This window comes from Ylistrum balloti, unplaced genomic scaffold, assembly GCF_031769215.1.
Source record: "Ylistrum balloti isolate Yb309-2 unplaced genomic scaffold, AGI_CSIRO_Ybal_v1 Utg371134, whole genome shotgun sequence".
Taxonomy (NCBI): Eukaryota; Metazoa; Mollusca; class Bivalvia; order Pectinida; family Pectinidae; genus Ylistrum; species Ylistrum balloti.
In genome coordinates this window covers 228976-373154 of record NW_026782622.1, presented here as the reverse complement: position 1 = coordinate 373154, position 144179 = coordinate 228976, and the positions used below count along the sequence as shown (strand labels likewise).

The 144179-nt window shown below is 35.8% G+C and overlaps 2 protein-coding genes across 6 annotated transcripts; one reads left to right on the top strand and one right to left on the bottom strand.

Annotated features, from left to right (window-relative positions):
- Positions 1-28692: 28692 nt before the first annotated feature.
- On the bottom strand, positions 28693-30464 carry LOC132560995 (mucin-2-like). Its single transcript, XM_060225707.1, has 2 exons — positions 30387-30464; positions 28693-29850 (listed from the first exon to the last, which is right to left on the bottom strand). The coding sequence occupies exons 1-2, from the start codon at positions 30462-30464 to the stop codon at positions 28693-28695; spliced, it is 1236 nt and encodes a 411-aa protein (XP_060081690.1).
- Positions 30465-66349: 35885 nt separating this feature from the next.
- Positions 66350-142608, top strand: LOC132560997 (contactin-4-like). Of its 5 annotated transcripts, XM_060225711.1 has the most exons (9): positions 74212-74250; positions 82310-82527; positions 123802-123817; positions 125668-125935; positions 133700-133863; positions 139665-139788; positions 140147-140307; positions 140810-141392; positions 141718-142608. In XM_060225711.1, the coding sequence occupies exons 4-9, from the start codon at positions 125848-125850 to the stop codon at positions 142023-142025; spliced, it is 1428 nt and encodes a 475-aa protein (XP_060081694.1). In that variant the 5' UTR covers positions 74212-74250; positions 82310-82527; positions 123802-123817; positions 125668-125847; the 3' UTR covers positions 142026-142608. The 5 variants fall into 5 exon arrangements, with proteins under 5 accessions (XP_060081693.1, XP_060081696.1, XP_060081694.1 ...); XM_060225710.1 differs by lacking the exons at positions 74212-74250; positions 123802-123817 and adding an exon at positions 66350-66437; XM_060225709.1 differs by lacking the exon at positions 123802-123817.
- Positions 142609-144179: the final 1571 nt, after the last annotated feature.

Sequence of the window (144179 nt, the reverse complement as noted above, 5' to 3'; positions counted from 1 at the left end):
GACATGTACAATAGCCTACCTCACAGCTAGTGCATATCGGCCAGTTCACCCTGCTTAAGAGATAGTTTCATAACTATCAATTACATATTAAGAATTTTTCTCATATTCTGAAAATTTTCTTTACATGTAAACACCAAATTTCGGACAATGTGAGTATATACTACTACTCTCACAACATTTTTAGCCCACCATCTAATAGATGGTGGATTATTCAAATCGCCCTGCGTCCGTGGTCCGTGGTCCGTCCGTAAACAATTCTTGATACCGCTATTTCTGGAAAAGTACTGGATGGATCTTTCTCAAATTGCATATGCAGGTTCCCGTTGGTCCCTAGTTGTGCATTGTACCTTATTTGAACTGATTCGCATTCAAGATGGTCGACAGGTGGCCATCTTGGATTTTGGAAGTAAAAGTTTGTTACCGCTATTTCTAGAAAAGTACTGGATGAATCTTTCTCAAATTTCATATGCAGTTTCCCCTTGGTCCCTAGTTGTGCATTGTACCATTTTTGGACTGATTCGAATTGAAGATGGCCGACAGGTGGCCATCTTGGATTTTGGAAGTAAAAGTTTGTTACCGCTATTTCTGAGAAAGTACTGGATGAATCTTTCTCAAATTTCATATGCAGTTTCCCCTTGGTCCCTAGTTGTGCATTGTACCTTTTTTGGACTGATTCAAATTGAAGATGGCCGAGAGGTGGCCATCTGGGATTTTGGATGTAAAAGTTTGTTACTGCTATTTCTTGGAAAGTACTGGATGGATCTTTCTCAAATTCCATATGCAGGTTCCCGTTGGTCCCTAGTTGTGCATTGTACCTTTTTTGGACTGAGTCGAATTGAAGATGGCCGACAGGTGGCCATCTTGGTTGGATGGATCTTTCTCAAATTTCATATGCAGTTTCCCCTTGGTCCCTAGTTGTGCATTGTACCTTATTTGAACTGATTCGCATTCAAGATGGTCGACAGGTGGCCATCTTGGATTTTGGAAGTAAAAGTTTGTTACCGCTATTTCTAGAAAAGTACTGGATGAATCTTTCTCAAATTTCATATGCAGTTTCCCCTTGGTCCCTAGTTGTGCATTGTACCATTTTTGGACTGATTCGAATTGAAGATGGCCGACAGGTGGCCATCTTGGATTTTGGAAGTAAAAGTTTGTTACCGCTATTTCTGAGAAAGTACTGGATGAATCTTTCTCAAATTTCATATGCAGTTTCCCCTTGGTCCCTAGTTGTGCATTGTACCTTATTTGGACTGATTCGAATTGAAGATGGCCGACAGGTGGCCATCTGGGATTTTGGATGTAAAAGTTTGTTACTGCTATTTCTTGGAAAGTACTGGATGGATCTTTCTCAAATTCCATATGCAGGTTCCCCTTGGTCCCTAGTTGTGCATTGTATCTTTTTTGGACTGATTCGAATTGAAGATGGCCGACAGGTGGCCATCTTGGATTTTGGATGTAAAAATTTGTTACTGCTATTTCTTGGAAAGTACTGGATGGATCTTTCTCAAATTCCATATGCAGTTTCCCCTTGGTCCCTAGTTGTGCATTGTACCATTTTTGGACTGATTCGAATTGAAGATGGCCGACAGGTGGCCATCTTGGATTTTGGAAGTAAAAGTTTGTTACCGCTATTTCTGAGAAAGTACTGGATGGATCTTTCTCAAATTTCATATGCAGTTTCCCCTTAGTCCCTAGTTGTGCATTGTACCTTTTTTGGACTGATTCGAATTGAAGATGGCCGACAGGTGGCCATCTGGGATTTTGGATGTAAAAGTTTGTTACTGCTATTTCTTGGAAAGTACTGGATGGATCTTTCTCAAATTCCATATGCAGGTTCCCCTTGGTCCCTAGTTGTGCATTGTACCTTTCTTGGACTGATTCGAATTGAAGATGGCCGACAGGTGGCCATCTTGGATTTTGGATGTAAAAGTTTGTTACTGCTATTTCTTGGAAAGTACTGGATGGATCTTTCTCAAATTTCATATGCAGGTTCCCCTTGGTCCCTAGTTGTGCATTGTACCATTTTTGAACTGATTCGCATTCAAGATGGTCGACAGGTGGCCATCTTGGATTTTGGAAGTAAAAGTTTGTTACCGCTATTTCTGAGAAAGTACTGGATGGATCTTCCTCAAATTTCATATGCAGTTTCCCCTTGGTCCCTAGTTGTGCATTGTACCTTATTTGGACTGATTCGAATTGAAGATGGCCGACAGGTGGCCATCTTGGATTTTGGAAGTAAAAGTTTGTTACCGCTATTTCTGAGAAAGTACTGGATGGATCTTTCTCATATTTCATATGCAGTTTCCCATTGGTCCCTAGTTGTGCATTGTACCTTTTTTGGACTGTTTCGAATTGAAGATGGCCGACAGGCAGCCATCTTGGTTGGATGGATCTTTCTCAAATTTCATATGCAGTTTCCCCTTAGTCCCTAGTTGTGCATTGTACCTTTTTTGGACTGATTCAAATTGAAGATGGCCGAGAGGTGGCCATCTGGGATTTTGGATGTAAAAGTTTGTTACTGCTATTTCTTGGAAAGTACTGGATGGATCTTTCTCAAATTCCATATGCAGGTTCCCGTTGGTCCCTAGTTGTGCATTGTACCTTTTTTGGACTGAGTCGAATTGAAGATGGCCGACAGGTGGCCATCTTGGTTGGATGGATCTTTCTCAAATTTCATATGCAGTTTCCCCTTGGTCCCTAGTTGTGCATTGTACCATTTTTGGACTGAGTCGAATTGAAGATGGCCGACAGGTGGCCATCTTGGATTTTGGATGTAAAAGTTTGTTACTGCTATTTCTTGGAAAGTACTGGATGGATCTTTCTCAAATTTCATATGCAGTTTCCCCTTGGTCCCTAGGTGTGCATTGTACCATTTTTGGACTGAGTCGAATTGAAGATGGCCGACAGGTGGCCATCTTGGATTTTGGATGTAAAAGTTTGTTACTGCTATTTCTTGGAAAGTACTGGATGGATCTTTCTCAAATTCCATATGCAGGTTCCCGTTGGTCCCTAGTTGTGCATTGTACCTTTTTTGGACTGAGTCGAATTGAAGATGGCCGACAGGTGGCCATCTTGGTTGGATGGATCTTTCTCAAATTTCATATGCAGTTTCCCCTTGGTCCCTAGTTGTGCATTGTACCATTTTTGGACTGAGTCGAATTGAAGATGGCCGACAGGTGGCCATCTTGGATTTTGGATGTAAAAGTTTGTTACTGCTATTTCTTGGAAAGTACTGGATGGATCTTTCTCAAATTTCATATGCAGTTTCCCCTTGGTCCCTAGTTGTGCATTGTACCATTTTTGGACTGAGTCGAATTGAAGATGGCCGACAGGTGGCCATCTTGGATTTTGGATGTAAAAGTTTGTTACTGCTATTTCTTGGAAAGTACTGGATGGATCTTTCTCAAATTTCATATGCAGGTTCCCCTTGGTCCCTAGTTGTACATTGTACCTTTTTTGGACTGATTCGAATTGAAGATGGCCGACAGGTGGCCATCTTGGATTTTGGATGTAAAAGTTTGTTACCGCTATTTCTTGGAAAGTACTGGATGGATCTTTCTCAAATTTCATATGCAGGTTCCCCTTGGTCCCTAGTTGTACATTGTACCTTTTTTGGACATCCGAAATCAAGATGGCTGACAGGCAGCCATCTTGGATTTTGAGAGTAAAATCTTGTTATTGCTATATCTGAGGAAGTACTGGATGGATCCTTCTGGTATTTCATAGATATTGGTTTCCCTTGGTCCCTAGTTGTGCATTGTACCTTTTTTGGACTGATTTGAAATCAAGGTGGCCCACAGGCAGCCATCTTGGATGTTGACGGTAATACAGCACAAGCATATTGTCCATTATCCACCTGTAACTGACTGCTATCTAATAATACTTTGGGATCTTTTTCAAATGATATTTGCTAATAGGTGCTTAATAAAAATATCTTGTGCCATCATTGAGTACATTCAATGAAGACCAGTTCATGAACATTTACAACACCTGTAACAAACAAAAAAAAAAAAACAAATCTTCAAGAACTGAAAACAGATCCTCAAATGGTGGGCGCCAAGATCCCTCTGGGATCTCTTGTTGTTGTTCCATCAGTGAAAGAATTCATCTCTTTAAAACCTTCATGTTATTTAGTTAATGATTTTACCATGGAACTTGGTTTCATAATTTTTATCAATTAGTCATGGATATCCACATAATCTTCATCAATAAGTTACGATGGTTGACACACATTTATATATATATTCTATGGATCTTCATGAGTACACATGTCATTGTGGGTAAATACCTCTGTCACGAAGCCATTTTATACCTCGGAAACGGATGAGCCCAAATTATAGAAAATCTTTGATAACTGTTGCATTTTATTTCGTCTGTTATCAGAAAGTTATTTCATACTACTGACAATTGCTCTAACCATGTTCATGTGTAAATAAACAGTACTGACCCATGGCCCTTTGCTTTATTCCAACAGATTTATTTGTCCAAGGTAAAATATATAGTTCAAGTGGAATATTTCACTGTCAATTAAGGATATCGTTAAAAAAAATGGGATCATGTCAGAAGTGTCTTCCTTTAACACTTTAGTTTACAGATCAGACATGGCCAGTTGAAATAACACTTTGACATTACAATTACCATGTGACCAATCATCTGAATAAATTTCTCTGACATGCATAACAAATACTTGACTGCCTAGAAATAGGTATCAGAACATATTTGAGCAGCATCATCTGAGTGGTAGTTCTATTTGGATTTTGATGAAACAAAATTTAACAAAAACTTAAAATTGTGTCCCAAAACCAGTTCATAATATCTCATAAAGCAAAAGTTGGTTAGTCATGTTGTTTGACCTATGGAAGGGCAAGAATATTAAAGGTCAAGGTTAATCAAACTTAGAATTAAAGTTTGTCCATATTTTATCTTTAAAACGGTTGATTGTTCGAAGTGCAGGTTTGCAATATAGGTTATAGATTCTGATGGAATAGGGAGAATTGCTTAAAAAATTGTCAGGAAACTAGCTTTAATAAGTAAATTTTTACAACAATAAACATATTTGTGATGGTTGTTAAAAGTATAGTTTCTTCCAAATGAAACCATTGCTGAATCATATGTCCAGTTTTGTTCAGTTTCCTGTCTAAAGGGATTCTCAGTAATTTTTATACACAGGTATAAAGCATACATGTTATAAGTTTCAAGAAAAAGGTCAAGGTTGCTATTACTCTCATTCTGTTTACTTAATTTCTTCAAAGGTTTTGATCAATTTTAAGTTGGCCTGATTCCAAGATGTCTACCACAGTAGCCATCTTGAAAATTTGCCTCAAACTTCAGCAAAGAGAGATAGGATTCTTTGACACCTTGTAGGAAAGTTTATATTACATATTTAATCTTTAGAGGTGACATTCAAAGAATTTCTTAATGGCAAAACAGTAAATTAAGCATTGAAGTATAATGTAATAGTTGGTCTTAAGTCTTGAATCTGTAAAATTTACAACTGATATCTTCAGTAACAAAGGTCACTGCAGCTGAGAGGAGAATTAAAATGTGAAAGTTCTTTTTTGGCATTTACAAACATTGGCTGTGTGTGTACATGAGCATCACGGGACTGTGTTGTTCATGGCTGTTGGCCATAAGAATTAACCTGATCGTGTTTCAGTGACTTTATTAGATAATGTATGGAAAAATGCACTTTAAATTTTTTTCTTTAATCATTGTCTTTATGACGTGCCTAAGCGCTGTACACAAGAAAATTTTCAGTAAAACTACTGTCATTTTTGTTATATGGTCACAATTTTCATCATCTGGGAATTTCTTTTGAACTGGCACCTTAAGCACACCTGAAAGTACATTTTCGTTTAGTCAGTGAATATTATGATGGTAGATTTGGAAGAAACTGTGCATGAAATATGATATTTGTCACTTCTTAAAAACATGAGTGAATGTTTGAAATACTCTATCAAGTTCTATGGGCGTGTTGTTTCTCCATCAAGGTCTGTTTGCCTGTTGTTTCTCTATCAAGGTCTGTGGGCCTGATATTATTACATCAAAGTCTGTGGGCCTGTTGTTTTGTAGGTTTAGTCATGTTTACTTCAGCAAATTCTAGATATTGTTTTAGTTACTTTGTCCTCAATACAATAAACCTGTATTAGTGTTAAGCAGAATCTTTTATGATGATTTGTTGTGAGAGAGTTTTTATGCTTTTTACATAAACTGAATGCAGGTTTTAAAATAGAACACAGTTATTACTGAGAAACATTTATCTTTCTGTGGAGCTATATCGAATGCTGGGATAATTTCTAGTCACCTAAGGCAACGTCTCAAGTGACCTTTTGCAATTACCTTTTGTCCAATGTTATACATTGTCCATCTATTACAATTGATGATATTTACTTTGTTTTCTAAATCCCCAGATCCCAATATAATGAAATTGTTTTGGTATAAATCATGTAAGGTCAAACGTTGACTAAATTGGGAATAATAATTAATAATATGGTATTATGGCCCCATCTGCTCTCTTCTTCTCAATTAACACTTAGTATCAAATACTCTTCATTATTCTTATTTTGAAGATCTTAAGGTACTCCAAATTGAAAATTTTATAATTCTTGAATCTCTTTTTTTCTGTATGGAAGGAACGATTTAGTGTAGCTTATATTGATAAAATGCATTTAATTTTGAAATAATTGAATTTTCGTTAGAATTAAAAGTATATGATGACATTTTGATGGTTTGAAAATATTAACCCTGGCTGACCCTTTCACAAGATTCAGAAATGCTAGAATCAAATATTTTTCATTTGTGGAAGGGTCTTGCACTGCTTTACCAAAACTACAAATTTGATGACCTCCCCTGGGGAGCAAGTAAAGAAAAAGTACTTTCTTGACAGTAATCTCTTTAAATTCAAACTTTAAAATTCTCAACTTGGGATGGCAGTAATTGTTATGCACAGGTTACAAATGCTTTACATGGACCATCAAGGCCCTTGGGCCTATTGTTTTAAAAAACCAGAATTTTAGAAGCAGATCAGTGTGTCTGTGATATCTAAGTGGTATCATGTAGGAAATCTTCTCACAAAGTCTAAACCAACATTCAGCTAGCAGGTCACCATATACACCTGTCAAGGCCATAACTAACACCTCAAGGTCACCATATACACCTGTCAAGGTCATTATTGACACCTCAATGTCAACAGGTATGCCTCAACAGGTCATAACTAACACCTGAAGGACAACACATACACCTGTTAAAGTCATTACCCGCAACTCAAGGTCACCATATACACCTGTCGGGGTCATAACTAACACCTCATGGTCACCATATACACCTGTCAAGGCCATAACTAACACCTCAATGTCACCATATACACCTGTCAAGGTCATATCTAACACCTCAAGGTCACCATATACACCTGTCAATCCATAACTAACACCTCAAGGTCACCATATACACCTGTCAAAGTCATAACTAACACCTCAAGGTCACCATATACACCTGCCAATGTCATTACTAACACCTTAAGGTCAACACATACATCGTGCCAGATCATAATCTCCACCTTGATGTATCATCTACACATTGAGGTCACTGCTTATACAGGTCAAGGTCCTCACATACACCTGCTGAGGTCATCATGAATACCTCATTGTCAAAATATGTACCTTAAGAGAAATGAAAACATCTGACATTCACTCATCTTTACCTCTAGGTTAGCAGATTATTTCAAGGCTGAATTTATTAAAGAGTTTATCAAAACAGGTCACAAAGACCAAAGTCCTTCAATTTTCGGATGCATGGATAATGTCGGATATAGATCTTAATCTTTGGGAGTTGTCAGATGATGGATCTTCCTGGCAAGGAGAGTGTCCAGGAAGAGGGTGGCCCTGAGACTGCTGAGGTTTAAGTTCCTAGGAACACCACAAGAAGGAGAGATTGCTGTGTCTCTCCTTCCAGATTCTGTCATATACTGACTTCCTGATGGTATGTCTATATCGAGTATCCGATATGCCTGCATGACTATGCATGCAAAGCATGAAGAAGTTCCTGTGGCAAACTGCACTCCCGGCTTCTATTCCAAAATGTTTCTGGTTTGGCAGAAGTCCGATCATAGGTCTAAGTGCCTTCAACAGGCAGTTAGATTCTCCTCACATCAAGATGGAGAATCCTTGGGCATCACTGCTTCCTTGAGAGATGGAATGTGGGCCACTTTGGTAGATGCCTGTTACCACATCAGATGTCTGCATAGAAGTTCTTCCATTTTACTTGCAATAGAAAGATCTTCCAGTTCTGGACCATGCCAGATTCGAAGGCTTCTCTAAATTGGGAAGGGATGCAGGGGTGGACAGAGTGCTACAGAAGTTTTGGGAGCATCATTGTTCTTTACTTTTTGATAGTGCGTCTGTGGCCAAGGCAACCCTGGTTTCCAGAGCTCTTGTCTTTCCTGGTGGAGGAGCTGTGGGCTCTTCCCATCAGATTGAATCTCTTTCGCCAGTCTCAGTCCAGGACAATACACTATCAGGGCTTCCTCTTTGCCATGAACCAATCACGATGGAAGAACTTCTGTGATTGGTATGTCAGTAGGGAGGTTAATGTGTTCAAGGCCTATATGCAACTGATTGAGGATTTCCTTCTCTGGTTCTTCATGGACTGCAATCTGGCCTTTGGCACTATAACTAACCGGTAATCATACAGCTATTGCCAGTGTCCTTTCTTTTTATGGTAGAAAGGAGATAGGTTTGTCCTCTTCTCTTTCTGCCCTAATTAGAAGTTTTGCTCTGGATAGGCCCAGGGTTTGACAGTTAGATCCCCAGTCAGATTCCTTGACACAGGCTCCTTATGAGCCTTTGGAGTCTGCCTCCTTGAGGTTTATTACTTTCAATGCAGTCTTCCTTGTTGCTCCGGATTCTGGTCATAGGAGGAGCGAAGTCCACACGATGTCTTCACTTCATTCCTGTCTATGCTGGTTCAGAGGTTATTCTGCTGTAACGCTTCTGACTGATTCTTTAACTTGCTCTCTAACTTTATCTGGCACTCTTTTGGAGGTATTCCCTGAACCTCTCCTTCCCTACCAGGAGTTTTTCCTGGGTTGTATTGTGCTTTGATGGGCTGCCAAGGGTTGAATTGTAAGTATTACATCACGAAAATTGGTTTTACTTGGAAAAAAGTCAAGTTTATCATGATAGTCCAACATGAATTTTCCCTATTTGGTTCCTGGACTGTTCCTTGTGACACTTATTTTCTGCTAATTATCACTTGAGGCACTCCGAAGTAGCCAGTCCCACCGTTCATTTGTCAGCATTGAGATAGTAAGAGATAATGTCACTTACCTGTGCCGCTTGTAGCACACCAAAAACTTCACAGTCAGTTTCGATAACATAATTAAGACTCATAATAAGCTTAAATGATTAGAACAGGAAAAAGTTAGTGTATAGTATACACTGGCTACAGATTTTTTTAACAGCCATTTCCTCACCATCTGTAGCCAGCAGGCGTCGTAATTTTGTGAATGTTTCATGATTCTGACACAAGACAAAGTTTATTAGATCATAACTTTCTCATATTCATGTGACATGTTTTAATAACAACGCGACACCTGCTATTCGGCAATAAATTAAGTTTGACATATAATGTTTCAACTGCAAGAGCATGGTGCTGAAAATAGGTGGATCTTTACACCGATGTCGTATTTACGTTTTTGCAATAATTCATTTGCAATATACAATATTTCCCTTCAGATCAATAAGCTTACCGAAGAACTAGTTAAGTGTTTATCAAATTATATTTGAGAACTTCATTATTTTACTTGTAAACTGCTTGAGTACCATAACTGACAGGACATGTGATTGTCACATGATCATCGTAGCGTTTCATAACGCAGAATGATATTAATATTTGTGAGAACCAGGTAACTTTCAGAAAGTCACTGGAAAAGGTTCTTTTCGGTGTATGGGATACAGAAATGTTGGCTGCTGGTCATATCAGACAGGTGGTCACTTTATACAGGTCATTTTTATGCCCCTGCCATTTATGGCCGGGGGCATATAGCGTTGCCAATGTCCGTCCGTCCCGTCCCGTCCCGTCACGTCCCGTCCCGTCCCGTCCCGTCCCGTCGCGTCGCGTCCCAAATCAGTATATACCACCTAACAACTTCATTCAGACCTTACACTATTATTTCACATGGGGGGGCAGGGGCATTCATGTCTTACAGACATTTTCTAGTTTTATAGTAAATTACATTTGGAGAAAGATCAATGTCACATATGGCAGTAAGTCACTTATACCAGGTGATGCCTAAGGCAGGTTTGACTGTATTCTGTTTCTTTGTGTGATATAGAGCTGTATGTGTTTGATGCACATTTGTTCGCCTGTTGGTTCCGTTGTTGTATACTTTGTGCCAATTGAAATTGTGACATTACTTACTTGACCAAGAATTACATGGTGTCTATCGTTGATGAAGTTTAAGATGCTTTCTCTTCTGGAACACCTGATCTTATTCTCTATGTTATTTTTCAGAAGTCTCCATGTAAATATTTCTTTTGCTCATATTTTGCCCTAGTTTTATTGAATTTGAGTTTGGATTATGATAATGTTTACATGTTTGCATTTTGATACGCAAGTTCTGCTCAAATATATACCATAATACACAGCATATCTTAATGAAATAAAATGTTGACGGATATGCCTTTATGAGTACTGATTGTCTTAGAAGTACTTGAATGATTGATATCATTTTCTTGAACCTGGTAAAATTAAAGTTTCATTTCACTTGAAATTAATGGAGTTTTGAACTTGCATGCATAAAGTCAAAAATTCTCTAGTATTAATGTATTAATAATAGGCCCAATTTACTCCCCAACAGTTATATCACTTGAGGCTTCAGTGTAGAAGTCATTCTCACTATACTTCATGATGCCAGGGTCCCCTATTTTTATTTTCACCAATTCTTTTTCCATCCGCCCTGATTCACTCATATAAACACAGAGATAACAAAAAATAAGTCTGTGGTGAGGAAATTTAGGGTGAGGCAGGGGGGTTCACTTTACCATTGCCATGATGAAGTGAACCCCCTGCCCCACACTTAATATCCTATTTCCGCGGTTCACTTCACCATTATGGTATGTTGACCCTGATTCATTTCCCCATGCCTCACAATACCATGCTACAGTGGAAGTGGAACTACTTATATGAAGTAACACACATACACTAGTTTGTCTGCTGTTATCCTCTAAACTAAGATATCCTCTCAACTAAGAACACTATGCCATCATCAAGATTGAAAATCATCTTAATCTACAACTTGTTGTGTTTGATAATATTCCCCCTTGAGTTGAGATCCCCCATTTCATCCTAAAGGGGTCGAAAGATTCTATATATAAAGTCCTATTGGTTTGTACAAAAGAGAAGGGGTGTTGCCTGTGAGTAACCTTCTGCCTTGTCAGTATATATATAAACTGTGTTACCCTGTAACCCTATACTGTGTCACCCTGTAATGTGTTACCCTGTACTGTGTTAACATATTCTGTGTTACCCTGTACTGTGTTAACATATACTGTGTTAACATAAACTGCATTACCCTGTAGTGTGTTACCCTGTACTGTGTTACCCTGTACTGTGTTACCATATACTGTGTTACCCTGTACTGTGTTAACCTGTACTGTGTTACCATATACTGTGTTACCCTGTACTGTGTTACCATGTACTGTCTTACCCTGTACTGTGTTACCATGTACTGTGTTACCATGTAGTTTATTATGTACCTTTTCTGTGTATTTTGTTTGTTCGCAAGTTTATGATATTTTATTCTTTTGGGGTTCATCTAAAAATTTGATTTAAAAAAACAAGTATTTTCTGAAATTTTCTTCAAATGCACGACTTTTCTCTATGGACCACCTTAGCAGACGAAATGTTAGGCAGCACTCCACAGGTGTTAAGATATTCCATAAATTTACCCCTGATGGCATTAGAAGAAATGTTTTATTTAAAATCTACTTAGTGTAGATCTTATCCTGTTGTGTTAAAGTCCCCTACATGGACTGTAGCATTGTATGCCCATCAAGATTGTAATCTGAATGCCAAAAAAATGAGTATACATTGTATGACTGATTGATTTAACATAATATTTAATTATTTACTAGGTCCATTAAAAGTGAAGGACAGGGCTTATACATGTCAGTAGTCGCCATGTTACCAGGTATTCCTCAAATACTGTGATATATTGTAAAAAAAAATTAACAATAGTCTTGGTAACGGTAAAAAGTTGTAGTTAATCCTTATGGTACCTTAAACACTGTTTACAGATGTATCTAGTTATTTCACATGAAAAAGTGCAGTTTTTTTTCTCGTTTTCCAGTGTTTGGAATAAATGATTGATCCAAGTGGAGATTTTACCAGGTTTGTCAGTTCTGCAAGGTAAGATTTGAATATGATGTATTGAAAGGAATCAAATTTAAAATTGAATCCTGTTATGGTAAATTCAAATGGGATTTGATCAATTGGAAATTATCAATAAAATTTATGTAGTTATATACCCAGAATAAAATGTTTGTCATAACTGATAGAGTGTGACTATGGTTCACTATAGGTCAGTTTTGTTTATAGTCCGTACAGAAGAAGAAGCATCGTGGCTCCAACAGTATCAATTATAGATGTTTTAGTAGTGGAAGTTGATCATAAAAACCTGTAGGTACACAATCAATTAATCAGTCAATCAGGTTAGATAAAAAAACAGGTAGAAAACAGTTCAATGGTGACCCATGTTTAGTTGGTGATTGGTGGGATGGGGGAGGGGGGGGGGGCATCATTTTACAAGGGTTTACAACCTTCCTGGTAGTTGATGGTAAGATATTCTTTAAAGTGGCCGCAACTCATTTGAAACATTGTTTACCATAAGTGTTTGAACAGATAATACAAGCATTTTGTCTCTGACCGGAGTGATCGTGATAGCTGGAAGTCAGTGATAAGTTTCTGTGAATACTAAGGATCTTGTGTATATCAATATTTTTTTACCTGTGTATTACAGGTAACAATGCAATAAGTTTAGAACTGGTGTGATGTGCCCTATCTTTCGCAGATGGTTAAGAAAACTTGCTGCAGTGATCTGGACTTTTCTACAGCTGACTAAAATTGATCACAATACACTGGAAAGAGACATTATGTTGTTGAAACTATTTTGAGTTAAAAGAAGAAAAATGAATGAAAAAGGTGTATTTTTCTAAACTTGAGAAAATCATTTACTTAACACTTATATGGCAGTCACAGACTAAAGATAACCCAAAGTTCTTTTACAGAATATTTGAAATTCTAAATTCAACTGTAATATGATGATCACTGGTGCATGATAACTGTCCTTTATACATGATTCATGTATTTTCTATATATACATTATCACAGTTAGGCACAATTTAGGTATAAATCGAAAAAATATCATAGCTAGTATATTTCTGCCATTGGAAAAAAGAGAAGTATCCTTACTGAATGCCCCAATCCCTTTCAAGCCTACAAGGTGATAAACATCTTATTCATCCTGATTTGATAATATCAGGATTTTACAATGGAATCAACCTGCTTCTCCATGTTCAGTGAACTTTGAACAGAGAAAGGCTGTCTCAATAGTTTGTTGAAAAACTTTTGTTAACCCCTCACGATGAGGGGACATAACATTCCATTCATATGCATGTATGTTCACTTTTTGTCATCACTCTAGCAACTTCATATCTCAATTGATTTTGGTCAAACTTTACAGATTGATCAAGAATCATAATAACCATTACCGAGTTTATGTCTCAGTGTACCAGGGTTAACATTAAGGTCACTGTTACTATTTATAGAAAATCTTTGTCATCACTTCAACACTTAATTTCTCTTTGGATTTTGATCAAATCGGAGTGAGGGGATTTGTATCATTTGCAATGCCTTTTTTGCTTGTGCTTGGTAGAAAATACAGTTAGTTCTGCCTTTTTTTATTTGTCATATTCTTAGTTCATCAAGGTACTAATGTCCGTTTGGCAAGATTCAAGATTTTCTGATACTGTGCCCCGGTTTGTACAAAAGATGCGTTAGTGATTAGCACCTTTAAAGACAAATTTTAGAGTTCGAAACAGTAGATCTACATTGTTTTAAATTACACCATGCAACTGATTTGTCCTAGGACTGATCAGTGATGCTAGGGACCTAAATTTTGAAGCTTAGGAGGCACCAGAGGAGAATCTAGAATAATCCAAAGAAAAGTCAAAATGAGATGGAGAGAGATATTTAAAACGCTGTAATTCAATAAATATTGTGACGGTCGTATACCTGAAGATTTTAGAATAGTTACAGACTGCGATGGCAATAAATTACCTCAAAAGCATTTGAACAGAGAAAATACTTCAACATTTCCAGTTTTAACTCCTAAAGAACACCTCAAATCTGCAGATTTTATCATCTGAAGTTGTTGTTCAATCATATAGGACTGGATTCAGTATAGTGCATCACACGTTACCCAGAAAAAGCAATCAAGGTTTCTGATATACCATTGCCAGTGATGTTGAATGCTGTGGAAAGATCAAGTATGACAAATTCTGATCTATATGTAATTGAAGGTGCTGGTGATGTCACTATCAACATGTACAAGGGCCTCCTGAATAGAGTGTCCTATGTGATAGGCTGATTGCAACTTGTCATGGTGACTGTTGACATGGAGATAAGCCCCTAGGTGTTTGACCACAATCTTCTTTAAAATCTTAAAGGGGAAGGGTAGATTTGATGCTGGATGGTAGTTCACTAACTCCTTCTTGTCCATGCATAGCTACTGTAACAGTGGTCTAACGTAAAACCTACTTTGAAGAGAAGTGAACTTTTATTTTAGGTAATTTTCATGATTGAGGTAATCAAAGTGAACAGTGCGTCAGGACATTGCTTCAATAAACCTCACATGCAGTACTTCAGTTTAGAGTTTGCAATTAGATTGTGTAACTCATCCTGGGTTTTTGTGTGAGCTGTGTCAATGGTCCACTATCTAATTTGATGTCAGCAGTCATAGAAAAGATCTCATTGCCTGATGTGGTGTTCCTAGATTTGATTTTGGAAGTTAAATCCCAGAAGTTGTTCGACAAGCATTTTTCACATGAACAGCTTGGTTAAGTAGTTTTACCACAAAATTTTTGGTAAGATTTTTTAAAAGTTTTTTATGGACTGAGTGACACTGCTGTCAAGATGGCATCTTATCTATTATGCAGAATGTGCACAAACAAAAGTATAATGGATAAGGTGGCATCGCGACAGGGGGGGGGGGGATTGGAGGAGGGGGGGAGTGGCTAATTTGGAACTACACAAGGGGCCCTAATAACGAAATAAAGGATTTAACTTTATTTAGAGGTCAATTTGATGGTTATTGTTAAACATAGGATTCCTGGGAGTGACGTTGAGGTGGGAACTGTATCGGAATTATTTAATTCCAGGGTTTTATCTAATAGTGACTTTTAACAAAATTATTGCACATAATAACATCAAAATAGTATGCTATATTTTACAGTTTATTTTAAATCAGAGCCATACATTTTGACTTCTACTGTAATAATTTTTCCTCTGTTGAAATTTCGATGAAGCTATATTTTAGGAACTTTTAAAAATGTTGGCGGATGTAGATATTTTTTTGTTAGATAATACTTTAATAACTCATGCCTTTGTATGTGGGTTGAAAAGTGTTAATTACCAGGTCTGTTTTTAATTAACCTGTTTCAGCGCTGTATTGGATCCTATCAGGGCCCATCAATCCATAACCACAACCGTTTTGTTCAGATTTCAAATTTCAGTTTCGTTATGATTTTCATTACAGTGTTTGTTTGAGATGATCATTTGTAGTTCGTTTAGCCTTACAGAGCAGGAGTTGGATCCAATAAGGTAAATAGAGAAAAATTCTTTAAATGCCAATTGGGGAAGTAGAGGATCGGGAATCAGTTTAAAATCTATAATCTGTTGTGATGTAATTATTTTAACCAACTTTGTTTAGGAAGCATGCTTTAGGAGAACTAATTTTAATAAATTGAAATTGTTGGTCTTTGCACTCCTTGGTTCCTCTGGAGTGGGGCCAAATAGGGGAAATTTTGTCATTTAATGAAATTCTTATTCATTTAAGGAATGATAAAATTTTGTCCAAACTTTACCAAAAATGTACTTTAATTAAGGGTACTCAAATTTATGCAAGGTCTCATGTTTCTTAGGGCTGAGGGGCCTGGCCCATCTTCTATTATTGCATTAAAGTATTTTGTTTAAAGAAGCCTTGAATGAAACAGACTCAATTTTATGTAAATAAAGCTTTTGCAGGTAATGGTTTGGAAATAATTCTTTTTCTGGTCGGATGAAGGTATTTTGTCAAGATTAAGGTTTAGTCTTTTCAATTCTTTATCTTTTTGGGAGAAATATAGCTTTATAATGGTAAATAAATGTTCTGAAATGAAAGTTGGAATATCCAGATGAGCGATACAGGCCTATAGGGCTTCTTGTTTGTTTGTTTTTTTTATCTCTTGTGAAACACGTTTTTCAGGGTATATCAAATTGGGGTCCATACATCTGCCCATCTGTCCACTTGTCCTTGCAAGGTCATTTTCCTGACCAGTGCTCTGAAACTGTTCACGATGATTACTGGAAACTCTGTACAGTAATCAGGCTTGTACTATAGAAGTGCCTTTTGCTATGGAAAATTTCTCCATCCAAATACTTTTTCTGTTACCTTGGAAACAGAGAGGCCGAATCTAAATTTCAGCTTTTCTGGACCAGTGCTCTGAAATTGTCCAAGATGATTACTGGAAACTCTGTACAATAATCAGGCTTGTACTATAGAAGTGCCTTTTGCTATTGATGATTTCTCCATTCAGATACTTTTTCTGTTACCTTGGAAACAGAGAGGCCGAATCTAAATTTCAGCTTTTCTGGACCAGTGCTCTGAAAACTGATCAATTAAGATAATTACTCAAATCTTTGTACAGTTATCAAGCTGGTGTTGTGTTAGTGCATTTTGCAATGGAGAAGTTCTCCATTTAAATACTTTTTTTTGCTACCTTGGAACAGATAGCCCAAAACACAAATACAAGAATCTCCAGACCAGTTCTCTGAAATCTTTCAAGGTAGTTACTCAAAACTTCGTACAGATATCAAGCTCATATTCAAGTAGAATTGTTCTCCATTTCAATACTTTCAGTTGTGTGGAACCATTGAAAATAACAAATAGAATTTGAATATGTAACCAATGTGTTTATGAATTATGCCAAACCATATTAAAAAAAACAACAGTAGAAGGTGATCTACATCAAAATACATGTAACATTGGTAGAATGGTGTAACCTGTCATTGTGATGTAACATTGGTAGAATGGTGTAACCTGTCATTGTGATGTAACATTGGTAGAATGGTGTAACCTGTCATTGTGATGTAACATTGGTAGAATGGTGTAACCTGTCATTGTGATGTAACATTGGTAGAATGGTGTAACCTGTCATTGTGATGTAACATTGGTAGAATGGTGTAACCTGTCAATGTGATGTAACATTGGTAGAATGGTGTAACCTGTCATTGTGATATAAACATAAATATATGATTGTGTGTCTTTCTATGAAACAGCAGGGAATAATGCCATGTTTGATGTTATCTTGTGTTTTTTTTCTTGTTTTTTCCCGACTAATTATATAATAAACGTTACCTAATTCTTAAGATATATTGACACTGCAACATGACATAATGTCAGAGGTATTGTGATAATATTGATATTAGCATACCAGTTTGAACCTTTAACACTTCGGAGTTGTTATTTTGGTTCGCCTCTCTCCCTCTGGACCATTGTTTAGAATGATGTGGTGAGATCTGACGTTGCCCCAGAAGATTTAATTTCAGGGCACAACACAGTAATACAATGTTATATTTGTCACACTGTAATACAGTGTTATTTTATACATTGTGATACATTGTTATATTTTTTAGGTCATCTGACCGAGATGACCTATAGCCATTGTTCTTCGTCTGTCGTCGTCCACCATCCGCCGTGCGTTGTCCGTAAACTTTTCATTCAAAAAACTTCTTCTCAAATACTAGAAGGCCTAGGGGGCTAATACTTGGCCCATAGCATGCTGGCATGGAGCCCTACAAAGTTTGTTCAAATTATTTTGCATAGTTATGTTATACAGTGATATATTTGTTACAATATTACAATGTTATATTTGTCTCATTACTGGTGTAATATACAATGCTATATTTGTTTACAACATATTACAATGTTATATTTGTCACAACTAAAACACAATTTTATGTTTGTTTCACTGTAAGGCAATGTTAAATTTCTTAACTATCATACAATAGATACAAAATGTTATATTTGCCACACCTTAATACAATATTGTATTGTAATACTGTAATATGTAGAGGATACGATATTAATATTATACATATTTTATGAGTATGACAGAATATCTATATTTTTCATGATTGGGAAGCATGAGTGAAAAATATGGGTATTCTGTTATACCAGTGAAAATGGCACTAAATGTTTTACAATGGGAAAACAGTGGATTTTTTTTTGTTGTTTTTTAGTTTTTAAAGGAAAAACGAATGAAAAAAATCCAAGTATGAAATAGGGCAGTATTAAAAAAGATCAGGAAATTTCAAGGCACTCGTGGACACCAGGTAGTTCAACACTATGCTTTAACAACAAGACCTTGTTTTAAACAGGCTGTGTTATGTTGTATTCTACCAATTGATGCTGTTGTCTAGTAACAATTACTTTCAAGACTGTTTTTATATGCCAAATTGTAGAAAAAAGCAGAAATAGACACTGAAATTATTTGATGGGATTACAACTTAATCAGCCTAAGCTGCATTTGCGTCTAAAACAGCAAAATAGGTCAGTTTCAGTGCTGTGTTGGGAAATCATATCTCAGGCTAGTCTAATCTCTAAAATTTATACCATCACCAGAAAAATTATAGCATGCACTGCAATGATGATATAAGAATTTATAAAATTGATAAATTCCCATATTTCATTGGCAGAAATGTTCTAATATGTTGTATTTGTGACACTGTAAACATAATGATATAATTATATAGTGGTTACACTGAAATATATTGTTATACTGTTACACTGTACAACAATGCAGCATTTGACATTGTTATCCAATGTCACACTATAAATACAACGTCATATTTATTGTACTGTAATAAGATATCATACTGTAGTACAATGTTATATTATTACACTATAATACAATGAAATATTTGTCACACTTTTAGTACAATTTTATAGTGTGTTGTACTGTTATACATCGTAACACAGTGCCAAAGAAAACACGGACAAACAAAACATCAGTTTAAAATATTTATTGAATACTCGTTGGAAAGTCGGCAATATTTTCTTGTTAAGTTTTATGCAGTTTGCCTAATTGAGGAAATTAATGAAATACTACACAGTCATTTAATGAGGTTCTGTATAGCTGAAGGCCATCATTATCAGGAAGCCATATATAAGATTCCTGTATGATGTATAATTGGAGATAATATTCTATATCCTACTGTACAGTAATTGTTTGTCACAGTGTAGTACGCACGGTAACTGGATAAGCTGTCATATCTGGTTAGTGCTGTAGCAGAGTGATAGGATTTCCTTCCTTAAGGAATACAGCACTGTAGTGCAATCAAAATTGTTACAGGAGAGTTCTCTTTATAATGATTATCACAGACAGTACTCTCTAACACCTCCCAGTGATAGAATCGCCAAATACAATAATTTGGAATTATCACTAGAATCATTACTCTCATCGTTGTAACAACTAGACCCGCTTAAAAGAGGCGACGCTTTTCATCATTGATTTTTTTTTTTCGGCTTAAGTATCCAAGTGTTCAGAGCTGACATTGCGATAGCCACTAATGGACCAACTACGGGGAAATTGTGTCCGCCTGAACCTCATCTTGTTACAACAAAGGATAGAGTGAAGAATGAGGGATGTATAACAGCCAGTGTTTGAATGTTGAACCACAGTGTTGTGTACTAACTGTCGAACATAAAACATACTAACTGTTTAAAGGTCATCCAGTTTACTGTACTGTGGTATTATAATTTGGTGACCAAAGACCTGAATTAGCTATTATAGGAGTTTGTCTCAGAGATAATGGATAACATCTACATATAAGGTAGGTTTTTATCCGTGAGTTTTAGTGAAGAAAACCTCTGTGGTACAAACATCAAGGAACCTAGTAAACAATAAAAGTTAATTCTAAATGAATTACCTTTTATAGGTATTAATGTCAGGGAAAATTGTACTTTGTGGGCTATGTATCAGGGAAAAGTGTACATTGTGGGTTTGTATTGGGGAAAAGTGTTCATTGTGGGCTTTGTATTGGGGAAAAGTGTACATTGTGGGCTTTGTATCAGGGAACATTGTACATTGTGGGCTTTGTATCGGGGAAAAGTGTATTTTGTGGGCTTTGTATTGGGGAAAAGTGTACATTGTGGGCTTTGTATCAGGGAAAAGTATACATTGTGGGCTTTGTATCGGGGAAAAGTATACATTGTGGGCTTTGTATCGGGGAAAAGTGTTCATTGTGGGCTTTGTATCGGGGAAAAGTGTACATTGTGGGCTTTGTATTGGGGAAAAGTGTACATTGTGGGCTTTGTATTGGGGAAAAGTGTACATTGTGGGCTTTGTATCGGGGAAAAGTGTACATTGTGGGCTTTGTATCAGGGAACATTGTACATTGTGGGCTTTGTATCGGGGAAAAGTGTTCATTGTGGGCTTTGTATCGGGGAAAAGTGTACATTGTGGGCTTTGTATCGGGGAAAAGTGTACATTGTGGGCTTTGTATCAGGGAACATTGTACATTGTGGGCTTTGTATCGGGGAAAAGTGTTCATTGTGGGCTTTGTATCAGGGAAAAGTATACATTGTGGGCTTTGTATCGGGGAAAAGTATACATTGTGGGCTTTGTGCTGGGAAAAAGTGTACTCTAGGATCATAAATATGTCAAGGAGAAGTGTACTTTGTGGGCTTTGTGTTGGGGAAAAGTGTACTTTGTGGGCTTTGTGTTGAGGAGAAGTGTATTTTGAGTGCTTTGTGTGAGGGAAAAGTGTACTTTGTGGGATTGTTTTGGGGAAAAGTGTATTTTGTGGGCTTTGTGTTGGGGAAAAGTGTACTTTGGGAGCATGAGTGTGTTAAGGAGAAGTGTACCTTTTGGGCTTTGTGTTAGGAAAAAGTGTACTTTAGGAACTTTGTGTTGGGGAAAAGTGTACTTGGTGGGCTTTGTTTTGGGGAAAAGTGTACCTTTTGGGCTTTGTGTTAGGGAAAAGTGTACCTTAGGAGCTTTGTGTTGGGGGGAAAAGTGTACTTTGTGGGCTTTGTTTTGGGGAAAAGTGTACTTTGTGAGCTTTGTTGGGGAAAAGTGTACCTTGTGGACTTTGTGTTAGGGAGAATTTTACATTGTTGTTAACCACTATTAGAAGATGTATCACATACCAATGCCTTATTTGTCCTCTAAATTAGAATTTTTCATGAGAGCTCTTCATTTTACAACAGAAAATTGTGTCCACTTCATTACTTTGTGAAAAGTCATAGTAGTGGGAAGAAATCTTGCACGATTGTTAACCTCAATGAGAAAAGGAATCAGATGCTTAATTTGTTTTGTCCTTCCTGTATGATGAACAACAGAAAGTTGTGTTGCTTCATAGAAATTGTTTCCATCTCCTTGTCATTTAGTGCTACCTGACCTGACATTTCCTTGTGGACTTCATTTGTCTACAATGACCCAGAAGTATAATTGTGGTCTGAGGCCCAAGTGTAATTTGTTATTGCTATTTTTAGAGAGGTTCAAGATGGATCACTCACAGATTGTTTATGTAGGTTTCCCTTGGTCCTTAGTTCGTGGGCAATGTCCATTTTGGAACGACAGAATGGCTGACAGGTGTTCATCTTGGATTTTGATAATTTCATAATTTGTAATCCTTTTAAAATCATTTTGTAATCCTTTTTAAATCACCTAACATCATAACGACCTATAGTGATAAATTTCCTTCGCTTGGTGTACATTAACTTTTACTTGTGAACACCACAACTTAAGTAAACATGAACATAATTTGGTGAAACTTGGTATGCAACTTAAATTCCGTAAGAATTCCTATAAGGATAAGTTTGATAATGGTATGGAATAAATTGTTATTTGTAGAGTTATGGACCTTTGCAGTCTTATGTTCATGTGACCTTACGAACAGGAAAATTTCAGTTAATGTAAACAGATTTTGATTGAAATGTGTTATGTAGCCTCATATCAATAAGATTTCAATAGACTTTGACAAAGGGAGCAATTTTAATATAATTTAAAGAGTTATGGCCCTTTGCAGTTGTTTATTACCATGGACTTTGTGAACATGACATTGTACCTCGGCTTGAGTAAATGTGAACAGATCTTAATGAAACTTAATATACTGCCTGTTGTCAATAAGATCTCTAAAGAGTTTGACAGTGACAGAGATTTATAATATTTTGCAGAGTTATGACCCTTTGCTGTTTGATCATTAATTGATCCTTGTGAACAAAATAATTTGAGTAAATATGAATATAATTTGATGAATCTTGGTATGCAGCCTGATATCAATAAGATCTTGGATGAGTTGCATGATGGGAATTCACTTATAATTTAATGAGTTACGGCCCTTGCAGTTTAATTGCTATTAAACTTTGTGAACATGAAATTACTGTAAATATGAAAGGATTCTGAAAAAATTTTGGTACGCAGCCCTGTATAATTTTGACAATGGAAATGATTCTTTCATAATGTACAGACTTATAACCTTTTGCAGTTTCATTTCTGTTGAACCGTGTGAATAGGATAGCTTGAGTATGAATGCGAAAGGATTTTGAAACTTGGTATACGGCCTTGTATCATTAATAATTGAATGAGTTTATCAATTGGACCAATTTGTTGAAACCTACATAGTTATGGTTTTTTTCAGTTTAAATTTGATCAAGATTTCATGTCATTTAGGAATCTTGTTCTTGATAAATCATTTCTAAATTTCATTTGTAAGTTTTCTTTTGCCCCAGTTAAACATGGAAGGGAAAAGATTCTACTGATTAAGAGCTAATAAGGTCATACCACAGTTGTCACGAAGAGCCCTTATTCTTAATGGAATGTGATAGCTTTTACATATAGTATATTTCAATTACTGGTTCATTGAACTTTGTTGTGCAAAGATGTCTGATTATATGGTGCATTTTTAAACAAATGTATACAATTGCATCTATTGAGAAAGATGCTTAAATGTAACGCTGAACAGCATTGTTGGTAGTATAAAAACTTACTGTGTTGTGCAATTTTATTTTCCTCTGCTATTTTTGAAACCTTGCTTCACAGCACAGTGTAGGCGTGCTTGACATCTAGTTGACTGACCTTAGGCTGTATGGCACATAGGAGCTCCTCAAAGACTAGAGTGTAGGAATTAAAAATCCATGACTGGACAGAGTTACCTCCCTTACCATATGTGTAGTGGAGGAATACACTGAATCAGCTAGGTCTTGAAACTCTATAAAGAAATCAAACGGCTTGGTGAGCCAGATTAGAATAACCCTCCTTAAGTGAGTCGGAATTTCCCACAAGCATTGCTGTAGTGCTTGCAACAAAGCTGCTTATACTTGATTAGGAGAAATAATGACTTTTTGCACTTATACCACAAAATATATTTTCATTTATTTAAAATCATAGTTTGTGAAATATTTATTGATCTGGAATTAAACTTTTTCACTATGCAAACAATATGCACAATCAAATGAGAAGGCGTATTAGCCAGGTTTACACATGATATTTAATGTCACACCTGCTGCACGCTTTTCAAAACATTATATCACAGGTAGTTTGTCTGACGACATTAGAAAGCTTTCAATCAGTAGAAAGGTCAAATAACTAATTAATTAAAGTTTTATATAAAAGTGTTACTTTCTCACGGAATCAATTCCTTAACTAAACATAGAGAAAAAACATGCGACAGCTACACGGTTATTAAATTGATAGTATTAAATAAATGTATTATTGAAACCATTTTGAGAGCTGGAATATTGTAAAGAGGTAAAAATGAAGAATACTTGAAATGAGAGACAAATATAAACACCTTAAATTCTGATCAAGTCTGATCTTTTTATTCTGGTGTCGAAAAAATTTATTGGCATGTCACTTTCAGATAATTCATTTAATTTTCTGTTATTTTAAATGTAAATCATACGTAATCAGTGTTTCTGGAAGTGAAGTAGTTTTCATGTTTCTATTTACAAGTGGTCTTCAATGACAGCCTGTGACATCTAGCTTGAAACAGTGATTGTTTTGTCTTGCAGCAGTTGTCCATATTTTTGCATTAACATTATTGTGACGAGGAATGACAAACTGAGCAGTTGTGTAATTCTTCACAAGCCACCACTGGTAATATAATGAGAAATAATGTAGGATGCTTTGTCAGCCAGTTTTTGTTTCGTAACTATGAATTCTGTGTTAGACACGATTAGAACAGATGAAGCGGTAGAGATGTTGCGGAAGTCTGTGTTGGGATCCATAAAGAGGCTGTAATGGGTCTTCCTGCTGGTGACACAGTGTGTGGTTTCTTTTGTTTAAGAAAACAAGGTTATTTTCTGGACAGAAGTTTCAGGTTTTAAATGTTATTCTCATTAAATTAATTCATAAACCAACAAGTCTGACATGTTTTTAACAGCATGACTTTTAAACACAAACACTTAAAGCAGTTCAATAGAATTCAGCATGTGAACACATAATACTACTTTGACTGTTTCTTCAAATTGCACAACTCATTGTCTTGTAACTATCACATGGAACCAAATGCTACCATAACTAGCTTCAGCATTTGGCTTCTGTCACAAATTCGAGTTGAACTGTTCCACTCCATGATCTTTCCTCTGTTCCTATACTTCCATTTGTTGCACTGCTAATTGTGGACTGACAGGCAGCAATCTTGGAATCATTCTCAAAATTTATATGTAAGTTTTAAGTTCTCCTTGGTCTCTAGTTGAACATTTGTTTTATGTTATACTTGTTCTGTCAGTGTTCTTTCAAAACTTTCGTACTTGTGCTGTCAGCGTCCCTTGGAATCTATGATACTTGTACTGTCAGTGTCCCTCAGAATGTAATATATCTATACTGTCATTGTCCTTAGTAACCTTTTATACAGTCAGTGGCCTTCAGAAATTACTATAGTTACATTGCCACTGTTCTAGTGAATCTTTTAACCTTGTAATGTTAGACTTATTTGTCTCTCCCAATCTTTTATGGCTACTATTTCACATCATTTTAACATCACAGTGGGAGATTTGATCTTTCAGTGATAGTGACATTTATCAGATACACAGTTATCTGCCCTTGTTTTACATATAAGTCCTACCTGTCCTGATTGAGGTCAGCAGGAATTGTCCTGTCGTTCACATTGGCCATGATGGATTGCTGTGAGGCATCCCTGCCCAGGAACAGCATGAGTTTTGTTAGGCAAGGTCAAACTTAGCATGAACTGACGCTATTTACTGTATAAGAAATGGTCTGTTTAAATCTGTCTGAAATTAGATAATATTTGAGTTCAAAGGTTTGCAAATCATTTAGTCTCTGTATTTGTTACTATTACAGATGAAAGTTTCATAATAACTTATAAATGATAAAGTAATGATGTATAATGTTTTTTTTGTAAGAAAGCATTGTCTGTGATTTTGGTTTATTAGTAAAAAAAACAATAAATCGTCTCAGAAGTGAACTTCTCTTTGGTCAGTCTTATAGATTTTTTCTTTATGGTTATGATGCCAAGGCAGGGTGTTCATCATCTGGCAACTGTCAACTTTTTACTGGAAATGGCTGATTGATAGAACAGATTAGACTAAATGTGGTCAGAAGCATCCTTAAGGAAAGGGGAGCCAGGTTTATATAAAGGGTGGTTCTCTGCCCCACAAGGCCTGAGGAACATTACGCAAAAGGAAAAATTATCAAATTCTTTGAACATCTTTCTTCTTTAGGGAAATAGAGAGAAATAGAGTAAATCTTTAAATATCCTTCTCCCACAGGAATTGGTGGACTCTCTCCAATTTTTATGTAAAGCATTCTTGGATGAAGGAGGGAAAAACTTTGTATGATAGGTTGTCTCATGCCTTAGGGCTAGTGATGCAGAGTTGAATAGGTGAAATATTGCAAGTCTTTTAAATCCTTTTGCAGGAGTGCCTGCATTCTGTCCCTAATTGGTCAAAATTATCCTAGGTGAAGAGGAAGCCTGGTGATTTTGGTGGGTCCTTTGGGTGGGGCCCAGTAAGGAATATAAGGCAAATTCATTGAAATCCTTCTTCTTCTGGAAGAATGCCTGGATTTTGTATTAATTTGGTGTAAAGCAAGCTTAAAGGGAATGGGAATCAATTTTGTATATACTATTTGTCTTTGCCTTCTTGGACTGGACAAGTAGAGCCAATGGGGGAAATCGGCAAATTCTTTGAAAATCATTCTTTATTTCGCAGGAATGGTTTTATTCTGTTCCAATTTAGTCTGAAGCATCTTTTGAAGAAGGGAAATCAATTTTGTTTAAATGATGGTTTCATCTCTTGGAGATGGCAACGGCAGGTTCCAATAGGGAAAATAGGAAAAGTTGTTTAAAATCCTTCTCCTTTTGTAGGAAAGCAAGGATCATGCTTCAGTTTGGTCCGAAGAATCCTTTAGCAAAGAGGAATCTATTATGTATAAATAGTGGGTCACAGTCCCTGTGGCAGGAAGGGTGAGGTCCAATATGGGAAATAGAGATTCTGTCCCAATTTGGTCTGAAGCATCTCAAGGTGAAAAAAGCCAATGATTAGTGTCATAACTGCCCTGTGGTTGGAAGGGTGGTGTCATAGCTGCCCCTGTGGTTGGAAGGGTGGGGCCCAGTAGGGGATATATAACAAATTCACTGAAATCCTTCTGCTGACTATAAATGACAGTATTTTGTTGAGATTTGGTATGAACAGGGCCGGAAGAAAAATACTGCAAATCAATAAATTCCAGAATCATTGTTAATGATATTTTGCAGTGAAGTGCCAAGGCAAAGGGTATGGCAAATGGTGAACCAAAAGTGTGAATTATATGGTCTCAACTTCCCAGAGGCCTCCTGTCAAGATATGGTATTATGAAACACTCTTCTTTGGAAGAGTCTTCAGGTGTTAAATAGTAAATTTCATGACCCATGGTTCTCACTTTACCACATGGGGAGGTGGATAAAGTTTATGATAGTTTATATAGTAAACATATAGTTTTGATTATAATTTGTTTTAAATTTTCAATGGAAATTATTTATAGCTGTTGCCAGTTATGAACTTGGGATTGCAGTGTAGAGTTATAAATATTTTTCATTTGAATTGCACCTGTATACCATAGTTCAAGTTGTCTGAATTTGTCAACATGAGCATAATTTTTTGCATATTTATGTTGTAACAAAACAGACAGCTTTTATAGGGCTAAATTAGGGAAATGTACTCCTTAGTCCAAAAGCTGAAAAGATTATTCTCCACATAAAAACAGACTTTTTTCCTGTTATTCAGTGGTTGACAGAAATAATCTTTCTCCATTGCAGAGCCATCAGCTGTCACTTTGGTTGGAAGATCATATTTCTTAATTAAAGTGAAGTTATCAAAATCATTTTGTTTTCAATCGTATAAGGTGCATGAAGTCCATGATAAAACATTATGCATCTGGAGGAATAGAGCCGCTGAATAAGAGCACTAATGTATTTGCAATGGTCAGTCATTTCTGTGAGATCAAAGACCAGTGACGCTTTGTGATCCCTTTATGTCCACCATTATTGTTTTATTTTCATGGCATAATGTCACAAATTGGTTTGAAAAAAATTCACATTCCACAAACATTGTCAGAGGACAACACAGCCATGATCCCTGTTCTTTAACTGTTGTTTCTTATGGAGACGTGTTGTCAAGTCTGGACGTCATGTGACAGCTTTTCTGACCCATAATTATCTCAACGTCCAAATATGGATGTAATCCCAGACAAACCCACTTCCTTGGAAACACAAATTCTGACACGATATCATTAAAGCTCAACTTATCTGTCTTTGTCAAGCCCAACAAATTACATGTCTATACAAAACATGGTGGAATAATAAGGGTTGATGGGGCAGGAGTATTTTAAGTCCATCGTAAAACGTTGTCCCCTTAACTGTATAGTAAATGGGCAATTACAAGATGTTCAAAGTGAGGCTTCGTGTTACTGTCATTGAAATCTCTACATTCTTTAGTTGTCTTGTACAAATTTGTGATTGAATCTGTTTTGGTAGACCATGATATACATGTACAATGGTATTCTCAACCTCACAATGGATCAGCCCTGAGATAAAGTCTGTTAGCAGTATCCTCTTGTAGACAGTACATGGGACAACCTCAACATATCCACTCCAGTAAGTCATTTTGATATCCAGACCCTCCAGTGTTCTTCCTAGACATTTTCAACTTGGAAGCAAATGTAAATCCGTCACACAACAGAGATTAAGGTGTTGAAGGCAGGTGACATTACATAGATTACAAACTGACAAGGCAGAGTAGATCAAAACGGTTGCAGAAATAATGGTTATATCAGGTGAATACTGTAATATAATAGGTAACTGGTTGAGATGACAACTATACAGGGACAGAAAATTAGATGAAATAACAGCTGTTTAGAAAGTGACAAATACCTACTAAATGACAATTGTATAGAAGTTTAAAGTGTAGGAGCTGGCAGCTGTGTAGGAGGTGACAAGTGTATAGGAGCTGGCAGCTGTGTAGGAGTTGACAACTGTGTAGGAGTTGACAAGTGTATAGGAGCTGGCAGCTGTGTAGAAGGTGACAAATGTATAGGAGCTGGGAGCTGTGTAGGAAATGACAAGTATATAGGAGCTTGCAGCTGTGTAGGAGGTGACAAGTATATAGAAGCTTGCAGCTGTGTAGGAGGTGACAAGTATATAGGAGCTGGCAGCTGTGTAGGAGGTGACAAGTAGATAGGAGCTTGCAGCTGTGTAGGAGGTGACAAGTATATAGGAGCTGGCAGCTGTGTGGGAGGTGACAAGTATATAGGAGCTGGCAGCTGTGTGGGAGATGACAAGTATATAGGAGCTTGCAGCTGTGTAGGAGATGTCAAGTATATAGGAGCTGGCAGCTGTGTGGGAGGTGACAAGTATATAGGAGCTTGCAGTTGTGTAGGTTGTGACAAGTATATAGGAGCTGGCAGCTGTGTGGGAGGTGACAAGTATATAGGAGCTTGCAGCTGTGTAGGAGGTGACAAGTATATAGGAGCTGGCAGCTGTGTAGGAGGTGACAAGTATATAGGAACTGGCAGTTTGTGTAGGAGGTGACAAGTGTATAGGAGCTGGCAGCTGTGTAGGAGGTGACAAGTATATAGGAGCTGGCAGCTGTGTAGGAGTTGACAAGTGTATAGGTGACAAGTATATAGGAGCTGGCAGCTGTGTAGGAGGTGACAAGTGTATAGGAGCTGGCAGCTGTGTAGGAGGTGACAAGTAGATAGGAGCTGGCAGCTGTGTAGGAGGTGACAAGTATATAGGAGCTGGCAGCTGTGTAGGAGGTGACAAGTGTATAGGAGCTGGCAGCTGGCTAGGAGTTGACAAGTGTATAGCAGCTGGCAGCTGTGTGGGAGATGACAAGTGTATAGGAGCTGACAACTGTGTAGGAGTTGACAGGTGTATAGGAGCTGGCAGCTGTGTAGGAGATGACAATTGTTTAGGAGCTGGCAGCTGGCTAGGAGGTGACAAGTGTATAGGAACTGGCAGCTGTGTGGGACGTGACAAGTGTAAAGGAGCTGACAGCTGTGTAGGAGGGGACAAGTATATAGGAGCTGGCAGCTGTGTGGGAGGTGACAAATGTATAGGAATTGACAGCTGTGTAGGAGGTGACGAAGTATATAAGAGCTGGCAGCTGTGTAGGAGGTGACAAGTGTATAGGAGCTGGCAGCTGTGTAGGAGGTGACAAAAATAAAAATGGCAATTTTGTGAGGTGACAAGTATATAGGAGCTGGAAAAGTTTAATTATTGTACGTCACGTGATCTTAACAATTAATATTTTGAACCGTAATTTACACTTTAGCTCTCCTTTTCTCAATGGAAAATTGTTCTGAAGACAGCTGGCCTAGCCAACCAAAACATGTCAACAAATATAATTTAAGCTACAAAATCCCTGGTGTTGATGCTCCATCCTATATCTACTTGTGATTATGTATCATCTATGGAGCTCTACTAGAATACTCCAGTATCCACCTAGGATTCCTCCACCAATACTCCTACCAACCAGTACCACACACAGGCTGTTGGACTCCTCTACCCATACACCAACCAGTACCACACACAGGACTTTGGATAACTCTACCGATACACCTACCAACCAGTACCACCCACAGGACGTTGGATTCCTCTACCCATACACCAACCAGTACCACCCACAGGACATTGGACTCTTCCATCCTTTTGTACTTTTCCAGAATGTGACAATTGTGTAGGAGGTGACAAGTGTATAAGAGGTGACAACTGTGTAGGATGTGACAATTGTGTAGGATGTGACAAGTGTGTAGGATGTGACAATTGTATATGAACAGGCAGCTGTGTAGGAGGTGACAAGTGTGTAGGAGGTGACAATTGTGTAGAAGTTGACAAGTGTATATGAGCTGGCAGCTGTGTAGGAGGTGACAAGTGTGTAGGATGTGACAAGTGTATAGGAGCTGACAGCTGTGTAGGAGGTGACAAGTGTGTAGGAGTTGGCAATTGTGTAGGATGTGACAATTGTGTAGGATGTGACAAGTGTGTAGGATGTGACAATTGTATATGAACAGGCAGCTGTGTAGGAGGTGACAAGTGTGTAGGAGGTGACAATTGTGTAGAAGTTGACAAGTGTATATGAGCTGGCAGCTGTGTAGGAGGTGACAAGTGTGTAGGATGTGACAAGTGTATAGGAGCTGACAGCTGTGTAGGATGTGACAATTGTGTAGAAGTTGACAAGTATATATGAACTGGCAGCTGTGTAGGAAGTGACAAATGTTATAGGGAGTGACAATGCGTATTGAATGTGACAATTGTTACTATGAAATAGGAAATGACCTATGAGAAAAGCTGACAACTGTACAGTAAGTGATGAATTTTAAAAAGCTGGCATCTGTTAAGGAAGTGGCAAGGTTTACAGTGGTAACAACTGTTACTGTGAAATAGGAAATGACCTATGACAGGAGCTGACAACTGGACAATAACGACAAATATAAAGGAAGTGACAACAGTTTTACTTTGGCGACAACTGTTAAGGAATGGTCAAGGTTTAGGAAAAGATAACAATATAGGAGAGGACAACTCTATAGAAGCTGAAACTGCCTAATGTAACAAACTGACAACTGAATAGAAAGTTTTGCCAGTTATGGCTCATCAGGGCAAAATTACAATTTCTTGCCCCTAACGTACCCCCAAAGTGTTATCGTCATCACATAATGTTTATTGTTTTCTAGTACGGTGGAAATATATCGATGACATCTTTTTCTATCTTGACCCAATCACGTGAGGATCTCACCACCTTCATGGAACTCATTTCACACCACGATCAAACAAACCACAGAGATAAGTACTAAGAAAGTTGCCTTTTTTTTCATAAAGGAGGATAACACGTTAGGAACCAGAGTCTTTAACAAGCCCACTACTGCATTCATGTATCTAAATTATTACAGCTGTCACCCTTTACACCAAAAAGACAACTTATTTTATACACAAGCATTAATGGTTAGGAAATTATGCAGTGCAGATACATATTTTGAGGAGGAATGCAAAGAATTTTTGAATAGCTTCCTTAAATAGGGATACCCTATATAGTGAAGCTGTTAACCAATCCAGGAACAAGTCATGAAATGATTTGTTTACAAACAAAACAGAAACGGCAACAAGTTTTGTACCATTTACACTAGCTACCTTACAACCCACAATATTCACCTATAATCAGAACCATACATGAGCACAAGAACTTTCCGAAGGACAATTTAAAAAGCATACTACAGGGAAGACATAAAGTGTATTAGGGCGCAAAAACTGTAAAAGCCTCAATTATGTGTAATAAATGTGGCATCCAATATGTTGGACAAACAGTAAACGTCAGAAGCCAAGGTCATCTTTATGATATACAGAACTAAGATAAATGTAAACCAGTAGCAGTACATTTCTCATTGCCCGATCATACTGTCAATGATGTCAAGGTTGTTGGCATAACGACGAGCGTCAGTGACGTCACCAATAGGCTACGAGCTGAGGAAGCGTGGATTCAAACATTGAAAATCAAGCAGCCATGGGGAGTGAACGTTATTGTATAATGGTTAAAACAAAATCAACGCCGCGGAAGATTGAAAAGGCGATACCTTGTATACGATGTGGGAAAACATATGCAAGCCTAAAGACTTTAAAGAGACAGTCATGTAATTTGTGCCATATGGTATTAGTGTAAGATTTGCAGAAAATGGTTCACCAGGAAGGATGCTCATGGGAGGCACATTAGAGCAGATACCAGGTGGAACCAGAGATTTTTACGCAAGAGCTTGGGAAACCAGAACTGTTTAGAAGACCAGAGGAGGCATTGACAAGGAAACGGTTAGAGAGAGTGAAGTTTCGTATAAAACCGGCACAGACTCTTTCTGTCATTGATTATCACAGCTAAACAAGACTGGGCCTAGACACTGCAATGGAAAGGGTGTGAAAAGATCTTGAACTAAGTGACAGTGAGTCGGATAGCAGAGCCTCTGTTCCTAATCCATCAGAAGAAGAGGATGGAGATGATTGACTTTAAAGCATAATGATTGCTAAGACAAAAAAGACTAATATATATATATAGAGAGACATAAGGTAAAACATACGTGGTATAGCATGTTAATCACTGGTAAATAGGATAATTGTTGCACTTTTATATAAAGTAAAAAATCTACATTTTAAAATAATGTGGTAATTAGAGTTATGGCCCCTGTGGCAATGGAATAATATATTATCATGTGATGAGGGTATCACTTAAAGGGTGCATTAGGGGCAAGAAATTGTCGTAATTTTGCCCTGACGATCTGTAACTGACAAAACCAGAAATAACTTATACCTACTACTTAACTTGTTGAAATTGGTTAATGTTGAACACTCCTACATATGGTGTCTTATTAATTTTATTGAGTGATTCCCTGCATACCCGTTGGTATCCATCTTCCAGGGATTGAACTACCTAAAGATCCTACATATCTACAGGCTTGGCTCCTTCCTCCATCTTTTGGAATGGAAAGTTACAATTGACTAGTAACTGACACATATCCCGGTATAGTAGGTGGCATCTGTACAGTAATTTGTAGGAAGTGACAACTCTATAGGAAATGACAGTTATATAGGTGTTGACAACTATATACGTATATGAGATGACAACTATATACGTATATGAGATGAGAACTATATACGTATATGAGATGACAACTATATAGGTATATGAGATGACAGCTGTTTATAAGGAGATGACAGCTGTATAGATATATGAGATGACAGCTGTTTACAAGGAGATGACAGCTGTATAGGTATATGAGATGACAGCTGTATAGGTATATGAGATGACAGCTGTTTACAAGGAGATGACAGCTGTATAGGTATATGAGATGACAGCTGTATAGATATATGAGATGACAGCTGTTTATAAGGAGATGACAGCTGTATAGATATATGAGATGACAGCTGTTTACAAGGAGATGACAGCTGTATAGGTATATGAGATGACAGCTGTTTATAAGGAGATGACAGCTGTATAGGTATATGAGATGACAGCTGTATAGGTATATGAGATGACAGCTGTATAGGTATATGAGATGACAGCTGTATAGGTATATGAGATGACAGCTGTTTATAAGGAGATGACAGCTGTATAGGTATATGAGATGACAGCTGTATAGGTATATGAGATGACAGCTGTATAGGTATATGAGATGACAGCTGTATAGATATATGAGATGACAGCTGTATAGGTATATGAGATGACAGCTGTATAGGTATATGAGATGACAGCTGTTTATAAGGAGATGACAGCTGTATAGGTATATGAGATGACAGCTGTTTATATAAGGTGATGACAGCTGTATAGATATGAGATGACAGCTGTATAAGGAGATACAGCTGTATAGAGATGACAGCTGTTTATAAGGTGATGACAGCTGTATAGGTATATGAGATGACAGCTGTATAGGTATATGAGATGACAGCTGTTTATAAGGAGATGACAGCTGTATAGGTATATGAGATGACAGCTGTTTATATAAGGTGATGACAGCTGTATAGGTATATGAGATGACAGCTGTTTATAAGGAGATGACAGCTGTATAGATATATGAGATGACAGCTGTTTACAAGGAGATGACAGCTGTATAGGTATATGAGATGACAACTGTATAGGTATATGAGATGACAGCTGTTTATATAAGGTGATGGCAGCTGTATAGGTATATGAGATGACAGCTGTTTATAAGGAGATGACAGCTGTATAGATATATGAGATGACAGCTGTTTATAAGGTGATGACAGCTGTATAGGTATATGAGATGACAGCTGTTTATAAGGAGATGACAGCTGTATAGGTATATGAGATGACAGCTGTATAGATATATGAGATGACAGCTGTATAGGTATATGAAATGACAGTTGTACAGGAGGTGACAAATGTATATGAGGTGACAAATGTATATGAGAAGTCAAATGTGTAGATATATGATATGACAACTGTGTAGGAGGTGACAATGTAAAAGAGATCATGACTATGTAGGTATATGAGACAATAACTGTACAGTAGGTGACAAATGTATATAAGGTGACAACTATTTAGAAGGTGACAATGTATAGGAGGTGACAAATGTATATAAGGTGACAACTATTTAGAAGGTGACAATGTATAGGAGGTGACAAATGTATATAAGGTGACAACTATTTAGAAGGTGACAACTGTATAGAAGGTGACAATGTATAGAAGGTGACAACTGTATAGGAGGTGACAATGTATAGAAGGTGACAATGTATAGGAGGTGACAATGCATAGGAGGTGACAATGTATAGGAGGTGACAATGTATAGGAAGTGACAATGTAAAGAAGGTGACAACTGTATAGGAGGTAACAATGTATAGAAGGTGACAATGTAAAGAAGGTGACAATGTATAGAAGGTGACAACTATTTAGAAGGTGACAACTGTATAGAAGGTGACAATGTATAGAAGGTGACAACTATTTAGAAGGTGACAACTGTATAGAAGGTGACAATGTATAGGAGGTGACAATGCATAGGAGGTGACAATGTATAGGAGGTGACAATGTATAGGAAGTGACAATGTAAAGAAGGTGACAACTGTATAGGAGGTAACAATGTATAGAAGGTGACAATGTATAGGAGGTGACAACTATTTAGAAGGAGACAACTGTATAGGAGGTGACAATGTATAGGAGGTGACAATGTATAGGAGGTGACAACCTATAGGAGGTGACAATGTGTAGAAGGTGACAATGTATAGGAGGTGACAATGTATAGTAGGTGACAATGTATAGAAGGTGACAATATATAGGAGGTGGCAACTGTATAGAAGGTGACAATATATAGAAGGTGACAAATGTATGGGTATATGATATGACAGCTGTACGTGAGGTGACAACTGTATTTGAGGTGACATTAATGTGTAGGAATTGACAGCTGTACAAGTGACATTTTTAAATGTATGAAGGTGCCATTAGCTTGTTTTGTAATCATTTTATACACAATAGATAACATTTGATAACCTAATATTTATTGTTTTTCCTATGTTTTGCAGTAACCATTGCCTGAATTTGGCTTCTCATAAGAAACTTCAGCCATGGTATCATTTACATGGGTTTTTTATATCTAAAATCACAGGGGAATCTGAGAGAGGATTACGAAGCCATTTGGAACCATTTCACGGTCCAAAACTGGTTTCATTTTCTCATCAAAAACTGTACAGACTGTATTAAAGGAGGGTTACTATGGGCAATAAATTTTCGGAGATTGGACCCCTGGTAATTCATTGAATTACAAAAAGGAAATATATTGGATGAAGAATATACATAAACATGCACATAATGTAGATAAGAATCACTTTTTCTAGCCAGTAGGTGTAAAATCTTACTGATGATATTGAAAGAAATTTTGAGCAAATTAGCTATTTTCAGATAGACTCCACTCTACCTTTGTTACATTGTACTGGAGGAACTGAGTAGACATTTTGTCAATTTTAACATATAAATCATTTCAATTACTTGAAATGTCACATGTTTGGGTCAGTGTACCACTGTTGTGCTTAATGTATAAAGATATATTGGTTAGAATGTTTTATGAATTATAAAGAGAAAGGAAGGTTTTTTGATTTAGAGTAAAAATTGTGATGTAGATATTTATCACATGATTGGCTTGTTATCCAGTGAGTTTGCCCGTGTAATAATTTTTGCATTTGTCACTAGTGCAATGTATCCTTGAGTGTTTTTCATTGGCTGTGCTAGTCATTATATCATAATGTCTTTTACTGAGCTAAAGGGATTGTCAACAAGATGGTTGGTGTCATGCTTACTGTGCACATCTCATAATATTTAAGTAAAACATTTTTTCTTGCATATACTATCTGAATTTATATGACCAAACAGCTTCTTCTTTTGTCTTATAAACAGGGGGAAAAAACGATAATGAAATATTTTTTTCTAACTTAATTGAGAATGGATATCTAGAATTTGTCAGTTGGTATGTTTTACAGACCTACGTATAGATAAGTGTATAGTGTTAAAGTAAGACTTTCTACTTTCATTATTGATTTTGGATCAGTTTGATGGCTATGTGAAAGCTGAACTTGAAATAGTATATAATGGTAACTAAATGATGTCTGTCTGGAGAGTGCGAAATATCTGGTCTCAACCCGGTGTAACACCACAGCCAGCTCGTTTCCCGTGTCGTTAAAAATGTGTGACAAAACTAGCTCCTTTTGGTGCCACATTTGTGAGTCATCGTGTTGAAACAAAAACAAGCTGGTAATGACTTGAGTTGCGAACTTCGTACACTGTCTTAAGTATGCGTACGTGTCGAGGAATCTCGCAGACATTACATTTATAGGTGTCATTTAATTTCATTTAAGGGTATATGTGGCAGTTTGGAGCTTGCAGATTGGTTCCAATTTAAATTCAGGAATTTTTCTATGTTACGAAATCTGTGATACAAGGGAAAGTTGGTAAATTAAATTGTCCTCGAGGATTGTGGCTCCATGTACAGCCCTAATGAGAATTACCGCTCTCTCAGATAACGTAAGATCTAGTGTTTGTACTTTAGCGGTATTTAAAAAGGCTTGATTGATTGAAACGTAAGGTTAACCATCTAGTGATTTGTGTAATGCATCGCGTAAGAATTATATTGTGGTGTTTTTGTGTGTGAAGTCTTTCTGTTTCCCTGGTTAAATGAGACTTGCTTTCTACTGATCAGAGGTAGTATTTTTCTCATAATCATGGTTGGGTGTGACACTGTTGGCTTAGTAAACTGTAGATTGTGACATTGTTGGCTTAGTAAACTGTAGGTTGTGACAATGTTGGTTTGGTAAACTGTAGGTTGTGACACTGTTGGTTTGGTAAAATGTAGGTTGTGACAATGTTGGTTTGGTAAACTGTAGGTTGTGACAATGTTGGTTTGGTAAACTGTAGGTGATGACAATGTTGGGTTGGTAAACTTTAGGTTGTGACAATGTTGGTTTGGTAAACTGTAGGTTGTGACAATGTTGGTTTGGTAAACTGTAGGTTGTGACAATGTTGGTTTGGTAAACTGTAGGTTGTGACAATGTTGGTTTGGTAAACTGTAGGTGGTGACACTGTTGGTTTGGTAAACTGTAGGTTGTGACACTGTTGGTTTGGTAAACTGTAGGTTGTGACACTGTTGGTTTGGTAAACTGTAGGTTGTGACACTGTTGGTTTGGTAAACTGTAGGTTGTGACAATGTTGGTTTGGTAAACTGTAGGTTGTGACTATGTTTGTTTGATAAACTGTAGGTTGTGACAATGTTGGTTTGGTAAACTGTAGGTTGTGACAATGTTGGTAAACTGGTTGTGACAATGTTGGTTTGGTAAACTGTAGGTTGTGACAATGTTGGTTTGGTAAACTGTAGGTTGTGACAATGTTTGTTTGATAAACTGTAGGTTGTGACAATGTTGGTTTGGTAAACTGTAGGTTGTGACAATGTTGGTTTGGTAAACTGTAGGTTGTGACAATGTTGGTTTGGTAAACTGTAGGTTGTGACAATGTTGGTTTGGTAAACTGTAGGTTGTGACAATGTTGGTTTGGTAAACTGTAGGTTGTGACAATGTTGGTTTGGTAAACTGTAGGTTGTGACAATGTTGGTTTGGTAAACTGTAGGTTGTGACAATGTTGGTTTGGTAAACTGTAGGTTGTGACAATGTTGGTTTGGTAAACTGTAGGTTGTGACAATGTTGGTTTGGTAAACTGTAGGTTGTGACAATGTTGGTTTGGTAAACTGTAGGTTGTGACAATGTTGGTTTGGTAAACTGTAGGTTGTGACAATGTTGGTTTGGTAAACTGTAGGTTGTGACAATGTTGGTTTGGTAAACTGTAGGTTGTGACAATGTTGGTTTGGTAAACTGTAGGTTGTGACAATGTTGGTTTGGTAAACTGTAGGTAAAGTAAGAAGACATTAAATATAATACAGACCTCAGATCTGTTGTTGATTGATCTTTGAAAATGGAAGCTTTCCTTACCACTGCATAACGTCTCTTAATTTGATACTAAAAGTGAAGATACAAGATACCTCAACAAATGTTTATTTATTTTTTAATGTCTGCAAGGACTAAATATAGAAGTTTGTATTGATCTTTGTCCTAATGGTAATACTCACTCTCCTTTACATCTATAAAGATCAAAATAAATATATTAAGTGTCTGTTAGCTCCTTTTTTGGACCAGTCACATGAACACTGATGGTTGTGTCCTTCGCTAAATAAAGGAACAATATTGCTTCAAGAAGGAACAACAACTTAACTTACCAAAGACATCTACTTAATTGTATAAGATATGAGATTTAATGAATTAGACATCTAACTCAATAAATCTGATTTTGAAAATCAGATAAAGATAAATTGAATATTTAATTTATCAAATTAGGTACTTTATTTAACTTGGTAAAGTAAAGGATCAGTATTGCTCCATGAATAAATGACAGCTTGCCATTGGCATGTAACAGATTTTTACATCCCATCAAAAGTCTAAGGTGTATGTATGTAATTAATTAGTGCTTAGTGAAAACAGTAGATGTGACTTTGTACGGATAATAATTAACTTGTACATTATAAGTCAAGAAGTTGGTGTTGAAATAAAGATAAAAGGCTATCATCAAAGTGGTAGTGATATAATTTTTATTCTGGTCAGAGAAGACATGTTGACATGGTGAAGACTTTCACATATATATCCTCATCAAAGTGCTTAAAGTCAGTCTTTGATAATTTTTCATTTAAATAAAATCTAATCAAAATCTCCTTTGTATTTATACATTTTGATTCCTAAAATTGTCTCGGTATAGGGTAACTGATTCTGTTGTTATTTTTGGTGTCTGTTAGCCTCATTCTGGTATCAACTAGACTGCTTCATTTGATGTCTACTGGACAGTCTCATTCTGGTGTCAACTAGATTGCCTCATTCTGGTGTCTACTAAACAGCCTCATTCTGGTGTCTACTAGGCAGCCTCATTCTGGTATCTACTAGGCAGCTTCATTCTGATGGCTACTAGACAGCCTCATTCTGATGTTTGCTTAAGGCAGCCTCATTCTGATGACCACTACACAGCCTCATTCTCATGGCTACTAGACTGTCTAGCTTGTTAACTGAATGCTTGATTACTTCGTAATTCATTTTTATTTTTATTTATTTTTTAATCTAATGTCAACAACATTCATGCAATATATTTGTATGATAATTTGATCAACACAGCTGTGTACTTTTCGTTCAATAGCTTCAAAGCAGCAATACTACATATCAAGTTAACTGAGTAGAAATCATAGAGCAATTTTAAAGAAAACACAGAAAGGAAATGATAATATGATTTTGTCAAAGAGCTTTTAACAGAACTCACCATCATGATATAGTATGTGTACTGTTCACCTATGAAACTTTTTATCAGATTTCAGGTAAGTCACAAACCAACTTCACTGACTTTGATCTGTCTCACTGATGGCATAAGCATATGCAGACAAAAGAGTGTGCTTGAATGAGGCTGTCTGATATCTACTAGGCAGCTTCATTTTGATGGCTATCAGATTGCCTCATTCTGGTGTCTACTTAAGATACACTCATTCTCGATCGGTATTACCTGAAAAACAAAGCAATGCATCTAATTTTTTTTTTAATTTTTTCAATTTTCTCATGTTGAATTCATGTATGATAAATTGGATTTCACCAAATGAAGGTAGTTTTGTAGGCAACTAATCACTGTACATCAGTACTCTTGTTAAATGATCTCTTTAATTTTCTGTCTCTGTCATTATGCAGAAACCTAACACCAAAAACGTTACCATAGCAACATACTTTTTTTTTTTCAAATTAAAAGATTGAATGGTATTTAGCAAAGGCTTGCGGACAAGACCTGAGCATTGATCTCAATTAGGAAAAAAAGGCTGGTATAAAAATATCTCACTGAAAAAGATACAGTCCTCGCTGGCTGCCACACGTCAGATCAGTGGGACAAAAGACCATCAAGATAATTTCTCCTCTGAAACATCTCAGATAAAATTGGCAGTGAGAGTTGGAAACAGAATGCCAATCTAAATAACCATCAACTTTTTTTAACGGATTCATCCCGAAGATGTCAATTTATTTTCGGTTTGGTAATTTTCAGGTCAAAGAATAAAAGGTTCAGATGAACATTTCAATCAGATGCATCTTGGAAGGAAATGGCTGCTACAAAACAAGATTGGATTAGATTAGAATCTGCAGGAATTCAAACTGACACACTCATAATTTCATATACTGTCATTAACGTTTTCGATTTCTTCACCTCCCACTATTTAGTGGTAGTTTGATTCACATAAGTCATTTCCTCAGAAAACACCAGGGATCACCATCTCCTAAGGTCTGTTCTTGTCTGCTATTTTTTGTAATACTCTCAAAATTCTCAATATTCTAAGGTCTGATTATAGTTATCAACCTATTGTATAGAAAGTCATATGACATGGAGATGTGTGATCAGACAGAGAAATGAGTCTCCTGGGTGTGAGTCTGGAATGATTTGTTCAGCCATGTATGTATGTTTATAATGCACCGGTCAAAAGTTCTCATCATTTTCCAGGTTCATCACAGACTACTATAGTTCTTAATGAATACCATGTTTTAGGCTTCTGTAGAATGTTAACTGACAAAAGTCAATATATTCCATTTCTCGGAAACATACTTATGGTTATGTTTTCAACATTTTAGGAAGTAGAGTGACCTTCCATTATAAGACAGTGGGCAGTTCAGGTTGCCCTTCTTGACTGTGGGCCAATGTTCGTATGTCTGTCTTTCGGCGAGTCTTCAGGGTGCCCTCCTTATGTGGTCCAATGTTCGTATGTCTGTCTTTCGGCCAGTCTTCAGGGTGCCCTTCTTCTGTGGTCCAATGTTTTTATGTCTGTCTTTCGGCGAGTCTTCAGGGTGCCCTCCTTCTGTGGTCCAATGTTTGTATGTCTGTCTTTCGGCCAGTCTTCAGGGTGCCCTCCTTATGTGGTCCAATGTTCGTATGTCTGTCTTTCGGCCAGTCTTCAGGTTGCCCTTCTTCTGTGGTCCAATGTTTGTATGTCTGTCTTTCGGCCAGTCTTCAGGGTGCCCTTCTTCTGTGATGCAATGTTTGTATGTCTGTCTTTTGGCGAGTCTGTAAAACATTCTTGTTATGACTATATTTGGAGTAGTGATGGATGGATTGTTTTAAATGTACATTTCCCTTGGATCCTTGTGTATTGTCTTTTTTGAGGTGGATCTGAAAGTCAAAATAGCTGTCAGGTAGCCATCTTGGATTTAGTCAGTGATAGTTTGCTATTGCTGTCCCTGAAGATGTATTGGATAGCCCATCTCAGATTTCATATGTAGGTTCCCCTTAATCTCTTGTTGTGCATTGAAAATTTTGGGACTGATAAAACAAAACAAATAGTCTACAGGTGGCCATCTTCAGGTTTTATTGCTATTTCTGAAAGTACTGGAGGGATTTCCATTGTAGCTCATTGCCCATATTCAGTGTTCAGACAAAATACGAGGAAATTAGAGAAAAGAATGGAGATGATCAAACTAATAAAAACCTAATCATGGTCACATGATGTTGGTAGCTTATTGTTATTTCATTGCGACTAATTTTTTTCTCGCACTACTAAGATGTATATAGACTATGTATTATAGGTCAATCTGAATCCTAGACGATCAGAAACTGTGGGCGTATGTCGTCTGTAAATTTTCAACATAAAATAATTGGAATTGATTGTAAAAATTCTTTCAGCTAAGGTATTTCCTGAACTGTCCAGTAGTTGCCTTATGTGATATAAGTGAACCAGTTGGTGTAATTTTTTCATTGACTGGAAACTGCATTTTGCAGCTGAGTGACATGTCTGCAGTGATACATCTGGTAAAATCATTTTTATTTAAAATCCCAGAAAGCTTACATGTGATTTATTTTGCTTTGTTTTTTTTCTTCCAATTTCTTCTCTTAACACTTCATAAGAATGGCCAGGAAAGAAATTGTCACATGATATTGATGTGGTGACAAGTGGACGGTCGTCTTGAAAACCGTGTATATTTAATTTTGCTATTTTTAGGCTCTCATGGCTCCTAGATATTTAAATGGCCAGCTGAGTGTTGAGAAACTTTATTTGTGGTATGTATACACTGAACTATTTGCCTGGATTGACTACACTGAGGGGTCACCTGAGGTAGCGTGTTATTTTGACGGGTCACCTGAGGTAGCGTATTATTTTGACGGGTCACCTGAGGTAACGTATTATTTTGGCTGTGTACTTTTAAGTGTCAGAGAAAATAGCAGGTCATTTAAATGCAACGCTGGTTTTTTGCCAGTTTTACAGCAAACAAACCTTGTTCTGTAATAAAATTTTCATCAAATGAAGCAAAAAACTTGAATATAATCACAGTTTTTAATAAAATACTGATATTTGTTCCATTTCACTACAGACGTAGATGGCTGTAAAGTTCAAGCAGAAATAACATTGATATCTCTACAGTCTATATTTCTGAACAGGTGAACAAAAGAAACTGCTCTACAGTATTATGACATTTACTGGTTTGTTGTACGTAAGGGAATGAAACGAGAAATACCTGACCTTATCAGGTTCTGTACCTAAAAGCTGACATCTATGAGAAGGTGTATAGCATACAGAATACTTGATTCTACACCAAATGCCATGCCAAGGGACAGTGAAGTAGCTTTAAAGAATCTGTTTTATCAATTACATTAATCAATCATTACTTTCTCCTCTCTCTAAGTACCATTAAGTTTGTTTTTTCATCTTTGGCAATATCTCACTTTTAGGGGTTAGTCCTCTGAACAAGATATTTCTGTCAGCTGGGTGGCATAAAGACTGATGTTGCCAGTATAATTTGACGGAGTTGGAATCCGTGGTTCTCTTTTTCCGATGATACATTTTATTTCGATGGCACTTTCAAATATTGTATAGCGTTTGAGTAGCCCTAACATCCATTCTTTTCATGTCACCTTAAATGTTAAGAGAATGTAGGAATTAATTGTCACATTCTATTATACCTAGTATTGTAAAATATTTGGCATGGTTTAAAAAGAGTTTGATTCACACAAGTGCATTCAAAGCACTTTACAGAATACATGGAGCAAGTCGGAGTTGTGGCAAGGTATAAGTTGTGTATTAAATATGCATGTTATATTGGGGCAGCATAGGGAGGTAATGGGCTGAAAAGTAAAATTGTAAAGGATGGGGTCCTGGGGGTGGGGTCGGGTGGTGGCGGGGGGGAGGGGGGGGTGTGATAAAAATTGAAAAGGGGTGGGGCCCTGGGGGTGTGAGGGTGGTAAAAATGGTAAAGGGATGGGGTCCGGGGGATGGGGGGAGGGTTGGTAAAATTTTAAAGAAATGGGGTCATGGGGTTGAGGGGGTGGTAAACATTGTAAAGGGGTGGGGTCCTGGGGGTGTAGGGGTGGTAAAAATTGTAAAGGGTTGGGGTAAAAATTATAAACTAATATCATTAATGTTATTGATGGGGACAGGGGGGGAGTGGTGGAGGGATTACATTGAAACTATAATGGAAATGGGAGGGGGAAGGTAGGGAATTTTATATAGCCTTGATGTAGATATAAAGTTTGTAAGTTGTAAAATTTGTGAGGAAAAAGATTGAGGAGTGTGAGGTTACTACCAGTAAATTTTGTTAAGATGGAGGATATTTTATATCTTATCAGTGAATGCTCTCGTGTTAAGTCAGTTAACATAGAAATGGACTTATTAACACGGTTCTATTGAAAGGCTGGTGCAGTTGGAGATGGTGGTCTAATATCACCTCCCGATTGATCATCAGGACTTCTGTAGTATCCTTGTTCCTGTATGGATGATGGCGGATGTTTTAATCCATCAATTTTGAAGTCGACATGGCTGTACGAATCTAATTGTACATAATTGATGGGCATGTTGGTAATCCTTGACATGAGTCCCTGTAGACCCCCCTAAAGCCCTGTTAAATGCTGTTAAGGAGGATAACTACCACCTACTCCAATACTTACATTGAACACTGCATGCGAATATTTTCATTTTAACGCAGAAATAAAGTTTGTGTTTCCTTACAAACATTTTTATCACCCCTGTTTACAATCTTTGTTATGTGTTCTAGAAATAGCAGCGACCTTGCTTTAATGTTATATTTTTTTTTAACGTACAAGTGAAATTTTTCCATTCAGTAGTAACAAGAAAAGGCCCTGCTGGTAAGTAATTACAAACAGACTTGGGATGTGTTTTACATATCATCATCACATTGAACTTGAGCTCCACAAGCATCATTTGCTCTAGATAATATAAAGGATTCTAATTCTCTTCCTGTTCAGCATTTTTTTTATGGTTTCCAGGTGGAATATGCCTTGTGAGTTGTTAATCTTGTGCACCCATACACTGTTAGAAAATATTTTGAAAATTAAAAACTTATCTCCTTCCACAGTTTGACCTCTTTCAAACATGTTAAGCTAAATTACCATATGACAGAGTTGTATTTTCCCTAACAGCATTATGATTTAACTTTGTTTTTATAACGACTTACCGCCTCTTGTATTTTTAATAATCGGAATCTTGTCTGGAGATCTCTTCCCTAAGTTTTAGACCAATCTCTTTTGAACATGGTAGACTTAATCACCATGGCATGAAGATCTGTACTTTTGAACAGCACTAGGATTAAGTAGTTTTTGGAAAAGATATTGCCCCTTGTTTTTTCTACATTTTAATCTTGTCAAAGGATCTCCTCACTCAGGTTTTAACCAATTTCTTCAAAACTTGGAAGGCATTATAACTATGGAATGAAATGGTGTTTTCTTGAACAACGTTTAGATTCAATAAATTTTGGAAAAGTTATTGCCCTTTGCTCTGTCTATATTTTTCAATCAATTTCTCTCTCACCTGAATGGCTTCATCAACACGGCTTAAATTTGTGCTTTCTCTGTGGAATTTTGATAAAGAAATTAATGGGTTTTTTTATGTTTATATTCACTTGGATCAAATAAATTATTTTCTTTGGCATGGTACAGATTTATATTGTTCCTATCTGTGGTACTTTGGTTAAGGGTGTCATACCCCAGAGCAGTGGAACTTGGACTGGATTTGAAATGCATCAAATAGAAAAGCATTCTCCTTTTATGAAGAATTTTACACACTTCTAGTGGGGACTTGATAAGTAAGTCTCCTCCTCCTCTTTTTTTTCCCTAAGTTGAGGTTTTTTTCTGTGATTTGATGTCAGGTTACGTCATTTGACAACACAAATGACACTCTTTTCTTTGGATAGCGTTTGGTGTGCCTCCTGTATGATGTTCAGGGAGGTAGCCACTAGCAACTTAAGGAAGATTCAATCTCAGATTGACCTTGGCAGTTTGTAGGATGATGAACAAATATTTTTATGTCCCTTCATTTTATAAGGGAACCCAGTTCATCACATCACATCCTGTTGAAAATCAATGTTAAATCTTGCATATTCAACACACAATATTAAAAAACATTAAGATCTACATCTGATGAGATCTTAGTTTAAGTAGGAGTTGGGGCAATCATGTCTTATAGAGGATGAAAGTCTACAGGTTGATGAAAGTCTAGCTAGAGTGGTACATGTACATGGTGCATATTGACACCAGATTTTGGTGGAAGTCTCTGTACTGTGGTACATGTTGACACGAAAGGTTAAAGAAAGTCTAGGTACTGTGGTATATGTTGACACCAGAGGTTGATGAAAGTCTAGGTACTGTGGTACATGTTGACACCAGAGGTTGATGAAAGTCTAGGTACTGTGGTACATGTTGACACCAGAGGTTGATGAAATTCTAGGTACTGTGGTGCATGTTGACACCAGAGGTTAATGAACGTCAAGGTACTGTGGTACATGTTGACACCAGAGGTTGATGAAAGTCTAGGTACTGTGGTACATGTTGACAACAGAGGTTGATGAAAGTCCAGGTACTGTGGTACATGTTGACACCAGAGGTTGATGAAAGTCTAGGTACTGTGGTACATGTTGACAAAAGAGGTTGATGAAAGTCTAGGTACTGTGGTGCATGTTGACACCAGAAGTTAATGAAAGTCGAGGTACTATGGTACATGTTGACACAAGAGGTTGATGAATGTCTAGGTACTGTGGTACATGTTGACACAAGAGGTTGATGAAAGTGGAGGTACTGTGGTACATGTTAACACCAGAGGTTGATGAAAGTCGAGGTACATGTTGACAACAGAGGCTGGTGAAAGTCTAGGTACTGTGGTACATGTTGACACCAGAGGCTGGTGAAAGTTCTAGGCACTGTGGTACATGTTGACAACAGAGGCTGGTGAAAGTCTAGGTACTTTGGTACATGTTAACACCAGAGGTTGATGAACGTCGAGGTACATGTTGACAACAGAGGCTGGTGAAAGTCTAGGTACTTTGGTTCAATGAGATTTTTTGTAGAGTTTTATGGAAGGTAATCTTGTTTGTTTGTAATATTATAGGGGTGAATGAAAATTAGATAATGAAAACAGTTGAAGAAAATTGAACCTGCAAACTTCTGTTTCTGTTTTCACTTGACAATAGCAGACACATGTCTTATTTGATAATGTGTGAGAGAATTGTGTTAGGGACAAACCCTACACATGTATAATATCTTGTTAAAGCCATGCCCTGTTCCCTAATGTGGATATGGTAAATTGGTTTCATTTGAAGAACAAATACTCAAATTAAATGGTCTAGAATTAGCGAATTTGTGTTTATTTTTCTGTTTGAATTACTCGTATGTGTTTGGAGTGATATGGATAGTGTCTTATTAGACCAATTGCAATCAATAAAACATGTCTGCATGGAATACATGAGTACTATTACTTTTTTCCCAAAAAGCATTGGAAAGTTTTTGAGTAACATGTAATACAAGAATGTACATTCAATTTAAGCTGAAGGTTTTTACACCTACTTGTTATATGTACGAAGTTTTTCCAGGAAAAAAAATACACAGATTCTACCGTTATTAATCACATCAATTTCACTGTCCATTTGTTGTTGTTAAAAATTTGACAATTTTGTGAATTTCTGTGGGATACTTTGATAACACAATGAAAACTTTATGTCAGTTGTTTAAACCTCTTATTTTGAAACCTGATGCATTAAGCAACAAAACCTGATGCAGGTGTGTGTTTTCCCTGAAGAGTTATGTCCCTTTAATAGGAAGAGAGGTATCCAATTCTTGCTGTTTTATTTCTAACATATTGAAAACCTTATTATCGTAAATGCAGCGATATTGTTCCTATTAGATATGTGATATTTTGACACAAAAATTGAGACTTTAAACAAATGCTGTCAGATAGTTATTTCTACACACTTGTTGTCTGTGTTTACATGTAAGTTTTACAGGAAAAAGTATCTTTTCAGTTACCTTCAGAGTCTAAATGACATGTTAGGGATAGTCAAGACTGATTTCACATCTTGGAAAATTTGGTGTGTACATACACCAAAACCAGAACGCTACAACTTGAGTTTTTTGAGTTTCACTTCCATAAAGTAAAATAAGGTCCCAGGGAACAATCATATACATTGTGTTTGAATACAACTTGAAGAGCTCATGTGTTTATAATTTACCTACATTAGATTAGTGTAAACTGTATTTAAATCTGTGATCTACATTGAAAAAGTTTAGAAGCATTATGCCTTGATATACTCTGTAAGCTACAAAACTGGTCACTCTAAGTAGGAACACATTTAAATAAAACCTTGCATGATTTTTTTCACTAAATTGCCCAAACTCCACAAAATAATCATTATATGAAATATGGAAAATTGTAAGTTTTGAAAACATACTGAATATATCACAGGCTTCTTCAGTTATCTTATACTAAAACTTACATCGACTGGGTTGGATGGGGTAAATTTTTTAATAAAACTGGGATAGGTAAATCAGACGGTAATAATTACCATAACTTTAGTATGCATATCTTCCACTAATTCCCATTCATTTGTATAAAGATATAATATAAACGAAAAAGAGAGCCAAATAAATGCCCTGTAGGGATCCCCTCTTACCTGCCCATCGTACCTGCTCATGACCAGAAGTACATCCTTCTTTATCAATGGTGAAGAGATGGCTGGCCCTTTTCAACTAGTAGTGGTGACATTCATTGATGTATCCTGTTATGATGGTTAGTAAAGGTCTTGATGGTTAGTGTTAGTCTTTGCCGCGGTACTTTGGATGGGTACGGTCACTTTTATAGTGAATCCGGCACCCATTCTGTATGTCCCCAGTGCCATTCTGGCTTAAAAGAGAAGCCCTGTGATGTTTACTTGGCTCTTTTTTTGGATATATGGCTCCTACATCACTGCGTCCTTACTCGGACCAGAAGGGTAAATCTTCTGACTGGGGTAAGGGCAAATGCAGTTCTACCTGTTGGTTGATGTTATACGTGATGATCTGGCATCTGGCCCCTCCTACGCCGTTTCGGTGGCATCAGTTGGTAGTCATTGGTGGCCCCTCCCTCCCAGCCTTAGTCTGGTTCTTGGGAAGAGCAGACTTGCTCAGATGGTAAGTAATGCATCATGAAAATTTGTTTCTAAGAGACAGAGTTGAACAGGCCAATCAAACCTTTTGTTCCTGTTTGTGAAAGACAGAGTTGAACAGGCCAATCAAACCTTTTGTTCATGTTTCTGAAAGACAGAGTTGAACAGGCCCATCAAACCTCTTGTTCCTGTTTTTTCAGACTTAAGCAGGTAATATCTGACAAGTAATGTTTGTAATTAACAGTTGTTGTGTTTAGTTCACACCTATCAGTGATAGAGTGTGAACGAGGCATTGTATCTCAATCACTAATCATAATGCTTGTTTTTGATATCTTTGACCAAATGGCTAAAACTGACCACCCTCTGTCAGGCTGTTTTTGACGCCCTGTTTACAACCCTATTGATAGGACCGACCACACAATATTGATCAATAACTGACCACTCAGATGGACATTTGACCACTTATAACACCTTTATATGTCTTATCTTTATCTTGTTTGAATTATACTGACCATAGCTTGACCATGTAGATAAACTTGTTTACCCTAAACATGAGCCAAATAAAAATGTCCATATGATTTATATTCCCATTGATATACGCTGTCTGTACAAGAATATGATTGTTTTAGTGTATGCTATCAGCTATACTTTAAAAAAATAATCCTACATACCATTACAAACAATGGTTTATTATGTTTTAGTCGTGGTGAGTATAAAAATTGTTATATATTCAGCTTTAACTTTGTTTTTACTTCCTTGATTTTGACCTTAATCCAAATATGAAAACTTGTTTTACCTATAAAACTAAACCTTTAAAATTATTGTATTTTCTAAAATTATTTCTTATTTTCTGTTAAATATATTTCCTCAAATTATGTTCATAGGAAATCTTAATCTAATTGAAAACAAGAAGCATAAATGGGAAGGAATTTAAACATTAATAAAACATAAATATTTAAGATATTTTTTTTCATGTTTCGGTTATCTTTTCACAAAGTTGTATGAGTTTCTGTCCACTAGAATAAGGTTTAGGTATATACATTTCTGTATCCCCATACCCTTCATTCTACTCCAAAAACTCAAAGGATACACTACTGACATTGTCTCGAATGTAAATTGAATTGACTGAATGTTTTATTTTCCAAACTTTCTAATTTAGTTTAACTTTTTAAATGAAACACCTGGTTTTCGAGTTGATATTGAAAACAGTAATTAGTTATTGTCTTTCGACAGTTGTTGCTTAATTATTCAATTTTCCAGTAAAAAGAAAATAATTGTATTCATGCCAGAGAAAAATATGATGGAGGGATCAGCATGGAAACTACATCAATTAGTCAGAAGTATGAATTATTTGAAAAGTAAAAAAAAAATGTCATTCTATCCACAATATTTGTTAAACTAACAAGTTCTGTTACTGTCATACATCTGCTTAGGGTACAAAACGGACTGGGGATACATGGCACGGAGTGACTCTTTATACCTGTAATCAATCAGTATCATTTTGATAAAAACTTTTTTTATTTTTAATATTTGGGTTTATTTTCAGCTTAATTTGAGTTGTTATTTAAAAAAAGAAAATAATCATTTAGCTTATAAACACGCATAGATTCATCAAAATGATCCATTCTGTATGTGTGGAGATGAAGGCAAGGATCGATTCATCACATCTTCTGAAACCTGGCAGAGGACATAACTTGAAAAAATTGTGACGTTTGAAGACCAGGTGACTTTGAAGGAAATTTTTATCTTTGCCCGATTGGGAACACTGAGTTCTGAAAAACATTTGATTCTATGTCACAAATAGAATGTTTTTAAAGAGTTTCAACCAACTTTTTTTCGAAAACATTGTAAAGAAAATGGGCCTAGATCTACCACACTGACATATTGCATAAGATATGGCATGTGTCACAGATTGTAAAAGGCTAGGATATAGATTTTATTTTGTCTATTGCACTGATAAGGCCAAAATAATAGCAAGTTTTTAATCATATCGACATATACCAAGTTTTGTATTCATGATAAAGTCTGGCTCTGTTTGGTACTCTGTTGAAGCAGAGTCGCCACTGTATACCCTTCCCCCCCCCCCCCCCCCCCCCCCCCCCCCCCCCCCACTTCCCACCTCCTCTTTCTTGTTTCCCAATGCTAGTTAGGGTATACAGACAAAACTTACAGGTCTTTAGTGCTAATAACAGAAAATAAAAATTTACCTGTCACCCATATACCAAGCCATCAATACCAACTTTTTGGACCGATGTGATGTTACGTTTGTTTATTCCTGCAAGTTGTCCTCAACACATGTTTCACTCTACTTCTATTTATTTCAATACCAAGGTAACTGGGTCAATTCGACATTGTTTTGGTTTGTTTTATTTAACATGCTTCCCTTTGCTGTGTGTAATGACTAGTAACAGTGTTCCATGTGAAGTAAATATGGGTATGTTCGTCTCTGTGGCTAATCTGTTCTTAACCTAAACAGTAGATTGCTGAAGTAGCAAGCATTGGTAGATATTATATATCATGTATATTGATGTAAGTAATGAAGGAGAAAAATTATTGGCTTACAACATTGGTGTCCCATTTTCAACTTTGTTGACAAGCTCAGAAAAATGACTTTCTGTGATAGGGAAATTGTAATGAAATTCTCCTGGTGATTTGGAACTTTTAATGGACTCCGTAAGGCAATTGGGAACTTTTAACAGACTCACACAGTAGATTTAACGATCTATTGACCAGACCAATACTTTATTAGCTTACCTTATCACCAATGTTTACCTGCAGATCACCTATACTGACCACAATATGATAGGCCAGCATTGTTGTTGAGAGTTAACGAGACAAAGTCGTTTGATTAGTGGATAATACTGTGATAAGTTCATCCTAGTACTTATACTTCCACAATCAATAAACAATATGAATTAATGAGATACTACTGACCTTTGTTGTTACAGCCAACAGACACCTCTTTGTTACCATCTCACTCAAACAGTAAATTATACACCATGACATAATAATATTAACTTTATTTCGACACTGTAGGACTTTTTACCTGTAGTCTATTCTGTTTAATTTTAACCTGATGTTTCTGTTCTTGTGTCTTTGGAGATGACAAATGTACTTCTATGTCGGTTGATAATCTACTTTGAATTGGCATATATCTGATATACCAGATGATATTTGTATAAAGTCTTTGATTCAGACCTTTATATTTCACTTTGGCTGTTAATGTAAAGTTTTAGTTTACACTTCACAAATTTTGATTAACAATGATAATGAAGGGTTTAAGTTGGTAGATTTTAGACAGCACAGGACTTTGTTACTTCATTTTTGCTGCATTATAATGTAGGTTTTTAGTTAAGCTTGGCAGATTCAAATCAGTTCAGGCTCTCAAGACCTCTTTATTTAACTCTGGCTGTAAAATGTAGAGTCTTATTTTCACTTCACAAATTTTAATTAGTACAAGTCCTGTAGACCTCTTTCATTGAATTCTGGCTCTACATAGTGTTTCATGTTAACATGCTGAATTTTAATTAGTACAGGCCCTCTAGACCTCTTGACTTAATTCTGTATAATGATGGTTTTTAGTCTAACTTGACATAGTCTCATCAATACAGTCCCTTTAGTCCTCTTTATTTCTATCTTTTTATTTTTTATCTTTTAATTAGGGTTTTAATTACCTTGATATATTTTAATTAGTACAGGCCCTCAAGACCTTGTTTTTCATTTTGCATTATATTTGGTTTTAGGTGTAATTTGACAAAAATTATTTAGCACAGGCCCTCCAGACCTCTTTATTTCACTCTGGCTGTAAAATATAGCGTTTTAATTGACTTGACATATTTTAATTAATACAGGCCCTCATGACCTCTTTATTTCATTCTGCATAACGTCAGGATTTAGGTGTAATTTGACAAAAATTATTTAGCACAGGCTCTCCAGACCTCTCTATTTCACTCTTGCTGTACAGTGAATTTTTTTCAACTCCATTCTTGAGATAATTTTAATATGACATGCCATCAAGACTCTTAATACCTCTGCAGGTTGACATTTAGATTGATTTTGGTACAGTGTCTATGAAACCTCTTTATTCCAATCTTTTAATTTGTGACTGTATACAATACCCAACTGAGTTACATATTTAATTGAGTCTATTGATACAGGCCCTTGGGATCCTTTCTTTCGCTAATACATCTTTGACTGTTTATAATCGGTTGGATGACCACCCTGACAGTGTGTATATACCCTTATCAGCTGGTCAGGACTGACCATCAGAGACTTGTCCATTACAGGCTTTGGTCATCCCGTACATTGTTGAGTGTGTTGGTCAATGATTAGCTAGGCGGAGTGGATTAGACGTGTCTTTGTGCTGGTTCCTCCACACACTGTGTTACTGTGTTCCATCATTGATTAGGGGATAGGATTACCGGACAGGAAGAGGGACGAGATTTATCCCATTATACTACATTGAGACACCATTTCCAACTTCCTATGAGCTGTCTGTGGGATGTTAAGTATGTTTTACTTTCTAACCTTCCTTTCAGGACATTTTTTCTCATTTCCATTGTAATCAAGTTGTGAAACACAGCTTGCCCTATGTGACACACACTTCGGAAAAGCTTATCAGTTCTCAGTGAATTACACAAATTTTGCAAAAGTGACAGAATAGTCTAGGATTTTTGAAAACAACATGATTTCTTCATGCATTAGTAAATGATTGTATACACACAGATGTTTTTGTGTGACATTCACCAGGCTGTACATGATAGTGGTACACACAGATATTTTTGTGTGATATTTGCCATGGTCTGTGATGATAGTACACACAGATATTTTGTGTGACACTACTAGACTCTATATGATAGTGGTACACAGATAATTTTGTGTGATACTACCAGGCTGTATATGATAGTGGTACACACAGATATTTTTGTGTGATATTTGCCATGGTCTGTGATGATAGTACACACATATATTTGTGTGTGACATTCACCAGGCTGTATATGACACACAGATATATTTGCCATGGTCTGTACACACAGATATTTTTACACAGATGTGTGATATTTATGATATTGGTACACACAGATATTTTTATGTGATATTTGCCATGGTCTGTGATGATAGTACACACAGATATTTTGTGTGACACTACTAGACTCTATATGATAGTGGTACACAGATAATTTTGTGTGATACTACCAGGCTGTATATGATAGTGGTACACACAGATATTTTTGTGTGACATTTGCCGGAGTCTGTGATGATAGTACACACAGATATTTGTGTGTGACATTCACAAGGCTGTATGTGATATTGGTACACACAGATATTTTTGTGTGTGATACTACCAGGCTGTATATGATATTGGTACACACAGATATTTTTGTGTGATATTTGCCATGGTCTGTGATGATAGTACACACAGATATTTTGTGTGACACTACTAGACTCTATATGATAGTGGTACACAGATAATTTTGTGTGATACTACCAGGCTGTATATGATAGTGGTACACACAGATATTTTTGTGTGACATTCACCAGGCTGTATATGATAGTGGTACATACAGATATTTTTTGTGTGATATGCACAGTACAATTGTAGTTCAAGTAGATCTTTTATATGAAATTCTCAAGGCAATATATGCTTGTAGTGCACACAGATATTTTTATATGCCCGTCATATGACGGGATGTATTATGGTATGGCGTTGTCTGTCTGTCCGTCCGTCGTAAACTTTCCTTGTAGGGGCCATAACTTTAAGAATCCTTGGTCTATTGTCACCATACTTTGTACACATATATATCTCAAGGTGACTAAGTGTCATGTATAAAAATTGCCCGCCTCGCATTCATTATTTCTGAGTTATTCCCCCTTAGTTGATTTTTCGTAAACTTCCCTTGTAAGTATATAGTGTATGTAATTCATAAGTTCACATACTGTATTAGCAAATGGTGACATGTCTAAAACTTCCCCAAATGGTTTTCAGATTATTCCAAGACAACTTAGTAATTCAGTCAAATACTGCTTCTCCATCGAAGACTGGTGACAGGCGTGTATTGTGCCTCAATTAGGCCCTTGTTGCATTACTGTCTTCACGCTGTATATGAGAGTGTAGTATGATACTGAGAGTGTAGTGTGATACTGAGAGTGTAGTGTGATACTGAGAGTGTAGTGTGATAGTGTGATACTGAGAGTGTAGTGTGGTACTTAGAGTGTAGTGTGATACTGAGAGTGTAGTGTGATACTGAGAGTGTAGTGTGATACTGAGAGTGTAGTGTGGTACTGAGAGTGTAGTGTGGTACTTAGAGTGTAGTGTGGTACTGAGAGTGTAGTGTGATATCGAGAGTGTAGTGTGATACCGAGAGTGTAGTATGATACCGAGAGTGTAGTGTGATACCGAGAGTGTAGTGTGATACTGAGAGTGTAGTGTGGTACTGAGAGTGTAGTGTGATACTGAGAGTGTAGTGTGGTACTGAGAGTGTAGTGTGATACTGAGAGTGTAGTGTGATACTGAGAGTGTAGTGTGGTACTGAGAGTGTAGTGTGATACTGAGTGTGTAGTGTGATACAGAGAGTGTAGTGTGATACTGAGTGTGTAGTGTGATACCGAGAGTGTAGTGTGATACTGAGACTGAGAGTGTAGTGTGATACTGAGAGTGTAGTATGATACTGAGACTGAGAGTGTAGTGTGATACTGAGAGTGTAGTGTGATACTGAGAGTGTAGTGTGGTACCGAGAGTGTAGTGTGGTACCGAGAGTGTAGTGTGGTACCGAGAGCATAGTGTGATACTGAGAGTGTAGTATGGTACTGAATGTGTAGTATGATACTGAGAGTGTAGTATAATAATAAGAGTTTAGCATGACCAGTACATCATTCATTAAGTATGTTGTCCTCTTCAAATTTAAAATCTTTAGCTGTTTGACATGTTCTGTTTTCATACCTTTGAAGATATGTTTCATGGGTCTTATGGTTTAGCATTACATCAATGTTATCATTGGGAACTACTTTTAAAATCGTTGAGAGCTTTTTCCGGATGTTACCATGGTGATGTTCCTAGCCTCATTTCCTGCCATAATATCAGTTTATATAGCTACAGAGGCGGTGTTAAACTCTGCAGTTGTATACTTGATGCCTTAGAAAGAATTGGTGGTTTTCATTTCCTACAAGTAAAATGTCACCTGTAGTTATTTCCTGTTGTAAGTGTCTTCAAACTCACAGAAACGATATAACCTGAATGTTTAGTTAGTTTCTGTATCAATTTTCCGACGTCCTGCATGTGCAACAAAATTCCACTGACTGTTAAGGAGGTTACCCTATTATTTCTAAATTTGGGCATCATTATATTTTTCTCTTGACAATTAATATATGAAGATATAGGTATCATTTTGGATGAGCTGGTTTTCCACCCTGAATCCTTTTCAACAATTGAATTATGAAATACTTTAGTGTGAAACCACCACATATTGTGAGATCTGTAAAAATAAGAAACTGTGCTGTAACCCTTCTGAACACTAGCTGCAATATACTACTCGGCTAGAGAAAGTAAAACTGGTGAACGCTAGCTGCAGTTTACTGATCAGCTAGAGAGAAGGTAACTCTGGTAAAATCTAGCCTCATTTTACTGCTTGACAAGAGAGAACGTTTCTTGAACTCCCTGGTTGGAGCGTTTGATCAGTAAACCAGGGGTCCTAGGTTTGAATCCAAATGAAGACATTGAAATAAGTGACGGCCTCTGTAACATATTTGGTGGCTTGGCGAAATGTAACTCTCAATCATGTCCCAGAAGCATGTGATTCAAGTGAATCTAAAGGAGAATATTTCTCTTTGCTTTAAGGCTGTTATGTTAGGATTTAAGACATTAAAGACTCTGAAATGTTTCCTGATAACTTAACTTCAAAATATTTCTTATCTAAATATATTTGGTAAATACAAAATGATACGTACATCTTCAGTTACAGTTTCACTAAATACAAAATGATACCTTTATCTTTAATTACAGTTCACTAAATATAGAATGAGACATATATCTTCAGTTACAATTTTACTGTCATTGGTGGTTTTTTATGATAGAATGAACTGTTCAAAATAAGGAATATGGATATATGTAGGTTACCCTTTGTTATTTGTAAGTTGTCAACCATCCTTAAACTACATGTTGTACAAACTTCTCTAATTCCTTTCTCTAATTCTCTATTTCCAGAAAAGTCAGTGTCCTTTAATTGTTTGCCTGTTGTAACTTTTGTGTAAAGGACATTTTATAATCTTATATCTTTATTACACGAACTGTTTAAAATTTTTATCACTGAGTGGTAGAGGACAGAACCATCCACAAACAACGTCTACTCCAGTGATTTGAAGCGTGAAATTTCCTGTGACAGCCTTTGTCATTCAGAAGTGGGTATGTCAATATATTCAGAGATTTGACTGGACAGTGAAAAAATGAGCCTTTTCTCCCCATTGAGGAAAGTGAAGGGGGAAAGGGAGGCCCAGAAAGGATTTTCTCATCATTAGATTAATAAACGGTTTCTAAATAAAGCTCATTTCATGAGGCAGATGAGTATTGAAATTAGTTTGCTGGTTTGTGACTTAATCCTATACTTAAATTAAATCTTAAATTTAATTTTAGATTAAAATGGTTAATTAAATGGAAAATATTAGAATAGATTGATAAGGTAAATATCCTTGGAGAACCCCACTGAGATATAATTCAAGGCCATTCACGCTGCTACAATGATTGGTGTGCTACTGGATACACAAAATGATTTACAGTTATTCTGTAAAACACTGTACTATCTCATCTTCCGACTGAATTACTTTCTCAGTCATTTTTGCTATTTAAGATATTTTCTGAAATTAGACTAAATGGATATTGATAAGGCATTACAATGTATTTAAAGAAAAAAAATGTATTGAGGATTAATATGTTGATATAATCTTAACAATAAAAAACTTAATAACTGGCAATGTTATGAACAGGTTAAACCTTGTTATACTGCCACAATTTGTCCAGTGTAATACTGTATCTATAGACTTAAACCTTGTTGTACTGCCACAATTTGTCCAGTGTAACACTGTATCTATAGACTTAAACCTTGTTATACTGCCACAATTTGTCCAGTGTAATACTGTATCTGTAGACTTCAACCTTGTTCTACTGCCATAATTTGTCCAGTGTTATACTGTATCTATAGACTTAAACCTTGTTGTACTGCCACAATTTGTCCAGTGTAATACTGTATCTATAGACTTAAACCTTGTTATACTGCCACAATTTGTCCAGTGTAATACTGTATCTATAGACTTAAACCTTGTTATACTGCCACAATTTGTCCAGTGTAATACTGTGTTGTTAAGGGGTTGATGATATATAATCTATAGAATTAAACCTTGTTATACTGCCACAATTTGTCCAGTGTTATACTGTATCTATAGACTTAAACCTTGTTATACTGCCACAATTTGTCCAGTGTAATACTGTGTTGTTAAGGGGTTTATGATATATGATCTATAGACTTAAACCTTGTTATACTGCCACAATTTGTTCAGTGTAATACGGTATCTATAGACTTAAACCTTGTTATACTGCCACAATTTGTCCAGTGTAATACCTGTTGTTAAGGGGTTTATGATATATGATCTATAGACTTAAACCTTGTTATACTGCCACAATTTGTCCAGTGTAATATGGTATCTATAGACTTAAACCTTGTTATACTGCCACAATTTGTCCAGTGTAATACTGTGTTGTTAAGGGGTTGATGATGGATGATCTATAGACTTAAACCTTGTTGTACTGCCGCTGTTTGTCCAGTGTTATACTGTATCTATAGACTTAAACCTTGTTATACTGCCACAATTTGTCCAGTGTAGTACTGTATCTATAGACTTAAACCTTATTATACTGCCACAATTTGTCCAGTATAATACTGGTGTTGTTAAGGGGTTTATAATAAATGATCTATAGACTTAAGCCTTGTTGTTTGTACTGCCACTGTTTGTCCAGTGTTATACTGTATCTATAGACTTAAACCTTGTTGTACTGCCACAATTTGTCCAGTGCAATACTGTGTTGTTAAGGGGTTGATGATATATAATCTATAGAATTAAACCTTGTTATATTGCCACAATTTGTCCAGTGTTATACTGTATCTATAGACTTCAACCTTGTTATACTGCCACAGTTTGTCCAGTGTAATACTGTATCTATAGACTTAAACCTTGTTATACTGCCACAATTTGTCCAGTGTTATACTGTATCTATAGACTTAAACCTTGTTATACTGCCACAATTTGTCCAGTGTAGTACTGTATCTATAGACTTAAACCTTGTTGTACTGCCACAATTTGTCCAGTATAATACTGGTGTTGTTAAGGGGTTTATGATATATGATCTATAGACTTAAACCTTGTTATACTGCCACAATTTGTCCAGTGTAATACTGTATCTATAGACTTAAACCTTGTTATACTGCCACAATTTGTCCAGTATAATACTGGTGTTGTTAAGGGGTTTATGATATATGATCTATAGACTTAAACCTTGTTATACTGCCACAATTTGTCCATGTGTAATACTGGTGTTGTTAAGGGGTTGAACATATATAATCTATAGACTTAAACCTTGTTATTCTGCCACAATTTGTCCATATGTAATGGTCTCTCATGTTCAGCCTCAGTTCAAAGATACAGGAACAGCTGGGCAATCTCTCTGCTCCTGATAAAATGACCATCCTTACACTTTAATGAAGATACCTTGAGACTTCCTGTGGGTTGATCTCAGTAATCAGTATGTTAGTATACATCTATTTAAGTTTTAAGATTCGAGATACTGTTGAGGGAGTGGTTGTCAGATGTGTTACATTCATAGGTGTGTAAGGTGGCTTACTTACACACATGTATCTAATACTGTAACATCAGTGTACTGTAAACATACAGATTTCACCAAAATCTTTATTCTAACCTAACTACAGCTTTTATTTCCTGCTTATACAGTACTTATTGTGAATGTAGGAATTTATCATTGAGCTAATTACATTATCTGCCAAAGGGTGATTCTGCGCTAAAATTTGGTTGTGTCAAGATAAGTATGTTTAAAGTATAATGTTTTCTGTGTAAATGCCTTATTTTTATTTATTTTTATTTTAATTTTATCACGATAGATTTCTCTTGGATAACTGATGTCTGGAGGCAGGGCTGGAAGTTTGTTGACAATTGCTCACTGTATGTCCCAGTCCAGTAAGAGATTTTACAAGCGTCATGAATTCAGAAACACATGTTCTTGTTTTCTACAGAACTTTTTATCTTATTTATCCGAGAGAAACTCTCACACCTACTGTAGATGTATGTAACTGCTGATATGGAAACACTATTTGCCTTATTTCTTACACATTACATATCTGGTAGAATTACCAATTACACTCTGATCCGATGTAATGATAGACCGTTATCTAAAGGCTTCATCAGGAGAGCCTTTTTAACAGGAAATCTCCAAGATTTCTTTCCCATTCTGTTTCCCAGTTATGTTTTTGTGGTAACTAATCCAACAAACTCTGGAGATTCATAGATATTTTGATCAGTTAACCTGCCTACCCCTACATCTGGACGAATCTATCTGGACTTACAGATGAAAACCTTAAGGCTTCTTGCCTTGATGATATTTAAGCTATTTTAGAAGGTCATTGACATCATAATATCGAAAAATAAAAATTTCAAAGTGACATATACCCTCGTTATTGCACAAGTGGCGTTCATAATAAGGAACAAATGAATTAAAGGTTTACTACTGAACACATTACACAAGATTTACTAATGATTGTTAAAACATGTTACACCCAAGGTTTACTGATGATGGTTGAACATGTTTCACCCAAGGTTCACTGATTATTGCTTGAACATGTTACAACCAAGATTTACTAATGATTGTTAGAACATGTTTCACCCAAGGTTTACTGATGATGGTTGAACATGTTACACCCAAGGTTTACTGATGATGGTTGAACATGTTTCACCCAAGGTTTACTGATTATTGCTTGAACATGTTACACCCAAGGTTTACTGATGATTGGTTGAACATGTTACAACCAAGGTTTACTGATGATGGTTGAACATGTTTCACCCAAGGTTTACTGATGATTGGTTGAACATGTTACACCCAAGGTTTACTGATGATGGTTGAACATGTTACACCCAAGGTTTACTGATGATGGTTGAACATGTTTCACCCAAGGTTTACTGATGATGGTTGAACATGTTACACCCAAGGTTTACTGATGATGGTTGAACATGTTACACCCAAGGTTTACTGATGATGGTTGAACATGTTACACCCAAATGTTACATCAGTTTGGGTGTGTCTGTCTTACGTTGTTTATTTCCTTGTGTAATAACTGCCCTAAAAATAGTTAACTTCTAGCCAGATATGATATGCAAGTCTCTCACTAGTTTAATCACCAACATAATGCATGACGTATTTATGCATAATTAATTAGCAGCTATATTCTGATATCAGCAGCTAATTGGTTTCTGTGCAATAACTGTTCTAAAACTGGCTGAATGTCTCCAGATTTTGGTCTATGCACACAAAATATTGAATATAAGGCAGCTGATTTCTTGTCAATTCATATTTTACACATAAATGATGAGGCTACAAAATTCTGATATTTTGTTAATTGCTTTCTCTGAATGACAAGACTTAGTCTTAAAGTTTGATAATTGATACAATCTATGAATATTTACATATGATTAATACAGCTTTGCAATTCAGATTTGTTAAAAGTACATTGGTTTACATAAAAATGATTTTAATCCCTGTTACACAGTGTTTATATGTATGGATGTATTGATGTTATGCACAACTGTAAAAGCATTTGTAATGTCAGATCTTTGGTTTTAAGTATGTCTATACCAAGGCTCTTGAATAATTAGACTCCACCTACAAGTCAGAAATGAAAGATAAATATGTGTAACATTACATGATATAAAAAACAACATAGAACAAAATATACATACAGAGAGAGGGAAAAAAATTACATAGAAATAAAAAATTAAAAACAAACCCACAAAAAAATGTGTAAACTGATATTTTTTTTTGAAGTTTGGCTTCCTTGTAGTAGGTGGTGGCTACCTCACTGAACAACATACAGGAGTCCTGTCGCATGCTATCACAATCAATTAAGGTAGAGTGTCTTTAATGTCAAGGCATGTCTTGTCGCAGCAAGAACACGTTGTGAGAATATATAGGTCTATCTGTCAGCAGGTTACTGAGGAACACAATCTGAAGCTACACAGATCACTGGTGTAACCAAATGAGCTATCACCAACACCGAGTAAACTGAGAAAGAGAACCAAATGTTACAAAAAAATACCCCAAGAAATAAAAGAATGCTAGGACAGACTAACAGAGAAAGTAGAATACTAGAAACAGCAAATGGAAAATAAAGAGGGACAAACAACGAAAAGTTTAGACATAAAACTAAAATCAGATGTTTCAGAAAAAAGTAAAAGTGACAAAGAGAAATATGAGAAAATTTAAGTAACAAACAGAAAATTGCAGAAATTTTAAGTGACAAAAAAGAAATATCAGAAAATTAAAGTGATGAAGAGAAAGTCACATAAAACTAAAGTCACAAAAAGGAAATCACAGAGAATTAAGATGACAAATAGGAAATTGCATAAAAATAAAAGTGACAAACAGAAAATTTCAGAGAAATTAAAGTGCCAGATAGAAAATTGCAGGGAATTAAAACAACAAACAGAGAAAACAGAAGCCAATTGTCAGTGACTTTAGTGGTAGTGAATAGCAGGCCTTCACATACACACTGGAATATTAGCACACTGGGATATTAAACACACTGGGACAAATCACACTGGAACATCATAGATTTCTTATTTAGGAGGTATCGGAATGGTTTCGAAATTTGAACACCTCTTTAAAGTACAATTTCACATACACTCGGAAAAGAAAAATTGTTTCTTGAAAGTTTCTAGTATTTTAGAATTTAAAAACTTAAGTTTTAATCGTATTCTAACACTCAGTGACGTTTGATAACTGTATTTAGCTTGAATCCATTTCCAGAATCAGCTCCGACTCAGCAGGAAACAAAAGTGAAAACATTTTCAAGAACATGAAATGAAAATTGGATTGGTGAAAAAGTTCTGACAGTTGCACGCAAGGTATTTAGAAGACACACTTGTTATATGTCAAATTTAAATGCGATTAAAAAGACAAGTTTTTTATTGGCGTTCTTTTGCTTTAGATTCTTACAGTTGTGCACTAATAGACAGTTTCGAAATCGATCATAGTCAAAGTATATAGAATTTTGAAAAATAATGGAAACATGGTATTTCCATAAATGTTTCGAATTGGCCTTGTAAAACAAAATGAATGGCTCTGCTCACTTAGTCCTAACGCATTGGTTTCTTGATTGAATTCCGAAGTATTTCGGTCGTTATTTTGAACATTTTAAATTCTATCCTTCCTATCTTGTATAATCAATAAGATTTTCCGTTGACTTATACATTGTACTGTCTGCGTTAGACGACGAAATGGGATTATATTTAATGACAGAGGTAAAGGTCCCTAACACTGTAATGCAAACTCAAACCATTTGTCTCAGTTTCTGAGGAACAAAACGTAAAATTTTCTTGATGGAAATTGTTGAATAACAGAAAATATGAAATGAATAATGAATATATCATGTTTTGTAATTTATACACCAATGAGAATCAATGGAAATTGAGTTATTGTATAGAGTTTTCCAATTTTTGCGAGGGAATGGTAAAATGTATGACTATGGTGTTCATAACATACTGCAATTAAAGTGATTATTTTTGAAGAATTCTGTTTTTTCACCGTTTTGGAGATGGAATATTTAAAACATTTAAAAAAAACATAGAAATCAAATTGACTGAAAAATGATATTCTGCATCATGACTTAACTGAAAAAATACATTGTCAATGCTTCAAACCTTCGAAAGTAAAACAGTGAGTTGAATCGCCAAAAAAACCTTTACAGTATGTGGATAGTTAAATGGGAAGAGTTTAGTAGATCTAAAAATTTCAATGACTGCACTAGCACATTATCTGATTTCTTATCATGGTCTTTCCAAAATGTTTCTCTCTGGTTTTTGTTGAGTAAAAAGTTTCTTTAAGAAAGGACAATATTGCTTGAATCTGTGATAAATATTTTGTATCGTCAGTTATTTGTAAGTAATAGTCAAATGCCTTGTTGAAGATCTCAATAGCTATAGCTCCCTTAAGTACTGTGGTACCCATTTCTGTATCTAGGCAGACTGTAACAACAGCTACAATGTCTCTTTATCAAAGATATGATAGAAGAAACTGATTGCTTAACAGTCTGGCCTGCCAAAGAATCCAGCACCATGCTGCTTAAAAATAGACTTCTGAAGAAAAATCAGAAATCTGATTTTCTGTCGTGTCTTGATTTACAAGGACTTTCTATTGAATCCCTTAACATACTGCTTCACATTTAAATCTAATGTTATTTGTAGATATATGCTCGTTATACTGAGGCTTGTGTGTTACATGGTGGCTATAGTGTTCCAGACAATGTCTGCTAGATGTGTAGTTTTTAACACTGTTTCGAATTCTAACACTTGCCAAACATAGAAAAAAAGTCTGGACATACATCAGTGATGAGTGAAATGATGTATTTAATTTTGTGAAACTTGAAGCTTCACAAGCAAGGGAGGGCTTGAACAACAGAAATAACCAAGTGATGTATGAAGTCTTTGAAAGTGAAATGTTTTTGAAGTCAGAAAACTTATCCCCTTGAAAAAGAGTAGATGAGTCGCAGATTTGTACTAATGGCTTGATATATGACTTAAGTAAACACCAGACTGACAGACAGATGTAGGCAGTTACACCGATGGGGCACCTGATCTCATTAAATCTACAATACATTGTACACCACTGCCCTAGTTATTTTCCCCCACTCCCTTACCCACCCACCCCCTGTACATCACTACCTTGGTTACATTCTCTTCCAGACCACCCCCATCCTTTCTCTCCTATCCCCCCCCCCACCCACCCCCCCATCACCACCCCCTCCCCCCCCCCCTAAACCTGTATACCTCAGTTATTCTATTCACCTCATTCCTACTCCTCTCTTCTCAGCTGGTCAGTGACAAGAAGCAACTGGCACACTTTTTGCTAATGAAAAAACTACAAGATTATGCCTGCAGTCTTTTGAAGTAATACATGTATTTTCAAATGGTCTATTTTTTTTTATACAATTTTACACTGAAAAAAAATTGGGTGATACCCATTTATACAGCTGGGGTAACTAGAAAGCAGATTTTGTATGTGTTATCATGAAAAAAATCTACAACATCAAGGTATCTCTTTTTCTCAAATTGTTTTCATAAAAAAAAAACAAAAAAAAGACCTGGAATTTTGTATAAAAAAACAAGAAAAATGAATCAAAGTTTTTTTTCAGTCTGAAGCTTACATAACTTGCAAAGAATGAAACATTCAAATTTATAAAAAAAAAATGTGTGGTTTCATTTAGCCTGGTTTAGAAAGCAGTAGCAATCTGCTGTTTGGTGTTTTCACTTTAATGTTAAACATTTCCATGACCTAGAAAACATCCATGGCAACTGTTCAGATTACATGGTGATATGTTTTAAGTAATCATACAACCAACCTAATAAAAAAGTGTAATTTTTGTGTGTTGTGTACTGGAATGGACATAAGTAGTAGTATCTAGGTTTTAATTGATTGTAAACATCTGTGACTTTGACACTGATAACCTTATCCCTGGAGTTGGTACAGCGAGTCCTCTACAGGAAGAATGAGAAGTTCTAAGATAGATAACACATTTTCTGCATTACTACATAACTACATACATGTTACTATCAGAAAGTTTTCTTTATCATCTAGAGGGAGTGGGTAGAGTAGTGGAAGAGCCAGGTTACCATGACAACCAAGCCAGAGGGCTCCCTGTTACTCTAGTTGAACTTTCTGTGGGGTGCCGAGCCTGCTGTAGTGGGTCCATCTGGCCTTGCCATCAGTTGTACACTGGGATCTTTTTACAGTGGTAAACTGTACCCCGCTCTGTCCTTCAAGTTTCTGTAATAACTTGATCTAAGAGGATTTATTTGCAGTGTTGGAGTTGAACTTCTGTTTATATTCACACAGCTTTGATTTGGTTGAGGTAGGTACCTTGTAAAAAATGAGCTAGTTTGAAAACAATCTGTCATTTAGTCTCTGGACAAAGACTTTTTTGATTGGTTTAGACAATCCTGCATAATAAGTAAACTAACAGTAGTGGCTTCATTTGACCTAATATTAGCTGAATAACCTGTTCATGGAGTTAAGGTACAGATTTTTTTTTATATACTGCTATTTTAGTGTTCAACTAAGTTTAACACTTTCTGTGTGGAAATGTTGTGCTAAAATATCATTGTGCTAATGGCAGTTTACATATCTTGTTTTTACAGCAATCACTTTAAAAGCACTTATTCAACATTGTGCTAACTTGTCAAGAAAATGATGATGTGCTATGTTGTACTTTAGCACATTTTAGATATAATCTTTTGTTTACTTTGAACATAATCAGTCAAACCTGCCATAGCAATCACATGAATTAAGCAACTCCTTGTCCAACACGACCTGTAGCTATCATTGCCAAATACTGAAAATGATTTGCTGAAATGAAAGCAGTAGTTAGTGAACTTAACTGGAAGTTAAAAAGACGGATGGATCTCACAACTTGAATGAGTTTCTATGTTTAGCTGTCGGATTATGTATGGAGTGGTTAAATGATGACGTATCATGTGCATCAATTGAACTGGTCCTCATTTAAAGACTAAATGGAGCTCTTAATGTGCCAGTATACGCATCATTTGGCAAATTAACTGGATTCAGAAAGTTTCTGAGAAAATTTCCACTTGATGATTATTCAGAGATAAAATTAAAACATACTTCAACTGACTGGTATCTGCAAAGAAACGCTTTACTGGAATATCTGAAAAATAAAAATTTAAAAAAAGTGGGGTCCCGTTTCAAAAATACAAACTGATGTTATACCAAATTCCAAAGACCACACACAAAAAATGAAAAAATAACCTAACATGAGACCAATCTACATAAAAAGAAAAATTGTACCGGTGTAGTAGGCATGTAACAGAGATCATTTTTCATCTCAATGCCTCCGCTAGGAATCAAACCCGGGACCTCTGGATTACTAGGCTGACGCTCAACCAATCGAGCTAAAGAGAAGTTCTCTCTAGCAGAGTGGTATATTGCGGCTAGTATTTTACCAGGGTTACAGACATATTTACAGTTTAAAGTGTGATTAAGATATATGATACTCCCTTTTCTAGGATTCATATCAGAGGTAATATGTATGTGTTTAGTCTTTCTAGGGCTGGTTTTATACTGTAAATAAGATAAATAGACATATTCATAGTAACTACTGACCTCTCAGGGATATATCTAAAGAATTTTTCACCTTAGGATCTTTAAAAAGATGTGAATTCGATAGTGGGCATTCCAAACGGAGGCATGTTTACAAAGTTGGGTTTTTTCAAGAAAAAACAATTTTCATGATGTAATACTTACCATAACTTTATGCAAAAACAAAAGATAAAAAAAAAATCCCGCCTTCCCTACAGTCCCATGAGCCATTATGACAGAGACATAGAGTGATTTCGCTTCCTTGAATACCTTAAGGGAAGCCTTATAGGGCAGTCAGGCAGAGAAGGAAAGGAGACAAAAGGACGGGACTTCATAAAGTGGAACCATAGTTCACACAGCAGATTCATTACAGGGATGACAAAGGGGACAAGCATCATGAGGGTCACCCTCCCCAAAGAAATGGAAACACCCATGGTCTGAACCCAGTCGCGATGCTGCCCAAGATATACTTCACACAACAAATAAAAAATGGTGTAAGTTTGCGAAAAGATAAAACAGTGAAGTTTTGAATAAAATCAACAGAAACGACGAAAAGCAACGTAAACCACAGTAACAAAAGGCCAAAAATAAGGCTGACAAAAACCGTACGACACACCACTCAGGACACATGGAGGAGGAAAATGGCTGGAAATTGGCACAGGAGGACGAAAAAGGCTGAAAATTGGCAAAATAACAATAAAACAATAAAAATCTTTTTAAATAAACGGCAGATTGGCAGAAATAATGCCATTTGAACAAAATCGTGCCTCAGGAACAATCTGAACGACTGAAAAACAAAGGTAGTACAGAACTCATCTGTAAAATGTCAGTCATCAGTGAGCACCATAAAGGAAATGGAAGGGAGATCACTCTATGTCTTTGTCATAATGGCTCACAGGACAGTAGGGAGGGCGGGATCTTTTAATCTTTCGTTCCTTGGGCTTCAAAGATGGATACAGGTACTGCATTTACAAAATTATAGTTATAGTCAATATTCCTGAATTGAAAAGTGAATTTTAACCTCTGTAATATTAATACCAATGCTCATTATCTTCTACAATATTTCGCAGATTAGTTACTTTTTACTATATCTATATAAATACATAAATTGTTCTCTCACATAAATTGTTCTCTCTGATTTCTTAGCAAAAGTCACATATATTGGGGATTCAAATTCGTAGTAAATTGTGGTACAGTTACCTGGCTTCCGTAAATATTGATACCATTTTGCTGTATGAAGAACATATTTTCATATATATTTCATGTATTCCGGGAGTCAGGCTACCCAAGTAAAGTTATGTAACACTCCAGTTTGATTTGATAAATATTTGAACTAGTTCCTCTGTAAGTGTTATCCATCTAAAGGAAAACATTATCAATGAATTACCACTTAAGAACCAATACAACCTTGGTGTGATGATCTGCCTTTTCTCAGACACCATGTTGTTGTGGCCAGAACATGAGGGATTTGTTCAGCTGAAACACTAGAGTTCGCTATATTTTGCCCATACTTCAACAAAACAGAAAATTTTCACTCGTATTATGTCATTTGACCTCAGAACCTTCCCAGTATCAACCGATCCACCAGCCAGGGTCAGTAGAGTTTCTAGATGGAGACTTAAGTTAAGGTTGAAGACATGCAAGTTGGTAAGTTTCCTTGTATGAAAACAATTTTACTTACTATTTTGACAGGTGATGTAGTGTACTACTTTGACAGGTTTCATAATCATCGATGTACAGAGTTGCTATCATTATAATTATATCTGTAGCATGGTGTTAACAGAACACATTACTCAAAAAGGGCGTCAACAGCACAGGTTACTCGAACGAGGCGTTGTTGTTTACTGTACACGGTAACTTTATTGCGGAGTTCTCTGCTTCATTCAAACCTACCAAATCTGCATATTGAAAGAAAAATGACATCACAAGGGTAAACTTGAGAGTTTCAACTGCACATGGTGGAGTTGTCAAACTGGATATCTGGCAGAATATCAGATGTCATATAGTTATCAAAACATATCATGTGTTATTATAAAACCACAGCTTCTTTCAAAGTCTTTAAGTATATTTAAAGTTTATGGCCAGCACCATAGCAAAATGAAACAAAATGGCTATGTAAGTAATCTGGTAGCTAAGTACCAATTTTTTTGTTCTAATTGGTGAAGCCTAATTAGTCTAGCTTAATATGGATGGCTGTGATGGTGAAATTTTTGTTATGAGGTATTTTCTGGTCTATAAACCACAACATTTTTCCTCAATGGTCGGACATACACGGCTTATATGTGGATGAAAAATAAAATATATCAGGGAAATAAAAATAAGTCTGCATTATTTGTGTATCGTACACACTTTATACATCAATTTAAATCACTTTGAGAACCGTGGTTATCAAAATTTGTAGACGACCAATATTGTTTTTTACAAGTACCTGCCCACCACGAGTTTATGACTAGAATAGATTGTGTAGGACCGTCACTTGTTATCATATACAGGATGATCTGAAAATTGTGATAAGAATTATATTCCTGTAGATTTTTCAATCATAATTTTTAATATAAATCCCAGCAATATCGTCTTGACTTTCGTGGTTACTTTACTGCTATCGCTAGAAGACAAGGCGGAAGTTTACGATAGACTATTGCATCCTGGGATGGATATGTCATCAGGTCATAAACAATTGGTCACTGTAGGAACATTTACACCTGTAGTTTTTAGCTGATATGTTTATATCAAAGGTCTCATGATATCTGTTGTAGGAACATTATATAGATTTGTGCAGGAAATGAAAAAAGTATCCTCAATATATGGTTCAGAAATTAAAACCTAAAGCTGGTAGGTCGGTGTGGCTTGTATATAGTGTTAAATACGGTCTCTGTCACCAAGCTGGCAGGTTTGTGTGACTTGTATATAATGTTAAATACCCAATGCGGCCATAATAGGAGCGGGTCGGTGTGACTTGTATATAGTGTTAAATATGGTCTCTGTCACACAGCTGGCGGGTCGTTGTGGCTTGTATATAGTGTTAAATACGGTCTCTGTCACTCGGCTGGTAGGTCGGTGTGGCTTGTATATAGTGTTAAATACGGTCTCTGTCACTCGGCTGGTAGGTCGGTGTGGCTTGTATATAGTGTTAGATACGGTCTCTGTCACACAGCCGGCAGGTCTGTGTGGCTTGTATATAGTGTTAAATACTGTCTCTGTCACACAGCCGGCAGGTCTGTGTGACTTGTATATAGTGTTAAATACTGTCTCTGTCACACAGCTGGCAGGTCAGTGTGGCTTGTATATAGTGTTAAATACGGTCTCTGTCACACAGCTGGCAGGTCAGTGTGACTTGTATATAGTGTTAAATACGGTCTCTGTCACACAGCTGGCAGGTCGGTGTGGCTTGTATATAGTGTTAAATACGGTCTCTGTCACTCGGCTGACGGAGAAGGCTTCTTTGGCTAAGTTGATAGAGCCAGTTGATTATCGCGCTCGAGACCTGGGTTCGATTCCTGGTCAGGGCACTCCACAGGACTATGTATTCTGTTCTTTGACACAGCCATAGCTGGTCCTGTATTGCAATAGTAGACCAACACAATGCAATGAAGACATGTAATATAAATCATTTATTGTTGAATCAATTTATTCATTAAATTACACTTATTTTAACATATCAATTAATATCACATTCACTTGACTGATTGATTGACAGGTTTCTGTCTCCGTGACTCCTCCCCTGTCCGGGTATCGTCTCACCGACAAACATCAGTGTTCTGGCGACATGCTCACATTCACTTGACACCACAAGTCACTTTATGTTATATTTCACTTTGTATAACACTTAACTTCAAATCACATTTCACTTAAAGTTACATTCCTCTTAATTTCTTGTATCACCTGATATAAAATTTCACTTTACATCACATTTCACTTTAAGTCACCTTTCACTTAATATCAATCCAACTTGTTTGAGTGAATGAAGGGGATGAGGGTTACATTTCTTTATGTGTTCTGAAATGATATATGTTGAATGTACTCCTGGTTGTGGTAAACGAAGATACATAGAAATGTAAAGCTGATATCCTGTCTAATTAATTTAATACAGTGACGGAATTCTGCTACCGTAAATATCAATTTTGGCACTGATTTTAGTGATTTTCATTATGAAATTTTTGCACTGAAATATGATTGTACAAATTGTTGTTTCTGTTTATACACAACAATTACTGCTGATGCGAGAATTGATTGTTGCACTAATTTGCTGAAATGTGAAGATACAATGAAGTTTGATTATGCTAAGTAATGAATAAATACAGTATTTTGGAAGAATTTGCATGTGAAATAACTAAGTTAAGCTTTTAAAGGTATCCTCGGGGCTTATTGAGACCAATTTCGTTTTGGGGAAAAAAAACCACCGCCATGTATTCATTACGGATATTTTGGAAGAGAAAAAAATGCCTTAGAATTGTATGAACGGATAGAAACTGTATTTATTAAAGAATTGGAGAATTGAATTTGGTATTTTATCACTGTGAGGGTTATTTATTGTGATGTCCCAGAGGAAATGTGATAATAGAACTGGAATAGTTTACATCAAGGCTATGACAAGGTAGCTACCCGTATATAAATAACAGTAGATTTTTAAGTAGTTCTTCAAAACAATTTCTTTCTGTCCCTATCAGGTTAAATTTAGATGTCTTACTGTAAAGGTATATGTGTTTAGAGTAGAACTGATGAGTATAAACATACTGTGTTATGTACAAACATCTACAGGTGTTCTCTTTTCATGTCTCTCCCCTTCCTATTAGCTGACCTTTTATTGGTTCGTTCAGACTTTTGAAAAATCAAAAATAGAAATAAGACTTCAGAAAGATGCAATATGCACAGAACTGATAATTAGTTGATAGTTTATAACGTTGTAGTATGGGTCATTTTGAGATGGGGTTTCCTCGTAGTAGCTGGTGGCTACTTTACCGAGCAACATATGAGAGGACCATCACACGCCATCCAGAGCTGTTGGCTTAAACTGTCTCGCCCAAAAGCTCAACCAATTAAGCACAGAATGGTCCAATTCTCAAGATCCTGAGAAACCCAAGGACACTGAGGAACACAAACCATCTAAATTAAGGATGGTCAAACCATTTCAGATATGATGGAGGATGTTTATTTGTCTGGATGTTTGAGATTAATTACATCTATACAAATTGATATCAATGATAAGTAGAATTGACGGTATTGGTAAATTGTACATTGTTTAGAATTATAATGAAGACCCTTTTCTATGCATATTGACTTCATTTAAAACTACTACATATATCATCAGAAGATAATTTGAAGCTTTCTATACATGTTGACTAATGTTAAAACTAATATATACCTTCAGAAGATAATTTTAAGCTATCTGTACCTGTTGACTAATGTTAAAACTAATATATACCTTCAGAAGATAATTTTAAGCTTTCTATAACTGTTGACTAAGGATAAAACTAATATGTACCTTCAGAAGATAATTTGAAGCTTTCCATAAATGTTGACTAAAGTTAAAACTAATATTTACCTTCAGAAGATGATTTTAAGCTTTCTATACTTGTTGAATACAGTTAAAACTAATATATACTTTCAGAAGATAATTTAAAGCTTTCTGTACCTGTTGATTAAGTTAAAACTAATATATACCTTCAGAAGATAATTTGAAGCTTTCTATAACTGTTGACTAAGGTTAAAACTAATATGTACCTTCAGAAGATAGTTTTAAGCTTTCAGTACCTGTTGACTTCAGTTAAAACTAAAGATAGATGATATTTTAAGGCTGTAGTTTAGAGATACATGCAGATGTATAGAAGATACCTAACTTTATGTAACATTGATGCTATCAAAAGTGAACCGTTTCAGCAAAATCACATAAATTTAGTACAGTGTACTAGGGAAAATATGCTCTTCATTTACCTAGTAAACCAAAAGAGGACATACTCTCTTGATTGTTTGTGTAGCGCCAGAACACAACAAACTTGATGGGGTTACCAACTGTGTTTTAGAAGTACAAGGCAGATGCATTCAACTGTAGCAGAAAACGCTCCACGGTGCCAAGGACGAAAAAAAACAGACAGAAAAGGATCAAAATTAGCAGACACAGCTGCCCTCTTACCAAAAGCTTTGTTAGCTTTTGTACAAGTTAAATAAAGTCTTGTACATTATCAATCTTGATGGATTTAATAATTTTGTATGATTAGAATTAATCTAAATTGGTATGTTTTTTATTTCATGTACACAAAAATATAGATTGTAAACTTGTTCATAAAAGTCGTAAATTTCAAACTTCGTAGTTTTTAAACCTTCTCCACTAAAGAGTGTTTAAATATAGCTAGTCCTACAATTCTGACTGCCAGGTTCTTGGAGTTAATCATCAGCTACCAGGTGCTGCACCTCTCAGTAGAGTTTATTGGTATACACATTTTGATCCTCCAACAGAGGAGAGTTCTGCTATTGCTGTGTATCACACTGGCATTACTGAGATGTACACTGTGCTGTGATGTTGTGATGAACTACTGCAGGCCTTGGTATACATAACACATTCTGAGGTTGTGGTAAGATTTGTTTTGGAATTTTTTTTTTTTGTTACAGAAGTGTATATGTTGTGATGTTCCAGTGGATTTATTTCTTTGTATTACTTTTGGATAATATGAAATTTGCTTTGAAAATCTTTAAAATTTATCTTGACAGAAAGGGCCATTATTTCCATTATGGATTTACTTCAGTGACTGCTAAATTTCCAGAACTTTTGATATACAGATTGTTTGTTTAAAGATATGAATATTCATGAAGCTTTGACTTAAGTACCTAGGATATAAATATTCATGCAGTTTGAATTTGAATACCGAGGATCGGAATATATTCATGAATGTTGGATTTGAATATCTAAAAGTGGCCTATGACTTGGGCCCCTCCTCATTGTTACCAGATTACCGTGGAATGTAAAATTGATGAACTGTATTCAGGTAAATAAAATTGTAGCAGATTGGAGGTAATCATACTTTTAATTAATTTCATGATTCAGACTTATTCCATTTGGTGGATCATGTGGATGTGAACAATGAGGATTAATTGCAGATATGGAAAAAATATTTTGTGAGGCATACTTAATTCATTACAAATTAATTAAGTTGCTAGATTAATCCCACTTTAAAAAAAAACAGTTGTCAGGTAATTGATTGAGGAGGACTTTGTTTTTTCTTTCTTTTTTTTTAAGTGAATATGTGAGAATTAAGTTGTACACAGGGCATTGAACCAAAACCTGGTCCTTACAAAGCTTGTAACACACAGCTAACACAAACATGTCCCTGACCCAGTCAAGTTGTGTACTCTCAGTATTTATACTACAAATATACTACATTTCTACAACTATGTAATTTGTGAGATAATATTTGTGTGAACGCTTGTAATTATTTACACCAGATTCTGGAATTTGTTCAAGAAATCTCACATCTGCAATCCATTTATATATAGACCTTAATACATTGTGGCATGTAGACCAGGGAAAGTCGTCATCTTGTACATTCTGTATAGGATTTACATACAAAATCTGCTGTGGATATTAATTAGTATTGGAAGAGGAATTTTTATAACCAAGAAATTTAATCTTGGAAACTAAGAAATGATTAAAATGAGTTCTTGAATAACTGAGAAAATTCCTCTGAGGATGTAGTAAAGGATGATAATACAGGGTTCGTAACTTTGGTGTGGAAAAGGGCTCGAAAGAAAGGGAATAAAAATAAGACATGATTGAGCAGCGTTCCAATATCTACCTGGGTAATGATATGATTTCCATGGTTTCTGACGTTTACACCAATAGAATCTTGGGATTTGGGTGTAGCTATGCAGAGATTGTACCAGATATGAATTATGTAATCCCACACAACTGACAGATTGTCAATGTTATTAAAAAAATACATAGGTTTTGTCAACACTGACTCCAACAAGGAGTAGTACACTTGGCCTCAGTTGGACTAACCAGAGATCTATCAGTTGAGTCCTAGCTGCAAACTATTAAACAGATAATGACCTTACTTCTCTTAGTGTCCATGTTGCCCCTCTCCTGGGTTTTGGTAATAACACTTGAAAACTCTGGAGATCTTTTCTGAAGAAGGAGTATTTCACCCTGAAGGAAGTAATGGCTGCTCCCTATCAGTTCATCTTGGGAGTGTGTCACTCTTGTAAAATAATGGCAGCTTCCTATCAGTTCATCTTGGGAGTGTGTTACCCTGGTAAAATAATGGCAGCTTCCTCCTAACAGTTCAGCTGGGGAGTGTGTTACCCTGGTACAATAATGGCAGCTTCCTCCTACCAGTTCAGCTTGGGAGTGTGTTACCCTGGTAAAATAATGGCAGCTTCCTATCAGTTCATCTTGGGAGTATGTTACCCTGGTAAAATAATGGCAGCTTCCTCCTATCAGTTCAGCTGGGGAGTGTGTTACCCTGGTAAAATAATGGCAGCTTCCTCCTACCAGTTCAGCTGGGGAGTATGTTACCCTGGTAAAATAATGGCAGCTTCCTCCTACCAGTTCAGCTGGGGAGTATGTTACCCTGGTAAAATAATGGCAGCTTCCTATCAGTTCATCTTGGGAGTGTGTTACCCTGGTAAAATAATGGCAGCTTCCTCCTATCAGTTCATCTTGGGAGTGTGTTACCCTGGTAAAATAATGGCAGCTTCCTCCTAACAGTTCAGCTGGGGAGTATGTTACCCTGGTAAAATAATGGCAGCTTCCTCCTACCAGTTCAGCTGGGGAGTGTGTTACCCTTGTAAAATAATGGCAGCTTCCTCCTACCAGTTCAGCTGGGGTGAATGTTACCCTGGTAAAATAGTGGCAGCTTCCTCCTACCAGTTCAGCTGGGGAGTATGTTACCCTTGTAAAATAATGGCAGCTTCCTATCAGTTCAGCTGGGGAATATGTTACCCTGGTAAAATAATGGCAGTTTCCTATCAGTTCTGCTGGGGAATGTGTTACCCTGGTAAAATATCAGCCCCTGATTTCTACCACCTCAGGTAGGAAACATTTTAGTCTGGTAATTAAGACTGAGTTTCTGGTTTGATATCTAGTGCAGGAGTTAAGATAATGATCTCTGGATTAATATTATAAGTCAGTACTTAGACGACTTTGTTTTGCTTGGTGATTGGGTCTTTTTATGCCTAGAGGAATGCCTTGTGTGATGATATTGTAATTCTCTCCATAGAGAAACACCCTTATGTGGTAATATTACCTGAAATGTCTAGGACACAAATGATCATACACCAGTAACCAGCCATATTCATAAATATTTGTGTGACAATATGTAAAGTGCAAGGAAGTGGGATAAAATTAATCATTCTCCTCTTTACACAGAGACAGCAAAATCTTTACCTCAAAAATCCCTTCAAGTAATAATATATAAAAAAGAATAGGAATCTTACCTCAAAGAGTAGGTTGAGATTTTTGTCTAGTTACACAGTTGAGAACCTCAATTCTAAAAATTCTGTAAATGGTTGGATTATGTTTTGGCGAAATGATGTATGGCAGCTGGGAAGATTCTACAAAGATTAGAGCTGTGGTATTGCGGTTAATATCTCTCAAATACACTGTGTAAACCAGACATGTGCCATAAAGTTCTGAGAAAAGTTTCTTTCCATAGTACTTCAGTTGAATACATCTAACAGTTTTTTTTACAATAGAGATCTATTTAAATAACTTGAACTGATTCTTGTGGATTTTGTTATTTCACCTCTGAAGTCTAACTGAAGATTAACTTCAAACAAGTTGTAATTAACAGAATACACATGGCTAATTAATCAAACACAGCTATGTAATTTGATGCACTTACATGTATACAAGGCTTTTAATCTGAAAAGTGGGAAAGGAAATTAACATAGACACAAGGAAAGGAAGTAGGTGCAACACCATACAAAGAGAGGATTACTGACTCAAATAGAGTTATTGCCCTTACGATAAGACACTTGAGCACTGAACCAGTGCTTTGTAATTCTGAGTCTTACTCCTACTGTAGGAAAATTATGAGTCTGGTTCCTAGTGGAGATACAAGGGGAGGTGGGGGGGATTCCAAATCTTACTCGTACCGGAGACACCTGAGTAAAAATTCCAAGTCTTACTCCTAATGGAGACATGTTTGTAAAAATTCCAAGTCTTACTTGTAACGAAGACTCATGGGGGAATATTGTACGTCAGACTCTAAACAGAAACATGAGGAAGGCTACCTCAATACCATTTAGAAGAGAACAGTTGTTGTCAATGGTGGTTTGAAGTTTTCAAGAAAGTGTTTTCAGAATTTATGGATTGCTTGGAGAGATGGGAGGACTATGAACTTGGACAGGAATATCAAAAAAATCTATTGAAATCTTCCTGCAAATTAATTAGACAGTCATTTTGCAGCTTGCTTAGATGATTGAATTTTAATGGTCCTCAACTATTTTAAAGGAATGTATCCATGAACATTTTACCATTTGAAAAAAAATAATCCTCTGTATTCTGGTCCCTTCTACATCCCTTCACATAAAATATCCCCTCCTGTTATCAGATGTCTTGGCCCTCCCTGTGCTGGATCTTAATTACTGCAGTCTCCATGGAATCCCTTACATTGATCCAGAGTAATGCTTAGTCATGGTGAGATAGCACCACCCCCTATCTCCTCCATATCATCATCTTCCTCCAAGGCATCCCTCTTCCCAATTTTCTGTCTTGAACTCCAATATCCCCTCCTCCCACCTTTTATCCTTGAACCCATTTCTCTGCCCCTCCAAAACAACCATTCACCAGTGCCTCAATCACTTAAACCTCATTTTTGTCCCCTACCCCCTTTCAACAAAACTCCTCTCCCTCTCTCCTCCATCCTTACTGAATTCGTTGTCTATCCCTGAAACCCTAACCCCCTCCTCCCCCATCTCCCAACCTTCATGACTCAAACCTCATTTTCTGTTCTATTTATTTAATTATTTTGGGTTTGTAATTGGAACACTTGGCCAAAAATCAATTTTATCTGTATAATAATCAATGCAATCTTTGATACTTGATTAATAATTAATTACTCCTGGTCAGGAATGTCAGAGAATGTGAAATATTCTAGATATGGTAAAGGAATCCACACCAGATGTGTCAACACTGGGAGACATTAAAACCACCATTACACTCTGTAGGATTCCATGTTCATTAAAAAGAAAACAAATTCATTTGGAAAAATTTCTGTCACAGAAATTTTGATATTCATTTGAATTTGATGAACATTTGGACTTCTACAATTCTGCTCAATTTGTCATCAGATCACAATTTTTAAGTAATGAAGATTTGACTCAATTTCATCGCAAACACATAGACAAAGGGAAATCAAAATGAGGATACAATATATCACAGGTTACCTTGACCTCAATCTTCACCTTGGCCTATTTATAAAGGTTCCATAAGGATTCAATACACTAGCTTATTCTGTAACACAGTCTTGCCTTACTAGATTGTATGTTCTAAATTAACCTTAATTAATTCATTAATTTTTAATGATCTTGTCATGGCCTGATTTAAGTATAAACTTGACTTTTTCGCTTTGAGTCTTTTTTTTCAGAGCATCTACCACATTCCTAACCAGACTTAGTAGAACTAGTACATTTAGTTGTGTTGATAATACATCTGTCAGCGTCTGTTGTGTAGTTAGTAAGTGCTGGACTTCTTCATCACCATGACTACCGACCTACACAAATGGGGGTGCCTTGGTACAGTGTCAGGTGATAATAGTAATCAAACACCTTCTGTCTCACAATAGCCATTTCTTTTCACTTTTAAACTAATTTTCGTTTTCAACCAAATTTGAAATATACATTTTTTTTTTCTTTATTTGATCTGTCTTTTGCCAGCCAAGTTGAAATAAAAGACACAAAAAATATTTTCATCAAGCATCGAAGAAACATTAGAAGTAGCTCAAAGAAATCATTTTCAACTTTTTTTTTTTCCTCTTGAAATTTTTCAAAGCTGGAAAGATACTTATGTATTATCAAACAGCATCATTCTCTGTTAGATTATTTCCCTTTGAAAATTGAGGAAAAAATCTGAAAATGAATTTTAATCATCTTTATGTGATATCTACTTGGAGAGTTTATGGGAAATAACAGAAATCTGTGTTGAATTTCAACAGTAAATTGTTTAAGAAGGATAAGTCTTTTTTTAAATCTTTAAGTTTCTAATGTTTTGGAAACTTTGTTTTGGTACATCTAGATCATATTATAGCTACAATGAGACCGTACGTTGTAGAGTTATAGAATCACGTTTTGTTGTACAAGCAACTCTTAGTCTGAACTAACTAAAGGAATCACAGAGAACCTGTAAAGAAAGTAACACTGCAGGAGGAAGAGTAGTTTCTTTTGATAGGAAGTAATTGGTTCTTTCAGATTACAATCACTCCATAACGATCTTATTCTGTTCAAGTACATTGTTTATTTATGATAGAAACTAAAACGGAGTGTTGTTTATTATAAGTTTTAGAAAGATTTCTGAGTGTACCTTATAAACAATAGATGTTTGTTGTTAAACGCCCACACTTCACCATGGCCAAACATGAAATAAGATCCTATGATATAGAGCTGTAGAAGATGTTAATGTATAGGAATGTCTAGTAATTGAGGAAATTGAGCTTCTATTTACCTCCTCACAAACCATACCTACTCTTAGAATGCTGAAGCTTATAGAGGTAAACTAATAACGTATCATTGGGTTATAACTTCTAGACATGGACCTCATCTGTGGTCAATAACTGTCACATATCATATCTATGGAGACTAGAATTTATGTACAACTGTTTTGTATTTCTTAGAGACATAAATATCAGAAAACTTTGGAACCTTATTTCATTTCAAAAAGATATCATTCTCTCCACTACAGAATACCCAGTGGGGCAGCAAGGTTCAGTATTGAATACTAAAACTTCAAATGTTTGAAGCCATCAGGACTAAATGAAATGAAAAAGTGAAGAAAATGTGTTATATATTACTGTACAGAAGATACAATGATTATAAACAGGTTGTTTGAGTTATTGTCCATATTAGAAAGGTGTTTTATCCTTATAATTCCAGGCACAACACCACAGCTTAAATACAATTACGTACATCTCAACAGTTCCACGGACTGTTCTGCCATTCTGTTCAATCGTGTTAAAATCGGGCTTCTCAAAGGATTAATGTACCACTTGGAAATTCACATCAAATTTGAATCGGAAAATGCTTGTGGTCGCCTGTTTAATTTCCCAACCCTCGTTAAGTTTGCCATTGTCTCTAGGAAAGATTGCAGAAGACATAAATTTGTCTGTACTTTTAGCATTACTGAATCAAGAATTAATTACATAGTAAAATGACTCGTCCTGTTTTCCTACAATTTATTTTTCGCCATATAACTTACTTTTATCCTATATTTTGTTTTGAATCGTTGCAGACCATATTCAATTATAACACAGTGTTAATTATCTTGTTATTGTTTGGTGAATATAAACAGTGAATTAACATTAAGCATGGATGGAAGGTGATGAGAAATATGACGATAAGCCTTGGACTAAGGAGAGCCCAATCTGTGGCTGCATATGTTTGTGTTGAGGACTTAAGGAGACATGCTCTGATATCATTGAATGTCTAGCTAGTCTTAAAGTATTTTATGTGTGTCTCAGTTTCATCACACTAGAACCTCTCACTGTGTTCTTCTTTAGAAAGATATGATATAGTGTACATTAATGGTATAGAGTAGCATAGCGCCCACCCCAACTCCCCCCACCTCCCGATACAGGACACTTTGTAGTCTACATTATGTAGATATTAGTGGTTAACCATTTATCATATTTTGGTTATATATAATTTTATTGGTTGATCTGTGACCAAAAACAACCAGATTTGTCTAAAAAGAGTTATTAAAAATGCTGTTTAGATTTTGATTCGACTTAAGACTTTATTAGTGAACAGGGTAATTTCAATTTCCAAAAACAGGTTTTTATAAGTAACCCAAACATCCTCGAAATAACCTTTTGTTCATGATAGAAGGATCTGGGAAATCAGTCTGTCAGTCTTTCATGAACTCAATTCAACAGGTATGCCCAAATAACTAGAAATCCTTTGTAGTATGCAATATATTTTTAGGATTTTTGTTCCATTTACAAAGTGCTTTCATTCTGGTCTCTTTTTCAGGCTTGAATTGGCTCATCGTTGTTTCAGGTTAAATTCTATTCTGTTTTAAACCTCATGTAACTGATAAACAGTTATTTGATTAAAATCACTTGTAGTCAGTTGTGCATCAAAACATATTCTTCTTCTCATCATGCCAATAGATTCATGAATTTTAGAATTTTTGAAACATGAAGTTTTGAAAATATTTTCTTATATCTTTTTTCAAAGATGAAGAAATTTCCTTTTTTTCTATTTTAAAAGTCAAACTTTTAAAGTTAGACTAAAACTTGCTGTAGGTAACTTTTGACTCCTCTAGTGTCTTCTGAAATGAAAATGATATTTTAAGATTTGAAAATCAATTTAGATAAGTCTAAAGTGCATTTTTAACAGCATATTTATTTTGATACACTGGTCAGCATGTCTGCATGAATCAAGTAAGTACTGTAATGTGTTTGTCTCAATTTCTTTCAGTTTGATTACTGGAATCAGCGTTTTCTTTCTTTGTGGATCAAGTAACAGTTTATGTTTCTGGGTGGAGTAGTTTATAGAAAACGATTCTAGAAGGAGTCTATAGAATTGGCTGTACACGTCGTGTTACAGCTGAAGGGCGGATTATTTTACATAACATTCGCAGCTTGTGACCTAAATCTAGTAGAAACAGGCACGACGATTCCATAGGATACTTTGAGGTAAGAATTTTTGCAATTTTCCTTCAAATTTGTTTTTTCCGTCAAATGTCGTTTCTGGATATTGATGCCTCTTACATAGAACAAGATGTAAATTACATGCCTGCCATGTTTGTGTCAAATGTACGGGGCTGAAGAGTTGGAACTGGAGAGTTCTCTGTGGGAATCTGGAGTCTGCAGTCTGTCTATCTAATCCTGAAATACAAAACACTATTTTACATAAATATATCTTAAATTCAAAGAAATATTTTTGATAATGTTTCGGTTTATTATGTTCAGAATCTTCTAAATAAAAGAAAAGAGAGGAAATGTATAGCAATTTATTTGTTGCTTTAAGCTATTTGAATCTATATGAAAGTGTGTTTTGTTTTTTCCCTCCCCCCCCCCACCCCTCCCCACCCCTCCCCACCCCCTTTTTAAAATATATCAAAATCATAAATTGCACAGAAAGTTCCTGGATGAAATACAAGACATTTTGAAATAACAATGTTATTTTTTTACTCTACTTTTTGTGTGTTTGGATCATGTAACCATGGTTACTATCCTACAGGAAGTGAGGCCTGATTAGGTTATCTTGCAGTAGCACCGAGAGTTCAGGGCAAGGTAACCTCCTTAATCAGAAGACAATACAACAAATAAGCCGCGATGGCTCTATCATCCTCTTCATTCAGGGAAACCGTGGCCCAAATAAGACTGATCACGTTCAGTTTGAAGAATTAAACACCAAACAAATGAGTTCTGTTCTGACCTCCTGGTAAGAATCCTGATCAGACCAATTACATAGATAACAAAATAACTGCCCATGTGAAGAATTTTAGCACTCACATGTCTACAAAGTTTAATGTGCATTTAGTGTATTTTCTCATCTAAAGTTGATTACATTATAGGGACAGGTTCTGTATCTCTCTGTTTCATGTGCTCAACCTGTAATCATTTCTCATTATCTCATACTCTCATGAAGTCATTGAAAATACATCACATACTCATGTAAGCGTTCGGAGAATGATTTGCCATGAATTCTATTCCTGAAGGTTCTCGCGCCAAATCATATATTACCATTTGATCTCTGTTATAAGTCCGCGGGGAAATACATTACCTCCGACTTAAAAACGAAGGGATGGGCTTATTACAGATCATTGATATAGGACCTTTTAGTTTTGCTGCTTAACAGCAATAGATATGAATGGTCTAAATTACTAGGAATGTTTTTTTTTATAGGATAAATACTGAAATCTTTTTCTTCATAGGTATTTATTTATTGTCAAGGTTATATTTCCTGAACAAACCATGAACTGTGTTATCTTTCAAATGTTCCACTGTAATTATGATCCACAATTGTTTTTACCATCTTACCTTTTTTATTTAAAAGATTGTTTTTGAAAGTTTCTTGTGATTTTTGGTTTGAAAGTCAGAGTTGGTTGTTCCTTTTTCATAATATCTTGTGACCTTCAGCATCTTAACAGTAATGACCTCACAACTACAACGGTGTCCAGCTCAGTCAGATATTCTTATTTTTGTCTTTTAGTTGAAAATAAGTATCTCTATGATTCAGAACAGGTTTGTTTTTTGTGAATCTTAGTTTAGATTTAGTTTGAATTTTCTGTAAAATGATAACTTGAAATCAGGATCAGTGTTTTTTTTTTCTCTTTTCATATATGCCCTGAATGCGACAGTTTCTTCAATCATATAATTTGAGATACATAACAAGTCCGTGTTAATCTAATACAACCGAGTCTTTTCACCAGGAGTGATTTTTATTTTTCTGTTTTGTCTGAACATTACATTCTTGTAAGTACACTTGTAATGAATTCACAGAGAACTGTCGTCAGATGAATGCGGGACAGTTCATCGCCCAATCAGTCTCTCGTAGTCAGGCCATTATTTAAATCAAATTCAACATTTTTCAACAAAATTTAAACTCAGTGTTACGGCTTAATTTTAGACTTCTCTGTCAACTTGAGTTAACCTTTCTTCTTTTGACATTTACTGTTTAAAATTCTGCACATAAGGGTCACGATTGGTGAGGGTTTTCAGGAGCATGCTGGTGTGGTTGCCATGGAAACTAAGTGTCATTGGAATCATTTGATTGGAGGAGCTTGTCGCTTCCTTTAGAAAGGTTATTTGTCCTTAAGATGTTTTCATATTTTGTTTGGATAATGTTAAAAGTCAGATGGAAATAGGTAGGAAAATTATGAAATAAAATTCTTCTGTCCATGAAATTTTAGTTACTGAATCCAGGTGATTTAGTATCAATTATTATCCATATCATGTACACTGACCTTCTAGTTGTGGATTGGACCAATGTTTTTCTACAAAAGTATGAGCGTTCGACTGAGTGGACCAGTTGTAAACTTTGAGACCAGTCTTTCCCCACCATTAGACAAGTGTCCAGTTGTTAACTGACTGACCAGTCTTTCTCTACCATAAAACAAGTGTCCAGTTGTTACCTGACTGACCAGTCTTTCTCTACCAATAAAACAAGTGTCCAGTTGTTACCTGACTGACCAGTCTTTCTCTACCATAAAACAAGTGTCCAGTTGTTACCTGACTGACCTGTCTCTCTCTACCATAAAACTAATGGTCAGTGGGATGCAGACATCATGGCCTGATCCCTTAGTATGATCCATCACTGTACTTCAGGCAGACTTCACTAATTCATGAGATGCCTCACAGAAGCGGTTCTAGTCTCCCTGAGTGACCTTTATTACCAGCAATACTGTTACTTACTCCAATGAGATGTCAGTTTGAACTCTATGTCTGAAATGTCCAAGGACCTGTTGTGTGACGTGGTGAGAGTCACAGTCTGTCTAGTCTTTATACTAATTGGCCAGACTTGAATGTCATCGTGAAAGATGCTTTACATATTATGTTGTACTTTTTTTGGATGTTGGGATAATCAATTCACTGATGAAGTGTAGTGGTTTTGTTCTATTTATAGTGTTGTCAAAGGTCAAGGACATATGCTATATATATATCAGAGTTGTAAAGATATATTTTTAGGAACAGCAGGTTAAAAAAAATGTAGGTGAGTGACCTTCATATTAATACAGATGTAGGGCCAATGACCTTCAGGTTAATACAGATGTAGGGCGAATGACCTTCAGGGTAATACAGATGTAGGGCGAATGACCTTCAGAGTAATACAGATGTAGGGCGAATGACCTTCAGGTTAATACAGATGTAGGGCCAATGACCTTCATGTTAATACAGATGTAGGGCCAATGACCTTCAGGTTAATACAGATGTAGGGCGAATGACCTTCATGTTAATACAGATGTAGGGCGAATGACCTTCATGTTAATACAGATGTAGGGCGAATGACCTTCATGTTAATACAGATGTAGGGAGAATGACCTTCATGTTAATACAGATGTAGGGCCAATGACCTTCATGTTATTACAGATGTAGGGCCAATGACCTTCATGTTAATACAGATGTAGGCGAATGACCTTCAGGTTAATACAGATGTAGGGCGAATGACCTTCATGTTAATACAGATGTAGGGAGAATGACCTTCATGTTAATGCAGATGTAGGGCCAATGACCTTCATGTTAATACATATGTAGGGCCAAGGACCTTCATGTTAATACAGATATAGGGCGAATGACCTTCATGTTGATACAGATGTAGGAGGAGTGACCTTCATGTTAATAGATAAGTAGGGCCAATGACATTCAGCTTAATGTATATCTTGGGCAAGGGATGTTATTAATTGTGGAATCTATGATGGTATTAAAAATTTATTTTCTGTAGAACAGGAAACATTCTGATAGTTGCAAGATTTGTGTAAATCCCCTCTCTGACTTGAGAGGTATGTCAGTGGTCTGAAGCTGGTCAGTATGGCCTGACCTGAGAATCCCACTGTAACTGGTTTACTGCCAAGCTATCACAGTGGAGGTGGACCGATGGGCCATCCCTAATGGTATTGGTGATCTTAGGATAGCAATTCTCTTCAGGTCTAGGAGAATGGTCAACTTAATTTATTCTTAGGTTTTTTTTTTTTTTCTTTTTTTGATTTGTTTTGTAATCTCAGGGAATTTTTCATCATTCCTTTTGAAAGTTTTGTTAAAGCAAAATAGAAACAAGTTTGTTTGAATTATTTCAAAGATTTCAATGATTTTGTTTCTAGTAAGCAAATATTTTTGATAAAGCAAAAAATAGTTTGTAAATAATTTTGAAATTTCTTTGATAGATTAAAACTTTGCAGCTTTTTTCATGGAACTAAAGAGCTCCAGGCTGTCAGTATTTAGACTATCAGGCATTGCCCCAGACTTATCAGGACATGTTTGTTAACTGTCAGTTATGGATTAATCAGTTAACCTGTCAGGATAGCATTAGTACACAAACAAAACCAGAACTGCGGAAAAGACTTTGATAATGATCAAAATAAGAGACACCTTGTTAAAGTTGGAAACAGTTCATAATGAAATGTTAAAAACTATTTTAATGGTGTTGTGTGTGCTTCATCCATGGTCTGAAGGAGTTTATTACAAACTGTTTCTAATGCCACTGTCCTCCGTGGTCTATATTTACTGCCACAGTCCTCCTTTGTCCTATATCTAATGCCACAGTCCTCCATTGTCCTGTTTCTAATGCCACTGTCCTCCATGGTCTATATTTACGGCCACAGTCCTCCATTGTCCTGCTTCTTATGCTACTGTCCTCTGTGGTTTATATTTACTGCCACAGTCCTTCATTGTCCTGTTTCCTATGCCACTGTCCTCCATCTTCATTTTCCTATATCAAATGCCACAGTCCTCAATTGTCCTGTTTCTAATGCCACTGTCCTCCATTGTCCTGTTTTTAATGCCACAGTCATCCATTGTCCTATATCTAATGCCACTGTCCTCCGTGGTCTATATCTTATGCCACAGTCCTCCATTGTCCTGTTTCTAATGCCACTGTCCTCCATTTTCATTGGTTTGTATCTACCTCATGGTGTCCTCCAGGGTTGTGTTTAAAGTCAACTTCTTCCTAAGGCCAAGCAAAGTAGATTTTTGTTTAACTGAACTCTTTGGAAGGCCAAGCTAAGGAAGGTTTTGTTTAATGCGACCTAGTCTAATCTATTTGTTATCCATAACGTGTTTTTATTACCATGTTGAATTTTATTGGAAGTTTTTTAGTAAATTGACAGTGATTTACAGAATCTTGTATATTTACAGAATTTGAAGAATTTAACTGTGAATTGTAAAATGTGTTCATTTATGATTTTAATCTAGATGATTTTTTCAGCTGTTGCTTTGCCAGTGTTACAGTCTCCAGCCTATCAGTCTGTGTGTGGTCATGTTGAAGTCGATACAGATAACTTTGACAGATGCCTTCTAGTTAAAGTCTGACCTCTGACCTCGTCACCATGTCAATGTGTTATCTTAGTTGGATATTCATAATGATATATACTCTGAGAAAAAAAGAAAACTTTTGATATATCATTTCACCCCAAATTCATTTCAGAGTAAAAAAGAGTGGACTTAATTAAGACCAGTAGTGTTAGAAATGGATATTGGTTGTCTCAAGCGATGTATACTACTTTTTTTCATGGGTAATTTGTTGAAAAAAAATTTGAAAGAGGAGATAGAGAGTGTTAAGATAGAAAAGGGAAATTATTTCTGAACATTAGATATAGAGTAAATTTGATGGCATTAAATGTCAAAAGTGGTGCCAAACCTCGAACTCTTGCTGGCAATGTCTTTGTTCAATAGGATACCATGTAAAAGTCAAGTTGTATGTTCAGAAAGGTCTGAAAATGATCCCAAAATGGAGAATTGTTTTACAATGACTGCATCGTACTTTTGATTAGAAAACTTTGACATGATTACTTAGTGAGAATGTAGACAATTCAAGCTTTTTCTTTAATACTGGCCTGTGTTTTCTTTGTTGTAGGATTGTTTACTTTTGTATCGGCATCTGCTAAAGTCATGACCTCATGAAGCTGTTGTACATTGGGCTTGGCAATCTAATTTTATTTCTATACGCCCTTAGAAATATCATTCCAAAAACAAGTTAAAAATATCCATTTCCTGTGATCTGAACTTTATATTTCAAGCCACCCTTTGAAATATCATCTCAAGTAACGATTTTTCACAGATTTGAAAATATCGGTTTCAGGGAATCTACACAGGGTACTACTACAAGGAGGACTGGTAGGGTTGGTCTGGGTCTTATCACCGACCTCAAATATAAACTAACAGACATAGCAGGCCAGGTATAATATGGACTATCACCCTTAAAAAAAACATCTCACAACACACTCATAAAAACAGGTCCTTTACCCAAAGTCTGTGAGTAATATCGCAACGGAAATCAGGCCACATGATCCCTTCACGATGGTTCAAGTGCTCTATAAAACATGGACTGGTCTTCCGACAAAAAAAAAAATAAAAAATAACTTTTCATCAATGAATCAATCTCCTGTATTTTTTTTTTTTAAATGTGTCTTCACCAAACCCATTGTATTTATCAGGTAATAAGCATATGTCTGGTAATAAGCCCACCTATATTTTTCTTGTATGCCATTGTCCTGTAATATTGGAAACAGATAGGTAGAATAAAAATTTCAGCTCTTCCAGACCAGTGCTCTGAAACTGTTCCAGATAATTACTGTAAACTGCTGTACAGTTATCAAGCTAGTAATGTTGTAGTGCTTTTTGGAATGGAGAAGTTCTCCATTTAGACACTTTTTCTGTTACCATGGAAACAGACAGGCCAAATCACAAAGTTCAGTTTTTACTTGTAAATGATGCCAAACCATACAAGAGTGAAAAAAGGATCTACATGAAAATATCTGAAACAGTGATAGAATGGAGTTATATACCTGTTGCTGTGATAATATATATATATATGATTGTATGTCAAACTGCAGAGTGCGGTAATAATGTCATGCTCTGTGTATCTTGTATTACTATTTTTGGTTAAGAAAGTAACTTTTAAAATTTACCATACCATAGAATTCATGTATCCTTCTTAGAGGATGTAACATTTCATATGAAGACAGAGACACAAGATTTTTAAAATGATTGTCAAGGTGACTAGAGAGTTGAGGTCAGTGAAGGGGAACTGTGTTTGATCTCCAAACTTTGTATTATACAGTTTGGTTTCTATCAGATAAAATTTATGATGGAAGTAGAAAAACTTAGGTCAAAATTCAAGACATGTGGGGTCAAACATGTGGATGTATGTCATGGGGATTTAGGGCCCAGTGTTACTTACTTGTATGTACATTGTAGCAATGTTAAAGACACTCGAGCTGTTGTTTAAGTTTTTTGACTGATCCGTAGGTTAGAGTGTGCTGTTCTTATACTGTAGTGATTCATGGTAGGAAGGGTGATGTAAACAGGAGCCAGATAAAAGTAATTTGTAGGTAAACACAAGCACTGCCAGCTTGTGTATGTCAGCCTGTGAGAGGCAGGGAGGTACACCTTGTATTAGAGGGGTGCACACGTGCCTCATTCAGATATTAACATGATGATTTAGGTGAATACTACAGGTCAGGATGTAGTAAGTCTACTGTATAATTTTGACTTGGATGTATATAATTTTACCTCCATGATTTAGTGCCTAAAAAACAAGAGCATGTGATATTGTAGATATCATCAATTTGCCCATGATGTTGTTGTTGTATAATACAATGTGTTTAAATAGTGAGAGTTTACCTTATGTGATAAAATACAATAATATATTACTGATAAGACAACACAGTATATTACTGACAAGACAACACAGTGTTTTACTGACAAGACAATACAGTGTATTACTGACAAGACAACACAATGTTACTGACAAGACAACACAGTGTATTACAGACAAGACAACACTGTGTTTTACTGACAAGACAACACAGTGTTTTACTGACAAGACAATACAGTGTATTACTGACAAGACAACACAATGTTACTGACAAGGCAACACAGTGTATTACTGACAAGACAACACAGTGTATTACTGATCAGACAACACAGAGTTACTGACAAGACAATACAGAGTATTACTGACAAGACAACACAGTGTATTACTGATAAGACAACACAGTGTATTACTGATAAGACAACACTGTGTTTTACTGATAAGACAACAAAGTGTTTTACTGACAAGACAACACAGTGTATTACTGACAAGACAACACAGTGTTACTGATAAGACAACACAGTGTTTTACTGACAAGACAACACAGTGTATTACTGACAACACAGTGTATTACTGACAAGACAACACAATGTATTACTGACAAGACAACACAGTGTATTACTGACAAGGCAACACAGTGTATTACTGACATGACAACACAGTGTTACTGACAAGACAACACAATGTTTTACTAACAAGACAACACATTGTATTACTGACAAGACAACACAGTGTATTACTGACAACACAGTGTATTACTGATAAGACAACACAGTGTTTTACTGACAAGGCAACACAATGTATTACTGACAAAACAACACAGTGTTACTGACAAGACAACACAGGGTATTACTGACAAGACAACACAGTGTATTACTGACAAGGCAACACAGTGTATTAGCAATAAGACAGCACAGTGTTACTGGTAAGACATTATCAGTATCATTTATTCTGATTAACTGCGGCTGGTTTGGATTTTACATTGGGATTCCATGTTTATTAGTTTTGTAGTTTACTTTTCTGAATTGTACATAAAACTTCAGAACCCATCAAGTATGTATTAGTGATTCATAAAAGATGGTTTGTGCGATATATAGACCTCTCTGTTCTATTGGGTCATTACGTACTGAAATAACCTGACAATGTAAATAGCTTCTCTCCTTCTTGTTCACATAAATTTAAATGAATGCAACGATACTGCTAAACTACAATTTAAAAACATTCCATCTCGGCTATGATTGTTAAATTTCTGGTTACTAATGGGATAAGACAGATGAAGAGATGGAAGTTACAGGCAATGTGATGTAAGAAAATATTAAACGTGATCATCTATAAACACTCCTACAGAAAACTACAGTGGCTTGGGTGTTACACCATCTGTCAGGCTTTGGTATCTCTAACATCTTGTTAAAATACAAGGGTCCCTTTACTTTCACTACCTCTGATAGATAGATATGTTGTCTTTTACTAGGACCAATACTGGTGCTGATAGATAAATATGATGTCTTTTACAAGCACCAATACTACCTCTGATAGATAAATATGTTGTCCTTTACTAGCACCAATACTGGCTCTGATAGATAAATATGTTGTCCTTTACTAGGACCAATCCTACCTCTGATAGATAAATATGTTGTCCTTTACTAGCACCAATACTGGCTCTGATAGATAAATATGTTGTCCTTTACTAGGACCAATACTGGCTCTGATAGATAAATCTGTTGTCCTTTACTAGCACCAATACTGGCTCTGATAGATAAATATGTTGTCCTTTACTAGCACCAATACTGGCTCTGATAGATAAATATGTTGTCCTTTCATAGCACCAACCAAAGTCTTTTACATAATGATATTTGATACTAGAACATATGAACCTTAACTATTCTCAGAACCACTCCAACATTGATGAGAGATTTGTTGAAGACTTTTGAGATTTCAGAAATTAGGAAAAACTGGATGCAAAGTGAAAGTTTTAACAAATATCAATCCTTTGGAATGGTATGTAATGCCTTTTTTGAATTTTATTCCCTCATTTCAGGAAAATCTAATGGAGTGCATGTTTACACTTCCAGTACTGGGAAACAAAGTCTATCATTTGCATCGTCCTTGAAACAGTCATAATCATTTTCATCTTAGCAGTGATATTTATATCGCCACACATGACAAAATCTCTTGAAGGATTTTCATCCTAATAATTCTGATCATATCAAATTTATGATTAATGCATCAGCTTCACGATAGCTTTCCCTGAAAGCCTAACCATTTCTCTATAGCTGAGTGCTAAACAGCAACGACAGCCATCTCCCTGCTGAACCAGACTCGCTAATATTTACAGTTAATAGTGTGAGAACATGAAAGAAAACATTTTAAGAGGAGTTTACAACGTGGTTTTCTGATGTTTCCACGCCAAACTGTCATGATGAATTGTGACATTGTCATCTCCGTTCTCATGGGACGTTTTACTGTATTATGATATTAAGATTCCAGTTAAACAAATTTAAAACATAGACTTATCATTTCAGTCTGTTTTATGTTGCTATATATCCATCTTGTCATATCAGAATAAAACAGTGTTTTACTAGACTAGCAGTTCTAAATATAGAATTATAATACCCATGTTGAAGTTAACATCACCTTAAGTGTAAAACATTGACTTTTTTTAAGTTGAGTTTTTCTTTCTTTCTTTTTTTTGTTGTTACAAAGAAAGCAATATAGCAGATAAGGAAACTGTTCAGAATCGAATAAAAAGGCAATTTTTTCAGTAAAACCTGCCTGTGTGAAGGCCACTCAATGCCTTGATATACAGTTACAATCAAACCTGCCTGTGTTAAGGTCACTCAAGGCTTTTTTACACAGTTACAATCCAACCTGCCTGTGTGAGGGCCACTCAAGGCCTTGATATACAGTTACAATCAAACCTGCCTGTGTGAAGGCCACTCAAGGCCTTCATACACAGGTTCAATCAAACCTGCCTTTGTGAGGGCCACTTCAGGCCCTTACACACAATTACAATCCAACCTGCCTGTGTGAAGGCCATTCAATTAAGGCCTTTATACACAGTTACAATCCAACCTGTCTGTGTGAAGGCCACTCAAGGCCTTGATATACAGTTACAATCAAACCTGCCTGTGTGAAGGCCACTCAAGGCCTTCATACACAGGTTCAATCAAACCTGCCTTTGTGAGGGCCACTTCAGGCCCTTACACACAATTACAATCCAACCTGCCTGTGTGAAGGCCATTCAGTTAAGGCCTTTATACACAGTTACAATCCAACCTGCCTGTGTGAAGGCCACTCAAGGCCTTTATACACAGTTACAATCAAACCTGCCTGTGTTAAGGCCCCTCAAGGCCTTTATACACAGTTAAAATCAAACCTGCCTGTGTGTAGGCCACTCAACGCCTTGATATACAGTTACAATCAAACCTGCCTGTGTTAAGGCCACTCAAGGCCTTTATACACAGTTACAATCAAACCTACCTGTGTGAAGGCCACTCAAGGCTTTTTAACACAGTTACAATCAAACCTGCCTGTGTTAAGGCCACTCAAGGCCTTTATACACAGTTACAATCAAACCTACCTGTGTTAGACCACTCAAGGCCTTTATACACAGCTACAATCAAACCTACCTGTGTGAAGGCCATTCAAGTCCTTTATACACAGTTACAATCAAACCTGCCATGTTAAGGCCACACAAGGCCTTTATACACAGTTATCTATAACAGTTGGCCTGTTAAACAAGTATGACAGTATTAAACATATTTCCATGTTATAAAATTTTCCATGTTATACATTTTTTGCCTTTTACAAGTGTTTCATTTTGTATATTAACACCAACATCGTCCTCTCACTTTTTGTATTCAATCTTGATGAAAACGAGTGAACAAAAAGTTTTACTTCTTTCAGCTGTTGGTTTTTTCTTGATACCGATAGCTAAAAAATTTACTTAATCACTATATCAGAAGCGAAGACAATCATCAGATATCGTGAATTCGACAAAAATGTTGTTGTCGTTGTCATCTTCAGTGATCTTCGTCATCGTTTATCCAAAAGACACACAAATAAAGGCCACTGGCAATGAGGCCAATTTGGACATATTTACAGTATTCCTAATATTACAAGTCTGACTGACATACTAAAATGATTTTACATTGTTTAATGCCAACTGCCATAATGACTTATAAACCATGAAACTGGCAACTGTAAGTCACATTACCAATACCATGTATGGAAAAGATTTAAGTTTTCCTAGAGTTATTTCATATAGAAATCTCACTGTTATAAAACAAATGGTAGTAAGACGACAATCTTTTCTTTTTCTTCCAACATCATCAACAGATGTCGTAAGTAATTATCTGATCATATATATAATCCCTTTGGATTGGGTTATAGGACATCATATTAATCTGATTTGTGAGGGATGTGTCTTCCTTATAAATCCCGTTAATAACATCTTAACTTTCTTATATCTTGATAGAAAGATCTCTTTCTGAAGCTTAAAGTATTTTCTCTTAAATCCTTAATCACACTTTCATCTGTCAAGAGAAAGCTTGTACCTACCTGCCTTTACTCAAAATATGCTTCTGTGTACACACCATCACAAAATGAGGCATATTTTTGCCAAATTATCCTAATTTTCTTCACAGCGTTTCCTGGTATTTGACACACATCCTCCTAAACTCTCTTCCAGGGCTCTGCCCCCAGTCCCTCAACAAGAGGCTTCAAACCCCTGCAACCCCAAATTCCTTCCTGCTTGCTTGCACATTTAAACAGCTTGGCTTCACACCTGAACAGTTTATATAAATTAAGCAGGGACATATTTTAGTAATAACATAATTCTTATCAACAAGACATTGATTTTGGATTAGAATACTGCTTGACTACAGTTGGTGATAATCAGTGATGTAAACAAGATATAAGGCGAGATACATGGTGTTGTTGTCAAGGTGTGTGAACTCATCTTCTTCAGAAATCTTATCATTCAAGGCAGTGAAGTTATATTATTGTGTGTGCTGAACATTATTATATATGTGTGTGATGGATTATCATCAAATTTCAAAGTAATTTACCACACCTTTCTCAGACAAACTAATCACAGTTCACAAGAACTAGAGAGGTTTCCGTCTGGTGTTGACAACACTTCTGATATTATAAATTGGCGAGATATTGTAATAAACAACCAGCAGTGAGGTATAATATCCGATGAGCTGATCAGACAGGATTTCATGTCAGGTATGTTTTTTTTTAAATGTGATGTACAATATACATGTAAAATATTGGTTAAAAAAGTGTTCCTTATAAAACCTGGTATGTTATAAAAAGCTCTCCTTTTATAACATACCAGGTTTTATAATTTTATACATTTCAGTGCTTGTAACACGAACAGACCATGATGTGATTATCACCGGTCTGTTACACTTGGTGATTTGTTCAGGTAACCATTAATTGACAATTGGATTTGATGTGGTTTCTTTTTTAAATGGAAGTTTTTTTTAATCGAACATTGGTTTGATTGCAATAGATTGTCTAAAAATGTAGAAATTTTCAAAAGTTAACAAACGTTCTGTAGTTAACACTAAGTGATGTGTTTTCAGTTCAGTGAACTTGTGGGATTTATCAGTAGATATTCAGTCATGGCTAGTGAGATGTAGCCCCCTCCCTCCCCCCTACCCACTTCCTCCCACTCCCTTACCTATGATAAGGATTAGAAACAAGACAGAATATCAGTAAAGAAGGCTGATGTCTTGCTGAGGTTATCTTACCTCCCCTATCTAAGTTCTGTATAGCTAGATTTAGGGGAGAGGTCTTCTTCCCCACATAAGTCACTCCAGGTTGTAAACCTTCAGATAGAAGATTTGGCAAACTTTCCTGGATGTTATCCTCAAAGGGGAGGAGAAAAGGAATTATTGTTGTAAAGCCAGCCACTAATCCTCAAAATTGAAATCTATCAACAATATTTTTAAAATGGCCCTTTTTTATGGAAAGAGAGATAATTACTCCTTTCCCTATTATTTAAAAATCTAAAGTGGAAATTTGAAATGCATTTCAATATTATCCATCTTAAGTTTACATAAAGTGAAGATGTGCTTTGCGTCTCCATCAGAAAGTTTTCTTTCGTTGTATCTTCTAAAAAACAATAAGGCCAAGGATCATCATGATGAATGAATTGTACAAATATTCACGTTAAGTACTCTGATTAAATGTTATCCTTGCTGAAGAGAACAGGTTTGTGATCTGTCTGTAAATTCTCATATTGTCTGATATTCGTGATGTTTCAGTACATTTTGTGTCTTCTTGTTAGAGCGCAAGGTATCGCACACAGAAACGACACCTTGTGCCCCGAATATGCTATGGCTTTTCCAGACAATAAACGGATGTATTTTTTGTAAAAATTGATTGAAAATACAAAACATATTACTATTATTCAATTTCAGGTCTGATGTCATAAATTGTCATTCAGAATTGAGAAGATTCATGGGTATTAAATGGATAAGGATGAAAGTTTGAAATGGATTTTCAGATTTAAAAAATAGGACACATATTATAATTTATAAATGTTATTGTTTAAGATTTCCCAAGATGACGTTTCTTGGTACAGTGCTCAATTATAGGGCTTTACAGATGATTGATGCTATATGCTGTACTGTATTAGTTAGCAGAGAACAACATTCTTCTAATGATATCTGTAGTTTTGATTTAAAGATTTTCCGCCGAGAGAGTCTCTACTGAAACAGACAAAGTATCATGATTGTAGTTATGTCTATGTCAATCATTATTGTAAGGAAGGAGGATAAAGTTCTATCGCTGTGACTGATTTCTGGAGTCTTTATGTACCAAATTTTGGAAAAGGACAAGAGGGAAATATTTCCTATTTCATAAAAAACAATTCATATCTTGAGTTTGGCCTGCTCAACAGACTTGGTTCATATTTACCCATGATATGATAACAACAAGTTCTACATCTGATCAGATTCTGGTGTGAAAAAGAGAAGATATTTGTGTCTTATAGACTTTTAATAATTGTCTTTTTGTATCAGCAGTGTAAGGGGGTGGGGAACAGGGTTTTTGCACTTGGATAGGAAATCAGACCTGTCTGCTGATGGAAGGAAATTGATCGCAGGTCGTCATGTGTCTGTCAGTCTGGATAGAGACTGAGGCAGGAAATTGATGTCAGTTTCTCGACCAATAAATAGACTAGAGGATGAATCTCTGTTCTCACCTGTCCGTACTGTAACTACAGAGACCATTATATAGGTAATGTCTGCTGCTTTCTGTCACCTCCAGAGGGATGGACCTTGTGGGATTTTTCTGATTAATCATGTCCTGCAGCCAATAAAATCACAGTCCACCTCCGTGTATCTCCAGTAACAATGACCAGCTTTATACTTGGAAAAATATATGTTGAAGACCACTTACTAAAGGGGAAAAAATACACAAAAAAAGCGTGGGAGACTTAAAAGCTAAATCCTACAGATACTTACCCTATTTAGACTTTGATGGTGATCAATTTTGACATGGCTCTGTTTTTTGGGTTGGGGTCTTGAAGTTGAAAAGAAAAATTAAAGAGTGCAAGTCTGAAATCTTGAATGTTGTCAGCTCCTCCAAACAACATATGTGATACTGTGTTATGTTTTTAAAAATTTGTAGTGTAAAATTACATACAAATCACCCTGTTAACTGTAACTGTTCAGAACATTTAATGTTTAGGGACATTCTCTTGGTAAACGTTAGCTCTGTAATGTACAATGATTATTTCAGAACAGCAAATCTGTTGGATGTGGTGTTGACACTGAGAGGATTGTGGTGAACAACGACTTTGTGTTAAACGCAAATTTAAAAAAAAAGAAAAAAATATCATAACCTGCTTACTATCAAAACTAAACATATCAGAGAAATCCTGTGTTTGTAATTCAACTGACATAAAAAAGGTCCCTCAGTGTGTCCTGCGTGTACTATATAACGCTTTTTTGTTACACCATCATCTGAGTTTAACAATCTGTAATCAGCTTTCCCAGAAACAGTAAGTCTGTTTGAAGATAGAATCGATTGTACACCAAAACCTGATAGTTTTATAATGTTAGACTTACAGAACAGTGCAGTTACTATGAATGTACCATATTTATACAACAATAAGACCATGATAGGAAATAAACCCTTTCAAGTCTTTCATAGTTTCAGTAGAAATACCAACAGAACAGACAGATCAAACCATATTTGTGACCTCAAATATGATTCTTGAATGAACAGAGATATATCAGCATTGAACCAAATGTTAAAAAAAAAAGCCACCCTTCTGTATCTTAAGTTTTGTGTTGGGCGAAGTCTTGTTCTAGGATATTATAACAATATAATAAAATGGCTGAATTTTCAAATACTTTTATATACATAAATATATATAAAAGTCAAAAGTCCAGTTTTCTTTGTACCATCACTTTAGCATGAGATAAAGTTTTGTAATGTTTTCTAAAGAAAGCCTGAACTGTTTGCTGACATTTTCCGTGTAATGCATTTTTTTTTTTTTTTAATAAATTTGAAAATAATTGGAAAGAAAAGAATTATTAGGGAAACAGAGACAACAATGAATTGATATAAGGTTACTAGCCTATGTCTTGTAGGCTCCATATTGATGATTTTAAAGCGTGCTGGAAATTATTATCTAATGAAAGACAACAGATATCAGGTCACAAAGGATTTCCTGATGTGAGAAAAACTGGGTAATTAAAAAAAACTTGATGATGACTCTTGACATTTTTCTGTTGCTTTGGAAGCAGTTATAGAGATAATTACAATTATGGGAATTCGGAGTTCACACGGGTGAATTATGTTTTTAGGTCAGCTTGCAATTTGAAATTGAATGCAAAAGCATTGATAGTCAGCTGTCAGAAATAAACTGAATTTAGGAGCAAATGTAGTTAATTTCCTTTTTTCTGTAATTTTTTAATGATTTTTTTTCATACTGATACCGATGTGAAATGCAGTTTCCTATAAAAAAAAACAAAAAAAAAAAAAAAAAAGTTGTCAAGCACTTTAGAGCTTGTAAATAAGGGAGGTAATCCTTGGGTATATGGAGATAGCATTTGTAAATAATGGAGACAACCCTTGCGAATTAAAAGATAGAACTTGTAGATAAGGGAGAGAACCCTTGGGTATGAAGAGATAGAACATGCATATAAGGGAGGTGTCCCTTTTGCATGAGGAGGTAAAGCCTGAAAATCTAAATGTTGAAGAAGAATGTGTAGACAAGGGAGGTAACCCTTGAAAATGAGGAGGAGGAGAAACTTGTAAATAAAAGGACGTAACTCTTTTATATGAAGAGGTAGACTTTGTAAATAAAAGCCGTAAATCGAAGAAGATTTTTTAATTAGGGATGTAACCCAAGGGTTTGAGGAGTTAAAAAGCAACAGAGTCAGGAAACGGGATCAGACAGTGATATTTATGGTGGACAGGTGTGCAGCAGTCTGCTATACACAAGGTTTGGTCAAGTGATCTAGTTTGGACAGATGCCTGTTGCTGATTTAAAGAACAAATGTTACCAAAATCAAACTAGGAGGCTGTCAAAACTTATACGCCCATCGCTGATCATGTGTACTTTTTAGCCCACCTATTAACATGTATGAAGGTAGTAGTAGCAAGTTCATTAACCTTTTTGTGAGTTTACTCACACACCCCAGAGCTGATAAAGCAATGATCAAGTGGTAATGAGGGGGAACTTATCAGTTTTGTTGTTTTATTGACTGAAAACGCAGAACTTTATTCTGTAGATTTCAAAATGATATATCACATATATTTTAATAACATATATATTGCATTTTCCATAAATTTTAATTGAGTGTTGACTTAAAGTTATTTAGATTACCAGTTTGATAAATAACTTGAGTGCTACAACAAGTGTATAATACTGTTTAAGAAAAAACAAATTTAAAGCAACATATTCTGTCTAATTATGCTCCATTCATGATTGTCAACATCTGGAAATTTTCAATTTTCCCTCATTTGGTTTTGTGGTCAGTCTCTAAGTTATCAATTTAAAAGAAGCTAATAGGAAACATATGGAATAGGTCTGCTGACCAGATGACTGCCATCCTACTTGACCGATTAAACTGTCTGGCACCAATGTACTGAAGCAGTATAGGTGTAGAAAGCATTGTCAGCTTGATGCAGAACCAATACACATTTTTCATTCTTTGAAATCAAGAAGTGGGGGGATGGGTTCAAGCCATTGAATTAGAACCATGTTTACTTATGATGCATTCCCCCCCCCCTAATTAACAGCAGATTCATACCAAACATATACTTCTGTAGTTCTGTGAGAAAAAAAAATTGTTATGTCTTTTTCATTCTTCCAACAATTTTGATCATATGAAAGCAGGGTCCGGGGTTGTTTTGTGTCTTAACATTTTGCCTCAAGATTTTTGGTATTTCATTTAAAATCATGTGTATAATAATCGTGAATTTTTGTTGTCTCTTTTGCTTCATAACTGAACAAACATCCTCGGAACAGCTATTACAATGAAGATTGATTTCTGATCACAGGAAACAGACATATCTATCCTTCACAGCCCTCTTGTCCTTCTTAAATATTAGCCTTTCACTGACCCTGCATTGACCCCTAAATTACATTCCTGAACAGGGCTTGCCCTATCCTGGTACATCTCAATGTTTATCCTCCAATTTCTGTAGTTTGTGTCTGACTACACAAGGTGACAGAACAAAAGTAGAATTTTTGTTCTCAAGTTGTTGTTACATGTTAAGGATTTGGCATTCATCAGGTGGATTAAGGACACTTAAAAAAAGGTTGAAAGTTGATCTACAGGTCATGTGTCTTCAGACAATTTAGTACAAATGAATTTCCTAATCAGGGATGTCAGTCTCATGTGTCTTCCTTTGGTAGTTAAAACTGGACTGTACCACTGGATGTAGAGGGACAAAAGACAGACCTCAGCCTTGCTTCTGTTAGTTCAAAAGTACTTGTTGCTGCTAGTAAGTCAAAGGGTGAGGACTGATACTAATAAGTGTCAAGTAAGGCTATTGGTACTTTTATAAACTGATGATATTAATATGTCCAAGCACAGATAATGTACCAGTGGATTTTCCAACCTACCGTTCTATCTACAACTTGCTTATTATGGTAAACTCTTCAAAATATTTGAAGTCATCTTTAGTTGCTGCCCCTGAAAACATAAAATCATGATCTCTGTTGACATTGACCTGTTATACATGTATTTCACATACTAGTTAAAGATATGGTTGTTATTGAATTAAGAAGTTATAGAGGAGATGCTATCATTGAAACTTCTTATTCTACCTTAAATGACTTTAAAACCTAACCATAGATAACCTTGACACATATTTTCCTTCCTGGCCTTAAATTACCTTGTTTGATTCCTCAACCATCTATGACCTTATCACTTCCCAACCTTTGATCTTGTATGACCTTTTACAGTTTTCCTCAAGTGACCTTTGAAGACCTTGTCCCGTTTTCATTTCTTGACCTGTGATGACTTTTTCCCTTTTCCTCCCATGACCTTTGATGTCCTTGGACATTCTTCCATTCATTACCTGAGATAACCTTGTTCATTACCCTACCCCTGACCTTGGGTGACCTTGTTTGCTTCCCTACTCTTGAACTTAGGTGACCTTCTCCAACCTTGACCTGAAAAACCTTATCCACTCTTCTGCACTGACCTTAGATGGCCTTGTCCTCTTTTCTCTTACCCAAACTTTTCTGGATTATCACAAATAGATAGTACACAATGGCATTGACCTCAAATAGTACATGGTATATCATAAAAGCAATATGGAAATATTTATACAATTATCAAAAAACATGGTCTACATATACACCGGAAATGTTTCTGTCTGGGTAATGCAATACAATGTGGACAGAATTTATGCCTCTCCGACTGAAGCTTGTAACATGTGGTTTTGGCTGACCACTGAATACTTGACCAAAGGTTTACTGGCACCCCCCAAGGTACATCAAGTGAGTTCTGACAGTATGGTTGGTTTAGTGTTTGTGAAGTAATTAAGTTTTGGCACCATGTATAACCCACAGGGATAACAAACAAAGTGGAATCCTTCTGCCTTCCAGGAAACTGTCTGCAACATCACTCAAAACTACTTTTCTGGTCATCAAAATTGTTTCTTTTATTATATCTTTATTTCATTTGGTCAGTGTAGAGAGCTTTTAGTCTTGTTTTGTATCAACAACAAAGGGTTTATAATTACAGTGGACCTGTGATGCTCACAATCACAACAGAAATGTTGGGGAAATGGGTTTCTGTATACTAGTGAATGGAGAGAAAAATAAATATTTTCAGTATTAAATGCAATCAGTTTAACTAATGCGCCTGGTTCTATGAATAGAATAGTCTAATAAGACAAATCACCTTATTCATGGCAGAATTAGCATCCAAGTTGTTGCAAATCATATTTAAATATGCTGTATGCAGTGCAAATATTCAGAAAGCATGGGTTATTAAATCAGAAAAACACAAGTAGACATTCTGTGAATTATCAGCAAAAAGATACATTCACTTCGGAAATTTTAATTTAATGTGTACAATTATTTATGAAAATCAAATTTACTTAGACTATAAAGACATATTTAAATACCTGTATTTCAATATTTCATACGATGTTGACATTCTTCAAACAATCAAAAAGCACCATACTGGCAACTTTGTCTTCATGTAACCAAGGGAGATAACTGGAACAAAGGTGTCAGGATTATCAAGGGTCCACTGTACTCAGACTTAGAATTCTGAACGCAATGATAATAAGATATGTATTGTTTACTGATGAAAAGATTTCATCAATTGACTTCAAATGAAATACTATATTGTGTGGCTATTTTTAAGTAAACGTAATTGCAGTATGGTTTCTCAGGTTCCCACACTGTTGTCTAAACCGTATAATCACTTAGCAGATAATGTGCCATGTAGATAAAATCTTTGCCTCTATCTGTGTTTGCAACATATTTATATTGCCTGTCATCAATGTGGATGGTTTCTGAGTTTTCTAAGCTTCCTTAGTCACTGTTTTTAACCTTTCACCTTGATAAAATGTTATGTACCAAGCAAACACACCTGACTACAGGTGTTGTGTTTGTAATTAACACCTAATTAGCAACAGTTTTAATTAACACTTCTGACACCTGATGAAATGTGTGACTATGAGATGGATGTAAAGGATGATGGACAGATGGAGGAAAGGAAACAGATGATAGATGTGAAGATGCTGGTAAATGAATCTGAATAGATGACTCTGCCCAGCCTTCATGGAAATCCATCATTCTCTCATGTTCTAGGTGTGACTGAGTTCTTACCATGTGGTGAAGTATTGTTTTAAACAATGCCACCATATCATATTCGATTGATTTCCTTATAAAGATGGCCATCAAAGGTAAAAATTGGATGGTTTCCATGGATACACCTACATGGTTCAAGGTAGTGCAGTACATTGGTGGGTCAAGGTTAGCATGTACACTGTGTAGTACTATGATAGGTCAAGGTCTTGCACTATCTATAGAACAGTAATTATATACAAGGCCATACACTTTGAATTGTACAGAAAATCGCTCCTATGCTTATCTGGCTGTCTGCCTTTATCAGTAGACTCATGCCTTACTTAATGTATTGGAAGTACAATCATTTTCCACTATAATACATTACAACAATTCCTATTGTTTTTATAATGATTTTAAACTTCACTGACATTTTGAGCCATTTTATTGCTTAAAATGTAACAGTTTAAAACTATTTCAAAATGATGAGAAAAACGGTTAATGGAGACAACAATAGTCATGCTGTGAATTTGAAAGGAAAATGGTATCAGCAGCCATATTACTTATTTGTTAGATGTAGGGGAGATAATTACATCTGCCAGCAAACAAATATCTAAAGATTTATGGGATACCACATATCGGTAATCCTGTAGGGTTAACTGAAGGCATTATGATTTTTGAGCCATATGCATGCAAGTAGGAATCTTTAGAATGAGTGTTAATATACTTTATTAAAATGTGGCCCAAGAATCAGTGGAAGATGGCTTAATAAAGGTGTCTACATCTACCAGAGTAAGATTTAATGGAGGGTCATTCCCTGAAGTATTAGGTGTAATAATTCATTCACTTGTCTGAAAAACGGGTGTGGCAAAATGTGATACATTGCTCAAACATCCTGATTCCTGTCAAGTGGAATAGTTTGATTACAAAATTAAAATCTGATAACATCTGGTTATCAAACACCACTAGGACCTGCACTTATCTGTAATGTATACATTGCATAAGATGTGAAATCGTGTCACTTTCTCAGTGAACTTTTAAGAAAATTTCAATTTTTTTTTGTAATTTTTTTTTTTTTTTGTAATTTTGTCTTTTTATAATAATCACAAGCCCTTAAATCATACACTTCAATGATTACTTAAAACATTTTTGAAATTTGTTTAAAACTTTGAATATAGATTTGTTTACAGTTTTGGTGTTCATAGGGTGACAGTAGAGACCATTACATGCAGTAAATCTGTAACGTGGTAGGATATAGATAGATGATGTAAATGGTGTACATGTATCTTTAATATACCCATTCACCTATTCATTAAGTCCTCTAGAGAAAAGTAGAAAAACACTCAGTACAGGAGACTTCGTTATAATTAAAGCATCCCTCCCCATAATTACTTACCCTATTTATCAGTCTAATTGCCCTTTCCCCATCCCCTCCCTTTTCCTCCTCCTCACCTGAATTATCATCCCAGGTCCTGGTACCCCCTCTGTGCCCCCATACTTTCCCAGCTGCCCCCTCCCAGCTGTGATAAGTTTCCCAATCTTTATATATATTGATGCTATCTATTTATCTTGTTAGCTTTATCAAAATGTTAACCTTTACAAAGACAATCAAACTTTCTTGAAGACAGAAAGGATAAATAAAATAAATGATAAGTAAATCTTTTTAAAAATATTGTGATTATGGCAGGTGGAAGGTGTTAGGGAGGTGGGGGGATAGAAGAAAAAACCTGACTGTATGATCCTGTAGATAATGTTTTCAATCTCATTTCAAAATCTATTTGACAATATTTAGTAGACTTAAAAACATCTGTTCCAGTCACAAATATTAATTAGATTTGAGAAATGTTAAAATTCACAATTTTTCCATGGAACCTAATTTTTGTAAAAATAGAATGAATGATTTAATATGGTTAAAGAAATACTGTGGTAAATAAACAGATATAAGTATGTATTTACCATTAACCTAACAAATCTTGGAAATTATATGTTACTACAGACCTAATTACTCTTAAGAGACCTATTACCCTGAAGATGAATGGACTAATCTGTGATGGGTACTCCCTCACCCCCTACAGTAAGTGGAATCAGCTGGCCTTCCCAGGTGTTTAGGGTTACTGTAGCCCTGGAGCCCTGCCAGTCTGTCACCTGTAGGGGTAGTTTCCTGGTTCTTGTTCCCCACGTTACTTTGCATATCAAGGAATGGATTATGAGCAGTGGAAAAGATGTGGATTAGCGACATACCAGTATATGTATTTGTTATGAGAAAACCTTACTGAGGATGGATCTTCTTGGAAGGTAATCTCCATCATTTCTGTGGGTTTTGTTTCCTACTTTAGATAAGTATTACATTACTATGTCGTCTTCCAAATGTACTGTAATTATTCTTTTTTATTGCAGAGACATTTATTTTTCAAAAAAAATTTTCATTCACAGTCATGTTGGACCATTTAAGAAAGGGGCTTTTTTGTGGTATCTTTAGGTACGACCTCACTGAACACCATATGGGAGGTCCATAAAATGTTATCCATAACAATTATTAATGAAAGGGTCTTTGAGATCTTCATACCTTAAAGAAGTCACAAACTGTACCCTGATTGATTTTATTTTTATTGGGTATTTAAAGCAACAGGATGTTCTTTGTGTGAAGAAGTAAACATTACTCACGTAAAACCAAGCATTTTCAAGGTTCTATACTAAACCAATGAGAGAGTATATATATATTCCACTGATTTATAAGACTGTGAAAGAAAAACGTTTTAAAAAAACGAAGGCCTTCCTTTTTTTAAAAAAAGCTGTGTGACTGAAGAATGAGAGGGCATGGCAGGATGTCTCGGGCTCTCGTTTCTCATGCTTAAGCTTTCTCCAATGTTGGCGTGTAAAAAAATCTCCTGGTCTGGAACAGAAGGGAGAGAAGCAAGGTCCCCAGAAATGTTTATAATTAAGGTGAATTTAAACTGTTCTGGGATTTTTAAGAGAGTACCAGATGATTTTTTTACTGGCTGTTTATAATTATACAAAAAAAAATGAGGATAATATTCTGTGGTCAATATGGCAGAACATATGGTGGGTCTGTTTTTATAAAACTGTTGGTTTGTGATAGCAAACCCACTTCTGGTGTAAGACAGCAGGAGCTTAGTAATGTCTTTTCCATATTTATGGGTTTTTTTCATCAATGTCAGGGACTTTCATGGTACTCTAATCTTAGTCTGGAAACTTAAACACAGTATTGATGCGATTTTTTTTTGTTTCATTGTTTAGATATCAGATAGAAATTTGCTGGCATACTTCAATGTATTGAAGTCACTTTGATACAAAGTGTGCCTGCGTCCAGCCAATTGGTTCGGCATTTACTCTTTTGAAAATTTCACAAATTAATCCCGGCGTCAATTACTGTGAATTATGACAAGATTGTAAACAAGTGCTGTTAACTTAATTACATAATATGTAGATATTGACCTTATAACATTTTTTTCATGAATTATGAATGACACTCAATCATTACACGGATATATATATAATTACACAATTTTCATAATTAGATTCTCATTAGGACCCCTGTGGTATACATTACATAATAACAGGGATTGAATAGTTAATCAAGAAAGTTTATTTCCACTCAAACTTTCATGATTGTAGAAATGGCAAAAGTTAATAGCCATGAAATTAAAATATTGGTCAACTGATATGTAAATATAACAGAGAATTAATGTTGATTATAAGTACAAAAAACAGCTTTATCTGGGTGATAAAGGAAAGCGAAAAACACCGAATTTGAGATTTTTGTGGTGTTGATCAAATGCTATTCTTGGTGTCAGATTTCGAAGCTGTTTAAATTGATCAGCACAGCTAGGTCAGTAAAACATTATTATCAGGAATCTGTCGATTTGGAAGAAAGCATGATGTTGCATATTGATAGGTGTAGCTTGTTAATATTGAATAACACGCTTGAATAGACATGTCAGTCAGAGACTTTTATGTGGTAGCTTTGAAACTTAACATGTCAACTGCTAAAACCTCAATTCAATTCAATTCATTTTATTGACGTTTGGCCTTCTGGCCCATCATTACAATGCATATACATACAAATCATGAATATTGGCACGACACACAGTGCTACAGTGGAGAGAGTAGTATATTATTAGTATGAAAGAAGAAGACATCAATTTCTCAACTTGTTAGCTTCATCAATGTATTTACCAAGATGACACAGTACTTTTGTATTCCTAGTACTTAATGATTGTAAAAACTTAAACATTGATGGTCTTTTCCTATAATGTTTCTTTATATATAGTGTTCTTAAATTTCGATATGACTGACATATTAAAACAAAATGATACTCATCTTCAACTTCGTTATTTGAATTACATGATATGCAATATCTCTGGGAACCGCCCTGTTGATCGTGCACATCCAGGTCACCTAGTACAATGTTTATAGTCATGTAAGACTTCAGCATTCATTGTCTTATAATTGAAATGTAGTCGGCAGTTAATTGACCTCTTACCTCTGCATGTTCAATGTGGGGAGGGGGGGGGGGCAAACTCCATGACAGCTAGGTGAACAGGGAAAGGAGTTCATCCTCAACATGCCACCCTTGACAGAAGATATTGTGTTATAGAACAGTATAAGCACTGCAGACATTATTCTAAGCGGCTTGGGCAGGGGATTTCTCTAATCTAGACTGACCACAGGATAATTGTAAGAATGTTATTGTGGATGGTCAGTCTCTACTGATGATGGTCATTTGTCCTGAGGGCAGTATGACAACAGTCTGTAACATTTGGAAGATACATATAAACAACAGGAGGTATCTGTACAGATGCAGTGTCTTATCTGTAACACATGTACCAGTAACCACAATCACAATACATAGTCAGCTTCATAGCTACATAACTCTTCCATGTCTACAGTAAAATAATCTTATTTTCACTACCAATGAAATCTTTTTTAATTAAGACTGGATAACCAAATACTCTAGATTGAAGAAATTTTAATATAAATTTTGAAAACATCTGTTTTACTCATTTGAATATTTGATGCAACAAGTTGACAATGCTTTTAGAAACGGACTGTGGTGATGTCCAGATAGATGGACCCTGGGTGAGAGGTGTGGCTTTTATTTACTATGAAAATAGCCTCTGGTCATTTCTCTGGTTGCTGTGGTCAAGTTCAGCAGTCAGGGTCTGAATCATAATTATTTATCTAAAGGCATACTTTGAAACATGCCTTTGGCACATGAGCACATGTATTAAGTCTGAGGCTTGTTGGGAGGGGCATGTGTAAAATCTGGCTGCCAGAGAATTTAAGGTGTATTGATTATGATGTTTCTTAGATAGCATTGAAGCCTTAATTAATTGACATCATGAACACCTATATATATATCATAAGATGACTAGCTTATAAACATATGAACCATTGAATTAATTGAAATGTGGGGGGGTTGGGTTATTGTTTTTTGTTTTTCTCTCTTTTTATTTGTATTTTTTTTTTTTTTTTCGGGGATGGGGGAGCAGGGTTATAGGGTTTATACTAATAATTACATAGGCTATCCAAGTTCATATACCTGTTTCTACCTATAGACTTTGACTTAGAGATTTGTGGGTCAGAGGCATGACATCCCTCCCTTCTAGATGACCCCTGACCTCTCTCTCTCTCTGCACAATACATTGTCCAGTTAACAACCAGACCCTGTTACCTGGGTCCTACTGTCAGTATTGTAAGTGAAGTCTGTGGGAGGATTGAGTCTGTCTGGTCAGCAAGTGCAGGTTGGAGGCCTCCATTTACTAGTAAGTGTACCTGTACATTTGTAGGTCTGTAGGACTGTGTATGAAGTTGAAACGAACAGATGTGGTGTCCTAGGAAGGAATGTTATTTGTGTTTAAAGAGAGAACCATTAAACCAATTAATAGCCAAACTCCATTTGATTTTTAGAAGCATTTACCTGTATTTACAGCAGAATTAATCAACAAACAGGTGTGTAACATTAATGTCTTATTATATATAAAATTGTCAGTAATTATTAATAAACAGTTTAATCATGCAACAATATTGGTTAGATCCACGTACCCCATGTATTTATGGTTTCCATGACAACCTGATGTTTAAGCATCAATGGGGGATATTGTAATGTTAGTTGTCTGACTTCAGTCTTTGATGATTCTGTGTATATAAATATATGTAGGATTGGCAGGCTGTTTTTATTTACAGGGAGATATATACAGGACAAAGTTAGGCTAAGAACAAACATCCAGGAAACCCAGAATAAACAAACTGACACTACAGATGTACATCTTAACATTGATGATTGACTTTATGACATCATCACAGTTCATAGTTCACACATCTCACTATTCTGATAAGTTCTAGATCATTGTATGTCATATGTGTGTGTTTTCCATTTTTTTCACTTTCTGTTCTCTGAAGTTCTTATAGATTTCAAAAATCATTTGGCTACATTTAAGTCTTGAAATCCCCCGATCTATGTACTGGACAGCTGTCTGTATTGTAAACTGAAATCTATATACCTCCAGAAACCTATATCCTGATAATTACACGAGCTGCTAGTTTTAATTAGTTCAGATATCTTACCCCTATATCATTGAAGTAGATTCTTCCAGAAAATTACATGTCATGTCTTAATTTGATTTATGAGGGGTGAGAGATGTGTCTGTCACTAACAGTTGTTGTTCCCTATAACACTGATATTGACACCAGTTGGATTTCCCTATTGTGTCCCTGATATTGACATGTGAGATGTAGTAGAAGTTGATAAACATTGTCATTCATAGTTAAAGTGATTTAATAGCAAATAGTACATTTTTTAAAAGAAATTATGGCATTTGCTATGGAATTAAAACCTGTTTTGTTTTGTATCACATAGGTTTTAATTCCCATAGATATATAGGAGCTGGGGTGGTCAAGGCATCTGACCTCTTCATCACTAGCTCTCCATCTCTGAGTTGTGAGTTGGAGGCCTACATAGGGCAGTAAAGTGAGGCAGGAGTGGTCAAGGCATCAGACCTCTTCATCCCTAGCCCTCCTCCTCTTTGTGGCCATCAGGTACTGACCCAAGGGTGGTTTAGTTTCTCTGAGAACTACAGTTTCTCTTCACCATCCAAGCCTGACACATCCTTAAATATTCCTGGCTGTTATAGGATATAATCAAGCTCTACAACATTGTACTGCATCATATACTTTTTGTCCACTGTCTTGTTTCATCAAGCATCTGCTCTGAACAATCTGTGACTTGAGAGCTAGCTATAATATTAATTCTAGCAATGTGATAAGCTCTTGTGTGTGCTGTTTTAAGGACACTCATGCAGTTATATGACCTAAGCTGTTGTGCAAGTACTCTTGTCATAATGATTAGCTGGAATATTTTGATGGCACTGATCAGAGATTCTGGCTGAAATATTAGATTTATTGAGCAAAAATTCTAGATTTTTTTTTTCCAATTACAATATATCACAAGAATCGTCCATTTTTCGCTTTGATCAAATGAGCTGTAACAAAACTAATCGTCTAACAAGTTACAATGTCGTTAACACAGAAACAATGTTTTGGTTTCCTCAGGTTTAATGGCTTGCTATTGGTGTAGATGGACTAGAGCTAGGAGAAGTGAAGTTTGACATTTAAACACAAAGAACTAATGACTATCCTTCAAATATAATTGTTTCCAGGATTTAATTCTGTTTACTTTGTGTTGGGGGTTGTTTGATATCCTGCTCTTCGGTGTTTACTTTCTATCATTTTCTCCCCTTTTTGTTTACACTTGCTGGGGCATTGTTTACTTGTGGAGCAGGTCATTACTTAGTGTAGTGCTGGACCAGCTGTTTTACTACATGTGTGGACAACGATAAGAAACTTTAAATGACCTAAACATACAAATAATAGTATTTTTAGTGTAATGAACTTTTTATCAATGGCTTCTCGGTAATTTGTGTAAATGGAAAAAAATTTAAAAGCTGCAGAAAGATTCAATTTAGAATTTGTGAAGTAATAAACATGTTATAAATCTGTAAAACCATCTAATCTAGCTGAAACTTAATCTTCCCATGTGTTTTAATTGTTAGAAATGCTGATTTTTGTTTCTGCTAAAGGCATTCTGCCTTAAATACCTCAACTTTTTCCACATCGTTTCTTTAACGTATTCCACTTACCAGTATCACATCTGTATAAATGTCCAAAGTTTTTTTTTTTGTACCTTAAATGAGCTAATGTGTTAATTATCCAATGTGCCATACAAATTGGTCAGACCACAACTCGCATTTCAGATATAAGATTAGACGAAGGCCATTTTCCATACGCCATATGTCATTCATCTCAACATAAAACAATAACATTTTGAAACATGGAGTTCTGTGCCGGTCGTTTGACATGATTTTCTAAACTTAATGATCATTTCATCAAAGAAAACAGACCATTTCTGATTTTGTAGACTTGAAGACTGAAGATGTGTCGTTATTTGTGGTACAGATTTCAGGTCAGAAATGTTTCAAAGTGGAAGTGCCAGTATGTAATCTTGTAAATGTATCACTTGAAGCAGATTGTCTAAACCTGAAAGACGCAATATAACATCAAATTAGAAGTCCTGTATGGTTTTGTGGTACAAATTTTGTCAGTGTTATTGGTTTTTAACCATATTTTAGTTGTGTGGAATTCCTGGAAGTTTATGCTAACTCAAAGGGTGCTGGTGTACCCAAAGCTGTGTATATCAATAATTACCAAATATGGCTGGAATAAAAATCCATTTACAGAATAGAAAATACATTTTTGGATAGCAAATTGATCATACGAATTGATTGATTGATGTTTATCTGTAGAAAGAGCAGATTGAGCTTTTATTTTGTAAGCATCAGATGATTTACATGATAGAGGAGTTGATGTAGATGTATCCATCATCAAATTATTGTGACAACCTTATATATATAGAGAGAGCAACCAAAAACAAAACACTGTGGAAGTCTATATAATACCGGGTTGTTTGAAGGCTTTACAAGTTGGCTTTCTCTTAAGATAAATTATCGTAAACTTTATCTACTTCATATTGGCCTGTAGAGTCAGATATTCAAACTTCAAATACTTGTACATATAATTATCAAACAAAGACCTTTATGGTCAAGAGCCAGATCAAACTCGGGTATCCTATGTCAACTAAAGTGGAATCTTTTTGTAGCAAAGGTTGATGTTGGTTTAAAAAACATTTGTGTAATCAGCTCTGGCTTAGTTCCAAAAGTAGGTAAAAAGATAAATAAACAAAAAGTATCTCAGAATCGTTGTAAGTTCCATCAGGATCGTGACCATGTTTCAATCACGATAACCACACAGCTGTAACAATGTTTGTATTCAGTTCATTGTGTGCACGATTTTTGTGAGGTATGCTCTTAAACTTTAAAATAAGTCATGTTTAACTTTTCCTTTCAGAAGTTTTATATCATTGATATATAAAAATTATCTGATCATAAGTCTGTGTTTAGGGATAACCTACCTAGTTATATATGTGTGGTAGTTGATACCATATAAGGCTATTTCTTTACACTGTAATAAGCCCATGGTCCAGCATTTAAGTCAGGCATGATGGCATACTTCTAGATAAATATGATAGTCATAAAAAGTAGAAAACAAGGCTTCGTCCAGCATTTAAGTCAGGCATGATGGCATACTTCTAGATAAATATGATAGTCATAAAAAGTAGAAGACAAGGCTTCGTCCAGCATTTAAGTCAGCATGATGGCATACTTCTAGATAAATATGATAAAAAGTAGAAGACAAGGCTTCGTCCAGCATTTAAGTCAGGCATGATGGCATACTTCTAGATAAATATGATAGTCATAAAAAGTAGAAGACAAGGCTTCGTCCAGCAATAGATTGTGTCATAGTGACCGGAAACGTACAGTCAAAAAGTAACAAAAAGACAACTCCAAGTGATAGGAAGTGTCATAGTGATGGTAAAACATACAGTCAAAAAGTAACAAAATGACAGCTCCAAGTGATAGGAAGTGTCATGGTGATGGTAAAAAGTAACAGTCAAAAAGTTTCAAAAAGACAACTCCAAGTGATAGGAAGTGTCATAGTGATGGTAAAACATACAGTCAAAAAGTAACAAAAAGACAACTCCAAGTGATAGGAAGTGTCATAGTGATGGTAAAAAGTAACAGTCAAAAAGTAACAAAAAGACAACTCCAAGTGATAGAAGTGTCATAGTGATGGTAAAACATACAGTCAAAAAGTAACAAAAAGACAGCTTCAAGTGATAGGAAGTGTCATAGTGATGGTAGAAAGTAACAGTGAAAAAGTAACAAAAAGACAGCTTCAAGTGATAGGAAGTGTCATGGTGATGGTAAAAAGTAACAGTCAAAAAGTAACAAAAAGACAGCTTCAAGTAATAGGAAGTGTCATAGTGATGGTAAAAAGTAACAGTGAAAAAGTAACAAAATGACAGCTTCAAGTGATAGGAAGTGTCATAGTGATGGTAAAACATACAGTCAAAAAGTAACAAAATGACAGCTTCAAGTGATAGGAAGTGTCATGGTGATGGTAAAAAGTAACAAAAAGACAGCTTCAAGTGATAGGAAGTGTCATAGTGATGGTAAAACATACAGTCAAAAAGTAACAAAAAAGACAGCTCCAAGTGATAGGAAGTGTCATAGTGATGGTAAAACATACAGTCAAAAAGTAACAAAAAAGACAGCTCCAAGTGATAGGAAGTGTCATAGTGATGGTAAAACATACAGTCAAAAAGTAACAAAAAGATAGCTTCAAGTAATAGGAAGTGTCATGGTGATGGTAAAAAGTAACAGTCAAAAAGTAACAAAAAGACAGCTTCAAGTAATAGGAAGTGTCATAGTGATGGTAAAAAGTAACAGTCAAAAAGTAACAAAAAGACAGCTTCAAGTAATAGGAAGTGTCATGGTGATGGTAAAACATACAGTCAAAAAGTAACAAAAAGACAGCTTCAAGTAATAGGAAGTGTCATAGTGATGGTAAAACATACAGTCAAAAAGTAACAAAATGACAGCTTCAAGTAATAGGAAGTGTCATGGTGATGGTAAAACATACAGTCAAAAAGTAACAAAAAGACAGCTTCAAGTGATAGGAAGTGTCATAGTGATGGTAAAAAGTAACAGTCAGAAAGTAACAAAATGACAGCTTCAAGTGATAGGAAGTGTCATAGTGATGGTAAAACGTACAGTCAGAAGGTAACAAATTAGACTACGCCAAGCAATAGGATGTATCAGAGTGACAGGAAAATATACAGTAAAACAAGGAACAAACAACAGAAGGAACTGTACGACCATGGTAATGGGGAAATGTACAGTAAAAAGTTGATAAATATTGTTGTGATGCTGATGGAAAACTGTTACTGAAGTACAACACAGGATACTGTTATGTTTAATTACATATTTTAGTCTTGGTGACCTGTACAGGCCCTCTAGGCCTGTTTAATCAGCAGGTTGTACTTTGGATCTAATGTGTGTCTTTTGTTTGATTTCTCAAGTATGTATCATTGTTGTAACTAAGGTAGCGTATCATAGTCTTATTCTGAACAACTTCATTGGAGAATTCTACTTAAGTTTTCCTGCAGAAAATGTCGGTGAAGCAGCCTTTTCGTAAATAAGCATTTGGCTTCATCTGGCAACATGCACAAGTTCTATAAATAGATCCTTGCATATAAGTAGTTCATGTCATTCTAACAAAGTGATGTGCATATAGAGTTTTGGGTTCGTAAATCTTGCACAAAAATAAAAACATTGCATCTTTGAGGATCATTAGAAGATGAGAAAATTTAGATTGATGGACCCGTATCCAAGATGTAGAGATATTTTTTTATAGAGGAAGGTTCTTGATCGTTAGATGGAAATGATTTATGATCAGAATTGGTAAAAAGAACAGAGAGGTTTTTGGAATTTAATGATCGTTTAAGCCAATTCTTGATGTTGTTAAACTCCTTTCTAGATAACACACTTTGATAGTCTTACCATTTATAGCTCTTTTTTATGATCAGCCTGTAGTGTAGATATGTGTTTCCTTTGCATAGAAATCATTTTTGTAATCCGTTGAGCCTGAGCAAACAGTGCATCACAGAAATCGATGTCCTTATGTCATTAACTCTATATAAACATCTTCTCAACATCCAGATTTTTAGAATTTAAGTTTGATATTCACTGAGAGTGGTGTGATCAAGATCTAATTTGTTTGAAAACTCTTTGTATTAATGATTTTCAGTTCTAGTATATTACCAAGACCAGTGTCCAAGGTTAAAGGGTATAATGAGTTAATATTCTAAAGAAAACTTTTTTCGTTAAAATTCCATTAGGCCTTCTGTGATAAGTAGCTTGTGTCTTACTGGATTAAAACTAGTAATTCTGTTCATAAAAATCATTTTTAGCCATATTCAAGGTTATATGGGTCAAACAAGTTCAAACAGCTTTTATAGCAAACCAAAAGAGGCATATGGTTATGATAATTTACTACAAGGTCACAGAGGTTAAGTGAATTCTTTGAATATCTTGTTACAAAACTTTAGGCCCGATAACTTCAAAAGCGAAGCACTAATATTGTTGAAATTGTCTTGCCAGCAGATGAATTTTTCAACTCCTTTTCTAGTTTTGAGATGGGTAGTGAAGCCCCATGGGCCTTTTTTTCTGCAATAAATATTGTTGTGCTTCAGAATATTTCTTCGTCAACTGAAGTACTGTATTGGTAGCATTGATAAGCTTTATATCTTTTTTGAAATGTTTTGTGAAAATTGAAACGGGCTTTGATAACAGGGTAAAATCATTTAAACAGCAATCTGTTTGTACTGTACAGAAGACATTAAGGCAGCATTAACAAGCTCAAGACAACACCTTGTACTGCTTAACAATGAGACCAAAATACTATAATACTAATAAATATTTCTTTATTAAAATTTTTTTTTTTTAAGAAATTATTATGAATGAGTTATTAGAATTTCTATTGTTTGTATTGATTACTAGGAAACTTTCACATCTTGGAGAAGGGTCAGTGTGTAATTAAATGGAACCACAGTGCAAAACAATAAATATTTCTAATTCACTGCCTCGTACATGACAAACTGATTAACTGAACCTTCCTTCCGAAGACCAATATATCTTAGTATCTTCAGGTAAAGACTTGAGATCAGGAGAAAAATAAAATCAATGATTGAGCTTTGGTTTGTGCAAAGATGGGGTAGTATAGGCTTTAAATATTAAGGAGGAAGTTTTGTTAGATCCTCTTTCCATGTTGGAGAAGTATTTTACTTTCAAATGAGCAGATTTAAAAGGCTGTTGAAGGTCATGTTTCTACGGACCATGTTGTTATTGAAGAATGCTTTCAGAAGATAAAAAAAAAAAAATGATGAAAAAAGAAACTTTTTTTTTAAGGATATAGATCATGTTGCAGTCTGGCTACTCTATTGTTAAGCAAGACAAACCATGGTTTGATCAGAGAGTAATGTAGATCTCTAAAATCACAGTAGGTATCTGTTGCCAATGCTGTGATTGAAGTTTGTGATTTGTTCCATAAACTTTGAAGTTGTGTTGCCAATCCAGAAAAATATCTGGAATCCCCAGCTATACATCAAGGTCCTGTATCCTAGACATGTTTACACAGAATAACTACTACATCTCGCCTCAAGTGATTCCAGACTCCCCCCACCCCCTCCCTCTCATTGTTTTCTTTTTATTATGCCTGGAGAAACAGTTATTTAAGTAGAAGATGTATCATAAAAACAGACAAAAGCAAGGTATATTTTCATATATTCAAGGCAAATTGCTGTTGAAGAAAAATTGGACAGCTTTTGTTTTCTACGGGGTTTAGCCAATCTCATGCAAAGACCTAAGGCTTTGTCTCAATCAGTATATCTCCATCAAAAGTATTGAAAAGTAGATCTCCACTGTGGATCTCTGCCACAAGTATTCACTGTAGGTCTCCATCCTAATTATTCACTGTAGGTCTCCATCACAATTATTCACTGTAGGTCTCCATCACAAGTATTCACTGTAGATCTCCATCACAATTATTCACTGTAGGTCTCCATCACAATTATTCACTGTAGGTCTCCATCACAATTATTCACTGTAGGTCTCAAGCACAAGTATTCACTGTAGGTCTCCATCACAAGTATTCACTGTACATCTTTTTCACTCGTATCCAAGAATGGGTTTTTGACAGGATAATGAAATAAAGTTTGTGATTTTGCATTTTTGCATGGACTTAAACAGTTTGTAAAGGTAAAATCTGTAGAATACTCAGTATAAAAATCACAGACACCAAAAGTACATTTAGTAAGATTGAGTGATCCCGACACATCAATACATTATTTAAGTACTTCCCTAATTACAGTCATTTCCTTTGGTTAAAGTACCTGTGCCTAGGACTAGTATTTTGCAAACATGGTCAATTCTCCTCCAGTACAGTAGCAACAGGTCAGTCTGGGAGCTTAATTTAGTATAAATAACACAGAAACATAAATGATTAAGGAACAATATTTGTTTCTGGTCCCAATAAAACTTTAGTTTTCATCTCTGGTGTTCCTATAGGATCAAGTTATCATCTATGGCATGGCACCCCAATAAAATCAAGTTTTCATCTTTGACGTGTACCCCAATAAAATCAAGTTATCATCTATGGCATGGTACCCCAATAAAATCAAGTTTTCATCTTTGACGTGTACCCCAATAAAATCAAGTTTTCATCTTTGACGTGTACCCCAATAAAATCAAGTTTTCCATTCCTTAGCCCATTAAAATCGAGTTTTCTTCTCTGGTACTCCAACAAAACTAAGTCTGTCTCATTTTTTCCTATGTTACTCCCGTCAAATTACATCATCCTTTCTCAGATCCTCTTTTAAAATTACATTATCCTGTCATGCATTATCTATATAAACCAATTTTCCCTTCCTGGTACCTCCAGTTTTTAGTCAGGCTGGCCATGCTGTGTGTTTATTGGAGATAATTCCTACTCTGACCAGTATGTGTCACATGGCCACTGTTCCTAAACTGGTCACATGAAATATGATATGACCTAATTTGAAAACGCTACCCATTATTAAAACGTCATGAATTTATAAATATCACACACATGGAATTTGATGATCTAAATATAAGGAAATTACTTCCTTAGGAGACAAAGCTACATGAGCACAGACATCGCTTCTTTTGTTGGAGAAACTGCCTGATAGTGGAAAATTCAAATATCATTTCAGCATGAGAACTGGATTATATTTTATTTAACATAATGCAATTCAAATCTTGATTTAATTTCATTTATATATATATTATATATTATTTAAGTAAATAGATGAATCTAGCTGTTTACTGGACTTACATATAAATAAAACCAGGGCCATGCCTGTTTCTCACTGAAATTAATGTCAATTTCGGTTTCATCTCTTTGACAATTTATTCGAAAAAAAAACAAACTTTTAATTGTGAAAGATTACATTGTTTTGAATATACTGTTTTTGTTTGTTTGTTTGTTTTTTTTAAATGTTATCATGTTTTTGCAATAAACATTGTAAGGAAAACCGGTGAAAGATCCATACATGATATATATCCCTTTGCTTTCGTGAAAAAAAGTGATTATGGTATAGAGATGGTTGATCGGTATTTCCTCTAACCTATTCCTGTAACTTAAGGAGCTTGTCTGTAATTGGCATATTGATGAATAGGCAGGAAGTTTGCTGTGAAAAATCTCACTCAGGAAAATTATTGTCATGAAATTCACAAATTATTGATATTACATTACATCATTTAGGCCTTTCACAGGCTTTTTTTTCTGTTAGAAAAAACAATAAAAAAAATCTTGATATGAAATGCTTTTGATGGCTGATAATGGGACTCAGTGTTACTACAGAAAAGCTTAGACAGTGTCCTTAATAGAAAGGTTCCCATAAGGAAAATGGTATCTTCTCACGATTCTCAGCAGGAAGTAAGATTAACCTTTATTGTGCGAAAGAAAATGGAATACGTACAAAATGTAGATCTGGTGGTATTAGAACTCGACTACAAGGCTCTAGTAACCTTGTCTGTTGCCAGTGAACGTCCGGACTGTCTACTTCATAACTCATTCGATTTCCTCCTCAAATTAAGTGGTTGATGGCAAATACAACCACTACCCAAGTTCTGAAGCTCCAGGAAGGCCTCTCAGTCTTCCATTCCTTTCACCTGTAGTGGTCATTATCATTGGCCCCGAAATTAAAAAGAAAAAAAGGTACCAGGTAACTCTTTTCTGTTACTTAAATTTATAAACAGAAGGAGATTTTAATTGATTATGCAACAGATGTTAGTTGTTTATTTTCATGGAATCCATAGTATCTGTGATTTTTGAACTTTTGCTGTGATTAAGGATGAAACAACAGGAAACATATAGCAATATAAGGCTTTACAGGAAAAGAAAATAAGTGACCTCTTACTCTCTTGTGGACACCGCTAGTCTATAAGGAAGTTTACTATTAGCTAGGCGCCAGTGAGGTGACCTGTACACTTCTAACATAGACAATCTCTTACAAAGTTACTCTGCTTATAGTCTACAATAACAACATTTACAAGATCGGCGTTTTGTTGATAATGATTATCTCTGTGGCAGTTATATCAAGTATAATTACATGTAGGAAAGCAATTTTTCATTAAAATCTAATCACTGATTTCCCTTTCAATTAGATGTAGAGATGATGAAGGCACTATAGTACTGTGATCTCGTCCTATTAAAGTTAAGTAATCACAATTCAGGGAGACTACAGCCTGTAAAAAACTCTGTTATTGTATATGGTGTTGATCGCACTAATCTAGAAATGGTCTGTGATTACTGTGGCGTATTATGAGACTTGTCTCTATTCCCAAAATCTCAATTGATCCAGATTGATTTGGACAGCATCACTTTGGTCATGTCTCTGTGTTTGTGACCACAAGATCCCTAGCGTAACAGATGCGATGTACTCGGGGAATTTGGAAACATGTCAGTTTATCCGTCAATAAAGTCCTGTGTTTATTGTCTTGGATACATGGCATGAAACAGCTCTTGGTTGATAGCTCTATTCAGAAGAAAGGACACCAGTATTACACAGAAGGACTTAACAGCAAAATGATGGTGAACACTGATACCCAATTGTATAGCTCGTTTGGTTTGATTATTACTCAATGGTCTGCCTGTAAGGGATTAATAATTAAATTACTGAAATGATCTGTTGTGTAAATTTTCAATGTATTTGTGATTCAAACACTCATTGGAATGTGAGAGATTTTTATTGTGATTGTCTCCCTTGTTAGATAGACACAGTTTGTTGGATGTTATTTTTACAACTAGGTAAGTTAAAACAATATCTAGTAACTGATCAAATGTTCCCAGACTTATTCTATTTATATACTCCGACTCTTACTATTGAACAATTTATAAAAGAACATTTTCTGAACATGCCTGTCTCTACAGATGGGAACATTTCATTTAATGTTTTTGTTGTTGTTACTGTCTTTTGTCGTTGTCTTTTGAGTCTAACGACAGAGCAGAGTCTTGTGGGTTTCTGTAGATACATCATACAATACATAGATACCTGGGCTTGTATATAGCCAGTAAGTCTGCTCATTTCTACTCTGAGTTACAAAATGAAAGTAGAACTCTTCTGATTGGTTGTGAAGGCCTTATTTTCAATATCATTTACCGTTTTCTCCTGTAAAGACGAAAGATAAAAAAAAAACTTGTATCGACAAAATTCCAAAATGGATGTGTGTTATGATGATAAGAAAGGGTTGGAATTGTTTACAGAATTTATATTAAAATGCTATATTAGTTAAACCTGAAACAGTACTTTAATGCATGCCTTTTATCTCGTTAGACAATTAATTGAATGAATGGTCTGAAGAGCCAACAGCACAGAATTGTGACTTTGTTGAAATATTAGGTTAAGACCATAATGGTGTATTTGAGTGAATTCTTTACTTGAAATTTAGAAAGCTAGCACCAGCACACATTCCTTTTTTTTTTTATTATTTTCTTTTTAATCTTATGTGACTTAACCTGTTTAAAGAACAAATGACACTCCTTATGTTTATGGGTTTGGAGTCGGGGAGGGAGGGGAATGTCTAGGTTGCAAGCAATACCCTATTCCCAGAAGATACACAAAAACAGAAAAGCGCTTATTTGATTATACATGTTTTCAGTGTCTATATGGAATAAAACGTTATTTAGCAAGCAAGACAAAGTGGAGTTTTTTTTTCATAATTACCCTTACTCTATGTTATTGTCGGTAAGTTCTCCAAAAATTTTCGATCACGAGCTATAAACAATTTTGTATAAATTATCCCATATTGTCTTCAGTGTGATTCAAGTGAACTTTAAAGAACTTCTGGCTGGGTTTTGTGACTGGATAAAAGTGTACTTTCTGGAACATCTCATTGGGTTTTGTGACTGGAGAAAGTGTACTTTCTGGAACTTCTCGTTGGGTTTTGTGACTGGAGAAAGTGCACTTTCTGGAACTTCTGGCTGGGTTTTGTGACTGGAGAAAGTGTACTTTCTGGAACTTCTCGTTGGGTTTTGTGACTGGAGAAAGGAACTTCTGGCTGGGTTTTGTGACTGGAGAAAGTGTACTTTCTGGAACTTCTCGTTTGGTTTTGTGACTGGAGAAAGTGTACTTTCTGGAACTTCTGGCTGGGTTTTGTGACTGGAGAAAGTGTACTTTCTGGAACTTCTCGTTGGGTTTTGTGACTGGAGAAAGTGTACTTTCTGGAACTTCTGGCTGGGTTTTGTGACTGGAGAAAGTGCACTTTCTCGAACTTCTGGCTGGGTTTTGTGACTGGAGAAAGTGTACTTTCTGGAACTTCTGGCTGGGTTTTGTGACTGGAGAAAGTGTACTTTCTGGAACTTCTCGTTTGGTTTTGTGACTGGAGAAAGTGTACTTTCTGGAACTTCTGGCTGGGTTTTGTGACTGAAGAAAGTGTACTTTCTGGAACTTCTGGCTGGGTTTTGTGACTGAAGAAAGTGTACTTTCTGGAACTTCTCGTTGGGCTTTGTGACTGGAGAAAGTGTACTTTCTGGAACTTCTCGTTTGGTTTTGTGACTGGAGAAAGTGTACTTTCTGGAATATCTAGTTGGGTTTTGTGACTGAAGATCCTTAAACAGTTTCCTTAGTGAAGTACACATTCCAAGCAGGAAGATGCATAACCACCACGTACTCTGTTTTTGATTTATTCTGTCATTTATGCATCACAGTGAGATGGTGTCATAAGTCATGCATGCTGATAAATAATGAAAAATGGCCTTTGTACCAAACCAGAAAGCTCAGTATTGATTTTAAGAGTACAATTTACAAGCTTTGAGATTTCGTTTAACACACAGTGTGACAGATAGTATATACTTACCTCACACTGATCTACACAATATTATATCACGAAATATGCTTTGTTTTCTTTACACATATGTATACCAGTATATCATCAAACCAAATTCAGGATTTTAATTAGAAATATATAGAAGTGATTCAAACTTCTTCCCTAGGATTTTACTTCTATTGTTAAAATACCACATTTTTATATCATAAGTACATATATTTAGAGGTTAAACATGAGTCTGGGAAACTGGGATATTAGTTTTAAAGTCTAAGCTATACCTGGATTGATACCTAGTTGATATCTAATTGATATCTGGTTGATATTTGTTCAATATCTGGTCAATACCTAGTTGATATCTAATTGAAATCTGGTTGATATTTGTTCAATATCTGGTCGATACCTAATTGATATCTAATTGATATCTGGTTGATATTTGTTCAAAATCTGGTCGATACCTAGTTGATATCTAATTGATATCTGGTTGATATTTGTTCAATATCTGGTCAATACCTAATTGATATCTAATTGATATCTGGTTGATATTTGTTCAATATCTGGTCGATACCTAGTTGATATCTAATTGATATCTGGTTGATATTTGTTCAATATCCGGTCGATGGCTAGTTAGTATCTGGTTGATATCTTGTGGAGACTGAAGAAAAGTATGATATCAAAATAATTTTAGAAAAAATAAAAAGTAAAGTCGCCAGATGTACATTGCATGTGCTGTAATCAGGAACATTTGTACGCATTTCTAGACAAATATCCAGAACCCGGATGATGTGGTACCCACCTACGTGAGAGAGAGAGAGAAAAAAAACTGCGTATCAGTGGAGACACTGATAAGAAAACACAAATTGATATCAATCTTCTACATCATAGGGGGGGGGGGGGGGAGGTCGAGAGGGGGAGGTCTATCACCAGAAACAACAGTTTTACAAAATACTGTATTTATCTGGCATATTGTTGTTTATACAAACTGTACAGAAGTGATGTTTCATTGATCTGGATATGGTATAGAGTTTAAATGGTGATTTTCATTTCAGTAATAAAAATCATAATGTAAGTATGCACATTGTCCACTAATTCCCAGTCATTTGTATTTCATGTAAGCCTATTAAACCTCCTTTAGGGAGCCCCTCTGCCTGCTTATTGTACCTACTCATGACCAGAAATACTTCATTCTATATCGATGTCGCTGAGCTGGGTTGACGTTTTCAGCTAGAATTGTCTACTCTGCTTAGGAGCTTTGGCCTGGTCAGACCTAGAATTGTACAGTTTGCCCCTCACTGGAATCTAGCATTCGTGCTTGGTTGTTTCTGTCCATCAGGGTAAGCAACATATCACTGCTCAGTTCTTCTCTAGATGGATCCATGAGGTGATTTCAGGTCAGGGCTCTGCTCACTTCCACTCCATTGAGAGGATCCATGGGTGATTTCAGGTCAGGGCTCTTGCTACGTCTTCAGCTCTCCTTTCAGGCTCTTCCTTTCAGGAGTTCATGTCTGATGCCTTTTGACAAGGACAGACCACCTTTACTGACTTTTACTTGAGATCTTTGGCTTCAGTTTCTGATGACTTTTTTCTCTTGGTCGTTTGGTTGTGGCATGGTCGATGACTGTTCCTCTATCTGTTAGTCAGTAGTATGCATCACATCCCAGGTTGTCTGTCCAGGGACAATGTTTTTACACATTCCAAGCAGGAAGATGTACAGCCACGACATCCTCAGTTTTGATTTATTTTGTCATTTTATACATCACAGTGAGATGGTGTCATAAGTCATGCATGTTGATAAGTAATGAAAAATGGCCTTTGTACCAAACCAGAAAGCTCAGTATTGATTTTAATAGAAGTTTACCTTTGAGTGTGACATATCTTGTGTTTTTTTCTTTTTTTTTTCAATTTTTCCCCTTGGTTACTATTTATGCCCTTCTTACTGCCCTGTATTGTATCTGGTGCTGGGATCAGAGAGGCTCCTCTATGGTTAGACAAATTCACTTACGAAGGTTATGGTAATTATTACTGAAATGAAATTGAGATTTTTCTTGTAATGCCAATTTTCATGATGTAATACTTACCATAACTTTATTGAGTCCTTTCCTGTTTGTTTGAAAATTTTTGCCTCCCCTTTCCTCTCCATGCTACCCTTTTTTGTGGCAGTAGTGACATAAGGACATATTTTCGGTTGTGAGTAGGTACGACAGGCAGGTAGAGGCATTCTCTACGGAGATTTATTGGGCTCTCTTTTTTTATTATATTATATACAAATGAATGGAAATTAGTGGAAGATAAGCATAGCAAGTATTACATCATGAAAATTGGTTTTAGAAGAAAAACCTCAATTTTAATCAAAGAGGTTAAGGACATACAATATACTAAATAGAATAAAAAATGTCTTCCTCTCCTTGTAGAGGGTTCATAGAACTTTCCATCAAGGAGTTAATAGACTTTCAGAAATTTATTGAGAAATTCTTAACAACAAAGTTCAGAATAGTTCATAACATCAAATTGAAATAGATTTGATTGAGGACAAATTGTGTTTTCTGTGTTTCCTAGTCTTTGTTTATAAAGCCACATTCACGTAGCACTTATTGCTACTAATTGGTCTTTTAATGTTCTGATATATCAGAAGAAAATTACGTACATTTAGATGTAAATTATTGTGTTGCTGCATCTCTTTTTGTAATCTTAGGTTTAAGTTTTATGGATTTTCCACAAACAGCCGTCCAAATGTGATCTAAACAATCATTTTCTTGTAATAATGATGGTCTTCAGCCTGTGGCGACTGCAAAAGCACATGCAGATAACATAATTCTTTGATTTATTCCGCTATTCAGGTGTACGTTTTCATCTCTTGATGAAAATCAATACAAGTCGTCGTCGTTTTAGTATATGTAAATAATTATATTTTACAGATTATCTGGAATTTAAAAGCAGACGGCCAGACGATAGAAAGCATGATGTGTGTGCTAGCAAGCTTACATCCGGAATGAATTTTTTCCCAGTTATTGGATAATTCATTGGAATAACAACTGTTCAAGGATTCTTCAAGAAATTTTTCTTCTTACGGCATTCCCAACCATCTGATATACAAAATGAAGTGGAGATACTGTGATTACTTATCTGTACTGACCGTCCTGTCTGTGTGTGTCATGCTGGTATCATGTGCGAAAAAGCAGAAAGGTAGGTGATGAAAATCAAATTAAATTAAATGATTAGAATAAGAAATCTAGAAATATTTTAAAACTTTAAAATGATAAAATACTGTAAAAATTGTATAGCATGTTTTGATTGTTTGAATATCATGACACAAAATGACAATTTCTTTTTTTGGTGATTTTGTGCGAATTTTTTTTGCTGATGTGTTTAGATTTGATATTCGAGATCACGGTTGAAATCTGGTTCACAAAATCCAAAATTTGGATGTTGATGTTGACAGCCAGTGTCTGAATCAGATTACGACATCATCTGATGTCTACTTGTGTTAAATGCCATGTAGTTGTCTGTTACCATGAATAGAAATGTTGCTGCTACTTTCTGTTCTTTACGATAATAGATTGTAAATATACTGTAATGATCAATCATTTGACGTCAGAGATTTTCGTTTCGTCAGTTTTCAAAGAAAACTATTTCTAACTGACTGTCTTGAACAAAAGTTTTCATTGGGTCTGTGGACAACATTATGAAATAATTATGACACCCTTACAGGCATCATTCTATTTATGTTTCATTCCGATTGCTTTCATGTTGAAATAAATACCTTATGACAACTAGTTAATAGTTAAGAAGAAAACAATTATTTGGAGTAATGTTCTTGCAAAACTCTTTAATTCTAAAAAGTTTATTATAGTACAGAAATACATAGACTTAACCCTATCTGATGTTTCTTTGTTCATCTAAATTATTGAATGTCATTCTGATCTCCATCAATCTGAATAAGACTAAAACAGGAATTATAATCAGAATTCAGTTAGCTTCAAGGAAACCTTTCCCAAATAAATCTTTGGTTAGATAAAATTAAAGCTAAATGTTTCTGATGACATATGTAACAATACAAAACTTTCTGCCATTACCATATTGAACTCTTTTGTGAAGGAGGTATACATGTAACAGATTTATTCCATTTTGTATTAGATAGGTGAATGTCAATAATTAAGAGGATTCAATCAGAGCCATAACCGTCCAGGCATATAGTATGTCCTATTATTGGATGTATAAGTTCACGCTCCAGTGAATCCCATGTCATCAGACCATATGATTCTATAATCGTAGCAAACAATGTAACATGTAGAAAAAAATTGCATTAAAATCAATATCTCACATCAGAATCGACCATTAAAAGGAACAATCTAGCAAGAATGGTATCAGTCTCTTGTCTTGTCATGTTCCTGTCATTATAGTTGTCTCCCCTTTCTCCAATCTTTCATTAGAGTTGTCTCCCCTTTTCCCTTCATCATGCTTGTGCTTCTACTATTCATTCATCAGAGTGATCTTCCCTTCTTCCCCAACTCAAATTTGTATTTCGTTTACAACCACATAACAATGAGTTTCCTCATCGCTGAATGTGACGAAATGGGATAATATCTTTTGAGTCCAACTGTATTTGTGTCACATGCACACAGTACATATATAGAATATATATCGTCTCTCATGGTTCGAAACGGCAGATTACAGCGATATTCTGTCTTGGTAAAGAAACACATCAATGGTGCCAACCTCCAGTTAATGAACCATCCCTGTCTTTATTGTAGTTGTCTCCCGTGTTAAATATAGTAACAAGAAAACCTGTAGGTATCTGAGTACAAAACATTTTTACTGACTCAACCAAACTATGACTCAGTGATGATCTGTAATTATTCGTATCTTGTATAACCTATGATACTTTAAACCTTAACAGACTGCTATCAGAATCCTTACTTAGTTCACTGTGTAATTACATTCCACCAAAAACAAATGGTGATTTTTTGTACCCGTTTTATCACGTAAAACATTCTATTTGCTAAATGATTTAAAGTAGCGGTAAGAAATCTGTTTCATTATCAGATATTAAAGGACCTGACATTTAAATATCTAATTAAATCATAATAACACATGATCTAAATATTGTAGAATTAATTATCAAATATTCATTAAGGAAATACTTCAAAATTAATTTTCAAGTTTTATATTTCCACTTACAAATCCGAAGAAGTATCATTTTATCACTAAGTACAGAAGAACTCTCTAGTGCATTAGGTATCTGTTTATAGATTAAATTTTATACCTACATCGCCGAATCATATATCATTATTTACGCAGAAAAAACTTAAACACATTTTTCCATTTCTAAGTTATTTTAAGAATGGGTAAGGAAAGATAACAATTTGTATGCATCGTATTTCACACCATAAAATCTTAAAATGTCGAATTTGGAAGAACGAAAAAAGTGATAAAATGGTGGAATTAGATGCAGGAACATGTACATTTCCTCCGGAGTTATCGCTGTGCCAATCATGAATGATAGAAACTAGCAGAAACTTAAATCCAGCTAGACCAGAAATGCGTCTCTGCACATTTCAAAAGTTGTAGGAAAAGAAATTAAGTAGAGTTAAGTAATCATTACCGTGAATCAGAGCAGCATCTTATCAGTGCTTGGCAGGGATGGAGACCTGAGTGCTTTTCTTTGTAAGTGTCATTCTACCAAGAAATCTAATGGTGTTGATATCGCAGGCTTTCAGGCCAGCACAGCTGGGGTGTAGCACCCATCACTGGTCCATATTTTTCATGTAAATTTGAAACATGCTTTTGTTTCACTGCTAAAGCATTTTCTCCGCCATCTTTAAAAATCTCGGAGTTGTTTCATCATTTGTTTTAATCTGTCGTTGATTCGACAATGATAACTGATTTAAAAAGTTGAACCATGGAAAAACATTTAATCTATCAATTTATCAATATACAAATATGTTTAAATGATATAGAAGAAGAAATATGGGATGTTTTAGTTTCTTTTTCATTACTTTCCCTCTTCAGAAAATAATTGATGTCAGTGGTGGCTCTCTCTGTAACTATTAAATCTGTATTTGATATCAAATGGCTACACAGACCATTTATTGTGACAGAAACAAGTTATAAATTCATCAATAGCTGTCCCATGATAAAACAAAATCAATACCATTATTTAATGCGCTGTATAAGCTGGACAGACTATGATTCCAGCACCAAGTTGAACCCAATTGAACTAAGAATCTCATGGACTCTCAGACACACAATCATATCACATCAAATTTGATTTTTGTCCATAGTTTTCTTATCTTTTTTATCATTTCAATCTCATTTTCTTGTTTTGTATTTTGTTTTTTTCTTGTTTGTTTGGTTGTTTTTTTTCTTGAAATTCTAAATACAAAGAGACAACTGTCCTTAAGATAGAGGGCAGGTGCTTCCTTATATCAACTTTTGTACATATCATAAATCTGTGAAACACCCAAATCTATATATGTAAATGCCTGTTGGTCTTTTAGACTGGGAATAGAAAAAAATAGATTCAATCCTTGCTGTATTTCTCATATTTCAAAATAAGGAAAAAATAAAAGAGACAGACCTATACAGATCCAAATGACAGTGGAATATGAAATAGCTGGAAAATCAATGCTTTCTTAGCCTAGAGGGATCATAGGGAGCAGACGACAGATTTCTCTTAATATGGATTTGCAATGTTAGACATAGTTGCGTTTTGCATGATGCCTTGCATGTCATTTCAGCTCATCAACAGGTTTTCAAAATAGACCATGTCGACAGTTTTTAATGGCCTCTGCTTTGTGTTTCCTTTTAAACCAATGTGTCAAATTTCTGGAATTAGGTGCCATAGAGAGTGCATTCTTTTGGTGGAAATGGATCAAGGAGAGCCAATATTTAACGTGCTAGTGATGTCATCATTTACTTCTCCCTATTCTTCTCGATCTTGTTGGCTCTTGATTCTGATCATGGTCGATGTTGTGTCAAATATTGCAATAATTTGATGGGAACTCCATCTTGCTCTTGACTGGAGTCTGGCCTGGAAACCTGAAAGTTACAATGCAAAATTGTTCTATTGATTTCAGGAAGACAGTTAGCGATAAGAAAGTGCTAAGTGTCACCACGTCAAGAAAAATTTTATTCTTAGGGTAATTATGTGTCACAGCATCACTATCTGTTCTTCTCCACAGTGTAAAGAGAAGCCTCCAGTTGACTTTATATGCATGACCTATGGCAGATTCCAGACGGTATATATCTGATATCAGAATTATCAAAAAGGGAAATTTTACGTAATCGTCTGCCATGAAACCCATAAAAGTCCCCATATTTTCATCAATTACTGCAAATATACATATTTTAGGGGTAATCTAATTTCAGTGGTCTTTGTATATCCTATTGACTATTGACAGTTGTCAACCTAGATAACTAGAACAGTTGTACAATGTGGATAAATAGAAGAATGACAGATCTATGATGTACCTTTTGATATCTGAGAGGGCACCAAGAGATAAATACCTGATCTGAATTCACTATCAATATCAATAGCTCTGTCTAGCACCATGATGTAGCATTAGCTCTATACTAGCACTATGATGTAGCATTAGCTCTATCCTAGCACTATGATGTAGCATTAGTTCTGTCCTAGCACTATGATGTAGCATTAGCTCTGTCCTAGCACCATGATGTAGCATTAGCTCTGTCCTAGCACCATGATGTAGCATTAGCTCTGTCCTAGCTCTATGATGTAGCATTAGCTCTGTCCTAGCACCATCATGTAGCATTAGCTCTGTCCTAGCACTACCATGTAGCATTAGCTCTGTCCTAGCACTACCATGTAGCATTAGCTCTGTCCTAGCACTATGATGTAGCATTAGCTCTGTCCTAGCACTATGATCTAGTATTAGCTCAGTCTTAGCACTATGATGTAGCATTATCTCTGTCCTCTTAGCTATGATGTATAGCGTACAATGTAGATATCGGACTGAGAAACTACTTTTGCTGCCTTTGACATGTATGTGTGAAGAAATAGTTTGTTTATTGTAATATTGTTTGTCAGCGGCCAGAATGAAGCTGATGGCAGCCTCACTAAACATAACACCTTTAATGGTAAAATTTCTTACTCGAGAAACAACCACCTCAGCTTAAGAAGTTTTCATAACGCAAATGGTCTGAAATAGAAAATAAATAGATAAATATGAATAGCTTTAGGAAATGAACTACATATGTGTGATTCACGAGGTACCAACAATTCCCTTATATGTATCCTTTTTTATTCTGCATACATCACCTTCTTGACACTCCACGTCATCAAACTCAAATTGTTTAACAAATTTAGATTCACCATTCTCCTTGTGTTTATGGATGGTCAGTTTTATTAACTCAAATAATTTTCTCAGTATTAAAATGTCAAATTTTACAATATGGCCATCTGTAACAAATGCAAATTTGCAATTAACAATTGTAATATTCATGACAATGATTTCATCTTGTTCCTTATGATCGGAAAAAGTGTCATAAGAGGGAGATGTGCTTATTTCAGGATGTCAAATGAGTTGACGATTTCAAAATGTCATTTGTTTCAATTTACAATTTACATAGACTAGCTGTCAGTGAAATTTTCATCAAGTTTATTTTGTTTGATTTTCTACTCTATTTTAAATGTTTCATTCTCCACTCTGTTTCATCTTTTCCTTTTGACATCCTAAATGTTTCATTCTCCACTCTGTTTCATCCTTTCCTTTTGACATCCTAAATGTTTCAATATCCATCCTGTTTCATCCTTTCCTTTTGACATCCTAAATGTTTCATTCTCCACTCTGTTTCATCCTTTCTTTTTGGCATCCTAAATGTTACATTTTCCTTTCTGTTTCATCTTGTCTTTTAAAAATCCTTAATGTTTCATTCGCCAACACATATCCTCTGACTCAATATTGTGGGACGGACTTCCTACAGGTCACCAGGAGGCGGACACATAACCTCTCTCTCAATATTGAGGGATAGACTTCCTACAGGACACCAGGAGGCCGGCACATAACCTCTGACTCAATATCAGGGCATTCACTTAGTGTTGTTTGTTTTATACAGAACAGTAACGTTTTGGTGGGCTTATTAGTGGATATATTCTTATTTTAAGATAAATATCGTATGCTGTCTATTGGTTGAGAGTCACTGTTAATGAATCATAAGAGTTGTGATTAACTGATGGCCATGTTTAAATATTTTTCCGAACACCATCCCATTTCCATGTAGTCCAATTTAAAGAATGATGAAAGTGGGAAAATGCGGAACTTTAAAATAATCTTTGTTTCTGATATATATACCTGGAGAGTGCCTAGAAAATTCTACTGAACATCCATGAATGAATTACAAAAATAGGTTTTCATCCTGTTTTTCTGAAAAAGGTCAGTAGTAATTGGGATCAGTCTTGTGGTAAATACGTAGCTTGTAGATATAAACGTGTTCGATGTGGTACAGAACTCTGGTTGATAAAGATAAAAATGTAACATGTTTAAGGCAGTTCTTTATATGTACAATTACACTATGGCCTTTCAGATAGGGATCTTTTTGATATTCAGAGCTGAAACAAACACAGGAACAAAAATGTTGCAGTTAATACTATGTTATAATATGACATATTTACTGGTCTAAACACACAGGAACTGAGTCAATGGTCATAGAATACTCAGTAAACTACCACAAGATTCATTTAATATTTTGTAGATTTCATAATACATTATTAAGACGTTCATACGAATAATGTTTAGTAAATACAGTGAAAAGCATTGTTTGGATGTTCAAACAGTGTTCTGTAGACAGCAAGACAGCACATGATATCTGAATCTGCATGACCCCTTTCACAGATTGGAGTTCATATTCACATTATTAATGTGGAAGTTTCACAACCTGAAACTTGGCACCCAAGTATATATCCATCACATTGGTTAATATAGGGTTATGTGGATCCCTGGTTACTCTGTTTTTATCATCTAACTTATCTGAATATTCAAATTATTTGAAAGGATAAATAGAAATGGTAGAAGGGACAGAGATGGATTTGTAGAAAAATTCATAGAATGCAAACACGCATTTGAATAACCAGAAAATTCTGTGTGACATGGGTTTAGTAGGCGTTTACAGGGTTGGTTGTTCATATGGTAGTTACTGACTGCGATCAATAAGTTGGAGGAAGTTTGTCATTTATACAATAATGGTGGCCTGCATGGCACTGATAGATCACCTACATATTAGGAGAGACATAGTGCAGTTCTATATGTCCTATTTATACCATGAGGTATTTAAAATAGTTCCACACTACATGCTGAGAAGTTTATAAATGGGAAAATTAATGCTATAAATTTCTGATGATTGATATCAAAAACAGTAATATAGTTTGATGCTTGAAAATTTATTCAATTATGGTCATACTCTTCTAAATAGGCTCCTCAGAAGACCATTTTTCTGCCTTACAGTAAAAGTCATCTTAATTACACGAAGAAATTTTTGAAAACATCCAAATTTTTATTTTAGGAAATGCCTGTATATAAAATACTTGACCACATTTGATGAAGATATATGTATGATTCAACAATCCCTGCTGGTTTTTGTTTCTCAGGAACCAGGGATATGACCAATCCTGTGCTGTAGTTTAGTGTCTGTAGGCGAAAAACTTTACCCATAAGACAGCGGATGGCATATGATAGGCCTCTTGTGTGTTATTCAGTGACATAGCCAGCAACTTTGGCAAGAAAACCCCACCTCAAATGAGTTAGTCACCAGCTACCACGTATACAAGCAAACGCTGCCTCAGTTTGACCCTGGCTGTTAACAAGACAATAAATCTGACAAACAAATATTTACGTATTAAATATAATATTTAGCTGGTGATTAAATTGAGTCACTGTAATTAAGTGTCTTTGGCTGCCCTACATCATGTTTTCTGTTTTTCTCTTTTTGTAGCACCGTCCTGGCGTCAAGACTCTGCACCATTTGGTAATGACGCCATCGTAGCTAAAACTGAGGACAGTAGTATCCGTTTAAACTGTGGTGCCAATGGAAAACCTAGACCAACAATCAAGTGGTTCAAGAACGGAAAAAGATTTGATGTCAAAGCACGAAAAAAGGTATGTGTTTCATCAAAGGCAGACAAAGCATTTTCAGCTCACCTGGTGCATCAAAAGTTTCATTCAAACACTACTTTTCATGACTTGCTTATCAGATTTTGACCACATTTAGTAGGATTGGCATCCTTTAGGGAAAGGCTAGTTCTATGAAGGGATGATCTCAGTCTTCTTGGGCCATAGGGGCAGGGCCAAATATGGAGAATAGAGCAAATGCTTTAAAATACTTCTTCTGTTGAAATGCATAGATCCTGAGATTCTGCCCTAATATGGTCTGAAGCATCTTTGGATGAAGGAAATTAGTTTTGTATATGAAATGAGTCTCTACCACTAGGGTAGGAAATGGGAAAGGTGGGGGGGGGGGGGGGCAATATCAGAAATAGAGCAATTCAGTAGAAAGAATTTTGTGTAAACGGTTTGCTGGGGTAGGATGGTAAAGACCAGTTATGAAATTGATATGTAAATCATTTGAATTCCTTTACCATAAGTTAAGGAAAAATTGATTCCAGCCAAACAAAGCCAGGCGAGTTAAACAGGCACTAAGGACCTCTTGTTTACTACACTCAGACAGTTTTAAATCCTAAAGGAGAAGAAAGTAATGTAGGAAGGTTGCATGGTCCATGATGCAGCTGTAATATTAGACAATGTTTTGGTGGAAAGTCTCTTGTAATGTTGTAAGATTTACATATAAGCTTGTGAAATTGTAATCTGAGAGACGATGGCCTTTCCATAATATACCTACATTTCTGATCTTATTTTTTTCTAAAGGAAAAAAAAGGAATTAAAGAAATATGTATAAGGTCAAATATATTGTGTAATTTAATTTCTCAAAACAATCAAGCTTTCATTTTTGAAATAGATTCAATAATAGCACCCCAGTTGGGAATGTGGCTATATCTGCACTTAGTAGACATCAATTGATTGTGTTAAAGGATTTTCTTGACAAATGTGCAATTCAATATGAAAAAAAACTGTTTGTAGGTTTTATCTCTTTGAATATATGTTTGCCGACATATATATGTATATGTATCCCCATGATATATGTGACTGGCAGATATAATTGGTAGTCATAGTGATGCTGTTTGGCAGGTGGAGGTTATCCTCGGTGTGCCCTACCAGGAAACCACGTAGTCTGGTGACCTTCATAGACAGGAAGTATCAAAATACTGGTGCTATGGCAACCAAGGTGTAGCGTTTCGTGGAATCTTGGTGTTATACCTGGTATAAAGCCAATCCATATCTTTTTCTGTTAAATAGAATTACAAACAAATCCAGCCTCATTGTCCAACAGAAAGCTCACCCGTCTTTAAGTCCGAATTATTACATGTGATTTGCTGGCCCTGTGGGCTAACTGTGGTTATGAAATGTAGGCATTCTGCTCAAAATGTCAAATTCTGTTAACATAAAAACACAAATGATTTCCTTATAACATATTGTTTTAACAAGCAATATGTCTGGAGTAATGGCAACAAATATGATTTCTAGTTTTGCAGAGAATGTCATGATGAACCATCAATGTCTTCTATGTAAGCTGTAGAGTTGTTGAGCAATTTATTTTAGGCCTATTTTGCCTCTTTCATATATTGGTCTTTACAGTCAGATGGCCGTTAAGGACCATGGGCCTCATGTTAGTGAAGGGAGATATATAGTTATCACTTAGTATGTTAAATATCCCGTGAACACCTCAAGAATTAGATCATAGAGTGGGGGTTAAAAGGTAAGAAACCCTGCCCTTTTCATTTTTATTCTGGAATGGTTCTATAACCTGTATCTTTCACAAGAATCCATCACTTATGATAATGGTGATATATGCATTTTATCCAAGCAAGACACCTCACTCAGTGGTTTGTAGTTCATCTGATCATTCCATCTGACTTTCATCAGTGTGACATGAAGTTCATCTGATCATTCCTTCTGACTTTCATCAGTGTGACATGAAGTTCATCTGATTGTTCCTTCTGACTTTCATCAGTGTGACATGAAGTTCATCTGATTGTTCCTTCTGACTTTCATCAGTGTGACATGAAGTTCATCTGATTGTTCCTTCTGACTTTCATCAGTGTGACATGAAGTTCATCTGATCATTCCTTCTGACTTTCATCAGTGTGACATGAAGTTCATCTGATTGTTCCTTCTGACTTTCATCAGTGTGACATGAAGTTCATCTGATCATTCCTTCTGACTTTTATCAGTGTGACATGAAGTTCATCTGATCATTCCTTCTGACTTTCATCAGTGTGACATGAAGTTCATCTGATCATTCCTTCTGACTTTCATCAGTGTGACATGAAGTTCATCTGATCATTCCCTCTTACTTTCATCAGTGTGACATGAAGTTCATCTGATCATTCCTCTGACTTTCATCAGTGTGACATGAAGTTCATCTGATCATTCTGACTTTCATCAGTGTGACATGAAGTTCATCTGAGTGTGACATGAAGTTAATCTGATCATTCCTTCTGACTTTCATCAGTGTGACATGAAGTTCATCTGATCATTCCCTCTTACTTTTATCAGTGTGACATGAAGTTCATCTGATCATTCCTTCTGACTTTCATCAGTGTGACATGAAGTTCATCTAATCATTCCTTCTGACTTTCATCAGTGTGACATGAAGTTCATCTGATCATTTCACTTTCATCAGTGTGACATGAAGTTCATCTGATATTCCTTCTGACTTTCATCAGTGTGACATGAAGTTCATCTGATCATTCCTTCTGACTTTCATCAGTGTGACATGAAGTTCATCTGATCATTCCTTCTGACTTTCATCAGTGTGACATGAAGTTCATCTGATCATTCCTTCTGACTTTCATCAGTGTGACATGAAGTTCATCTAATCATTCCTTCTGACTTTCATCAGTGTGACATGAAGTTCATCTGATCATTCCTTCTGACTTTCATCAGTGTGACATGAAGTTCATCTGATCATTCTGACTTTCATCAGTGTGACATGAAGTTCATCTGATCATTCTGACTTTCATCAGTGTGACATGAAGTTCATCTGATCATTCTGACTTTCATCAGTGTGACATGAAGTTCATCTAATCATTCCTTCTGACTTTCATCAGTGTGACATGAAGTTCATCTGATCATTCCTTCTGACTTTCATCAGTGTGACATGAAGTTCATCTGATCATTCCCTCTTACTTTTATCAGAGTGACATGAAGTTCATCTGATTGTTCCCTCTTACTTTCATCAGTGTGACATGAAGTTCATCTGATCATTCCTTCTGACTTTCATCAGTGTGACATGAAGTTCATCTGATCATTCCATCTGACTTTCATCAGTGTGACATGAAGTTCATCTGATCATTCCTTCTGACTTTCATCAGTGTGACATGAAGTTCATCTGATCATTCCTTCTGACTTTCATCAGTGTGACATGAAGTTCATCTGATCATTCCTTCTGACTTTCATCAGTGTGACATGAAGTTCATCTGATCATTCCCTCTGACTTTCATCAGTGTGACATGAAGTTCATCTGATCATTCCCTCTGACTTTCATCAGTGTGACATGAAGTTCATCTGATCATTCCCTCTGACTTTCATCAGTGTGACATGAAGTTCATCTGATCATTCCTTCTGACTTTCATCAGTGTGACATGAAGTTCATCTGATCATTCCTTCTGACTTTCATCAGTGTGACATGAAGTTCATCTGATTGTTCCTTCTGACTTTCATCAGTGTGACATGAAGTTCATCTGATCATTCCTTCTGACTTTCATCAGTGTGACATGAAGTTCATCTAATCATTCCTTCTGACTTTCATCAGTGTGACATGAAGTTCATCTGATCATTCCTTCTGACTTTCATCAGTGTGACATGAAGTTCATCTGATCATTCCCTCTGACTTTCATCAGTGTGACATGAAGTTCATCTGATCATTCCCTCTGACTTTCATCAGTGTGACATGAAGTTCATCTGATCATTCCCTCTTACTTTTATCAGTGTGACATCAGATGATGGAATAATATAGATTTGATAAGTGTTTGATTCCTTGAGTGGATATGAAAAGGTATGAGGGTCTCCGATTGGCCATGTGGAGTTTTCCTGGGTATCCCAACTTCCTCCCAGAGTAATAATCCTCACACTACTCCATCCAGGCAGACATGAGTGATTAGTATATGCTGATAAATTGTTTTGTAATTGTTGTAAAATAAAGTTTATACTTTATATTAAATTGAGATGGAATATGTTGCTGAATTCCAACAGAGAGGTAGGAGAGCAACAGATGACAGTTGTTGTACTAAAGTTGTTGATTAAGTGGTACAGAATGTATCAGTGATGGATTGTACAGGAACCAAGTACACAACACACTACTGAGATTGAATGGCATTATGTTTACACTCTGTATAAATGTATACAGCAAGGATATAAAATAAGGTAGGAACAGGGTCCTACTTCTGGTCGTGTGAGAAGAAACACAATATCACCATCAATATCTTTGGTTTCCTTGTCAAACACAAAAATCATCACCATTATAAAACTGTACTGTAGGAATATGATCTATAGAAGTATTAAATGGAGTTGATTTTGTTGAAGATACCTACCATATAGGGCCAGATCACTATTACGCTAAATGATATAGACGCTTGATGGGAGTACATTTGATGCCATACGTCTGACTTGTAGAATTCTAAATCTTATATTTCATTGCAGATGTATTAGGTATATCATGACTCTACAAGTGTCGTTGTAAAACAATAGTTTTACAAGAAAGAATAAGATTGTCAGTACATTGGGGAGGTATTATAGGTCATGTTGATAGATACATTACAACCATTATCCGGTGTGTCGGGGATTGTTGTCAATTTTCTGATCAGTCAGTATCGTGCTGTAAGCTCAGAGGATCAACACATTACTTGAAAGTACCAAATGTCAGGGAGTGGGCTTATTACAGGACAATGAAACAGCACCAGTTGGCTTTTTCTGAAATGATACAAAATCTCTGAGTAGAATGTATCTGTGACAAATGTTGCAAAATAATAAACATTGTATACCACTGAAATTGGTCAGCCTAAGCCATGGTGTGACTGCCATCATCTGTCAGTCTGCTGTCCATCATAATATTTTCTTTGAAACAGTTTCTTTTCAATAAGCAAGAAGGCCAGGATCCTTATATTGGTCCAATAGCATCCTGGACTGAAGAGCTACCAAGTTTGTTGAAATGAATTACCTTGACCCACATGGTCACATCTTTAAATCTTTAAATAATCATGAGGTCTAAGGCTCTGATATTAGGCCTGTATCATGCAGAAGGGCTAAAATGTTTTGTTTATGAATGACCTTGACCTACTTTCAAGGTCACAGTTATCAAAGACATAAATAAGGAAATTTATGTATCTTTAGGGAGTGAGATATTGCTCTAGTCAGAATTCATGACTGAAGTTTTGTTTTTGTCATACCTAGGTCTTAAATCCTATTTCAGTAGACTGGGTCAATGAGAATCACTAGTCTTGAGTTGTAAGAAAGATGTGAACATATAGTGACCTGTTTATCCATCAAGGCCAAGTGCAGCCACTGGCTTGCCACCTCTGGGTCATGGGTTCAAGGCCTACTTGGAGCAGTCATCAGGTACCCGATGCAGGGAGGCAGTTTTCCTTTAGAAAACTGACGTCTGTAAATGACCCTGGCTGTTAGGATGTAATGCAGTAAGCCTAAGTCCAGTACTAAGCCAACCAGCCCCGAGAAAAATTATCTATGTTGTTTCATTTTCATGTAATAAGCCCACCCCTTGGCTTGTGTCGGAAGTAAAAAGTGATTAACCTGTGACAGTATTCTTCATTTCTCTAATGTTTTAGTCACGAGAGCACAGATATTCCTTAATTATGAATGCTGCTACGATGGCGGACAACGGAGATTACATGTGTAGGGTGGAAAATCCAGCAGGAACCATCGAGTTCACATTCAGAGTAAATGTCATCAGTAAGTATTCCACCACAGTTAAATTCAACTGATTGAATGACTTTTTTTTCAATAAAATTTTCCCCTGTTCATCGTCGAAAAGGAGGAATATAAAATGTGGGCAAAAATTACACTTCTGTAGATTTACCCATAATACAACCCTGGACTTTGAACCTGAGTATTTGTGTTGCCCTCTTGGCATAAAATTATTACAGAAAAAGCAACTTTGAGGCTCACTAGACTGTCTTGATTAACCCAGACAACAGGGACAATTGCTCAAATTTTATTGAGAGAAATGTCTTTCAGTGAAAGTTATTGTTTTACAAATCCAATAACTGGGTCGGATTCTGATTGGTATATGTTTTTATCCCTTTTACAGAACAATCTGTTGACCTTGACATTGAGGCTCCACAGAATGTGACAGTGCGTCAAGGAGAGGATGCCATGTTTATCTGTCGTGCACGCAATGTTCCTGATGCCACGATCCAATGGGTGAAAACAAACAATGGTTCCACTTCAACAGATCGCACATACCCTGAGGTAAAATTCTACATACAGATCTTCAGATAAGTATGTCACTGATGACTTATCTTAAATAGGTCACGGTGACCTGTCATAAGGTAGGCTGGTATTAGATAAACATCAGATAAGTATCTAGTTTGCAGGTGACTGGACTCAAATAATTAGGGCTCAATCCACATTCTTGTTTAGCAAATTCACAAGAATAGATTTTACTTTTGACCAATTGATCAAAACCTACTTTTTTATCTTTAAGTAAATTTAAAGGGAAGGTTGAGTCAGTTAACATCAGTTAACATTTATTGAGCATACTGTTCCTGTAACACTGAAGGAATGGTTAAACTTTTAACTTTTGCTTAAACTGTTTTGTTTTCATCCAGTTCCAAGCATTCAGGGCACTTTTCTTTGGAAGCAAGTGTTGTATATACTGGTGATGAATTCTAACTGAGAATGGTACTAATCATGTAAGGATGCTAAATTCATTTGAAATGTAGTATGATGGTATTTATTGTTTGTTTTCCAGCATCTGACACCGAACTCTGATGGCGAGCTTATAATCAGCAATGTCCAGCCAAGTCAGAGCGGTGAATACACCTGTTGGATTGGGACGTATTATACAATCATTGACCGTCATGTCTGGTTAACAGTCATACCAAATCCTACCACGACTACAACCACAACCACTACCACAACCACCACCACCACAACCACCACGCCGGCCCCAACGACAACCACTACCACAGAACCAACAACAACAACAACAACAACTATGGCACCAACAACAATGGCCCCTACAACAACAACTTTCCGTGACACGACCTTTGACTTCGGAGATCTGGATGATTTCGACAACATGGGGAACGAAAGAAAACGAAAGAAGGATAAAAAGAAGAAGAACAAGAAAAACAAGGATAAGAAAAATAAAAAGAATAAGGATAAAAAGAAGAAAAATAAGAAAGAACGAGAAAGGAAGAAACAACAAAGGGAACGTACTAGAATGGAGGAAGACTTGTACTCACTTGACCCTAAAGTTGTCGATGGATATAACATCCCCGATTTCTCCACATATGGGGGATTGGAAAACTACCCAAAGGAGGATCATTATGGTAGGAAGATTTTCAAGCGTGTCATTTTTTTACTTAAGGGTGCATACTACCATGTATATCACAAGAAAACCTTGTCTGGTAATAAGCCCACACATGTTTATTACTGTCCTGTAGTAAGTCTGTACCTCGTCGTTGAATAAGAAATAATGTATTGGGCCTTGGACTTACTGCGGATAAATTTAATAACTTACCGATAAAGAAATTTCAAATTTTAATAAAACAAAATGAAGCTGTCTGTGTACCTTCCTATGATGTTAGGTTTCTGTAATATCAGTCACATTTTCTGCCATTTCTTGTCATTAATTTTATAATTAACATTTTTCAGACTTTGATAACGAGCTTCCGTCCACACCCAAGCCATACCATGACATTGGAGATGGGAATGATGATATCGACTATGGACATAACGATGAAATGGATCTTGTCCGTAACCATGACATATCGGTGAGCTCATCAGCAGGTGGGAAGAAACCACCAAAAACAACCAATCAAAAAGATCTCAGCATGATGACAATTTACATCATCGTGGGGTCTGTGGCAGGAGGCGTCTTGTTGGTCGGACTTGTGGCAATTATAGTCGCTGTCTGTTGTAATAGGATAGAGGATGGAGGATATAAATCAACTTCTGTGTAGGGTCTTCAAAGGGAGGTAATCTCTTAAAGGGAGACAATTAAAATAAGGGAGATGATTGTCAATGCTGCCGACATGTTGGATAATCGCATGTCCATTAGATTCTTGTAAACATGTGAGATGAAAATCAACGAAAAGTGAAATTGCTCCTAACTATGACAATTAACAATTAAGGAGATCAAAGACAGTAAGTGAAGACCAATCATTTTGGTAATATTTTTATATTTCCTGATTCTTCAGTATCCCAGAGCTCAGATCAAAGCAATTTTAGTTTTGTTCATTTGTTCGACATTTTTGTGGATTTCTGGGATGCACCTGAAAGTGTCTCCTCAGTGGTGTTGTGACGTTTCATAATTGGATAAATTCCAACTTGAACACATTGTGTTTGTACTAAAACTTTCACCCATACAAAGATGGGTAACAATTGAACGCAGAAACGCCATGAGGTATGTTACATACCAATGTAGGATTTGATGAAGTGAAATGTGACGTCACAAAAGTTCATTATGTATCCTCTGCTGATTAATATATACACATGTTTCATGTATATAGAAAGATTCAATGTGTTTAGAAACAATTTGCATAATAATATACATGAATATCCTAATATTCATATAACAATATCATGAATATTCATATAACAATATCATGAATATTCATAACAATATCATGAATATTCATATAACAATATCATGAATATTCATAATTAAATTAGGTTATACCTTTTGTAGGGACTGGTAAGAAATAAGTGGAAGATAGATGAGTATTACGCTCTGCTGGATTTCTCTGAAATGGAAAGTTGACCAAAGAACTATATATTGATATGTGCAATATATTAACTACAGTATTTATACTTCTTGAATGTAGACATTTAATTTTCAACATTCATCAAATTCAAGTTTTATTTTTCAGAACTGTTTGTTATGAGTATATGCTGTGAGTTGAAGTGTACATTGTATAAATTTATCATTATCATGTTGCCCCCTCTGGTAATTTCAAGATATTGCCAGAAATTCTTAAAACCTGCCATGTGGAGAAGTTCTAAGGATGAAAAAAAGAGCTACAGGTTATTCATTAGAAGGCCATTAGGAGATAATTGCTGTATAGAAATTATTATAGACACATTGCATGTATGTAGATAGAGTTGTCATCAAAATCACTTTCATCATCATTGGATTTTTCGTCATTTGTTGTCCTTTTCTTGGTCAGGATAAAGTTCCTATCAGACATCTGTTTCCTTTTCTTGATCAGGACAAGTTTTTGATCAGATTATAGTTAAAAACATGATATCAGTTTTTATGTGACTAAGAAAAATGATGAAATGTACATGTTATGCCTTGTTTCAAATAGCTTAAGAGCAATTTAAAACATCTAATTTACATGCATTACAGTTGCATTTGAAATATTTAAAAAAAAATCTGTGAATGGTTGATTGATATAAATTCTGTATTTATTCCCACAGCCCCTCCCCCCTTCTTGTTCTCTCTGTTGTCCTATATGACTATATAGAAGTTTAGCAGTAAAAGTTATTTTGTATGTTGTTGAGATTAGTTGGTGCTAACGATTTTGTTATTGTGTGTACATGTCCATATAAACTTTTATGTAATAAATCTGTTTTCATTGGATTTCAAAATTACCTGTTTATATGACACTAAAATCTCAAGAAAGATAAATCTAGGTTTTTTTTTATGTCAGTTTCTTGAGATAAAAATCCGTAGTGCCCCATTTCTCCATTTCACGTGGAAAATTTGACAGCACTCGTTTTATTGGGATCGGTTTAACACTGACTTCTGTTTGTATTTTGAGACATCCAAGACGATAAGACTCATAGAATGACATGCTAAAATAAAAGGTTTATTCACCAATTTTTGTTATTGTCTCTAACTCAATTTTACCATAATTTTATTTTGTATTGTAGACTACTGATATGTTCATATTGTCTTTGTTGTAACCAACTCTTTTTGTATCAGAGGATTTCAGTTGGAAAATCAAGGATTCCTTCTAACATGGTGATTTGACAAAGGAAACTAAAGCGTTAAAACACCTGACACCTTTTCAGCGACTATTTTTGTAACCTTTCAGATACTGCTATTTAGAATTAATTATTGGTGTCAAAAGATTCTTTATGGCGGAGAGCATTATATCTTGTCAAAATTT

What these genes read in the sequence shown, in the direction of transcription:
- LOC132560995 (XM_060225707.1), bottom strand. Translation starts at nt 30,464, where the DNA reads ATGGAAGAGTCCAATGTCCTGTGGGTGGTACTGGTTGGTGTATGGGTA. An exon ending in ACGTCCTGTGGGTGGTACTG is followed by an intron (nt 29,851 to 30,386) that starts GTTGGTAGGTGT and finishes CCTCCCACACAG; the next exon opens with CTGCCAGCTCCTATATACTT.
- LOC132560997 (XM_060225710.1), top strand. Translation starts at nt 125,848, where the DNA reads ATGAAGTGGAGATACTGTGATTACTTATCTGTACTGACCGTCCTGTCT. An exon ending in ATGTCAAAGCACGAAAAAAG is followed by an intron (nt 133,864 to 139,664) that starts GTATGTGTTTCA and finishes CTAATGTTTTAG; the next exon opens with TCACGAGAGCACAGATATTC. An exon ending in CCCAAAGGAGGATCATTATG is followed by an intron (nt 141,393 to 141,717) that starts GTAGGAAGATTT and finishes AACATTTTTCAG; the next exon opens with ACTTTGATAACGAGCTTCCG.